Source organism: Chamaea fasciata, unplaced genomic scaffold (assembly GCF_029207755.1).
Source record: "Chamaea fasciata isolate MVZ Bird 193981 ecotype frontalis unplaced genomic scaffold, bChaFas1.0.hap1 SCAF_30, whole genome shotgun sequence".
In the NCBI taxonomy this organism is placed as follows: Eukaryota; Metazoa; Chordata; class Aves; order Passeriformes; family Sylviidae; genus Chamaea; species Chamaea fasciata.
Window position 1 is genome coordinate 3,701,638 of NW_027094115.1, and position 142,375 is coordinate 3,844,012.

Here is a 142,375-nt window from a genome sequence, read left to right on the forward strand (position 1 = left end):
TATAGGTATAATTGTACTGTATTACCTTTTATTAATGGAGTTTAGAAAGGTGGCAAATGTATATTTTATAATTGTAACATAGTGTTAACAGCAAAAAGACTAGGTTTTTTTTCTCTTTGCAATATCTACACTGACCAACCCAGAAGGTACAGGAGGTCACCTTGCATTCCTGCATAAAGGCTGCTGACTTTCTGTTTCTCATTCGAATGAAGATAACCAAAATCCTCAGGAGAAGAATTTATGAGCCCCATGTTAGGAGACGGAGTGGAGCCACCCACAGATGGATCTACCAGGTAAAATGATTGGGGGGGGGGGGGGAAGTGAAACGGATCAAACCCAAAGAGAATGTTTGAATCATGCATTAGGGTCTATTGAATATGTAACACAGCGATCCTTAAAAATAGAAATCTGTAAAGGGTGAAGGCGTGCTGCTGGCTGGCTTTATGCCAAGAAACTTTTGCTTTTCTACCTCCTAAATTGTCTATTTCTCTTTTTTTTTCATCAAACTTATACATTTTTCTAAGAGAGTGAAACTCGTTTTTCACGCTGCCACTGGGCAGAAGTTCCCACCTTCACTGACCATCAGCAGTGAAACCTCACCCTAAAACGGATGGAATTTTGGCAGGGACTTCTGTGAGGTCACATCCCCTGTCCACGGCACTCTGGTGAATAATCATGAGCCCTCCTCTGCACCAAGGGCTCCCCCAGTCCATCAGCTCTCTGCAGCCCTTTTTATTTAATACAGCAAATGCAGCCACATATTTATGAGGATTTTGCAGTGGTAATTGCACGGACTGCTCCTCTGGGACATTGGAGGAGTCTGCCAAAACATCATTATTGCTAATTAATCAGGTCTATTCCGAGCCAACTGCTGCTCCCACTGAAATCAATTGCACACATTTCAATAAATCCACGTTCATTAGAATTTGGCCTTTTCCTTTTCCCGCTAAACTCTGTATTTCTTTTGTTTCCTTAAGCAGGGTTGCTTTTTCAGCAATTCTGAAGATTCATGATTTATTTCAGCAAATTTCACGAGATCCCTTCAGCCTGAGGCTGAGCCCAGTAAGAACCAGGTTTGTGTGTCACATCCAAAGGGGTTTCCACAAGGCACCAGGCAGAAAAGAGGTTTTTTTTCCCTCATTTCGAACATGAGACATGCAGACTTTCAAGAGTGGGATATGCCACACACTCAGACACTCAGTAAAAGAAGTAAAAATAAAGAAAAAAGAATCCTTTCCGGATTTACATAGATTTGGAGGTGTAAATACCAATGTTTGACTTCTTGGAGGTCTCTGAGCTGTGGCTGATGTGGTGAAATGCTCCGGGTGTCACCAGCTCAGGGTTTTATTTAAGACCTGTGAATTCCACACCTTGCCTTGCTTTCAGGCACTCTGCAGCCTCCAAACTCTGCCGGCACTTCCTCACACCTACTAGAACAGTACAAACAGAGAGAGAGATGTACGAGAAAACTGTGGATTTATTTATCCTAACCCCCAGTTTAGGATACGGCTTTTAAGAGGATCCTAGAGAATGTGTTTTCTGGCATGAGCTGGCACCTGGGCAGGCCCTGAACAAGCTCTCACAGCTCTTGATGGAAAATCAGAGTGCCTTCTTTCAAAACCAAGAATTTGAACCCTCTGTGGTCAGAGCAGGAGATTTGAGGACTGAAAGATGTCAATAGATGCAAAGGATGTTGATACAAAAAGTTACTTCACGATGATTGAAGAGATAGGCTGGGGTTTAGGGTTCTGACACTGATTTATTCTTTCTCCCGTTTAATTGACATGTGTATAATTACCCCAATTGCCCTCAAAGGCAGAGGAGAGATTTCTCACTGTCAGGGCTGAAGAGATTGGCTCAATCATTGTCGCTGGAATTGCTCTGTTAATTTAAAGATGTGAACATTTTCTGCTAATGTTAAGTCAAGTTAGGACGAGGACAGGGTCAGGTAGTCCGTGGTTCCTTTACATGATTCTGTTACCTTCTAGTGACTGAAATCTTTGAGATGCTGTAAAATGTCTTTATTGGAGACTAAAACCTTGTTCTTCCTATGAAGAGGTCCAACATTAAATCCCCGCTACAAAAGATCTGCTGCACAGAGACGAGGAAATCTGTACACCCATTAAAGGAATACCAGAACTCTTCCATCAGAAGTAAATAAATTGGTTGTCAGGCCCCTTATATTCACCATTCCCAAGGGATTCAAGAGTTTTACTGCTCAAATTACCAGGAAATGAACAGGGAAATCTATCACAGGGGAAAAGAATTCTGCCCAGGGAGATGGACACGCTGGTTCAACTTGTTCTTGGTGTGTTTCTCTCAGTCCTCTGCTGACAAAACGCAGATAAATCCTTCAACCTTCATGTTCTTCCCTTGTCCAGCTGCATAATATGGAAAAGGCTGCATTCCTGGAGCATTCTGTGAGCTGTTTGTGGCTCTGTGCAGCTCCCTCAGCTCTTCTCAAATGATTCCCAGTGGGCCTGGACGTTTAAGAATGCACCTACTTTGAATTTCTGTGTTCAGAGCCCATCCTGGAATAAGTCATCCCCGGCCATCGGCTGTTCACACCCCATTTACTGAGCCATTCCTTTACAGATTTGCTATTCCTGCACCATTTTCCAGCTCCGAGATCCGCCTGGGTTGTTCCTGTTGCCTGGATGACCCACGTCCTCAAGGATGTCAACACAGTGCAGAAACACATTCTATATTTAACGGTCTCTTTTCTTCCTTCTTGCTATCTTCCCTGGCAAAACACTTTTCTGCAAAGAAGTTTGGAAAGCAAATCAAAGCTGCCATCCAGCACTTTGGCAGTTTGCTCTGTCAGTTGTTCCTGAGGGATTAATATTAATGGATTCATTTTCTCCAGCATTCGTGGGGCACACGCTGCAAACCTTTTAAAAGCAGCACACGGCAAGACGCCACAGCATGAGACAGAGCTGGTGGGACCACACAGAGGGGAAAGATTATTAAAATCGTTGAAACTAATCAGGCAAATAGAGCAGGGGAATCTGAAAATGTATTTGCCACAGAAGGGAAAGAAAGAAGCATCTCTTAGAGGCCTCCAGCCTGAGAGGTGCCTTGCACTCATCACATGGAGATCTTTGGAAATAAGTGTCCTTTTATGTTCACAAAGCATCTCTCATCCACAGAACACAAAGTGCAAGGAATTACTGTTAAATTTTGTGTTGCAATGCCAAGGCACTCCGAGATTATAGCAAATAAATTTCACATTTCAATAATTTATAGAAGAAGGTAACTCTTGAGGAGTTTACAGTCAGGCAGTCAGGAGGGCTGGTGATTAATCTGTGGTGCCCTTGGTGCCAGGACAGCCATGGGAATGGAGGTGTCACTGTGCTTTTTCTCTTCTTTTATGATAAATAAAACTCACATTGTCAACACTTGGATCTGCCCGGGCCATGTCAGGTTCCAGAAAACCGATGAGGAAAGTCTGACTGCAAAAAACCAAAGCTTTGCTCCAGCAGAAAATGGAGCATGAGATTGATTGGAAAAAAAAAAAAATAAAGCCCAAAAACTAGAGATCACAGAAAGAAAACTGGTGAAGTTTAAAGGAGCTCACATTGTCAGCACTTGGATGTGTCTGAGCCACATCAGCTTCCAGAAAACTGAAGGGAAGTCTGACTACAGAAAACCAAAGCTTTGCTCCAGCAGAAAAAGGAAGATGAAACTGAGTTTTTAAAAAAAGCCCCAAAAAACTTCAGATCACAGAAACAGAACTGGTGAAGTTTAATGGAGCTCACATTTGAAGTAAGCACTTGGATGTGTCTGAGCCATGTCAGGGTCCAGAAAACTGAAGGGAAGTCTGACTGCAACAAACCAAAGCTTTGCTCCAGCAGAAAAGGAGCATGAAATTGTTAAAGAAAAATCCCCAAACCCTGGAGATCACAGAAATAGAACTGGTGAAGTTTAATGGAGCTCACATTGTCAGCACTTGGATCTGCCTGGGCCATGTCAGGTTGTCATGGCCATGTCAGGGCCAAGTCACATCAAAGCTTTGCTCCAGCAGAAAAAAGAGCATGAAACTGTCAAAAAAAAAAAAAAAAAAAAAAAAAAAAAAAAAAAAAAACAAACCCCAGAAACCTACAGATCACAGAAATAGAACTGGTGAAGTTTGCCCATGGGCTCTTGGCTCCGGAGAGTGTCCCAGGATGCCAAAGACTTGTCATCAGAGCCACCAATGGAACGTGGGAAGAGCACGCCGCTCCCCTGCCCCTGCTGCTGCCCAGGCTCCTGCTGTTTGTGTCACTAACTCCTCCTGGGAATTTCTGTGGAGCAGAAAAGCCTCCGTGCTGCTGACACAGGGTTCATGGAAGCAAAATAAAATACCTGCTGGTGACATGAAGAGGAGATTTTTCTCTCCATGAGAAATTGCATGCCAGCGGGTTCCCTGTGAGTCGCGGCTGAATGCAATTAAACGCTTCAAAACGAGATTAGCAAATATATTCTGCTCTCTGTCATTCATGGAATCACAGGACCCAGTGCCTGAAACTGCTGGGACAACTGATGGAGAGTTTATTTTCCTTGCTCCCTTCATGCTTTGCTTTTCATGAGAATGTTTGCACAACCCCTGGCTGAAGTGGACTTTGACGCCAAAGTTTATTTTTTCAGTTTCATCGCTGATGCCTTGATTTAGTTCTTATTCTACGGCAGCATCATTATCCCAACTCCACTGCAGTCAATGAATTTCCATCAATGCAGCAGAAACTGGGAGCAGGGCTGGGTTTGAAGGATCTCATGGAGCAGATGCTGAAGTGAAAGGGAAAAGGTTTTAATTTGGTTTTGTTTCGGGTCAGACTGCAAAACCCCAAATTATTCCTCCCTAGAAGGGGCTGCATGTGGCCAGAGAAGGAACTCAAGTCAAAGAGAGAAGGTTTTAACTTGGGTTTGTTTCGGGTCAGACTCAAAACCCCCAAACTGGACCTCTCTAGAAGGGGTTGGAGGTGGGTTGGAGGCCAGAGGAGGAACAGGCTTCAGTCTAAGAGCAAAATGGGGAACTGGATCAGGATGGGTGAGGGACCTTTGTTTGGTGGAGTAGGGGAAAAAAAAAATCTCATTTTTCTCCCTGTCTGCACACATTCAATCTCTCCCTGCAGCTCTTCCAGGATGCCTGGTGGAAGCCCTTCCCATAAATAATTCAGGCATTGTTCGTCTCGTTGGCAGCTGTGAAAGGAATCAGCAGCTCCATCTGGGCTCTGGCACCTTCTCACACCGCCAGGAGAGGTCCCAGAGGGTCCCGAGGAGCACCACGCTGAGGAAATCACGATGTGGCCCTGGGAGTTTGCTTTCCTCCCTGCTTTGCTGCAGAAGGGCTGTGTGGGAGCTGACAGTGGTCGGAACACGGATTTTTAGGCTCCAGGCAGAGCCTCGAGGCCTGTGGGAAAGCCAAGGACAGAACTCTCTCAGTCTGGCCTGGGGAATCATGAGGAGGAACCCAAAACAATCCCTGTAGATCCTCCTCCTGACTCCTGGTGTTTTTCCACCTTGTTCACTGGTAGAGATGTTCACAAGAAGGTGATGCCCTAAAGGACCAACCCTATTCCTTGTACCCAAACATTGTATAAAATGAATTTGTCTCTCAATGCACTTTGCTATGAGCCCTCCGAAGAAATCAGAGCTCTACGTGTTGTTACATGAGCCGTCCTGAATCGTTAGGATTGGGCTGGGGCTGTGCCCAACTTTCTTCATCTTCAGAAAAGAGCCTGTTCCACAACCCAACCATTCAAGGGGAACCACTGGAACAGGCTGTGGCTGCCCCTGAATCCCTGGAAGTGCCCACGGCTGGGTTGGAACACCCTGGGACAGTGGGAGGTGTCCCTGCCCATGGCACTGGATGGGATTTATGATCCCTTCTCACCCCAGCCATTCTGGGATTCCCTGATTTTTTGTTATTAAAGGCTGATGATCCCTTCTGGTCCTGGCAGCTTCACAAACACCTGGCATTGTGCACTGTTCCTCAGTCTACAGCAAGTCAATAGTGATGGATTATGAGGTTGTAAGAGGATTCCATTGCAGGATCAAGGCATCCAGAATCCTAAATGAGATTAAAATGTCATGTTTAGATCAACCTTTTCCAACAAAGGAAATCAAAGAGTTATTTCAATTTACGTTATGTATTAATGGGTTTGCCTATGGCTAGCCATTAAGTGAATTATCAATAGAAGAAGAGAGGTTTTTGCATTTCAAATTGAAAATAACCACTGAAACAGAATTAGTTACAGTTGCCTCACTGATATCCTTTAACCTCCAAGGACAAATCTCCACACACGCACCAAGGGGGAACAATCATTCAGTTGCCATCACCAGGACTAAGAATTAACCAAAAGTTCACCTGTGTGCAAGCAGCCATTAAATGGAAGAGAAGAGAATTGAAGAGCTTTCTTTTAAAAGGTCAATTTCTTGTCTAAACACCTCTTTAATCTGCAGTGGACACTGCCAGTGTGTCATCATCACCCGGGCTTTGTCCTGTGCCACTGCCCTGTGACAGACCTGGGAAATGTGACCTGGAGCAAAGGGCTGCGCTTCAAACCCCCAGGGGACCCTTCCAACCTCATCCATCCAGGAGTAAGCTTGGGAAAACACGGAATTTTGTGTCTTCAGCTGCAGGAATTGCGTCTTCTCAAAGAATCCTGAGGTGTGAAAGGGGTGGAAAAACCCCACTGGGCTCTTCCCTGCATCACCTCTGCTTTTCCTGCTGAGGAATCACAATTCAATGGAATGTCAGTTGTTAAGGAGTTCTAAACTCCTTTATCTGATGCTTTAGGCCATGATACCCAAGTAATTAGCTGGAAGAAAACAGACCAAGAAAGATCCCTTCCAACCTCATCCATTCGGGGGTAAGCTTGGGAAAACACGGAATTACCTGCCAGTTGTGTCTTCAGCTGGAACGTGGCTGCGGGAGTTGCATCTTCTCAAAGAATCCTGAGGTCGGAAAGGGGTGGAAAAACCCCACTGGCTCTTTCCTGCAGCACCTCTGCTTTTCCTGCCAGGGAATCTCAATCCAGCTGAATGTCAGTTGTTAATGAGTTCTAAACATTTTTATCTGATGCTTTAAGCGAGACCATGATACCCAAGTAATTAGCTGGAAGAAAACGAGGCCAACAAAGATCCTGAAGAAGCTGCAAAGCAGCTCCACGGAGGCAGCAAAACAAACCCGGACCCAAATTTCCTTTCCAGTCATGCCGGCGTTACTGGGAGCTCTTCGCTGCCACGGTAAACAGGGAGAGCGGGTTTTTTGTTTTTTTTTTCCCTGCCTCGGATAATGGATACAAATTCACAAAAATCATTTCACGCTGGATGAACAGGCAGCTTGTTTGTGGCTGGGCCATCATCACGACAGCGTAAGCTGGGAGCTGAAATGGGGAGAGGCACCAGTGAAAGCCCGGGCTGCTTCTGCTCCTGCAGTCCTTGTTGCTTCCACATCTCCTGCAGGAATTTGGGAGCCCCCTGGGCAGGCTGCTGCTGCTGCAGGGGCCAGTAAATATTTACCTCAATAAACGGCAGGGTTGATGCTCCGTGTTTCAGGTCGCGTTCTGACAGGTTTAACCTTTCAGGGGTGTAATTCTGCCAGCACAGCTCTCCGCCCACCTGTCTTGAAAACCCGCGCTGAGAGTAATTTTGCCAAGAGTGGGGTTCAAAAACGCCCTGCCCCCAGTCACAGCCATCCTGCAGACACAATTCCTATTAAAGCTCACCCTACAGTGGAATTAAATAGGAAATTCTGGCTCGTGCATCCCTTGACCTCTTATTTTACCACAAGGTTTTATCCACAGGTATGAGCATTAGGCACTCAAATCCTGCTTAGCAAGAAACTCTGAGTCAGCTGTTGGCTTCTTATTGCTGCCCGGGGGGACATAAATAAATAACATAAGTGCAAAAATATAAATATAAATATAAATATAAATATAAATATAAATATAAATATAAATATAAATATAAATATAAATATAAATATAAATATAAATATAAATATAAATCAGCAATAAATCCCATGGTTTTGAAACCACCAGGTCTTAGCACTGCTGCTCTTCCTCTTTCATTCTCTCTGAATGACTGTGGCTGCAGCTCTGCATCTTTAATTTAAAAATGGGTGTTGTTCTGGAGAAACACACCATCAAACCCGCAGTGGAATAGTGGGATTGTCCTCCAAAGACTTCCTTTGCTGAGACAGATTAAAGAACATCCTAAGAAAGGGTTAAACCAGCCACTGATGGACTTTATCAGCCCAGAAGGGATCTCTTGCAATAATACAATATTTTTCCTTGTTACGACACAAAAAGCCCCATCCTCCTTTGTCATGTCTGATCACCACTGCTGCCTCACCACCAAATATCAGCTCTGATCATCACTGCTGCCTCCCTGCTAAATAAAGTGCTGCCTTCTGCCTTCTTGTTGAATCCTGAAAGAGAAATTTTTTTTTTCTTTTTCTTTCTTTCCACAGAAAGATCCTTGAGCAGTGCTCCCCTCCTCTGCCGCTGACTCATCTGCAGTGGCATTTATCTGGAATATCAGCTCTCTGCCCATTTTCTGAGGAGTTTTCTCTAAAAAACAAGGAGAAAGCTGACACTTCAGCTGCATCAGAGCAGATTTTGCGGTGGACAGGTTGTTTGCTGCTCAAACACTCTCAGTTCTGTTTGAGGCAGGGAGAGAATTCCAATTGCCACAAGGACAGAGCAGAAAATCTGCAGCCTCTTAACAAACCCAGAAAGATTTACAGGTGCTGCTCAGGATGCTGACATTAAATAGAATTTCTTTAGCCCTGAGATTTTCTTTTAACCGACTGTACAATATGTAAAGTGGGCCAGGTGTATCTAAGAGCGTGTCTGGCATTTAATACACAATTTTCCACTCCTTCCATCAGCTTGCTGCTCTTCATTTCATATTTCCCTTTCTTTGCATTATGGGGGTTTAGTATTCATGATGATGATAAAATATCCAAGCCAAGGCACTGCCAAGGGAAATTTTAATCAGAGGCCTTTCACAGCTGAAAGGTTGGCTTGGTTAAGTGATCAATATCTACTGATGGGAAAGAGTTTGGAAGAAAAATCGTTCTCTTTGCTTACAGAAAGGAAGTTGCTCTTAGAAATAATTAGAAACTTCGGCCAGTTTTTAAGGGGGATCCCACCTTAAACAGGCTGGTTGAAATCATCACACAGCCATTTTAAAAGCCGAGCTGCACTGTTCATTAAAACCTGAATATGAGGAGTTTGTGGATATCTGATGGTTTGGGAAAGAAAAATCTACAGCAAATGTAATCTGTGCTCAGCAGGACCTGTTCTCTGTCTCAGAGATGCATTTTTTACTTCACCACACAAAGGGCTGAAAGGATGGGTGGAAATCTGCCAGGCACACGGGGCAGGAGGATCAGGAGCACTAATTAATATAACTGTTGGACAGCATGACAATTAGGATGTAAAGATCTGCCCCAAATGGGGATCTGGGATCAGATCCCAACGGGATCGGGCAGGGAGGGATGGGCTGGAGAGGATCTGAGTGCGGGATTTGGAAGGAACATCCTTGATTTGGAAAGGAACATCCCTTCAGTCCTGACAAAGGGGATTTTTTTTACAGCTTAATTACACGGGAGCAGCTCCCTAATCCTGCCCCTCTCAAGGCTGCCCCTTCCAGAAATCCTATTATCAAGCCAAACACAAACCGACTGGGTTGGTTTTCAATTGCTGTCAGTTCAAGTCTTTTTCTGAATCAGGGTGCGGTGGATCCATTGATAATTTCAGAGCCTGTCAGAAATCAGTTGCACAGAACTTCAGTGGGTGTTGCTGTTGGTCTCTCCTGTGCCCCTCCAAGCCCAGTCTGGTTTTGGTTGGATCCGGGGAGTTCCAAGAGCGGGATTCCCAGGAGTTTCAGGAACGTGCAGTTCCTCCTTCACCTGATTTCTCCTGCACATTTGCATACATTACACATACAATTAAACACTTCCTCTCTTTTTCCCAGGTGTTTTTTTATCATTTCTTCATCAAAAAAAAAAGATCATTCTTTCCCATCCTCCTCTTAAAAATACTGTCAATTCATGTCATTGCAGTGTGGTTTCACCTTTTTCAGGCTTTGTCCATGTTGACTTCTCATTTCCCTAATGGGGAAAGCTCGAGGAGATTTTCCTTTCCCTGGAAAAACTAACAGTGGGAAAAGGTTTTGTTGCAACAAAAACTCCCCTGGACTGGGGTCTGCAACCCAAAACACATCACCAGTCACAGAAATATTCAAATTTCATATTCAAAATACAATTCCCTGGCTGCCTCCAGCACACGGGGCAACCAGGGAAAAACCAAGTCAGCCCCAGAAAGATTTAAAAACCTGAGCTGTGCCTGAGCCAGGCTTTCCCTTGAGAGCTCAGGTTTGGAGCTGGTTCTTGGACCCAGCTCTAAAAGCACAGTCCAGCATCCTTTTACTTCAAAAGGATATTCTGTGGGATGACAGGAGCACTTACAGTCAAAGGCTGATCCACCAGCCAAGTTGTTTTACTGAGAACAAAAGCCCAACGCTGCTGAAGCCGCACTTGCTGTGCCAACAAATTGTGCAAATTTTGATATATTGATAAATTATATCCAAGAAACCCTGGATATAATGTATCCTCGGGATAAGTTTGCTGCAGGCAAAAAGCTTTAGGTTTTCACAGTTCCCTTTCCCTTAAACCCATGGATTTGAACAAGGGAAATCAGCAGTGTTGCTGTAGAAATCCACGGCTGTTCTCTGCAAATTGCTCCTTTCTTTGCAGTGGAGCCTTGATCCTCTCCCCCCCAGGGTTTTCAAGGCTGGAATTCCAGATTTTCTCCCCAAACAAGGCTCTGCTCCTCGCCTTGGTGCAGCCTGGAGGGTCTGGCTGGAGGCAGAGCTGTCACTGGTGCTTGTGGAGTTCCGGGATTTGGGGCCATTGCTGCCGCATGGCAACGGGCTTGGCTCCTGGAGATCACCCAGAAAATGTGAATTCACCCCGGGTTAAACCACCGGCTTTTCCAAACTCCTCAGGCTGCCAGCTCGACAGTCCCTGCTGCCCTCTGAGCCCTGATATCCCTCCCTGCTGCTGCACTTGAATAAAAGCTGAGACACTCCCTGCTCCGTCCAAGGGAAGAGTCCTGGGGGTGAGAGAAAGCCAGGTCAGGGATGGATCTCTCTGTTAACTTTGGAGCCAGACTTTTTCCCCTCAGACCGGAGGGAAGCTGCAGTGACTGTTGGGATTCTGGAAACTGAGAATTTTGGGCTTTCTGTGCTAAAAGGCACTGACTCTCAGGAGAGCACTGCACTTGACTTGAGGCCATGGAACAGACCTCCAAAACTGAGTGATGGCACTGGGGTTTGTGGGTGTGTGGTTTGAATAGTATTGTGCGATCTCACAGGGTGAAAAACTTAGATTTCAGTACATAGTAATACGTGTGGGGCAAGATGGAGGATTTTGGGCATTGTCTAAGTCCTTCTTCGCTTTCTTCTTCCTTCTTCTTCATGGGTTTGGGTGGTTTTTTCCACCTGAAAAAAGGGTGAAAAGGGAGAAAAAGGTCGGCATTGGGTGAAAAAGGTCTGAATTATGGGCCTTGGGTGGTCATTATTGGGCCAAAATATAAATAATACCGGTGTCACCTCGTTATTGGGTGATTAGGGCTTAAATAACCTTGGGAAGAGTTAGAGGTGCTCCATTTCACCTTTGTTTTCTGACTTACTGGTTAGAGCTCGTGGCTCATGAGACTGTAATATAGACAAGAATTAATGAACACCGAGCCTGAACACAAAACTGTGACTCCCGTGTGTTAATCCCGGCTCTAACACGAAGAAAAGAAGAAAACCAACAAGTGACCACATTTTGCTTTGCCCTTTGCCAATCAGCAGGACCCACTGTGACCGCAAGGTGTGAGACAGGCCTGAGTCAGGAGGAGCTATCCTGGTTCCATGAGATCTTACTGGGGTTTAGGGGGTTCCTGGCCAGATCCAGCTCAGGCAGGAGGTCTTGACAAGCATCTCCATCATGTGCTTTCCTGATCCTGGTGTCTGGAGCCCTGGGCATCTTCCCAGACTGATGAGTTGGTGTCTATGGGAAATATCTCTGAATGCAGAACGAAAAATTGGGATAATCATGAGATCCTGCCTCCCTGGTGAGCCAGGCCGATCCGAGTTCTCTGCTGTGTCTGGCTGCTGACCAGAAAACCCCCAAATTCCCTACCACACCAGCGCCCTGAGAGCAGCTTTAACCAGCAACAAATCCATGAAGATGGAAAAAGGGAACATTGTTTTCCTCTCCTGTGTGCCTCATGGATATCATCTCACAGTTTCCTGCAGCGAAACCTGCAGCACAAACCCCGAGCAATCCAAGGGAAATGAATGGATCCAGTCCCTGCTTTGTCTGCAGGGAGGGAGGAATTTTTGCTTGGATTGTTTTCCACCCGCAGAGATATTTACTGTAATATCCAAATGCTGTAATATCCCAGGACTCCTGTGGATGAAATGCAATCTTCTGGAGCACCAGGAAAGGAGGCAGCCTTCCTGAGATGTGCAGGCTGCATTCCCAGGGTTTTGGGAATATCCCCAGCTGGGAATAAAGAGAAATGCCCAGTTTCAGATGGGAGTCATTGAACTCTTGCCTCTCGCAACGCTTTACAAACATCAGCAAAATCCAGATTAAACCAAAGGGAATAATGCTGCAAGCAGAGCTGGGAGATGTTCTCCATCTGGGGGTTTTATGAACAAAACAGCAGCTGTCCTGTTTTTTGATGATGAAGCCATCAGGATTGCTCTTTGGACAAAAAAACAAACAAACAAACAACATTTTTTCCCTGATTTTCTTACTCTGCTGCCGCTGTCCATGGGTTTGGGATGGTTTGCAGACAGTGGGGAGCACCTGAGGACTCAGAGCTCCTTGTTTCCCGCAGCCACACCAGCACCAGGGAATTCAGGGATCACCAGGACCAATAATGGATTTGTTAGACAGGCTTCTCATTTGCGGCAAATAATAAAGTTAAGCTGAAACCTGGAAGAGCTGGCACTGATATTCCGCTCCCCTCCAAAAAAACACCCTCCTTTAACACATTAGAAGGGTTTTAATTATTTCTCATTCTGTGCTTTTTTTTTTTTCTTTTCCTAATGGAGTTACAGTGAAATTAAAGCTGACCACAAACGAGCAGCTGGTTTTGAAGACTTGGAATGGAGCTAAATGCGAGGCAGCAACGTTGTTTAAAGCAAAGACATTCCCAATACACCACATTACAGGGAATAAGTCAGCAAATCCTCAGCCTGAGAGAGCAAACACTCACAGAAACTGCCCCTTGCAGGGCCTGAAGGGGCTCCAGGAGAGCTGAAGAGGGACTGGGGGCAAAAAAATTAGAGAACAAGAGGCTTCCTACTGCCAGAAATCAGGGTTGGAGGGGATTTGGGGAAGGAATTCCTGGCTGGGAGGGAGGGGAGGGGCTGGGCTGGAATTCCCAGAGGAGCTGTGGCTGCCCCTGGATCCCTGGCAGTGCCCAAGGCCAGGCTGGAGCAGCCTGGGCCAGGGGAGGTGTCCCTGCCCATGGCAGGGGTGCAGGAATGGATCATCCTCTGGGTCGTTCCCAACCCAAACCACGCCGTGATTCATTGGGTGATTCATCCTTTCCTTGCCGTGCTCCCGCACTGTTTGTTACCTCCGCCTCAAATAAATGTCATATTGGTGAAATGTGCCGCAGCACACGGGGAGAAATAAATACAGGAACGTATCCAAGGAGTAATTCCAGCAGCAAGTGTCCCTTGGATCTTGCCAGGGGTCACCAGCACTGGATTTAGAGGCACCACGATGGGCTGTGACAGGGCCATTACTCTGCACAGACCAGCTCTGAGTCCTGATGAGAACCCAAAGCAGCACAAGGTTTTACGGCTGGCTCAGACATGTGGCACCAGCAAGAAGGGAAAAGCCAAGAGGACAGGGCAGGAGGTAGTTTGGGATGTCTGGGGTCAATTCTGGGCTTGTGGGAGACATTATTTCATCTCTGTGTCTCAGGTTACCCCCACTCCCCAGTCAAATTTTATTTCATAGGGGCTGTTTAGCTTAATGTTGAGGAGTCTGGGATATTCCAAAGCTGGAGCTGCCTCCAGAGTTTTGTGACATTTATTCTTTTCCCGCAAGGCACAGGAGAGATGGGTGATGGGTGTGACTTCTACAGTTTCGAAATGTAAGCTAAAATTAAGGCAACTCTGCGTTTCAGCATCAGTTCCCTGGATCTTTGATTCCCGGAATTGGACCTTTGCTTATAAACCAGAGGCTTCCAAGATTTTATGGCAGAAAGTCTGCAATTCCTGCAAAGAGCAACGATTAATGAAGAGAATTTGAGCATAAACACGTGAGCAGTGAGAGCCCAGCAGGTTTGGGATGATGTTCACTCCTATCCTGGCGCTGGGGCACTAGTGGAAAATTCCAGCCCGAAGAGCAGGATACATTTTCTGGGCTAAAGGAGCTGCTTTCTGTGCTTGTACCACACTCAGAAAATTAAAGTAACTCCAGCCATGACACAGCAGAAGTGTCCTCAATGCAGATATCCCAAGGAGGGAAAGGAAAAGTTCAGGCACTAAGGGTGCAATGTTTTGGGGGCAGCAGGGGGTGTTTGCTCTTCCTCCGTGTGTGCAACTTGCACATCACAAAACCCCAAGCCAGGTGGCAAAAAAAACCCCCAAATTCGAAGAGTTTTATGGAATCAGTCACAGAAGAAAATCAGCAGCATAAGCTGAAACATTTCCTTTCATTGTACCAAAAAGTTTCATTTTTATTTCAGCCGTGTTAACGTCTCTGCTGCCCAAGCAGTTTGAAACAACCGTGTTCTTCTCCACTCTGAAACTGCATTCTATTGATTTGTGCTGGCGTTGCTGCTGTTGTTTCAACGTGCCCAACCTGGCAATTTCCCTGGAAAACCTCCTTTCCAGCACAGATGTCTGAATCCACACTGCTCCCTGTGCTTTGACCTCTCAGCTCAGCGCAGTAGGAACTTCCCAGACCTGTCTGCCCTTAAGAGCTCAATCCTACAGAAAGCAGCGAGTGCCAGGAACCCTTTTTGCAGCATGGAAATAGGAATTCCACTTTTTGCTCAATGACAAACAGCAGAAAAGCTTGGGAACCAGTCAAACACTGACCTAAAGTGAAGGCCGTGCTGCTGGTTGAAAGCATCCATTTCGTTCACAGGGGCCAAAAAAGAAATGCCCCGGCAGAAATGCTTTTGGTTTGCCTTGTATAGAAGTGAAAGGAGGATGTTTCCCAGTGTGGCTGGGTTTCTTGCTGGCACTGAAATGGAGAAGCTGGCAAAAAAAAAAAAAAAATAAAATAAATTTTAAAAAGCAACTGGAATCAGGTCCATCTGCTTAGAATTAGTCCTGAGTTCGTGCAGGGCACTGTGTGGCAGTGATGCTCCAAAGGGGAATGGAAGGAGGGAGTGAATTACAGCTCTCAGCGTTTTCAGCTCAATGAAATTCGGATATTGTGAATTCCTGTGCAGTGATGTGCTTGTCTGAACAGTTTTTTGTCAAGCAGAAGCTTTTGTCCAGAAGCTTTTTGGGTTTGTGTTTCTGGAGCAGGAGTAAAGGAGAGGAGCCAGGCTGGGCCTGCATGGGAACACTGGTGCGATCCCAAAGTTGGGGGATTGGTTTGTTTCTCTTTTTGGAGAAAAGCTTTCCTTCTGCTCTGGTGTGGGGTGAAGATGAAATCTGGAAGTTCAGTGGTTGTAACAAAGGGAATTAACCTTCCCTCAGCACGAAAGGAGTCTTGGAAGGGGCTGCCCAGGGAGGTTCGAGCTCCTCATCCCTGGACGTGTCCAAGGAAAGCGTGGACATGGCACCCAGAGCTCTGGGCTGGGGACAAGGTTGGACTCAATGGTCCCAAAGGTCTTTTCAACCCTCAATGATTCTGTGATTTTGATAAGGATATTTTTATTATATTTATTTATATTTTTATATTTATGGATTTATATGTCTATACATTTATATATTTTTTAATATATTGTCCCATAACCAAATGTGTGTGCATATATATATATTTATTTATATTTATATTTGTTATTTTAAAGGTCAGGAAGGGCACACAGGCCAAACTGAGGTCTCTAAGGAGAGAATTCCTGCTTCTCCTGCTACTCCTTAGCAATGGCCAGGGGCCAACATGAAGCCTTCAATGGTTCAGAACATTCCTTTAGGACAAAAGAAGCTTCTGGAAGGCAGCACAGGTGGAGGGGTGTAGCCCTGGTTCCGTGCCTGAGGTGTTTTGGTTTTCTGAAATTCTTTTCCCAGGGAATTTTCTGTAAACAGGAGAAATGTTTTTGTAACTGTCGCTTTGTTATTCATTCCTTTTCCCTAGGAGGGACTTCTTCCTGATGTCCCTCTGCTCTGACCAAAGTGAGTGAAGAGGTTTGTCTTTGTGTCACCAATCCGATTGGTCTGTGTGAAATAGGATAAAAGGGAGACACATCCCAGAAATAAAGGAGTCATTTTCAGCCTTCTGAAGGTCGGAGTCTGTGTCGTTGTGGTGTAAAACAGCGTCAGTGGGGAGCTCCCCTCCTGTGAGGGATGGCACTGCACTCATGGGAACGGGAAGGTTTCTGTGGTTTCACTCACTGGGTGGTGAACTCGCTCCACAAGAGCTTTTCCTCACTGAATTTCCCTGGATGGAACACAAGGATGCTGCACATCTTCCCTGCTCAATGACTGATTCCTTTCTTCAGGGCTTCCTGCTCCTCCTCCTTGTCTCTGAAGTGTCTCACATCACCCTTCATGCAGGCTTGGGATGGCAAAAAAAAAAAAATTGTATTTGCTGCCCAGTGTTCCATTTTTTGATTTTCTTCTCTTTAATTTTCCTTGCGGACCATGCATCACCGCAGACACACAACTTCTGAGAGGATTGCTGCACTTCTGGCCAGCTTTGATGACTTGTGATTTTCTGCCCTGGCATGCTCAGTGGGAAGGAAAAATGCACAGAACAACAATTCACTTCTGGTTCCCCTATCACCAAAACATTTAAAACTCACTTCGCTGAGACAGTCTCCCTCATCACGCTGAACAAAAGGAGGAGAATGCAGTTATGCAGCTCTTTTCATTTGAAATCAAACTATTTAATATCAGTTTTTATGTTTCCCAGGGCAATTTTACTTGGTTTGTGCTCACACTGGGAAATCAGCCTGGCCTTTTTTATTATCCTAATAATAATAATAATAATATTGTTATCCTTATTTTTTTAACCAATAATAATTTGGACAATTATTATTGTTTGGATAATAATAATTATCCAAATTATTACTGGTCTTGTAAGGAAGTTCAGATGCGGAAAAGCCCACGGCAAGATACCACTGGTTCTTTACCTGATTAAATGAATTAATAAACAAGGCTTATTAATTAGTTAATTTATTCGCTTAACTGCTTCTCTTTTCTCCCCTGAATCTCTTTGCTAAAATAAGTGTTTGAGGCCCAGGTTTTTGGAGATGAGGTTTAGAAAATGTGATAGATACTGGGAGTTCTATTGCAGTAGTAAGTAGTACTAGTAGTAGTAGTACTAGTAGTAGTAGTAGTAGTAGTAGTAGTAGTAGCAGTGGTAGTGTTAATCCTAAGCAAACCAGGCTCAAATATTAGGCAAGAGGGACATTTTTCATCTCCTCATCCTCATAAACCAGCAGTCAAATATGCAGCAAAAGGAGCAACACTCCCCAGACAGGCTCAGAAAATCCACACGGTCACTTTGTTAACTCAAACCTCGTCTGGATCACTGTCCTTGGAATTTTTTGGTTTTGAGACAAGAAATTAATTAAGTCAGCAGTTAGTCTTCTCCTCCAGGTTCTAGTACTGTGCCTAGAACCAGGCAGTAAAAATAAGAGATGTCACCACTTCCTTCCCCTCCTTGTGCCATATTGACTTTAGGACAGGGTTTAATTGCAAAACCCAGCCCTGGAGATGGGCTTGTCTCGGGCTGAGTCACGGGAATTCTGTGTATTGTTGGTCTGAACGATTTTTGGAGGGAATATCTTTGGTTTGGGTCCATTCTTTGGTAGAGAAAGACCAAAGCACTGGCACTGATTGCAGACAGACTAGGAGCACTGGTGGGGACCAGTTTCAAGGTAGAGAAATCCATATTTCCTAAGAAATCCATATTTCCAGAGAAATCCATATTTTCTTACCCCATACTGGCTGAGAAATCCGTATTTCCACAAGTGTGGGTTTTGAAGCTCCAAGGAAGGAGGATTTTCTGACAAGGGTCATGATTAGGACTCATCTGCCTTTGAAGTGTCCCTCTCGAGTGACCAGAATAAACCAGGGGAAAGGCACCAACCCAACAGCTATAAAGACTCTTGGTATTTTGGTCACCTTCCCAAGGGTGATCAAGAGCACCTAAATCAAAGCCCAAACATCAACAACCACGTGTCAGCTCACCAAGGGCCACGGAACATCTCTACAAATCATTTTGCCACATGCCCAAACCGGTTCCTCACTGCACTAAAACTCAGAGACCACTTTACTAAATAAATAAATAAATAGATAAATAAATAAATAGATATATATATACAGATATAAGGGCTGTGAAAAATAGCCCAGGCCGTGGGGAGAGGGTAAAAGGTACCAAGGGAATTGCTGACATCTTACAGCTCTGAAATAAGGAGGCAGTTACTGAACAATAACAACCACACAAAGCTAAGAAACAGCGTTTTCGTTAACAATAAATTCTGACTATCTTAAAACACAGGCAACATAAACGTCAGCTGGGCAGCTGGGAACAGAACTCAGGAGACAACTCCTGGGGCTGACTCTGCACTGCCAGGAAATCAGAACCTGGACACTGCGGAACCAGAACCAGCCACAGAACACTCTGCTCCCCTTGACAGAAACCATCCACACACTTGGAATGGTCTGTGATGCCTTTTCCATTTTCTATTAGTGTTTATAATCATCCTCACAGGGAATTTCTTCCCAAAATCCCATCCAGCCCTGCCCTCTGACAGTGGGAAGCTGTCACTCTAGGGCACGAAGGAAAGATGAAAGATTCCAAATATTCCAGAAGGCGAAGAGCACAGAAAAAAGGCTTTTATTGTCTAATTCTCACTGCCTTTTATCAGGTGTTCCCATACAGACTTACCATGGTTGGTGAATAGGAATGACACCTCTCTAATGCCGTTGGTTAAACCAGAGAAACAGCAAAACACCACCTGGAGAAAGATTGTTTGGAGAAAGGAGAGTTGTTTGCCGGGATTGTTATGAGAAGAAGCTTTCTTGAGGATTTTTTCCTTGGGAAAGAGTTAGCAGCTGCTAGCAGGATAAAATCTCTCAGACACAGAAATATCAGGCCCACAGGAAGCCATTCCCTGTGTCCTGTCCCTCCATCCCTTGTCCCCAGTCTCTCTTCAGCTCTCCTGGAGCCCCTTTGGGCTCTGGAATGTGGTGGAAGCTCTCCCTGGATCCTTCTCTTCTCCAGGTGAACATTCCCAGCTCTCCCAGCCTGGCTCCAGCCCTTGGAGCATCTCCATGGCCTCCTCTGGACTCTCTCCACATCCTCCTGTTGTTGGATCCCAGCTCTGCAGGTGAGGTCTCACCTGAGCGGGAGAATCCCTTCCCCTGGTGGCGTTCAATTAAACTCCTTATCGTTTAAATCCACTTCACTTTGCAGATCTCATTACCACCCTTGCTCGTTTGGTGCTTTGAGTTTTAAATGCCAAGCAGTCGGGAGGGTTTGTTTGGGTTCTTTGGAGCTTTTTGTTGTCTCTTTGTTTTTCGTGAGACGTTAATTTGTGGTAATTGCATTCTGCAGCCATGAGAGCCTGGCTCAGAGGAAGGGAATTATTGGCGTGTGTATTTTAGTAATAACCATCAGAGAGCCAGGAAAAGGGAAAAAAAAAATCAAAAAGAGACAGAAGAAAACATATCATTAAAATGCTCACGTCCTTCGGAAGAAAGCTCCAGCTTGTTCCTTTAAGGGAATAAAAATCTGTCTGGTGTCTCTCAAGCACCTATGTCTGCTGGCATCCCATCAAATACACAAACTGTGTATATATCTACAGCCAGCCTTAATTCAGGGCAATTAGCGCAAATTAAAGAAGAAATGGAAAACGGTTTTGGTCGCAGTACAAGGTGCATGGAAGCTGTTAATGATTCGAGGTTCTTGAGGGAAAGACCCACCAGGACAGAAAGGATGAAGCCCAGCTCTTTGTTGGTGTTGCGGCAACACCTTAATATCTTAATTAGGAACAAAGAGTGCTCTGTTCTGCTCAGGGCTGGGCTGAAGGGGCTGTGCTTAAGACACAACAGAGCAGAAGGAGACAGGGATGACGAGGCTCATCCTCTGTCTGGCCAAACCCCTCAGCCGAGCAGGAGCCTGCCAGGGCAGCAGGTTGGCCTGGGAGAGGTTAAAGCAGCAGCTCCAGAGGTCTTGCACAGGTATGATGTTGATTGTCCAATCTTCTGTAGATTTGTGGGCTTGTTCTACAGATTGTCTCTCGGTCTGGAACGCGCTGTGCTGCCCGCTGTGTGATGGGCTCCTCAATCAGCCTGATCTGTCCTGGCATGGCAGGGTCTGTCCGTGGGGAAGGGGCCCAGTGAGCACAGCAGACACGTTTCTGGAGCTCCAGCTGCTGGCTCTGACTTTGGGGGGCTTTGGGTCGCCTCCCTGGCCGTGCCAGCGCTGCTCCCTGGGACGCAGAGCCAAGAGGACTCTGCTGCCACGTTCCTTTCCAGGCTGCTGACTCCTGCTGTCATCAGCTCGGGCCCCTTTCCTTCCAAGGGGATCTCAGACAAGATGCGGCGATAAGCAGATAATGGGTAAATATGCAGCTATGGAAAGACTGATACATCACTAAAAGCACATTCTCTCCCATCCTTTCCCTAAACAATTCCTTCTCTGCCCGCTGCTGCCCGGGGATGGCAGTGGGTGACACCAGCTTTGCATTTACAGTCCCCACAGCTCCTTGGAGATGAGAGGCTCCATCTGTCAAACGTAGCATCACCATGGGCTGAGCTGCTCGGGGGATTATTTAAACACAAGCAGCAGTTGGAGCACAGGAGGGAGGTGGAGGCTCGGCAGAGATGACAGAATTATCCACAGAGTCATGTGGCAAGAGAGTTCTGAGGCCAGACAACCGGCCAAAACAGGGGACAACACACTCACAGCAGCTTCCAGCCCCTCTGGAATAAGAATAAAGCCAGAATTTCTTCCCTGGGATTCTTCAGAGCCATGTTTCCCTCAGAGATTTACTTCACTGTGTGCCCTGGATGGCAAGGAAATCTTACAGGGCCATGGTGAGGCACAGGGTCAGACCTAAATGAGGCACAGAACCAGACCTAAATGAGGCACAGGGCCAGACCTAAATGAGGCACAGAACCAGACCTAAATGAGGCACAGGGCCAGACCTAAATGAGGCACAGGACCAGACCTAAATGAGGCACAGGGCCAGACCTAAATGAGGCACAGGACCAGACTTAATCCAGCTTAGATCCGGGAAAGATAAAGCAGAACTCTGGGTTTATTTCTGTTGTGTGGATTGTGAACTCGGCTGCACAAAGAGCTGGATGTGCCACACAGGACACAGTCAGGGCTCTGCCTTGCCAATAATTGGAGCGGGAAAGGGAGATGAAGGGAGAAGCTTTGGTGATGAAATCGAGTCAGCGGGAGGAAGGAGATGTTCCAGGCCATTGGATCTTGTGGCTTCTCACAGGTGGACAGGCAGCAGATAAAAGAGCGAAGGGAGGATTTAAATGAGTCCAAGAAAGGCAGGATTTAGACACAACTTCAGTTTTCCCCAGCTGTTTTATATATATTAAAGCTGAATGTGGAGCTGAAGCTTAGGAAAGTGGTGTGAACTCTCACCAGAGGGGAGCAGCAGTGCCAGGATGGGAAAAGATGCAATGAGACATAGGAGGGACGAAAACTGAGGCCAGCACCCATCTCTGAGTGTATTTATTTCAGCACTAGGTAAAATCAGTCTTACCGAGGCTACAAAAGAGCCCTGCCCTCCACATGTGGCCAGAACTTAACAGATCGTCCAGGCAATAAATCCAACCAGGAAACTCATTGTGAGTTTTATAGAAAGGAGCATTTAACAGATCCTCTCAGCAATTAGGCGGCTTTCAGACCTGCAGCTGTACACAAAATCCATTGGCCCAAATCCTCATCTGTGGAGAATTAAGAAGGTTCCCTGAGTTTTAATGAGGCTGCCTTGATTTATGCCGAGGCATGGATCTTGCTTGACCAGCCTGTGCTTAGGTGATTTAGGAACCTGGAGAAAAAGTCCCCACGAATCCCAAGATGGAGAAACCCCTCATACTTGGACATCTTATAATGAAGTATGAGATCACAGACAGATCTCCCCTGTTTGAAAACATCAGCCTTTCTTTATGCCCAACACCTTTTGGTAATCCACATTTTGAATGCTCGCTCTGAGTCCCTATGCTGGGTTGGGGTTTTTTTTTTTCCTTTCTAAACACTCAGAATTTTCCACTTTATCTTCAACTCAGCCGTGCTAAAAGCTCCAGGCAGTCCTAGTCCTAAAAGACAGTGGAATGAGTCCAGCTCTGAGTTTAATAGACAACATTTAACATCTCTTGCCTTTGGGTGGGTCTTCTTCCTTATCCAAAGAGAAGTCGAACCCTCGCTAAAATGTGAGGGATGATTCATCAAAAAAAAAAAAACCAAACCTCTTTTCACTTCTTTCTGGGCAAGTAAATAATAATAATTTCAAGGCCTGGAGCACCTCAGAGAAGCTCCTGCACTCCTGGACCAGCTGCCGGCGTGGTCTGGCTCTGAGCTGAGCAGATTACCAATGGCACTTCATCAAATGCCATCAGACACACAAACGATTGGATTCGGGCCTTTTGATGAGATATTTGTAATGAAAACACAACTGCTGCCCAGAAGTCAGGATTCAAGGCTCTGATTTTAACGTTTTCTCTTTAGCTCAGGAACAGCTGAGCAGCTGTGGATTGCCTGGAGCTCTCCCTAGTGCCCCTCTCGTGCTAATGAGTGTAATTAACAACGCAGGAAGCACAGGGGCTGGTTTGTGGATGCCACCTGGGCAGAGCCAGGTACAAACCTTACTCAGAAGGATTAAAATCCAAATGAAAGGAGACAAAAGCATTATTTCCTCCGTGTCACAGATAAAGATACACCCAGAGATGGACCTGCCAAAGATCAAAGATGGAATACACACACATATATATATATAAGAGCTCACTCAGGACTTTGCCCCTTCCTTACATGACTCAGAGACCTGCCTCTGTCTAGAAAATCCTTTTGGGTGGGACAAAACCTTGGGTAGGAATGAGATGATTTTAAATGTTGTCAGATGATTTTAAATGTCCCCTCCAACCCAATCCATCCAGTGACTCTGTGAACAGCAGGGGACAGTTCATCCTTTCTCAATAGAGGACGAAATCAGGGTAAAAAACCCTGTGAGGGACCCTTGCCTGATGTGTTCTGACAAAATTCCAGAGGTGGATGCTCAGAACCTCCTTGGACAGGCTTTAGAGGTGCAAAGTTTGAGATTAAGCAACTCCTCCTTCTGTTTCCTAGACTTGCATCCTCTCACTGCTTACTCCCAAACTTTGATTAAACCAAAGCTTTGACCCTGGACACACAATTCCAGCACATCTTACTAGAGCCAAGCACAAAGAATGCTGCCCAAGGGTGATGTGACACTGATCCTGCCCTGCCCATCCCCTGCCCTGTGTGTAGTGACCCTCCTGGTGGCCTCTCGGTGGTCTCCAGGTGTACGAGCTCTTCCCTGCCATAAATTCATTTTTCTCTGAGAGTTTTAGGACAAAACCTGCTGTCACTTCCTTCTGCTCCCCTCCACTCTGGAGAGACGTCCCCTAACAAGGACATTACTCACAGATGAGCTGATACATTGACTTTATTAATGACCAAAGCCATGAATTTAAATGTATTTTTATTTCCATGGTGCATTTAAGAGCCTGGAACAAGCCACCAGTGTGGCCAGGTCTGTGTACCAGGAGGAACAAAACCCAGAGTGGGCTTCAGCTCCTTTCCCTCCCCGCAGTCATTTAGACTCATTTCCCCATGGATCGATGGAAACAGAGTTGCCTCATCTGAAGATAGGGATCTACAACAACCCTGCTGAATCACAGCCCTTCGGGCTCTTCAGTTACTCAGGATTCCCTTCATCCCTTTAGGGTTTGCTCTCTCCCAGCAGCCTTTGCCACTCGGGGAAGGACGAGACCTCCGGTCAGCCTCCAAAATTCCGTGTAACACCTTCTGTGGATGTACAACAGGACAGGGACTGCATGTGCCAGGAAAACTGCGGAGAAACATTTAAAAGTCACCTTGTTTTTGCAGTTCGCAATTTCCTCAAATTTAGTTTGAATTATTTTCTTTTTCTTTTTTTTTTCTTTTGCCCCCTCTTTGCTGTTTCTTCTCACAGGGTTTTTTATTCTCAAACAGGCAGGAGATGATGGTGCAGCTGGATCTGCCACGAGGGTCACTGCACCGTCCCAAACTCTCTGCCCAACCTGCGCAAACTGCACATTCCTGGGAGCTGCTTCTACAATTTTTCCTCCAGTGGTTATCCCAGAAGCAAGCAGGCACTCTGAATTCATTGGACTAGTGATCAGAGCTGCTGCCAAGCCCAGATCTGCTTTCAGTGCTCTCCTGGGGAAGTCTGAGCATCACTCAAATTTGCCTCTGTGCGTGAAACAAAGGGGTTTTTTGAACCCAAAACCCCCAAAGTTTTCCTCTCAAGTCACTGCCCAAGAGGAGGAGGAGGTGGAGAGTCTGTCATACAAGAACAGGCACGTGGATCATCTGCTTCCTTGTGGCTGCAGGGTTTGCTGGCCCTTGGCTGTGAAATCCCACGCTGTGTCCCCTTCAGGACATCACTTTTGTACCTGTTCTTCTTCAGGGACTTCGGGCACTTTTATTTTTAACCGTAATTAAGTGAAAAATCAGCGTCCCTGCAACAGCACATTCTGCTGGAGGAATTTCCTCCTTGAACCCCCATCTCCAGTCAGCTGAGCTTTGTCCCACCCTGCAGAATCCCCGGGGAGAGTGTCCTGCCTTCCCCTCCTTGTTCTGTTTGTCCCGCAGGAAATTCTCTTTTTAGAGAAAAATTTGGCGTTATCTCATAAACAGGAGCTTGTTATCTGCCTTCCACTCTCCGGTCTCTGCAGGAACTGGGAGTTTGAGTGGAGAAAAAAAAAAAAAAAAAAAAATATTTAAAGCCACACTTGAGAGTGCTCTTTCTTTCTGGGCAATATGGGAGTGGCAGGGAATTACGGTAATGCTAAGACTAGTGCTCTGCTACATCAGCAGAGCAGCGCAGCTCCTGCTGCTCCTTCCCAGCCTGGAGCTGAGCTCGGAACGGGGCACGGATCCCCCCAGGGAGCCCGGGGCCAGCCCCTGACAGCCGCGGGACAGCGGCAACCTGCCCCACCGCCAGCTGCTGAGACACCAGCTGGGAAATAAAGGGAGGAAAGCAGAAGGGTTTGCAGGCACGGAGTCCCATCCCTGCGGGAAAGACGAGCCTGCTGTGCTGAGAACCCTTCCCAGATGCTCCGAGGAGCTTGTGCAGCCTTCTAGAGCCCGGAGAGGTGAGTGTGGGGCAGGCACAGGAGCCGGGGTCTGCTCTTCCCAGCTGCCTCCACAGGCTGGGCTTTCTTTGGTTTTGAGCATGGAAACCTCTGTCAGTCCTTTCTGCTGCATCCCCTTGACTTGCTGGGAAGTTTTTCTTCATGTGCTTAAAAATCGAATTCGTAATTTGCTAATTTTCTCTCAGCCCTATAATGACCTCGTTTTGTAGCCTGTAATGACCACAAATCATACTGCTCAGAGATGCTCAATGCAACGCTCACTTTTCACGGGTGCGTTTAGGTAATCTGTCCTTTTCTTCCTTGGGATTATTCCTCAGCTCGTTCCATCTGGCGGGAAAGAAAATAAAAGATCCTATTTCATTTAAGTGCGGTGAAGTAAAACTCCCACGGCGTGATACCTATCCATCTCCCCCCTTCCCCCCTCCTCCCTGCCTCTGAACCGGGAATTTCGGGGCTTCAGAGTTTGAAATGCTGCAGGAAAGTTCAGCGTGAAGGTTTGGAAACGGGACAGTTGTTGCTGCTGGTTTGAGGGACTCATCCCAAAAGGACACTCAGAGAGTTCTTCCTCATCTGGGGTTTTACAGCCGCAGCCTTAGAGGTGGTTTTTCACCTCTGATTAATATTCGGGGTGGGAATTCTGTGTCCACGTGGAGGTGTTGGGAAAGGTTTTGCAGCTGCCACTTGCAGCTCTCCTCTCCGTGCCCCCCAGGTCCCTGTTCCCAGGCTAATCCTCACTTTTCCATCTGAGGTACCTTTTCTCCATATTTAGTCAGCAAAGGCTGAGCTTGGCTCCCAGATGCTCTGAAATGTTGTGTCACTCACTGGGAGGCTCGCTCCTTGCAACGTCTTCTGCTTGGCTTTGGAGTTGCTTTTCCCTTTAGATTTGCAGAATGGGGCAGCTCAGCTGGACTAACAATTCAGTGGGGGAAGGTCTCGCCTCATAAAGAAACCTCAGATTAAATTCCGGGCTTCTAAATCTGCTGCACAGTTTGTGTAGTCCTGAATCGTGTCCTGCAGGCTCCTGTCTCTCCTAGAACTGGTCTCTGCAGATGGGCTGATAGTTAGGATTGATGCCTATCCCCATAAAAAGGGGGAAAATCAGGCAGGAAAACCCACTTGGGTCTCTCAGTTGCCGTTAAACAATGCTGGGCTGGAATAGGTTGGTTCCACTGGCTGGAGCCAGCCTGAGGAAAGTGCCCTAAAATAGCCTAAAATAGCCTCCTGCTCGTTTCTTATATGGGAACCCTCGCAGCCAGGGTGGCTTCTGGGAATCGCATTGTTCGTGTTTCTGTCTTCTCCAGGGGGGTGAGGATCTGCAGAGAGCACGGGAGCACGGCTGCAAACTCCACTCTTCCCCTCAAGCTGATGTAAATGAGCTTTAATTGGCAGCCCAGGACCTCGACTGATGAGTGATGGAAAGCTCTGACCCTGAGGATGAGCAGTGATGGGTTTCTCAAGCAAAACTGCTCAGCAGACGCAGCAGCAACCTCTACCCAGCCGGGTTCCTAAGCCAGGTTTAAGGCAGAGTCAGGACTAACACCAGGCAATTAAAAGCGTCAGTGATTTCCTCTCAGGAGAAGCTAAATCGGAGACCCTTTGGAATATTTCCTTTCCTTAAATGCAGAACCTTCCCCAAAGGACAGAAATGATTTTAACCTGCAGCTGCAGTATTTCTCATCACGTGACCCTGGAAAGTGCAAGAAGCAGCCCCAGGTTTGTGTAGCCCCACTTGTGCACCCCAAGGAAAATGCAGAAGGAATTAAATTTGGCTTGGAACTGGTGAGTATCAACCACGCTTTTCTGGTGAAAGCTTAGGAGCAAAGGTAGGTTTTCTAATATGTTTCTGGGTCTTTCTCATTGCTGCTGGTGCTGCAGTTCTAAGACATTCTCCAAAACTCTTTTCCCCAGCAAGGCCAGGCAAATGGTGCCTATAGGACCTTCCAAGGACTGATCTTGTCACTGTTCCTGCCTGGAAAGGGGCTGAAGTCCAGCAGCCTCACATGGACATTCCCAGCCATGGCTTTGCTCCCTGGAAACTCCTCCGAGTGCTCCAACTGCACCCACTCCGTGGAGCCCGTGAACATTTCCAAGGCCATCTTACTGGGTGTTATCCTAGGCGGGCTGATTGTTTTTGGGGTTTTGGGTAATATCCTGGTTATCCTGTCCGTGGCCTGCCACAGACACCTCCAGAGCGTCACCCACTATTACATCATCAACCTGGCCGTGGCCGACCTCCTGCTGACCTCTACCGTCCTGCCCTTCTCCGCCACCATGGAGATTTTGGGCTACTGGGCCTTTGGGAGGATCTTCTGCAACATCTGGGCAGCCGTGGACGTGCTCTGCTGCACCGCCTCCATCATGAGCCTGTGCATCATCTCCATCGACCGGTACATCGGGGTGAGCTACCCGCTGAGGTACCCCAGCATCGTGACGGAGAGGAGGGGGCTGCTGGCCCTGCTGTGTGTCTGGGCGCTGTCCCTGGTCATCTCCATCGGGCCCCTCTTCGGCTGGAAGGAGCCGGCCCCCGAGGACGAGACCATCTGCCAGATCACCGAGGAGCCCGGCTACGTGCTGTTCTCGGCGCTGGGCTCCTTCTACCTGCCCCTCATCATCATCCTGGTGATGTACTGCCGCGTCTACGTGGTGGCCAAGAGGGAGAACAAAGGGCTGAGCTCCGGGATGAAGACGGAGAGGTCCCACTCCGAGGAGGTGACGCTGCGCATCCACCGCAAGAACGCGCCCGGCGCCGGCGGCTCCGCGCCCAACCCCAAGAGCAAGCACCACTTCTCCGTGCGCCTGCTCAAGTTCTCCAGGGAAAAGAAAGCTGCCAAGACCCTGGGGATAGTTGTAGGATGCTTCGTTCTCTGCTGGCTCCCGTTTTTTGTAGTAATGCCTCTTGGTAAGTAGAGCCAAACCTCCCTGTTTCTGTCTTCCAGAGCCTATCCGGGCAGGGAGGGCCGTGCTGGTGGCTGGGTGTGGTGAGGCTGATCGGAAAAGCTCAGAGGGAACAATTTCGTCCTGCAAAGCTGTCAAAAAACCAAAGCAATCACCAGCACAAAGCAGGGAGCGTGAAAAAAGCGTGAGTCTCAAATGAGACCAAACGTCTCTGGTGATGAGAAACAAAATTCTGAAAAGCAGGGGAACAATCTTGTGCTTTTTCCACATAGAAAAACCCTCTTTGTGAACTAGAGCAGATGTTTGTGACCATCCCCGCTACAGGAACAGGATCTTTAGGGGTTTGTGTGTTTATGCTTGCAGCCAGATGACTTAAACATATAAAAGGTCAGGGTATAAATCCATTCAGGGTTGAAGAAGCTGCTCACACATCTCCTGGAGCGCTCTGCACTGATGAATCCCACTCTAAGGAAAAAAAAAAAAAAAAAACCAAAATCATCTTCCTATCAGGAAGTTCATCCTGTGAGATACCATAACTCCAAACAAAGATTAATCTTTTAATCCAATTTTTGACATGACCAGTCAGGAGACAGCACTGAGGGTCCTTCCAACTAATTTTATACTGCTCTGGTTTTGCATCTTTCCTGGGAGCTCTTTGGACCCACTGGCCAAACACGGGCTCAGCCACCATGCTGGGGATGAATATTTATCCTCCAGTTGTCATTCCAAAGAGGAGCAAAGCTGGGGATTTGTTCTGCTTTGCTGGAATATAAAGAAGTAATTAGAATTTTAATTAAAACCTTGCTCGGTTACCTTTGATGCAGTTGCAGGATGTAAAAGCAGAATACTAATTTCATACCTATAGCTGAGGGTGAGGGACATGGCTCATCACACTTGAGTTGGGCTCTGCCTTTAAATATCGGGTTTTTACAGACATGGGAACTAAAATCTGTGACTGGCTCAATTTCAGGGCTTTTCTTATGGAAAAGGCTTATGCTGTGCAGGAGAAATAAAGTCAGATTTTATGGAAGCTTTAGTTATTAAGACAACAATATGGACAATAAGAAGAGGTAAAGCCGCCTTACCTAAACATGAAAAGAAAGATTGGGGGGGTTGTTTCCCTTTTCTTTTTTTAATTCTAATTTTTCCAAACTTCTAAATAACTGGTTTTTTTTTCAATTAACCTCTACTGGTTTTAGCAAGATTTATCAACACACACAAAAACCTGTTGTTAATGTAAAAAAAAAAAAAAAAAATCAGTTTTTTTTTCCTCTTGGTCAATCCTGGGAAGTGCTGGGTTGGAGCTTTTCCTAAGGAGGAACCCCCCAGGGCCTGGCTGGTGCTGGCCTGGATGTCAGCACGTTGGAATGCTGCTTGCCAAATGACTGAAACACACTCAAAAAAGGCTTTGGGAGGATGCATTAAACACAGTTTTTCATCCACAAATGTGGTTGCCCACCACAGAGCTGTTGTTAATAAATTTGCTTTGGATTTAAGAAATCTTCTAGGCTCCAGAATGGTTTTGCATCATCCTTTGATCCCTTGTAAGGAAACTCTGGAGTCTTTTTTCCTCTGTTTTTGAGGGTTACAGGGTTATTTTTAAAGCATTTATTATAGGGCTTTCAAAACCTATTTGCAGCTTTTATTTAAGGACAAAAAAAATCTGATTAAACAGACAAGTGGCACTAAAAAAGTCCCCAAAAAAGCCAAGGACTCACATTTTGATGCAGAGCACTTCCCAAAAGAGAACAACCGCTCTCAGGTCTGTCCTGCAGCCGGGTCCAGTTGGGACAGGGAAGGGAAGAGATCCTGACAGGATCTCGGCGCAGGGATTTGATTTTCCAGATGGAGAAAATTCTCCTGGTTGTAACCCTGGTGGAGCTCACAGCATGCACAGCTGGGCAGCCAGAACTTTGAGCAGCTCTGCAGCTCTGTGACCATGGGACAGACCAAAACATCAGAGCAGATGTGTCCAAGGGACAGACCAGACGTGACCATGGGACAGATCAGAACACCAGACCAGATGTGGCCATGGGACACACCAAAACGTGGTCCCACCAACCAGTTCTGGAGGGATTTGGCAGATGTGGAGGTGCCATGCAGGGCCACTTCTGGGTTTCCCCAACACCTCTGAGGGTCCAGCCCTTGCAGAGAAGTGGCAAAAATCAATTAGCAAGACGGCACGATTGAGTGTGTCTTGAAAAAGCAAAAAGGTTTTAATAAAGAAAGAAAATAATGCAAAAAGGCAGAGCCGAGCACAGTAGAGAGACAAGTCCCCTACTTGCTGCAACACCTCGAAAAGCGTGGAACTTTGTTCTTTCTCTTCAGTACTTAATAGTTCAGGTGGGTTATTTGGCTCTTGGTCCGATGAGAGCAGCAACAGGTTTGAGTTACACTCCCCCAGCCCAATCAATGCCCTGAACCAACTGCAATGAGAAAGGCACCGAACTTCCTAATTAAACTTCCTAAAATGTCTAAAGGTAAACTGAAACTCTTCCCGTTTGGAAACACCTGCTGGGCGTGGAGTGTTTGTCAACAGACATGGCTTGGATGTTTGGACTCAATGATCCAAGAGATCTTTCCCATCCTTAATGCCCGTAATTCCATGATTTCATCAGCCAGACTGCTCCCAATGCAAATTTCCCATGAGACAAGACACTCTCCAAGTGCTACACAAACCTCCCCACACAACCGTGCTCATCATTCCATGCAGCACGACTTCCCCAAAGCTGGATTAGTTTCACTGTGATCTACGGCACCTCCAGGATTTTCACACCGATCAACATCCTCTCTGCCAGCCAGGAACTGCATCCAAGCAGTTACAATTTATAATAATACATATTTTATATTTATGATGTAATACATATATAATACATTATATATATTATAATATATAATAAATTTTTATATATATATATATATAAAATACATAATAAAGCAGGGTGAAAATACATAATAAAGCAGGGTAGAAACCTTTGAGGTGTAGGTATGGGAAGGGCAAGAGGGGTAGAAAGATACCGGGAAAGGCACAATGCCCATGTTGGCTGATGCTGCTGAAAACAACTGGGGAAACAACTGGAGCATCCCTGCCATTAAAAAATTATCTGAATTGAAACTGGGGTGTTAAAGGCACCAGTTTAAGTCTGTGTAAGAAATGGGGGTTTTTATTCTTACTACCTTGGATTAAGTTTCATTCCAAAGGTTCTGTGCAAAATCCTTCAGCCCGATAATCCAACACACCTTCTTCTCCTGTGATTCTGTGATTCTTCTCACTTGCCTTGATGTTTGTGGGAAAAAAAAAAAAAAAAAAAACCAACAGGAAATGATAATCGTGTTGCAGGAAAATAAGTGAGGCTGATGTTTGCTTTTCCTCTGCGTGCTGGAGCGTGAACTCACTGCTCACAAAACTTCCGTAACACACAAGGTTGTCAGAACTTTGGTTTCCCCTGGAAGAAATCAGGTTTTCGTCCTTGTGAGCAGAACCAAGCAGAGCTGGCAGAGCCCAGGAATCAGTGAAAGGCCCCAGTGATGAAAATTTTCATGTTACAAGTGACAGAACAGACCTTGTCCTGTAACTGGAAGACATTTACGTGTTGTTCTGGGAACTCTCCAAAAAAGTTTCTTTTCACCAACATAAAAGACAGTGCTTGGAGGTGGTTTTGAGGTGAAATATGCACAGAACTGATGGGAAAAAAACGGGTTAGCGGTGCTGCAAAAATGGTCCTGGCCTGCGATTGATGATTTATCTTAACAAACACTCAGAAGAGAACGAGTTCCCAGAGCTTTGCCTGTGGTCTATTTGCTGTGGCTCAACTCTGGGTGTAGGTGTTGCTTTCCAAAGCTGGAAGAAATAGAAAGGGAAACTCTGAGCTAGGAGGCCACGGGGGAATAAAAAATCCTAAACTGGGCAAGGGAGAGGAAGGGTTTGGGCATTTGTCAATCGTTCTTGTGATTAGGAAAGCCAAAAAGAGGATCTGCTGGAGGCTGTTTGTGTTTGTGGTCGGGGAGTAAATGAGTTTTGTGAACTGACACGAACGCTGTCCAGGGAATCCTCCAATCCTGTCTGCAGCTGGTTTCTGTTTACTATTTTGTGGTGATTTTTAAAAAAAAAAAAAAAAACTGGAGTCAAAGAGAACCGCTCTAACTTTCATTAGACATAAACCAGAAAAATAAAGTGCATTTTTCCATCTCTGCTGTTGCCACAACATGACCTCTCAGGGGGGTCACTAGGCTCAGAGTAGCAGCACACACCAGCACAGATTCCCCACATGAATATTTCAGCTTTTCCCAGTGAGAAAGAGAGGGGGGAAAGGGTATAAAAGTGGGGAAAAAACACCCCAAAATAAAGCCTCAGCTCTTTCTCCCTGCTCAGGGAGAGAAAGGATGTTTGCACTCCTTGAGCCACAGAACACGAGCGTGCGTGTGAGTTAAACCATTGAATGGGGAGAACTTCAGGGATTATTTTTTAGGTTTTTAAGGTTGTTTTTTTTTTAAGTTTTTTGCTGGTCAGAAGGGGCATTTTTCATAATCACAGACCGGAAAGGCACCGTCGGTCTGGGTGGATAACTCAGCTAATGACAAAAATCCCCAGGCCAACATTTCTCCTCCTTTCCCAAATCCTGAAACGCGTCCCAGTGACTCAAAACACAGCAAAAAGGAGGGGAGGAATCAATCTTACAAACCATTTATCCTAAAAAAACAAGGGAGGGAAGGTGGATTGGCTGCGCTGCGCTTCCGGAGCCACTCCCGTGGTGTCCTGTGTATGTCACCTGTCACGGGAACCTGTCCTCGGCTCAGGATGTCCCTTGTCCTGCAGCCACCACCCTCAGGGAGCAGAAATGTCACCGTTCCGTCACTCTGGAACGCCACAGGCACAATTCAGGGCTGGGGAGTGATGGAAAGGCCGCGGTGAGAGATTCTCCCGCCCCAAAAGTCAGGATTTGTCTGCGGTTCGGATAACGGGAGAGACGCTTGGCTCTGGCTGAAGGAGATAATTCCGGGTTTCCAGCTCCGAGGATTCCAAAACCATGACAGACAGCAAACCCATGAGACAGCCTGAGGCAGACCCAGCTCCTCAAACTGCTCTCTGGTTGTTTGGGTTTGGGGGTTTTTTTGGTGGGTTTTTGGGGGTTTTTTGAGGGTTTTTGGGGGGGGGGGCGGGTTTTTTGTTTGTTTGGGGTTTTTTGGGGGTTTTTTGTTTTGTTTCTTTTTTTTGTTTGTTTGGGTTGTTTTGTTTTTGGGAGTTTTTTGGGGGGTTTTTTGGGGGGGGTTGTTTGTTTGCTTGTTTGTTTGGGTTTTGGGGGGTTTTTTTTTGGAGTTGGGTTTTTTTTTGGAGTTGGGGTTTTTTTGTGGGTTTTTTTCTTTTTTTTGGTTGGGGGGGTTTTTTTGTATGTGTGTGGGGGTTGTTTTTTTAGGTTGGTTAGTTGGTGGTGGGTTTTTGTTTAGTTTTCTTTTTAATATTTTTAAAAGAAACTTATTATTTTATTGTGAGTGAATGACTCCAAGAGTGAGGCCTTCAGGGCAAACATCAAATATCTCCAAAATGTCAACAAGGGGATCCAGATCCACTGCAGTAACAGCTCAGGGACTAGAACTGGAGTGACAATTGCACTGATTTGTGAAACAATGTGATTATCCGGGTTCCCAAAACCTCAGTTTACCTTCCCATGGTTTTTTATCAGCTTTCTAAATCTGCAGCTGCCCACAGCGAATCTGGAAATAGTTGCTTGCTGAGCCATTTGCCAGAAATATCATCCATCCTAAGTGGGTACAATATGAAACAGAGCATAAATTAGGTCTGAAATAATCCGAATCGTCAGAGCAATGTTCCCAGGCTGACCCAGTCCTGCTGCTTGACCTTTTCACCTCTCACCTATGCCCAGACACCCTCCCGGTGCCTCAGAGAGCTGAGTTCAGGGATTTGGGAGGGAAAACAAACTCCCTCCTCCTTCTGGCTCTGTTTATTATGGATCAGGGATAGGAAACCACAAAATCCCTCTCATTTTCCCTCTGGAACAGCCACAATATTCCAAGCCCTGGGGAGGCACATCTGGAAAGCGCAAGACTTCCTCACATCCCTGCTTTTCCTGCCCTGGTGGTGTTAATTGGATTGTGCAGAGTCCAGGATCATTTCCGGCTGTCCGAGGGTTCCTTGACACCATTTTTTTAATTCCGTTAAAAAAAAAAAATGTTTCCCATAAGGGAGCAGGGAGAGCATATGGGACGTGTTGGGAGAGGTCTTGTGTGCACAGGGGGCAGCTGTTGAATGTCTGCAGCAACATATATATATAAAATATATATATATACACTAATATTTATAAATACACTTTCCAGAGGGTGGATTGTGTCACGACCTGAGATGCAGCACGGAACACTTGTCTCAGGGAATAAAGTTTACAGCTAACCCTGGCCTTGGGAACATGAAATGCAGAATATTTATCAACGTTTGTAGAGATGTAGGGAGGCCCTGGAACACGGTTAACTCCCTTTGGGATATCAGTGCTGCTCTGTGCTTCATCCTCTGGGTTTTTCTGGCTCGGGAAGAGCTGCTGCCCTCTGGATTGATGGCAGATCCCAGGACCTGAGTTTTGAGCTTTGCTTCCCTGGAACCAGAGCATTTTCCTGTTCCCAGCCTGAAGGAGCTCCAAGAACTGGGGAGGGATTTGGGACAAGGGAATTACAGAACAAGGGGGAATGCCAGAGGACAGGGATGGACGGGATATTGGGAAGGAATTCCTGCCTGTGAGGGTGGTGAGCGTTTGAGATGGAATTCCCAGAGGAGCTGTGGCTGCCCCTGGATCCCTGGAAGTGCCCAAGGCCAGCTTGGAGCACCCTGGGACAGTGGGAGGTGTCCCTGCCCTCTCAAATCCCACTGGATGGGATTTAAGGTCCTTTTCCCACCCAAACCAGTCTGGGATTCCCTATGGACACCACCCTGATCTCCCCCAGGCACTGGAGCAGCATCACCCCCAGCTGACCCCTGTGCTCTGCCTCAGCCACCAGACTTCAACCACACCAAATAAAAAGAGGGGGGAAAAGCAGCAAAACCAAACAGAGCTGCAAGATTCAGTAGCAGAGACGGATTTAGTGCTGAGATGGATTTCTAGCTGAGGTGGATTTGTGGCAGAGATAGGTTTGTAGCACAGACGGATTTGTAGCAGAGATGGGTTTGAGCTGAGATGGTTTTTAGGACCACAAAGGGTTCCTGGGTCACAGAATAAACGGGATCTGGTTCCTGTGGTGCTGGCAGCGATGATGCAGAGTAAACAACACAAGTTTTTACAGTCTGGCAGGTTCCAAACCCCTCTCTGCTGTCCATCAGTGAAACCACTCACGGCATTCAGGGCTGGTTTTTACACAACCCACAATCAGGCAGCTCCTGTGACAAATGACAAAGTCAAATTACATCTTTGAGAGTGAATTGGCACTTACTCACCAGGGGGGACGTGGCAAACTTATCTCTCGGAGCTGAAGAAACTTCCAGCTGACAAACAGGAAAATAAATGATGAGGGAAGAAAATGCAGCCCTGACATTTCCAAGGATGACTGATGAAACACTTAATGGCGAAAGATCTCGGGAGGCTCGCGGTACATTTTATTTTATTTAATTTTACAAGAAGCAATTGCATTGCGCTACTGACACTTGAGTGGCCTCAACCTTTTTGAAAACAAAGCAGGGATTCCAGCATCATTTACTCAATCCATGATTCAAAATGCCTTGAAAGGCCTCTTGAAGCTTTCTTTGCTGTTCCTCCAGCACCGACTGCAGGGAGACAGAGTCAGGTGAAGCCTTTAAACTTTAATCAGGTTTGCCACTATTTACCAGCCAATTCCTGACAACGTGCAAAGGAAGATATTAAGGCCAGTGAATAGCACAGAGAATTAATTTCAAGGGTGAAAACTGAATATCTCGGCTGCTGTTCACCTTCCAGCCCTGCTGGCGGACACCTGGATGGCATCTGGGATTCCACCTGCTCTGCAGTGAGAGCACTGGGAAAATTTTGCTCTGAGAATTCGGTGCAATAATTCTGTTTTCTCAGCCCTGGCTGATGGTGCCCGAGTGTCCAGACTCGAACTGGCAGCCGCCAAATGGTCCAGGATGGAAATGCTGATCCCAGCTCTACCTGCTCTCCCTGCAATCACATACACCCTAAGAAAAAGATAATTCACCACTCTTGTTTAATCTCATGATTAATTATGGTCATTGGTTAAACAAAACCCACAAAATCTTCGTTTTATTTCTCCTTTGAGTTCGTCTGACCTGAGCTGAGGGCTCAGCACTGCACAAACCACTTTGCCACCAGGTTTGAAAATGCCTCCTGCTCATTACCAGACCCATCAGCCACTGAAACTGATCACGACATCACTGAATATTAAAGGCTTATTGAACCTTTTCTTTTGTTAATAAAACCAAAGGTTCGGCATCAGGAAAAAAAAAAAAAACATTCCCAAGATTTTAAATCAGCAGATAACTCATAATTTTGTAGAAAAAGAAATTGGAAGAAAGGGACACGTTCTTAGGATTCTGTAGGGGGGGAACACCGTTCCTCAAGGATTTGGAAAATAAGATATTTTCCCCCTTTTCCTGGATACTCAGGCAGCCAACAGGAAAGATCAGGGAATATTTCTGAGCTGCAGAGGTGACTGTGTGGCTGCAATGGGAGGACAGAGATTCCTGTGGCCCCTGAGTGACAAACACACGCCACAGGGAGGCTGGAGAGGGAGTTTTTATCACCGATGGCACAGAGGGAATGGTTCTGAGGTGAAGGAGGGTACAACTGGAGTAGACTTTGGGAAGAAGTTCCTCCCTGTGAGGATGGGGATGGGCTGGGATGGAATTCCCAGAGAAACTGTGGCTGCTCTATCCCTGGAAGTGTCCCAGGCCAGGTTGGAGCACCCTGGGACAGCGGGAGGTGTCCCTGCCCATGGCAGAGAATTGGAATTTGATGATTTTTCATTTCCCTTCCAACCCAAACCATTCCACGATCCTCTGGAAGCTGCTGTGTGGTGGGGTCTGTAGACAGCAAAGCCTCAGCACGCTTAAAGCTCCTTCATTTCCTTTCACTGCGTGTTACTCCGAGGCAACACCGAGCCTCTCCGCTGATGAACCAAAAAAGGCTACATTAATAAATTAACATGCAGATCCCACCCCAAAAAAAGAGCAAGGGACAGGCTCTGACACTGGCTGTTTTCTATTTTTATCAGGCTTTGGCACAGCCCTTGCATTCCATCTGGAGAGAGCGAGGAGTTGCAAACAGGAATTGTTATTGTTTACCCATTTTTACACTTGGCCTCACGCAGCTGATTCCCCTAAACCCGGGATTTGGTTCATCTTCTCTTTTTTTCTTCCCCACAAAATGGGAAAGCAGCAGATCCGCTGCATTTAAATGAGGGAAGAAACCAAAAAACCGAGCGTGAGTTGGGCATTTAGGAGCCTTCGGTTATTTTTCATCTGCCAATGACTTCAGCCAGAAAGTTCTTTGAGAATGTTATTTGGTTGGTATTCACTAAAGGAGAGAAGCATTAATTTGCTGAGGAGAAATTTTAGGTGGTAGATACGCGTGCCTGTTTGTGCTTCGCGGCAAAACAGCGTTTGTTTTCTTTTAGAAAAACCTTCCTGGTGTTAAAATCTGATTGATATCGATATTAATGCTGAAACTGCTCTACCTGGGCCAGCTCGGGGCAACCAGAAGTTACCAGGGAGGCAGCAAGGCCCTGCTTGGTGCTCAGGTCATGTCCAAGGTTGGAATCTCCAGTGCAGAGACGGAGCTCCTGTGATACGTCCTGCACTGCCTGGGGAGGAGAGAGCTTTGGGAAAGGCTCAGTGCCCCTAAAGGGACTCCAAAACAGCTGGAGAGGGGCTGGGGACAAGGGATGGAGGGACAGGACACAGGGAATGGATTCAAACTGCCAGAGGGCGGGGATGGATGGGATTTTGGGAAGGAATTCCTGCCTGTGAGGGTGGTGAGGGGCTGGGAGGGAATTCCCAGAGGAGCTGTGGCTGCCCCTGGATCCCTGGCAGTGCCCAAGGCCAGCTTGGAGCACCCTGGGACAGTGGGAGGTGTCCCTGCCCTCTCAAATCCCACTGGATGGGATTTAAGGTCCTTTTCCCACCCAAACCAGTCTGGGATTCCCTATGGACACAATCCTGATCTCCCCCAGGCACTGGAGCAGCATCACCCCCAGCTGACCCCTGTGCTCTGCCTCAGCCGCCAGATTTCAGCTACACAAAATAAAACGAGGGGGAAAAAACACCAAAGCCAAACAGAGCTGCAAGATTCTGGGACAGTGGGAGGTGTCCCTGCCACGGCAGGAGGTGGCGGTTTTTCGAGGCTCTGCTCAGAAGCTGCTGCCACCACGGGATCTCTCCACATTTCCTGGCAGATGCCATGTCCAGCAGGATGAGTAGGTTATTTATATACATATATACATATATATATAGAGAGAGAGAGAGAGAAATATAGAGATATAGATATAATAGACATCTATTAGATATAATAGATAAAATATAATATGCAATATATAATATATAATATTGATAGTATATTTTATATATATAAAATATATATTTAAATTAATATATCTACTCGTCACCCTGCACCAGGAGGGTGCACACATTCCCTACAAGAGCAGTGAGCACAGGTAGAGCTGGGATCAGCATTTCCATCCTGGACCATTTGGCGGCTGCCAGGTCAAGTCTGGACACTCGGGCACCATCAGCCAGGGCTGAGGAAACAGAATTATTGCACCGAATTCTCAGAGCAAAATTTTCCCAGTGCTCTCACTGCAGAGCAGGTGGAATCCCAGGTGCCATCCAGGTGTCCGCCAGCAGGGCTGGAAGGTGAACAGGAGCCCAGAAAAATTTCAGTTTTCACCCTTGAAATTAATTCTCTGTGCTATTCACTGGCCTTAATATCTTCCTTTGCACATTTCCTTGGCCCAGGCAGGATTTTGGTGCGCTCCCACACAGCCAAAACCAGCCAAAGAATTGCTTTGGCCGCTGGAGAGCGTTTGCTGCAAGTGCTGCGGCTTTGTTCGGCAAAGGCTGAGGGAAAAGGCTGGAGCAGTTGAGCAGCTCTCAGGTTTCAGTCAGAGAACCCTCGGAGAGAATTTTCAGCTTTTCCTCACCCAGGAGAGGTCCAGGGAACAGATCAATCCCTGGGAACCTCAGGAGCTGCTCCCAGACATGGGGAAACTGCAGAAGATGATGGATGCATCCGTGCCCAAACCTTCCACAGTATTTCTTGACACATGCTTACAGCTTTTTCCAGGGGAAGCAGGAAAGACAGAAGTCCTGTTTATTATAAATTTGACTATAAATTCCAAAACATATCAATTTTGTTTCTGGGATTTTTTTTTTTTTTTTTTAATAACAAACCCAAAGGTTTGGCGTCAGGAAAAACATTCCCAAGATTTTAAATCAGCAGGTAACTCAAAATTCTATAGGAAAAGAGACGCCAAGGTGCTTTCCTCACTAAGGAGCTGTCAAAGTTCTTGCTCTTTGAATCATCTTCGGAAGGTAACATTGCAAGTATATATCAGAATATGCGTGTATACAGACAAATGGAGATAAAAATATAAACAGAGATATAGATATAAATATAAATATCTATATATAACTATAACAACTATAAGATGTAAAAATATATAAATATATAAATATATAAATATATAAATATATAAATATATAAATATATAAATATATAAATATATAAATATATAAATATATAAATATATAAATATATAAATGTATAAATGTATAAATATATAAATATATAAATATATAAACATATAAATATATAAATATATAAGTATGTAAATACATAAATATATACATATATAATGGCTGCCTTTGAGACCCTCTCCAGTGTTCCTTGATATGAGAAGGAACTTTTCCTTTGACTTCTCTCAATTTTAGCTGCATTCCACGAGGCGGAATGTGGATAGATTTTTCTCCCTCTTTTCTCTAACCCTTCTGAAATGGGGTGATTTTCTTGCCGTCTGAAGCCCCTCGTGGTGACCTCCAAGATGCTGCTGTCATTTGGGTGATTAATCTTGAATTAGGAGTCCCTGAGGAAGGAACTTTCCTCTGCCCCTGGAATCAAGCCTTTGGCTGCAAATGGGAATATAATGCTTGCAATTATAACACAGCTCTCTTGAACTGATTTCTGATGGAACGTCCATGTAACTGCCCGACACCACAGACCCCGAGACACTTGTTCCTGCAGGAATTGCGTTTCCAGCCATAATTTTTTCGAAACGGAACAGAACCCTATTTATTTTTTTTCCCAGTGTTTTAGTTTCTTTGGTTACCTGCAATTCCTCACCGCCTCTGCCCTAACACTCTTTGCGTATTTTCCATTTTAGGTTCTTTCTTTCCTGCAATCAAACCCCCGGACACGCTTTTTAAAATAACATTTTGGCTGGGATATTTAAACAGCTGCATCAACCCCATCATCTATCCGTGCTCGAGTCAAGAGTTCAAGAAGGCGTTCCAGAACGTCCTGAAAGCTCAGTGCCTCCTGAGGAAGCAGCCGACCAAGAAGCAAAGCCCCAGCTTCAACCTCAACCATCCTGCTGGCCAGAGCGTGGAGAGGAGCAGGGGGGTGGTCAGGATCCCCGTGGGGTCGGGGGAAACCTTCTACAAGATCTCCAAGTCGGACGGGGTCTGCGAGTGGAAGATCTTCTCGGCCACGCCCGCCAAAGCCGCCGTCCCCAAAGACTGCACGGCCGAAGCCAGAGCCAAGAGCAAAGGGTTCCTGCAGGAATGCTGCTGTGCAGGCGCCTCGGGGAGCCTGGCCCACGAGAACTGCAAGGTGCCCACCATCAAAATCCACTCCATCTCCCTGGGGGAGAGCGGGGAGGAGGTGTGAGCCCCGCCTCGGGGGCCTGGCGGGACGTCGCTGGTTTTTTGTGGGGAGGTTGGAGTAGGTGTGGTGATGGCTGGAAGGATCCGGGTACAAACAGGTGAAACGGGGCCAAATCTTCCCAGGAAGGATGTCTGTGAGTGGTGGGGGCGTGAATGGAGCCCCTCACAGACAGTGCACGGCTTCAGTGGTTAGTAAGCTGAGGGTCCAGCACCTGCCAGGTGTTTTCTTGGCATTTAAAGGCTTATCCCTCTGTTCTCCTCTTTCAAAGTTCCCGCTGCTCTCATGGAGGGGCAGTGGAGGAGGAGGAGAGAACCACAAAGAGCCTGTGCTGATTTCAGCCTCCACACCCTCTGAGAGCTCCACCTTCAGAGCCATTCTGTGATTCCACCCCTCCCCATGGAGCCAAACCTCAGCTGTGGATTTCAGCCAACCCCATCGCCAAGGGAAACTTGATCCAAGCGACTGCACTCCACCAGAGACCAAGGAGAACTTTTCCTTTTTGTACAACCAGCCTCCCGAATCTCCACACCAAGCCAAATGAAAACTTGCATGTGCCCCTGGTTTGTTCAGGCCGTCCCTGCGCCTCGATGCGGGTCTAATAAAACTCAAAACTCGGTAAGTCCTCCTCAAACAAAGCTCCAAGAGCTCACCTGCATCCACCCTTTGGTTCTTCACCTTCTGAGCCTGTCAGGAACCTGCTGAAAGGCTCAGGAATTCCTCGCTCAGGTGCTCATAGCCAGATCAGTGCCACAGTCACTGGAAAAGCTGCAGATTTTTCTTGTCTCCCTGCCCAGTGTTTTGCTGCATTCCTTTTTTTTTTTTTCCCCGACTCCTCCAATACCAAGTGCTCGAAGCTTTCTGTGAGATCCTGGGTACTCTGGAGTCAGGAACTTTCCCCTCGTTCTGAGCAGGGGGAGTTAAGCATGCTAAAAGGCTTAAGGACATCCATCCCCACGAGAAAGGGCCGTCCCTGGGGAATTTGGGAGCCAAGCAGTTGGAAGCATGTTATATTTTAATACAGCTAATCCAAATAAATAAATAAATGAGACGGCCAGCATCTGGAAGAAATAGTGGGAGGAATTCTCTGTACAATATTAGAAATAAGCAGCTCTCGACATAACTCCTCCTGAGCCTGCCAAGTAAGGATTCAGCTCCTTGAAATGAGCCCCTGCTCTTGTCTGTGGCAGCTCCTGTGCTGAAGATCCACTGCCTCGAAAAGGGAAAGGGCTCGAGATAAGGGTCCTTATCACAGGACAGGGCCTTGGAACAACACCTTGGCGGTGTTGATGAGAAGTCCTGATTTCTTTATCTTATTTATTTATCCCTCACTCAGTATTAAGCCCCCGATGTCCAGAGGATTTGTCTCCTGTGTCTTTTATTTATTCACTCACAGGACGCAAATCTGTCGCATGATCCCAGTTTCAGCTTCAGTAAGAAATCCACCTCGCTCTTCAGGTTCTCCAGGCCCAGAATTTGAAGCTGAAAGTGTGGAAATACCACGCAGGAAAAGATTCTCATGGTGCTTCAAGCCAAGTGCAGAAGGAGAAAAGCTGGAAATCTCATAAGAAAGTCACGTGAGGCTCGTGGCCGAGGTTTCCAGTCTCACAGGGCTCAGATATGTGGGAGGTGTATTTGGACAAAACCTGAACTTTGCAACATTTGGGAAAAAAAACACCCCTTAAAATTGAGCAAAACTGGCAAGATTTAACGTCTTCACTGCACACCCTTGGTGCCCAACCCTGTCCTATCCTACAACCAGCACTTGTTTCATAACCAGTAAGGTTCTTTTTCCTTTGGAGCTGGGAGATTTACACAGGGCTGCTGCAGAAATTGCAGATTTATTGAGGTTTCGTGGCGTCAGGCAAGGAGCTGTTGTGGAGCTCCACACGGCCACGACTGGATTAATTTAACTCCAGAGCCATCCCCATGCAGCAATATAACCTGGCCCTGTAAGATGAAGATAAATAAGTCAGAGACAGAGGTTGGAATAATAATGAAGTCTTGGTCTCATCTTCGTCTTTTTTTTAATTTTTTGTCACCAAACAGATGCTAAAGGACCTCTCTGTGTCCAGTGACCTCAGCCGCAGGTGGGCCTGGTCCCAGCCACACCTCTGCTGCTGCCAGGTTTGCCAGCAAAAACAAACCCATCATTTGCTTGGCTCCTTCAAGGAATTTCTGCAGGAAAAACTGCCCCGTTCCCTTGCTGCACGAAGGGTCATTGGCACTTGTCATCTCGGCGGATATTTGGACTGAAAAGTCTCAGAAACCATAGAAGGAGCTCTAGGAAACAGAAAAAAAAAAAAAAGGCGCAGATTTAAGCAGCCTAGTTATTTTTCTGTTATTTAAAGTGAACTTGGCACTGGTGAAGGAGCTGCAGCCACAGGGGCTGAATCCGTCTGTCTGTCTGTCTGTCTGCAAGCACAAACAGGCCAGGGGCTTTTCCCAGGGGCTGCACATCCGTCATCGCTTCTAAAACGTCCCCAGCACCAGGATTCTGTCCTGTGAAACCTGGCAGGAGCTCAGAGCAGAGATCAGAGAGTGGCCAGATGGGACGTGAGATCAGTGGAGTGCCAGGAGCTGCCCCCAGAACCACAGGCAGTGACCCACAGCGAGCTGGCAGGGGATGTGTCCTGCCTGAACCCTCCCAGGGCTTCTCTGACATCCACCATCCATCCCCTCGGGTCAGGGATTTCTGTCGGGAGCGATTTCCACGTTGGGTGGAGCACAGTGTCTGCTGCAAAGAGCTGGGAGCTGGAGCATGACAGAGATGATTCTTCATCACCAGCCCCTCCTCATGCCAGGGCAGGGAAAGTTCAGTAGTCCAGTTTCCACACTCAGTTCAGATCTGCTGCCTGATGTTCTTGAGGCTTCGTGTACTTTGCAAGATTACTCAAATCCCAAATATTTAAGTTCTGCCCGCTATCCAAATAAACGTCTTCCCGTTTTTATGCTCTTGATTTCGCTCCGCCAGCTCCGGGGATAAATTGTGCGTTGTGTAAAAGCATATTCTCCTTTGCCAGGATCTCCTTAATGTCCTGAAAACCCATGTAGCACTGAAAAGAAGACAGACTAAGCCAGGAATATTTCTTGCTCCTCTACTCGGAGTAAGCAAATGGATTTCACGAAGCTTCTTTACAAAATTTCCCCGCCTGGCTTTTTCAATTTTCTGAAAGGCAGCACTGACAGGCTGCAGCACCTCACACCGATGGAATTCAGTCAGGAAAGGTCTCGTTGCTTTGCTGAATGGAAGTGCCCAGTTCTGGGTGCGCCTGTCGGCCTCGAGCTGCTGCTGCTCCTCGTGGCTCAGTGGGGTTTTATTGGGAACTTTAATTTAAAATAAAACTACTGAGGCACAGAGGAATTCATCCAGCTGAATCCTCGCGGAGTAATTAACTCCACATCCTACCCAGAGACACCTTGATCCTCTTGCCTGCCTTAATATGGTTTGGATAAGCAAGAGTTGGAGGGGACAGGCTGTTGACACCAATTATCCCTGGATGAAGAGCCAGTTGGTCTTCAAAGTGCTGCACTTAGCTCCAGGCAAATTTGAGACCTGCACCGATGGTATCCTTTGCCAGGAGGAAAAAAAAAACCTCAGGCAGCAGCATCTGCTCTCTGCCTGCACCCCTCACACTCTCAAATATCTGTGAAGGTGTTTTGTGTATGACGGTGTTACAAAAACAACGAGACACTACAGAGGTAGCTTGCGCTGCATTAAAATATAGATTTTTTTTTTCCCCCCCAAGCTGGAGGGGTGTAATTGAATCTCTGATTTCCTGGGAGGAGATGGAATCTCGAGGACTGGAGTGAAATGTCATTCCTTCCTCGCAGAGCACGCTGCATATTTCTCATGCTGAAAGAGAAGGAGAAAATAGCAAATGTGAGCTAAGGGGAAATGAATTGCTGAGGAGGAGAGCTCTGGATGGCAACAATCACACGAGAAATAACACGTCTCTCAGGCCCACAGTGGCTCAGGCTCATTTCTGTCTCAGTGCAGCCCTGAGCTCAGACCCAGGATTGGTAACAGCCTCTCCTTCATCATCATCACGGGAACACCAAGATCTTTTTCAGAGTCAAAAACCTCCAGGTGTTAATAGTGGAGGTAAACACGATTTCACCGTGCTCAGTGTCTCATATCCAAGAATGAAACGTTCTTGCATTAGTCCAAATTTCTCTCATCAGCTGCCAAAGCTCGGCCCTTGTGAAGCATTTTCTGAAGGAGGAAAACACAAACCTGCCCGGTGTTTCAGCAGATTTCCACTTTCAGAGCAAAATTCCCTCAGCCAGTGATAGAAAACCTCCCTGAATTTCACTGAATACTCGATTCTTCCTGACAGCACCACTGTGGGAATTGTACGCAAGCTGGTTTGGGCTTTTTTGTTTGTTTGTTTTTTGCTTTGCCAGTCTTTGGTTGGAAAAAAAAAGAGTTTTGTTTTGGTTGTTTGTTTTTGTTTTTTTTTTTTTCCTTCTACCTGCAGCAGCTTTTTGCCTGCATGTCCTACAAGTTTTGGCTGGTTTTTAAAAGATTTCTCCTGAAAACGGGCACTGCATTTCCCGAATGTGATATTCCTGTGTCATTGAATTTTCTATGTGCGTGAATTTTCCGGTTTTATCATGTTTGAACAGTCCATGCTGGTCATTTCCCTGGACAAATTACTGAATGTACATGAAAATCTTGCTAAGGTGAACAAATAAATTATTGGGGGGGGGGGGGGATGTGCACTTTGGGATACGTGAGCTGCAAGTGTGGTCGGTTGGTTTTGTTTTTTTTTTCTCCAAATTATTCATATTTGTCTTCCCCCTCCCAACAAACATTTCAGGCACAGCATCAGGTAGAGATTCTTCCCAGTTCTTCTGGTCTTGGCGGGGTTTAGTAGGAGCAAGGTGCAGAGTGAATAAAGGAATCAAATTTATATTTCTACCGTAAAAAGTTGAAGTTTTTTTGAAAAATTTGAACTATTTCATTTGGGCCCCAGGCCCTTGAGTCTGCTTCCAGTAAAACATCAGGTCCCAGCTGAAATCCAGCCCGGTTTTGCTGCATTCCTTATAAACAAACACCAGGAGAACAATCCTCGTCCACCCAAGAATGTAAATGGGAAAGACAAGTGCTGAGTTATTATTTCCTGATTTATGAAGGGAGAGCTGAGACACGGGAAAGGAAAAGACAGATTTCAAAACCAGCTGAAGCACCAGGAACCTGCAAGGCCCTGGCTGTGGCTGCCCCCAGAGAAACCGTGACCCTTTGTGTGAAATAAAACGGATTTGGAGCAGCTTCATGGACAGGCCACCAGCGACGGGGAATTCTCACTGGAATCATCAGCTCCATTCACCAGATTCCCAGGCACAATTAGAAATGCTCCTTTGATCCAACAATCCACCTCCCCAAGCAAGGAGAACCTGCACAGTTTGCACCAGGGAGATGGGGGAGAAATTCTGCATAAGCCTTCCTGAGAGTTTAATTGAAACCGTGAAAAGAGAGGTAAAAAAATAAATAAATAACAGGAGGGGTTGGACTTCAGCTGAGGATCGTTCCCAAATTCACTTCCACACCACATCTTTTACCTTTTACAGTTTGTCATAACTGAAGGGCTCTGTTATGTTTTCAGGAGAACACAGAGCATGATGGATAGAAGATTCCTGGGCATGTTTTCTTTTTCTTTTGCTTTTTCTTCCTGACGTATTTTGGCCCAAAAAAAAAAAAAAAAAAGAGAGAGACAAAAAAAACCAAAATCAAAACAACAAACCCAGGAAAAGAAATTACAGCCTCCCGTAACCAAAAGAATGAAGGGCTGATTCTGTTTGCCCAAAACCCAATTAAAAATATATATTCTATCATATTAATATATAATTATAATATTGATATATAAATGTAATTATATAAATGTAATTACATAATACATGATATATAATAAACATAATATATAACATATAACATATAGCATATAACATATAACATATAACATATAACATATAATATGATTATAGAATTAATATAATATATTAATGACATTAATATAATATATTGAAGCAGAGCCAACATCCCTTTTCCATATTGAGCAGTCAGTCACAAGGAGCCCCAGGATGGTTTGCCACGGAATTACCTCTGGTTCCTCAACGTGAAAATGGAGAATTCTTCATTAGCACAAACACAATCTCAAAAAAAACCCCCACAATTACCAGCAATTAGGAAACCATTTCGGTGGTAAAACAGAGTGAAGCCGACTCAGCATCACATTTTGCTTTGTGTGCACACCCAGAGCCCACCTAAGCTCAGCCCAGAGTCCCTGTTGGGTGTCTGAAGGTTGTTTTGCAATTTTTTTTTTAATTCATCAAATTCTGCTTTTTTTGGTATTAATTTACCCCTTTCTGTCTTTTCAAAAAAAATTTTAAAAAAATAAAAAAAAATTGCAGAGCTGAGACTGGAAAAACTGGGGGCTAAAATACAGCCTGGAAGGAGTAAGAATTCCTCACTGATCCAAAGGGTTAGCTCAGAACATGGAGTTCTGTAGGAGATTCATTTTCAAAGAGAAAATCCTGCCCTGAACTCGTTGGCTGAGAGCAGACGCCTGACCCTGCACATGCCTGATGTGCTCCTTCACTCCTTCAAAGCAAAGGGAGTGTTGGAGGGTTCCATTAAACAAATGATTAGTATCTCATCTGTTGGTTGTCCCTCCCCAGGGACAGCCCTACTCTCACATCTGCCTGTGGCTCTGCATTTTTCACACCTTCCCACCAACAAAACCTGATTTCCCTTTTTTTTTTTTTTTTTTTTTTTTTTTAATTTTTTTTCCTGCTGAGGCTGGGCAAGGCTGTGGAAATTGGGGTTTTCTGCAGCTGCCTCCCCTCTGAGGGACAAGGCAACGCTTCCACATCCCAGTGTTATTCCTCAGGCTCAGAGAAAACTGCTTTTCCCAGACAATCACCCCGGGCTAGACGGGTTTAATTTTATTTAACGCCACCGATATTGGCCCTGAGCTGTGGGAGGAGAGGGGAGCCCCAGCCAGGCAGTGACAACACCGCTGAGCCCACCTCCCGCCCGGTTTTCCTCTCAAACCTTCCCAGCAGCAATAATTCAGAGGAGTGAAGAGTATTTGGGCACAATTCCAGATTCCCTGCCTGGTGCAGTGTTTCCCTCCCATCAAATACCCCTGAAACGCTCCGGAGTTTTTCCTCATCTCCCCAGGAGTGAAAACTGGTGCAGAATTCCACTCACACTCAACGAAACCCACAGCAGCACTTCAGCCCGGTTAGGGTCGAGTTTTATTAATAAGGTTTGTTTTGCTGGTTGAGGGGTTTGTGCCACTAAAAATCCCTTTTTATCGCCATCCACGACTGCACTGTGATGTTTGGTGTTGACGCCAAGCTGAAGAGCTGCTGCCTGCTCCTCCCCCTGGACTTTTTTTCCCCCATTTCTTTCCCTTTATTTCTTTTTTCCCATTTTTTTTCCCCATTTCCCCCTTTTTTTTTTTCTCCCTGCGGAGATGGAGGCAGCAAACAAAGCCTTCCTGATGAGAGGAATGACAGATTTGTCTTTACAAACAAACTCTGGGTCTGCTGGTAGATAAAACCAGCACTGAGGGAGAAAAGAAACAACGGGGAGGATTCCACTGGTTGATGAATGGAAAAGAAGATATTTGCCTCTACAAACGAACCGGGGGTTGGCTGAGAAATGAAATTGGATATTGAAAGGTGAAAGGAACAATGGGGGAAACCCATAAGAATTAAAAATTAAAAGGGGGGATTATACATGAAAGGGGAATTTTAGGTATCGGGCACTCCGGGCAGTCTGCACCTCTCAAGTACCTCAGAGAGAGGGAAATGGGGCAGGAAATTGGGATAAACAGGAGGCTGAATCCTCCAAAATTGGAGAGACCCCGGGGGAAAAGCCCCACGGCCTCTCCCTTTATTGGAATAAAGTCAAAGGACTCCTCTGTCTCCTTTTTGGACACGACCCTCTGGCGTTTGTGGATTCATTTTCCTGGCACTGACCAGTGAGTTCTTTCCCTCCTCTCCCTCCCTCCAGCTGTGATGCTCCTTTGCCATCATCTCCCTGCTGGGAATCACCCTGAGCTGCCCGGAGGTGAAACATTCGGTATTTTTTAGTGACTCCAGAAACAGTTACGGGCATTTATTGGCCCCCTGCCTCTTCATCCAGATCTCCCCTCAGCTGGCAGCTCCCGTGATTTATCCTTGGAAGGGGCTGAACTCCAGCTCAGGGACTCCAAATCGCTACTTTGCTTTCAGGAATGTTCCGAGTTTCCCCTGAGAGCCATAAAAATCTCAAACTAATGGTGCGATACCCGGAGCCGTGGTGCAGGAGGGGGCACGAGGGAGGAGCACTGCCAAGGGTTTATCAAAGCGTTTCTTTCCTCGAGCACGTGGGAAATGGAGGACAAACTTCATTATTGTTAAGGCCAGGAATCACTAATTAACCCCCCAAAAGCAAAAGACACCAAACAAACCCTTGCAAGTATTTTTTTTTTTAAATTTTTGTTTTAATTCTAAAAATTAGCGAAAATCAGCTATTTTGGAAAACTTCTCGCACAGGGCTTTTAATAATTTGAGGATGCCCAGCCCAGCAGTGTCCCATCCCTGAACTCCAATGGGATCATGTAAAAGGGATCTCAGGGAAAATAGATATTTCTGAGAGAGATGTCCTGGTGTGCAGGGAGAACACAACCTTTCCCTAAAATCCTCATAAACCCCCAAGATTTTGTTTGCATTCAAGTTGCGAAGGTTTGGTTTGTTGTTTTTTTTTTAACATGTGGTGGATTTTTTTATAAACACCTGTCTTTTCCTGAGGTATTTTATTATGCAGTGTGTCAGCTGACCTGCAAGGAACGTGGTTTTCTCAAAAATCCTGAAGAAGATCCAATTCAGACATGGATGGGGTTCATTTGGAAATTATTATTATTATTATTATTATTATTATTATTATTATTATTATTACTGTTGTGACCCCACCAATGCCGCCTCCCAACATGAACCATTCTGAGATTATTATTTTTATCACCGTTATTATTCTTCTTCCTATTCCCTTGGCCGTGTGTCTCTCTACACTCCTAGAAAACTGACTCATTTCTGCTTCCAGAGCTACTCTGCCAGTGCCCCAGCACAGAATAATCACGGGGAAAAAAGATTTTTCAGTCTGGTTTCTTTTTTTTTTTTTTAGTTCTTAGTTCAGGCACTGCTGCACTGCTGCAGCTGAATTTAACCACCAAACTCAAAGTGTTGCTGCTGTTTTTTCCTATTTTTTCTCCACTGCAGGCTTTTTATCTGCTTCAATTAATCCATTACGGTTTTATCAGCTTCAGAAAGGCCTCGTGCTGCTACCAGATATCACAAAATATGAAGGAGAGAAGCTAAAATTTTTTTGTTTCCTTGAAGGAGAACAATATTTCAGGCAGGTTCAGGAAAACAAGCAGCTTGTCCGGGCTCGGGGTGGTGAAGCAGAAGCGGATTTGGAACCCACAGCACGGGGAGAATTTCCTCACAAGGTACACACAGAGAAACCGGTGCCAGTTCAAACAGGAGAAATTCCCTTCCCCGAAAATCCCTCTGCATTCCCATCGACTGCCTGAGGAGTGGAACGAGGATTTACAGCGTGGATGAGAAATGACAGAGAACCTGAACCACCAAACCCCTGCCAGGGCAGAGGAAAAGGAGCACTTGGGTTTATTTACGAGCTCTGAGCCCAGAGCCATAAATTGCCTCCTCCTTTTGCCAAAGGCACAGGTTCCACGGGGTTGTTTGCGAGCTATTTCCAGGCACTTCTGTGCCTCGCACTCTGTTGTTGTTACACCCCAGGAACGTTTGGTTGGGAATTCTTCTGCCCTAAGAGAGGCACTTAAATCACAAGGCTTGGTTGGGTTGGTTGTTCCATTTGGGACGCGCCCGCAGTGTCTCCCCAGAAAATATCTGGATAGAAATCTCATCCCAAGCTGTATTTCCGTGTGGATCTGGGCACAGGGGATCTGAGGACTCTTCTGAGAACCTTTTGCCTCTAGTGCTGCCAGAGGATGATGCCTGAACACCCCAAAATCCCTGTTCACCCCCCTGAGGGCGTTTGTTTTGCTGGAAACCAGGTGTAAAATTACAATTTGTGGCCTGTGGAGGCAGTGGCAAAGAGCAGAGGGACCATTCCGCATCTGCTGTATCCCCTGGAATGCCCTGGGCAGCTTTTCCATCTCGTGGTGCTCTGGAAGCAAAGAGGATCTGGGAGGAGAAAGTGCTGCAGGGGCTCGGGAAAATGGGGAATAAATCAGGGAAGGGAGGGAATTTCCCTCCCCAGTCTGCCCTCCCATTTTACACCTATTCCGTTTTACGATTGGAATTGGAATTGGACCAATTTCTGCCTGGTGGAGAACTTGAAGGATTTTATCACTGGTCACACTGGCAGCATGCAGGGAGGAGAATCTCCCTCCCTGCAGCTCCAGGGATGTGCAGGCTGATCCAGGAACCCCTGGGCTCATCCCAAACAGAAATACGGAGTTGTGAAAAACGAGATTCGCTCTCTCAGAAAAATTTATAAGTTTAAGAAAGAAATAAAAATAGACAATTTAGGAGACAGAAAAGCCGAGGGTGCCTGACCAGAAAAGCAAGTTCTCTCCCTCAAAATCCTTGGTTTTAAGGATTAACCTTTTACATTTGCATCTTTTCAAACATTCCATTGAGTCCAGATGTTCTTTTTGGTTTTCGGCCCCCCTTCCTTCGAAACTTGCCCCATTGTACCAAATGAACATTTTATTAGATAAAAGTCCTGGTTGGTGCCTGGTAGTCCTTCTGGTACCAGGAGATCAAGGAATTCCTTCTCGTAGCCTTTGTTTCGCTGCTGCCTCGATCTTATCAACTTCAGGAACGTAGAAGGATCTTCTCTCTCTGGATCTTCTGCTTTGGTCAGTTTAGATGTTACAAAGAGGAAAAAAAACCTAGTCTATTTACTGTTAACGCCACGTCACAATTAAAACCACATTCGTCACCTTTCTAAACTCTATTAATAAAAGATAATGCAAAGTATAATTATACATGTAGCATCCATTTTAACATTCGCAAAAAGTCAACTTTATAATACGGATTTATAACAGAGTGTTGGCTCTGCAAAGGGGTCACAGCAGCTCGGGAGGTGCCAGAGCAGAGGCAGGGAGGGAGGCGGGTCTGGAGAATTTCAGCCTCACAAACATCAGCAGAAAAAGCTGGAAATTAACTGAGGAGACCGAGGAAGTGCTGAGGCTGACACAGAAAATGAGCCCTTCCCACGAAACTCTGATTAACGCAGTGACTCTTCTTCTCCCAGTCTTATACAACCAATTCTTTTGGGATTAATTCTGCGATTCTTTTAATTCTTTTTGTTCTGCAACTCTAATTGATTATTTTCTGCAATTCTTTTGGGGATTAATTTTGTTTATGCCAACAGAGGAAATTTATTTTTTGGGGAGAAGATTGGCTTTGGAGACACTTTTCAGTGGGGTCCAGGCTCAATTGCTGTAAAGGGGAAACGCGAACATGTGGAAACCAGGAAAGCAAAATGAACCTTGAGTTGTTTTCCTGCTCTTCCTCCTCCTCCCATGAACCCCAGGAGCTTTTGAAATGTGCTCACCTAATTAGTATCGTTAATCTAAATGGAGTTGTATAATCTTAATTTGTGTTGAGGTTAATTTTTGTTTGGGAAAAAAAAAAACTGGCTAGACTTTTATGTGCTACATGTGTCATTTAAACCAGCTATTTAGCTCTAAATTATGAATTAAGGTATAATTTCCTTTCAGGCTTTGGAAATTAGCATCTAATTATTCTTAACCAAAGGGATATTAGCACTTCTTATGAAAGGGAATAACAGCCTGGTCTAAATTTAGAAGAGAGAACTCCTGGGTAAATGGCAAGGCTGGAATTATGCAAAGACAAAGAAATCAAGTCACAGGGAAAAAAAATAATTTAAAAAAAAATAAAAACAGAAATAATCTTTTAAGGTGACCAAAGAAAAAAGCTGTCGCCCTCCCCAGGCTCTGCCAAATCAACACCACCTCTAAAAGACTTCTAATAAAACCAAATGAGTGTCTAAAGAATATGACAGCTCAAGTTCAAAATCTTTGGTCTCAGAACAAACCAGGGAATTAACCAAAGAACCATAAATTATATATATTAAAAAAAGGCTTAACATTTAAGAATCCTAATGTCTTTGACAGCTAGAAATATTTTCTTGGAAATATTTTCCTCCTTTCCAAGTCCACAAAGCACAGATCATTATTTCAGGCGGACATTTCATTATTTGAGGCTTTTTCTTTCTAATGAGAAGCAGCACTGTGTGTTTATTTTTTATCCTTAAACCACGGTTTATTCCAGTTTTGCCTTCCTTCTCCAAAGAGATTTAACTCATCAGGTACCAGGCATGAGTTGTCAGGCCACGTCCAGTCCCGTGGCTGGTGATTGCTGCACTTCTCCTTAGAATAAACTGTGGCTTGAGGATAAATAGAAAGACAAAATGCTGCTTCTCATTAGAAGAAAAAGCCTCAAATAATGGAAGTGTCCAAGGCCAGGCTGGATGGATTTAGACCCTGCTCTAGTGGAGGATGCCCATGGCAAGGATGAGCTTTAAGGTCTTTCCCAACACAAACCTCTCCACGGTTCTGTGATCATGGTTTATGCAAACACAAAGAAATCAAGCCACAGGGAAAAAAAAAAAAAAAATAAAAAAAATCCAGTGTCGGAGTCCCGGGCATCCCTTTGGTCACCCTGGAGGGTCAGGAACCTCAGCAGAGATGTCTGGGACCCGAGCAAGAGGGCTTGGGATCTGTCCAGGGGGGTTGGAGACCCTGGCACAGAGCCCAGGAGGACGCTGGCTTTGATCTCAGTCCATGGAAAAGGTTCCCAGCTCTGAGAGAGGAATTGCAAGTCACAAAGGTGTGACAGACAGCAGTTTAGCTCATCACAGGGTGGGAAATTCTGTAGTTTTGGGTTCTTAAAATGGAGGTGAATGAGGGGCATGATGGAGAATTTTGGGGGGTGCCCTGGGTCCTTCCTCTTCATCTCCATCTCTTGCTGTGATGGTGGCACAAAGTAGCTGAAGGAGGTTGGGTCAGAGTAGAGATGACCTGTTCAGTGCAGGTGACGGGCATTGGTATGGAATTGTAAATAAGAAATACGTAACATTTGGTATAAAGGGCAGCGACATCCCATCCGGGGAGGAGTCGCCTGGTGCCCGAGCTGTGCACAGACCTCAGCTGGGCACAGAGAAAACAGTAAGATAAGGAAAAATAACCAGAACAAGAAACCTTGAGAAACAAGAACTTGAAGACTCCGCTTTGTTCTCGCGTCTGGCTCAGGGCTTTTCAGAAGGCAAAAGACTCGAAACCACCTGACTCTCCAAAGATCAACTCAAGACCCCAGAAATAATCCTTTAAGGTGGCCAAAAAAAAAAAAAAAAGCTGTTGCCCTCCCCCTGGATGGTTTTTCCTCTGGCTCCATCCTTTGCCATGGAGCTCCTTCCATGCCCAAACCCCAGCACGAGCCAACACATTCCACTGAATTATCCCCTGAAACTGCCTTGCCTTTGGATGGGAGCATTAACGAGCTTTGCCAGCCCCGTTACAGCTCTTCAAAGAAGATTTAAAGGCGAAGTTGCAGGGGTTTGGATCCTGTCCCCTCTGTTGCCGTGGTTGGTTCGTAACAGGGGTATTTAGAAAATCAATTTATTATAAACAAAAAGGCCCATTTAATGGCCGAGTGACAGGTTACAGCAAACCCCAAAGCGCGTAAATGCCAGGGGCTTTCTGCAGTTTATAAAACCCTGTTTCTAAGTTTATACAAAACGTCTCGCTGGCTTTTGCTTTATGGTTTTTAAAGAGCTCCAGGACCCAATCCAAGGAGAGCTGGACTGGATGGGAATCTCTCTCATTGATTGAAGCAGGTTTCAGCCCGGGAGGGATGCACAGGGAGGTGAATCCAGCTCGGGATGAAGGACTCTTGCCCTCTGGTGGCTGTTGTGAAATCAAATATCAGGAAAAAATGTTTTAGAGCTGGATTAGGAAAAAAAAAAAAAAACCACCAGCTGGGAAGGTGAGCCTGTAGTGACACAGGATGTGTCTGGGAGCACTGGAGGAGCTCCCCAGGAGCAAAAAGGGCAACATTTTTATTTTACCTTTTTAAATTTTATTTTAATTCATTTCATTTCATTTTTCCTATTTTATTTTATTTTTTCCTATTTTATTTAAATTTTATTTTTTCCTATTTTATTTTAATTATTATTATTTTAATTATTATTATTATTATTCCAAGGGGAGTCTCTCTGCAGCACTGGTTTGTGCCTGGTGGGGTGGAAAACTTCCCTGTGGAGCTTCAGTTTTTGATTTCTTGATCAAGAAATCGATTTCTTCCTTGATTTCTACCCGAGGTTCCCAGAGAGCGGCACAGGCCCGAGGAACCAAATGGACAAAACTGAATTTGAACACGAGGGAGGGAGAACCAAACCCGGGGAGCAATTGATGAGGCACATTTCTAGCTGCTGTTTATAGATCTCAGTGAGGGGCTCACACTGTCCTCCACCACCCGACATTCTTCGGCAGTTTAGTGGTACCTGCCAAAAATTAAATTTAAAAAAATAATAATAATAATCCCAACCCCACCCCCCCCAAAAAAAAAACCCCACAAACTTTCTCCAAGACCCCATTTTGGAGTAATAATCCCAAAAAACTCAGACTTGTCAGCAAGTCCTCAGACAGGCCGCTCCTGCTCTCCTCCAAGAACTCACGGCTCAAGGGGAAAAGGGCTTGATTAAAACTCTGGAAAAAGGGCTTGATTAAAACTCTGGAAAAAGGGCTTGATTAAAACTATCTCAGGGAAAAGACGTCCCCTTCCCTCCCCCTTCCAGAAAAAAAACAAAAACAAACAAAAAAAAAAAAAAAAAAAAACAACAAAAACTTTGCTGCTGGCATTGACTGAGGATTTTTTTGCCAGGAAAACACGAGTGAACAAAGCCCTCGCTGGGGTGCTGAGTCCCGTCCCTTTGCATCCACCTGCCTCCGGCGTTATTTTGGGGAGAGCGGGATGAATTCAGGCGCTGTAAACAAATAATCTGCTGCAAACAACCAACCAAGCAGATCCCTCCCTGGCCCAGGGGAAGGAGGACTGATGCCACCTGAAGGGACCCGAAAGAGGTTATTTCAGATGTTCCTGAGGCGCGTTTCACATCGATCTGACCCAGGGTGATGTGAAATGTGCCGGGTTTGGGTGCTGGAAAGCATCACACAAGAAACGCCAAGGCCAGCGGGCTCTGGGGAGGAGGCGATGGGAACAGGAGGGGGAACGGGAGCCGCAGGAAAGGAATAAAAAACCCGATTTCAACGCGGGTGTCTGGTGCCCTCCTGCGGAAACGAGAGGAGCAAATATCGGCTGGGTTTAATGAGCTGATCCTGCTCTGCTCCGGAGCCGGCACGGAGAGCTGGGAATGTTCACCTGGAGAAGGGAAGGATGCAGGGAGAGCTCAGAGCCTCTGCCAGTGCCCAAAGGGGCTCCGGGAGAGCTGGAGAGGGGCTGGGGACAAGGGACGGAGGGACAGGACACAGGGAATGGCTTCCCGCTGGGAAAGGGGAGATCGGGGTGGGATTTTGGGGAGGAATTGCTGGTTGGGAGGGTGGGGAGGAGCTGGGATGGAATTCCCAGAGGAGCTGTGGCTGCCCCTGGATCCCTGGCAGTGCCCAGAGCCAGGCTGGAGCGCCCTGGGACAGTGGGAGGCGTCCCTGCCCATGGCAGGAGTGGCATTGGATGATTTTAAGGTCCTTCAAACCCAAACCATTTTGGGATTCCCTGGAGAGGGACTGAGGACAAGGGATGAAGGGACAGGACATAGGGAATGGCTTCAAACTGCCAGAGGGCAGGGATGGAAGGGATTTTTGGAAGGAATTCCTCCCGGTGAGGGTGGGGAGGGGCTGGGCTGGAATTCCCAGAGAAGCTGATTCCCTGGATCCCTGGCAGTGCCCAAGGCCAGGCTGGACAGGGTTTGGAGCAGCCTGGGATAAGGGCAGGGGATGGGGCAAAGTTCCCTCATTAAAGAGATCAAGTAAGCAATTAGAGGAAATTCTTTTTCCTGTTCTATAACCCAGGCCAGAGGAGGTGCCCTCTGCTAATTCCTCTGCTAATTGACTTCCAGCTCTGGATTTTCCACTCTGTGCTTCAACGTGTTGTTCTTTCCACAAACTTTTTATTTTTACCATTACCCACTAAAAGTTGGCGAGTGCCTCCCAGTGTTGACCTGAGAGGCCTCAAATGGTTGGAAATCCCTCGGTAATTGATTCCACGGGTTAATGATGATTTCATGGTTCATTTTTTCTCCTTTCTTCTGATCTGGACTGGCCGGCCTTGCCTCTCTCACCATCAAGAGCTTCCTGCTCTTCATTCCCACAATAAAAGGAAGATCTCCCCGGGGTGTGTGGGGCTGTTCTCTGGGATCTGTTGGAACCTGGGGGAATTTCTTCCCAATATCCCGTCCATCCCTGCCCTCCGGCAGTTTGGAGCCGTTCCCCCTTGTCCTGGCACTCCAAGCCCTTGTCAAAAGTCCTTCTCCAGCTCTCTTGAAAGTCTGAGGGTTCTTTGATGTGATAAATTGGTGGGTAAAGTTCACAACTCGCTCCGTCTCTGATTTGAGACCGGAGCCTTGTGAGGCTTTAACCAGAAGAGAACACGCTCAGGTGATTAATTTCTGTTGAACATTGAAATACCCTCCAACATATGAATAAACCCGACAGGATGCTCGTGTGTGTCACCTCACAGGGATCATAGGGCCTGTGCATGTTCCACGTTTAGGACATCCTAAATCACTCCCGAGATGATCATCCGTGTGCCCCCAGGGAGCTGGGCTTTCACATTTCCCCGTGTCCTGCTGCCACCTGATGGCACTGAGGAAAACTGGCAAATCTGGGGCTGAAAAGAGGGAGGAAAAGGGATCCTAAAGCTTCTGTAGCGCCGTGACATTCACTGCTCTGCCCCCAAGGGGTAAACCAGGCTGCACTGTCCCCATCTCTGATAATTCCCCTCTCCTGTTCCAGGTCAGTCACGTTCATCGCCCACTTTATTCCCCCTTTCAGCCACAGAGCACTGCACTCATGTTAAAGTCAGATTAAATCTAACTTGGGCTTTACACAATGGCAGAGAACCAAATTAGCGCCAATTAACGAGCTGTGGGCTGCCAGGTCAGGAATTACCTGGATTAAGGGGCTGACCAAACACAACCATTCCTGTTCTCCTGTGCAGCACCAAAGCAGGGCTGTCCCACTGACCCAAATCTCCTCCTGAGCTTTCTCCCTGTCCCTCAGCACATGCTGGGTTTAGTTCTGGCTCCTGGCAATTCTTCCTGCCCTCAAAACCTTCCCTGCCCTGCCAGTCCCAACAGCTTCCCTGAGCCCCTGACATCTCTTTCCTCAGGGAAAAGTCCCTTTTGTTCCAACTCAGGCGCTGGATTATCATTAATTTTAAAACTAACGCTAGAATAAACCCAAACGGAGGCTCTGCAGGTGTGTGTTGTGTAGCAGAGCTCCAGGCTGGATGCATCCTTCACTGGGATATTATTGCTGGGATTAGCTGATAAACCTTATCTGCAGCTACTCACCAACCCGGCTCCGTGAGATCTGATTGCACAGATGCTGAGAGATTTAATTGAAGCTGCCAGTAGCCAAAAAAACTGCATGTCACTGGTGCCAGAGGCAGGATCCTCGTGTTAACCAGAGGTCCCTTTACCAGGGGGTGACCACTGAACCCTTATCAGCAGATAAGAAGGAAAAACGTATTAAACTTATTGACTCTTGAAACTGTGGGGTGCCAGGTGTAAAGCTGTGTGGATGATGATGCATTTCACGGAGCTCCAACATCTGGGTTTGTTCAGATGAGGCGCAAGAGCTCGAACTCCTCACAAAGTCAGCCACAAACTCCAGCCGTGCTGAGATTTGGGGGGAAGATCCCCCAGAGGGCTGAGCTGGGCGTGTGGGGATGCAGCATCCGACACAGAGCAGCTGACAGGGATGTTTGTTCCTGTGGCAGTGAAACCCAAACATCACCATCCCGAGTTCCACTGGAGTTTTTCCTGTAGAATCCAAACATCGCCACCTGAAGCTCCAGGTGTATCTCCTGTAGATCCCAGCCAACACCGCCTGAAGTTCCACTGGAGTTTTTCCTGCAAAACCCAACCACGACCACCTGAAGTTCCATTGGTGTTTTTCCTGTAAAACCAAGCTCCACCACCCCAAGTTCCACTGGAGTTTTTTTCCTGTAAAATCCAAACATCACCACCTGAAGTTACACTGGAGTTTTTCCTGTGAATCCCAAACATCGCCACCCAAGTTCCTCTGGTGTTTCTCCTGTAAAACCCAACCACAACCACCTGAAGTTCCAGGTGTTTTTCCTGCAAAACCCGAACATCACCACGCCAATTTCCACTGGAGTTTTTCCTGTAAATCCCAAGCACCACCACCCCAAGTTCCACTGGAGTTTTTCCTGTAAATCCCAAGCACCACCACCCAAGTTCCACTGGAGTTTTTCCTGTAAATCCCAAGCACCACCACCCCAAGTTCCACTGGAGTTTTTCCTGTAAATCCCAAGCACCACCACCCAAGTTCCACTGGAGTTTTTCCTGTAAATCCCAAGCATCACCACCCCAAGTTCCACTGGTGTACTTCCTGTAAATCCCAACCATGACCACCTGAAGTTCCACTGGAGTTTTTCCCGTAAATCCTCAGCACCACCACCCCAAGTTCCACTGGAGTTGCTCCACCCAGCTCCAACTCTCCCCACTCAGTTGCTGCCCATGGCTCCTGTTTATGACTGTGCTTCCTTCCCTATTCCTTGGCTGGCAGAGGGTCCCACGCTGGGGGGCTGAGAGCTGTGCTAACACTTTTCGGGGCTTTTGCTCACATTCCATCAGTGATCCGAGCCAGGATTTTCCAGGCAACTCTCTCTGCTTTGCCAAATGCCGTTCTAAACAAAGTGCTCTCACTCACAGCTCACTTTTCTCCAGAGGAAATGACTCCGTGGCCCATCAATTCCTCTTTACCATCACCACAGGAGCTTCCTCTGCAGCTCTGCCCATGCAAATCTCCACATCAGCCCAGCCCAGCCTGGTTTTAGGGCTGTTTGTCCTTAAAAGTGGGGTTTGGTTGGTTTTTTTTTGGGCTGGAAGTGACAGCCCAGAACAGCGACACACACAACACGCAGCGCCTCGAGACACAGGTGCACCTACTGAAACAACAACATTTTGTCTTTATTAGGAGTTCCCATGGTAATATAACACAGAGTTCTTAAGGAATAAAACACAAGACTTGGGGGGGTGGGATGGAGGGGGAGGTGGGTTTCTTTTTGCCATTGAGACAATAGCCAAATATCAGTACTCCTCTTTGTCTACACACATTATCAGCTTTAGCACTTACAGCTCCTCCACTCATGGTTCACAATCACAAATCCAAGGGTTAAATCCAGCTAGTATTAAAATCCTACTTCTTCTTTTTTTTTTTTTTTATTATTATTTTTAGAGCTTCAAGTCACTGCGGTTAATTAATTAATTAATTAAGTCATCGTCTTTTTTTTCTTTTTTTTTTGTTTTTTTAAGCATTTACATATGACATTCATTAAAACAGACACAAAGCGGACGAGCTCTCACAGAAAAAACATGCTTACAACAGCCTGCAAAAATCTTTTTTTGTGATTTTTTTTTTTTGCTTTCCTTTTTTCAAGAACAAATTAAAACTCAACAAGTTATCATGAGTCAGTGAAGGAAAAAAAAAAAAAAAAGGAAGACTTAAGTGAATACTGAAGAGCCGCAAAGTGTTTCGTAGAATTGAAACGGATCCACAATTCTTTTTTTTTTTTTTTTTCTCCCCAACTCGTTCAAATTGATTTTAACATACAGGTGACAAAGAAGAAGAAGAAAAAAAAAAACCAAAACAAAATGAAAAAAAATGAAAACAGCTGCAATATATATTAAGTTCACGGATTACTTAACAAACAAAGTGCAAACTCTTTATGCAAAACTAAAAGACCCAGGAGTCGAACCTCAATGCAAAATGCGTGGAGGAATGTGGCAAAGTTTTTTTTCTTAACTTTCGTGTTCAAAGGGGCCTAAAGAATTCAGGTACAGCAGCTGGGAGGGTTTGGGGCAGCTAAAAAAACTTCCAGACACTTTGCAAATCCCAGCGTTGATACTTCATAGCAACAAATTTGGTACTCGTTTCTTGAAAGCCTTCATATATATATACATATATATATATATATATATAGGGGTTTTTTCCTAAAAGAACCTGTAAACACCATTGAAGAAAACACAGCTGGGGAAAAACAAGGTTGATGGAGGTGGCAAAGCACAGAGAGAAGAGGGAGCAGGAGGTGCAGCCGAGTGCCAGGGCGGGCAGGCAGTGGAGGCAACGCCGTGGTGATAAAAGCTCTCAGTGCTAAGACGAGTCCTGGGCACTGCTGAGCCCTGCAGCTGCTCCTAAGTGGGGATCTGATGGTGCAGGTTTATCCTTCATGCCCCAAAAACAGCCTCCAGTCCCAGAGCTACCAGCCCTTCAAGCCCAGAGTTAAAACACCCAGACCCCGCTGGCTGCCCCAGAGCTGCGGCTCCTCCATCCTTCAAGGACCACTGATGGTGTCTCCACCCCCGGGCACGCGAGGCTGCCTGGGGAGCAGCCCAGGCCATTCCCGGGGCTGTGCGCAGGATTCCTGCAGGGCTGGGCAGCTGGGACATCGCACAGGAGATTCTCAGCTGCTGGGGACACAGCCAGCTCCCAGTCCTCCAGCAGCTGGGCCTGGGCTGGAATTGCCACAGGTGCTCGGCACACACTCCCTGGCTGCCCTAAAGATAAACCCTCAAAGCTTTAAATAACCTCTCCTTGATGGCCAGGGAGGGCGTTTCTGCTCTTTGCCCACAGCTCCCTGCCCGTCCATACCCACCTCCAGGGACAGGAGAAGAACTAAGTGCTACAAACTCTTCCAGATCCTCCATCCCAGCAGCTCAGGTGGTGTCCAGCTCCTCTGTTTGCATCAGCTAAAGACCTGATGGGCCTGAAGATCTCGTGGACCTGCTCCATGCCCTTTACTGCAGCTACATGACAAGAAATGGCTGGAAAATGCAACTAAAGGGACACCTGAAGTACCAGGGTGGCAGTGGCAGTGACACTGGGTGGGGTCTGTGACGTGGATGAGGTTTGGGAAGAACAGGGAGATTTCCCAGTTCTCAGATAAGGCTTCGTAAACACAACGATACAAACGTATTAAAAACACACACACAAAACGTTTGAAAGGAAAAAAAAAAAAAAAGTTTCCTCAAGGACCTAATTTGCAGCAAAATCCAGAAGGAAAAAAAGAAACCAAGGTCAAAGCAAGTGGACAGAATGAAGTCCCCAAGGATTGTGGCTCACCCAGTGCCTGGGGTGATGAGCTCTGTCATTCCTAGTGCTGGGTCCTGGTTCTCTCTCCTGGCAGCATCTACTGACCTCAGAGCTGGTGGCGAATGGCCACAGCCAGGCTGGGATTCCTGTCCCTCCCTGCTTGCCTGGCTAATCCTACTGGGACACAGAACCCTACAGAATATCCAGTTTAAAACCCTTGAACTACTCTTCTGCTTGACATTAAAAAAAAGCTTTTCTTATAAGTTTATTTTTATTCCTTTTTTTTTTCTTTTTTTTTTTTGTGTGTGTGTGTGTGTGTGTCTTAAAGGCAGCTCCCGGGAAATTCACTTTCTCCTTCCTTTATTAAAAGAAAGATGCTGAATAGGACAGAGACCACATATCTCAAACACCCTCTTTTACATTTACTCTTTCATGTCAGAGGTGTCAAAACAGGGTTTATTTCTTTAAATGTGTGAAGGGGCTGAGAGGGGAGGGGAGGGGGGAAGTGCGAGGGGTCGGTGAAGATGAGGAGGGAACCTGAGGGGACTGAAAGAGGCGCTTTTACTTCAGCCCCCACCCACGCTGGGTGCCCGCAGTAACTGTCACAGGCTCTAAAAGAATCAGAAAAAGGTCTCCAGGTGCCCCAGTCCCCCCAGGAGTACCCGGTGGGCACGGGAGGGGCTCGCTCCTCTAGCCCAAGCTGGTGATGTTGGCACGGCCGCCCGGCGGGGCCACGATGCGCTGGGTGGTGCGGCGAGGGATGTTGTCATCGATCTGTGCCCCTGGGGGAAGAGAGACAGGACGGGTCACCTGGGGAATCCTCCCGTGTGAAGCAGCTGAAATCTCATCTTACGTTACCTCCTTCCTTGACCCAAACCCTAAGACTCCTCCCCTGCAATACCTGATAAAACCCCACCAACCTGCCCCTGCCCTCTCTCTCTCTTTGCCTCCTTCTCCACCCTCGCTCGGGGTTGGGAATAAAATGGACTCTCGTGCTTAACAAAACACAAGACTTGTTCCATCTGTTTCCCTGCTGGGGCCTTTATCTCCCTGGACACGATGATCACTGCAGCCATGCGATGTTACAGTCACCAACTCCGCCAGGGCTTCAAATCCACCTGCCCGTGCCACTTTGGCGCTGCTTTGATGGTTGGATTTGTTCTTAAGAGGGCTTTTCCCGGCCTAAACCGTCCTCTGGTTGTGCGTTTGGAGGAAAAGCCTTCACTGGCCCCCCACTGCTTCAACTGTGCTGAATTTGGTTCTGCATTAATAATGCATAATGTTAATAATATTATATTAATAATAATATCTCTGCCCTGAGCAGCTGAAGCACCCAGGCTTGCACAGGTAAGAGTTGGATGAATGATCATCCCTTAGCCAGTTTTCCTATCCCTATCCCTATCCCTATCCCTATCCCTATCCCTAACCCTATCCCTATCCCTATCCCTATCCCTATCCCTACCCCTATCCCACCCTTCTTGCACTGGAACACCGACTGAGAAATCCAGTGTTCCACATCCCAGACCCACAGCTGGTCTCAGCTGGCAAATCTGTACCATTTAAAATTTGTACCATCTTAAAAAATAAAAGGGTTTTTTTTTTTTTTGCTATAGCCTCTTAAAACCAGAAAACTCCCACTTGTAAACACATTCGGAATGGTCTTCAGCTGAAGGAGGGCAGGGTTAGATCAGACATGGGGAGGAAATTCCTCCCTTTGAGGGTGGGGAGGGGCTGGGATGGAGTTCCCAGAGGAGCTGCGGCTGCTCCATCCCTGGAAGTGTCCAAGGACTCAGCTTGGAGCACCCTGGGACAGTGGGAGGTGTCCCTGCCCATGGCAGGGGGTGGCACTGGATCGGTTTTAAGGTCTCTTCCCACCCAAACCACTCCAGAATTCCCTGATCTGCCCTCTGCAGCCACCAGCTGAGGACTGAGCCCAGAACACACTGGAGAGCCCAGCGTTCATGTGACATCGTGAGAAGAGGCAGGCATTTGGGACAGCTCCTGTACTCCTCTCCTTCCTCCCTAAAGGGAAAAGCCCCCCGAGCCTCTCTCACTCCATCCCCATCCCAGCAGAACGAGCTCGGGGCACGGGGAGCACAAACCAGCCCCGACTGCAGTGCAATAAATCACCCAGCAATAAATCATTCCCAAAATCACTTACCAGACAAGCTGAACCCAGACTGGTGCAGGTTCCTCACGGGGGGTGCCTGCTGTTTGGCAGGGGAGGTCTTGGCTGAGGACGCTGGTGTGACAGTTTTGGGGGTCACCGACACCTCGCAGACGGGGCCGTCGTAGAGACCCCGGGGCACGCCCCGGAGCTCGGCCAGCTGCAGGGAGAGAGGGCAGCACTGCCTGAAAACACTGCCTGAAAACAGCACAACACTGCCTGAAAACAGCTAAAACACTGCCTGAAAACATCCACAACACAGCCTGAAAACAGCTAAAACACTGCCTGAAAACACTGCCTGAAAACAGCACAACACTGCCTGAAAACGCTGCCTGAAAACACTGCCTGAAAACAGCACAACACTGCCTGAAAACATCCACAACACAGCCTGAAAACAGCTAAAACACTGCCTGAAAACACAGCCTTAAAACATCCACAACGCAGCCTGAAAACTGCCACAGCACAGCCTGAAAACATCCACACAGCACAGCCTGAAAACAGCCACAAACTGCCTGAAAACACTGCCTCAAAACAGCTAAAACACTGCCTGAAAACAGCACAACACTGCCTGAAAACATCCAAAACGCAGCCTGAAAACAGCTAAAACACTGCCTGAAAACACTGCCTGAAAACAGCACAACACTGCCTGAAAACATCCACAACACAGCCTGAAAACAGCTAAAACACTGCCTGAAAACACAGCCTTAAAACATCCACAACACAGCCTGAAAACAGCTAAAACACTGCCTGAAAACATCCACAACACAGCCTGAAAACAGCTAAAACACTGCCTGAAAACACAGCCTTAAGACATCCACAACGCAGCCTGAAAACAGCCACAGCACAGCCTGAAAACATCCACACAGCACAGCCCAACAGCTGCCCAGATGTGGCTCAGCCAGTGACACACATTTGGGGATTGGTTGCTGGTAAGAAGATCTGAAAGCGCTCAGCATCTCCTCTGTGCTCATCCCTGGGGAGCTGCTCTCCGTCTGTGTTTATTTCGTATCTGCATCTAGATTTTATCTAGATCTATTTTATATCTATTTTGTATCCATACCTGTATCTATCTGCCCATATATCTTTAGATCTGTAACATTTCTGTGTCTGTATTATATCTATATCTGTGGGTATAATATAGATACAAATATGTTACAGATATAAAGCTATTGATATATAGAGATAGGGATATAAATATGTACAAGTAAAACATATTTATATATATGTATTATACCTATTTATATTTATATTTATATTTATATTTATATTTATATTTATATTTATATCCATATCTATATTATATAGGGAGCCACATATCTGTATCTATATATCTATATATATTACATATATCTATGTCACATATCTATATTATATATGGAGCCATATTATATATCCATATATATATATATTAAATATGTAAAATAAAACACATTTTAAATGTTTTTAATATAAACACATTTATATGTTTACAATATATGATATTATAACATAATATGTTATTAAATATGTATAAATAAGACATATTTATATTTGTATTATACCTATATCTGTTTATATTATATCCATATCTTTATATCTGTAATATATTTGTATTATACCTATATCTATACCATGTCAATTTCTGTTTAATACCTACTTCTATATTTACATCTGTATTATATCTGTATCTATTTTATATCTCTGTCTGTATTACATCCATATCCATATGCTTATATCTCTATCTGCATTGCATCTACATCTAGTCCTGTTCTATATCCATATCTGTACAAAACGTGTCAGTGTCTCTGCCCAATCCAGTTTTGCAGCAAAGGAGGGAAATTTGGCACTGTTTTCCTAACCAGATCAATCCAGGGTTTCCCACCAGTTCACACCAGTGTTTCCCACCAGTTCAAACCAGTTCCATCAGAGCTGGGGGGCCCTGGGCCCATGGGTGCCCCAAGGCTCCTTGGCTGCTCTGCCCTCCCAAAATCCCCACTGCTGGATCCTCCTTGCTGTGGGGCACTGGGCTGGGAACAGGGCACGTTCCCGTCTGGGCTCTGGATTTTTGGGCAGGACAAGGTGCCTGCTGATTAATTAGTGTGTGACATGGAATGTGCTGTGGCTCCAGCCAGTCTGTCCCCTGCCCCACAGGTGCTGTCCTTTGATGATCCCAACCTACCTGCCAGCGGATTAAAGGCTCCTGACAGGTCCCAAATGCAATTTATTACTCATCCCCAAAAAAGCCAAGCAGGGCTGAGAGAGGCAGGGCAGCCCAGAGGAGCCAGGCTGGCTTCAACTGCCAGCCCTGGAGCTGCAGATTGGGATAAATGCAATTATTCCAGTTGAGATGCTGCCCAATTGGATTTATAGGTCAGACGTGTATTTCTGTGAGAGGACACAGCAGAAACCAGGGATCTGTTCTCCACGGGGCTCAATTATGTCAGGCTGTAATTTTGATAACTTGCAATTTCTTCAAAAGAATGATCAAAGAAAAGATGATTTGCAACGAGTGGGAGGATGTGGCCAGCAGAACCAACACAGCTCAGGAGTTGTCCAGGAGAGGGCAACACTTCAAACAGCAAAATAATTTCTCCTCAGAAATTATTTCATCTATAAATAAACTTCTTCAATTCTCAGCAACTGAGTTCAGTGTCATCTCCCCTGTCAGGCAACTTCAGGTGGATCAAAAGACAGCTTCAGTTTTGAATGGGTGCATTTTTACAGAATCACTTTCCAACTGTTTCAGCCTCTTAAAAATAGAACCTTGTCCCTTTTAAGCAGCCTGTAGGCCGTGCCTGTGACTCACCAGTCACCAGACAAGAGCATCTGATCCTATCTGGCAGAAGGGAAAGCAGCAGAACATATCTGTAACAATAAATTACAATTCTAAATGGCTGCTGAGAGCTTTGATATATAAAATGCTCGTGACAACTTCTCCTGGGGCCTCTGTGACAGGAGAAACCTGGCGGGCTCTGGGGAGTTGGACCCATGGCCAAACTGGAGGGTTCTTGGATATATTTTCTGGCTGGCTGGCTGCTGCCATGCACTCCACACCTCCAGCAGGTGTTTCCAAATAAGGAAAGGGTTTCAGTTTACTTTCAGGCATTTTAGGAAGTTCACCTGGATTTTTCCATCCCCTCCTGGCAGTGATTGGCTCAGGGCCAAGAGAGAAGCATCTACTGGACCTTGTCACCCTTCTTCAAACCCTGTAAGTCTCTCTCTCTCTCTCTCGGCTGCAAGCCAAATTGTCCATCCTAAAACATTCCGTATTTAGGAAGGAGCACAGAAGAAAAAGGCTTTAGGAAGGAGCACAGAAGAAGAAAAAGGCTTTTTGGAGTGTTTCTAGCAGGGTGTGAGAGGTTTTCTCAGACACCTGCGGGAGGCTTTTCCTTTGTTTTCTGTAACATTTGTTGTTTTTCCTTATTAAACCTTTTGCTTTACAAAACACCTCTGAAGTGCAGTCTCACTGAAATTAATTTCAGCCACTTCTCTGCAGAGGCTGGGCCCTCAGAGATTGATACATTTACACCAGGTTCATTACACCCTGGCCCCGTGCCAACCTGTGGACTCCGTATTTTCTGAGCCTGAGAATTGCTGAGCTCTTCTCAAGAGAAACTTTTTAACAGTTTTTCTTTTTCCCAAAACAACCTTGTGTAAACGATATTCCTTTCCCACGACAACAGGAGTTGTTTGCTATTTCTGTTCCTGAGCCAAGGGGAGAGGTGTCAGTCCTGTGGACCAATAACGTGCCTTTAGCCCAGCGTGTTATAAAAGGGCTGAATGAATTGTAAATAAACCTCCTGATTCCTACTGCCTCCTGACTGCAGTCAAGCACCTTTATTTCCTGTCCTATCGTGACACTGTAGCAGCTCTCCTCAGACAGAAAAAAACTAAAGGCCAGACAACCAAAACCTGCGGAAAACACAAACTCACCCCAAAGCACATCCCTGTAATGACCCCAGCGAGCAGCACCAAGAGAAATGAGCCAAAAACGTGGGAAGAGCAGCGTGGCCTGAGCCAGGGGACACCACCTGCTTTTCCAGCCACTTGAACTCGGGCTTTTCAGAGGGAGACGACAAACGTGCAGCCAAGGCAGACACACTCACCCTGCTCCTGGCTTTGATGCGCTTGTACACGAAGTCAGGGAAGGGTTTCCTGGGGATGTACCGCCCCGAGCCCTCCGTCACGTGCAGGTTCCCGTCCTCCAGCACGATCTTGCCCTGGCTGATCACCACCAGGGGAGAGCCACGGCACTCCATGCCCTCGAAGATGTTGTACTCCAGAGACTGCAAGGAGCAAAACAAACGGCATTGACGGCGTGCCGTGGCAAGAGCTGACAGGCCAAAAAACACCTACAATGCTTTGTAATTAGGAAATAGTTTGGCTTCTGGTTGTGACGGCGTGAGATGCAACATCTGTGTTGTTTCAGCCTTCTCGTGAGACTGAAAATGGAATAAGTTTTTAAAATGCCTCTCAGTTGCCCCATCTCTGGGTCAGGAAAAGGTGGAATCCGACAATAAGGCAAACATATTCTCCCAGCAGAGCCTGCTGGGCTTTAATTAGTGATCACCAGGCGTGCTTATTGGCCAAAATTTTAAGGACAGATGGAAGCGAACTCAACAGTGTTTACCTGAGCTGTATTTGCTGTGATTTAATAAAGGCTGCTCTTTATTATCAGTCCAAGTTTAGGGGTTTATTCATGCAAAATTTCATTGGAATAAGGTCCATAAACAATCCCAGAATGGTTTGGGCTGTGAGGGACCTTAAAATCCATCCCATTCCAGCCCCTGCCACGGGTTGGGACACCTTCCACCATCCCAGGGTGCTCCAAGCCCTGTCCTTGGACACTCCCAGGGATGGAGCAGCCACAGATTCTCTGAGCAAGAGGAAAAGCAGTTTCCAATGAGAATATCTCGGAGCCTCCCTGTTGAAATACCTTTAGGCACCTTTCTCTGCTGAGCTGGGGACGGATTTAGGAGCCACAGAAAGCTTCGTGTGAGTTTCCTACTAAAAATAACAACTCTGAAAAATCTCTCTTTTCAAATCAGCGTTTTGGTTGATGGGTCAGGGGCCAGGACAATCTTATTTTATTCTAATGGGATTGCTCATCCTCAATTAACAGGATTGGAAACATCACACCGTGGAAAAAAAAAAAAAAAAAAAAGGCAAGTTTGAAAGAAATCCTTGCAAATGTGAAACATGCTGGAATGAGACACACTGCAACCATGTTATTTGGGGACTGTTACTCCAGTGACCATCTCTGAGTCTTTTTTACTGAGTTAATGATGGAGTTTGCCCTTGAAGTGTGCTGTAAGTATGGGCAGGCCTGAGTGCAGCTCTGCAATTAGCCAGAGCAGTGGTTAAACCCAGTCTGAACTGGGTCCAGCCTGAAAAAAAACCTGCGGTGGCAAAGGAGGAGGCTGGGTCAGGAGCTCACGGATTCTCTGCTTCCAAGAACAACACCACCTCCCTCTCCAGCTCCTGATGTTTCCCTGCCAGAGAGTGGCAAGAGCAGTGTGAATTCTTGGAAAATATCTGTCAGTTGCTCGAACATTTCAAAAAGTAACAATCATCCAAGGCCACATAATCAGAGGGTGTCCCTGGGCCTGACTGTCAAGGGCCCTTTTGTTTTCTGCCTGGCCAAGGCAGGGAGCCTGGACTCCGAAGGCATCACTGGTATCAGTTTCTCCTCTAATTCCAGACTTTGTGCAGGGTGAGACCCGAAATTAAACAGCATTTCAGAATCATTAAGGGTGGAAAAGAGCTGCAGGGTCACTGAGTCTGAGCTGAGCCTGATCCCCACCTTGTCACTGGCCCAGAGCACCCAGTGCCATGTCCAGCCCTCCTTCCTTGGACACCTCCAGGGATGGGCACTCCAAACCTCCCTGGGCAGCCCCTTCCAACGCCTGATCACCCTTTCCATGGGGAAATTCCTCAGGTTTTGACACTGGTCACACCAGGTGTGACACCAGGTGCAGCAGGCACAGGGGTGGCAGGGGAGGAGGGCAGAGATGTGTTTGTCTCAGCTTTTCAAACTCCTGGGAATGGAAGCCCTTCGTCCTCCATGCTCTTGGCACAGCTTGAGGATGCAGCCCCTGGCCACAGCTGAGTGCTGAGGCCTCTGACACAGTGTCAGGGTTTCAGGGGATCTGCAGCTCTCAGCAGACAAAAATACTCCCGAATGGAGCTGGTTCTCCTTTGCCTCGCCCAGATGCAGGGCAAAATCATGAGCAAACCCTGGGGCACATCCGCAGGAGAGAAAGTCTGTGAGTTGTGTGCCAGGAAATGGAAAGAGCCCAGCTCATTTCCCAAAGACAAGAGCCACTACATGGCAGTGACTCCCAAGCACTCCACCCAGACTGCTCCCAGCTCTCTGAGCCACACGTAAGCGCAAGGACCTTTTCAAGGTTCAGACCGTGAAATCTGGCACCTAAAAGCAGTGAGTCCCTGGGCTCTCTCTTCTTAAGTCATTTCTCCCCAGACTGGAAGGAGTCTGGAAGCAGCTCTGAGGTGACTGAAGTGACCAGACTCCCGGAATTCCTCTGGCAGAAGCCTAAGCAGAGGCAGGATGAAGCCAGGCCATCTGTGACTGATTCTGACAAAGAGTTAAGTCACAGGGAAGTGAACCAAACCTTTTTGTTTTTTTAAAAAAAATGAAGTTTCTTTATGAATGTGCCCAAGGATCCAAGTGTGGAAGAAAATTTTGCTCCTTCAGCTCCTGAGTGAATGAAAGCATTCAGGGGAAAAAAGAACAAGCAGTTTGTTTTTTTTTTTTTTTTTCCAGGGACAGATTCCATAGGTTCATGGCCAGCAGCAAAACAAGTTGTCACAAATGCAAACAGTGGCTGCTTTCTCTGAGACAGGGCTCAAATGTCACAGGGACACTCCAAGCAGGGCCCTGCACTGGAACCACTCTGCACATTCCCACAGCCTGGGACAGCCTGGTCACTGCAGGGGCCGGGTGAAAGGCGCTGGGCTCAGCAGAAGTGTCCCTCAGAGTGTCACCACAACGCTGCAGAAGAGCTAAGGGGAAGCTCTGGGTGGTTTGGGTCTGTCCCCCTTGCCAATGTGGGGATGTCAGGAAAATCCTGGCTGCACACGCGTGTGCCAGATCAGTAGGTGGTGTGAATCCACTCAGACCCTGGATCTGGGCCAGATTTCCTGAAAAAGTGTCCACGAGCTGACAACACCTCAGCAAAAAGGGGCAGCTCCCATTCCCACCAGTGGCAAGCCTGGATGCCATAAACACCACGTTGTCCTAAGAGGCCTTTGGATATTTTAGAGGATTTAAAGAGCTTTCTGTGTGCTCAGATCCAACACTCAGGCAGAGCAGCCACACTCCCTGCTCTGTGGGGAATCCAGAATTTCAGCTGGACTCCTCCTGCTCACACAGCTGAGCTCCAGAGCGACACCAGAGAGGGCTTCAGGAAGGCACGGGGGAAAACCAGCCCTGAGCTGTCACCAGCTCCTGCTGCTGGCAGCACAGCCTAGCCCTGAGGAAAAGAGGGGGAAAGGAAGCAGGGAACGGCAGGGAACACCACCCTTACTATGTTGTGAGTCTTGGCAGAGATTGTCTTGACGCTGTCGGGGTCCCAGATGACCAGGTCGGCGTCGGAGCCCACGGCGATGCGGCCCTTCCGCGGGTACAGGTTGAAGATTTTGGCAGCGTTTGTGCTGGTCACAGCCACAAACTGGTTCTCATCCATCTTGCCAGTCACCTGGGGGGACACCACAGGAGTCACTGCAAAGAGCTGGCACCACAGCAAGATTCCCAAGGATCTCCACAGGGGTAAAAAAAGCCGAGTGGAAGGATCACGATGAGAAAATAAAACATTCCTGCAGCCCCCGAATGTCCAAACCCATGCCGGGTGTGACCTACCACAGCCTTATCCCAGATGATGGACATCCTCTCCTCAGTGCCATTGGTTCCTTCAGGGATCAGGGTGAAGTTGTCCTTCCCAACAGCTTTCTGAGCAGTGTTGAAGGTGCAGTGGGCACTGCCAGTCACCTGGAGATCTCCACTGGAAGAAAAAAACAAAAGGTGTTTAAAGGTATTTTATTGTCCCGAAGGTGACACAGCTTTTTTGCTTGCTGGCAGCAACGCCCCTTATTTTTTCACCCATTTTCTCATGATGAATCCCCATTTTGGTTGAACACAGAGAGTTCCACTCACCAGGACAGTAGTGAGTTGAGAAAATCAGGAGTGGTGGGGTCAGGACTCAGCGGTGGGGATGTCACAAAAGCTGCTGCCTTTGCCCAGTTCTTGCTCCAGTAATGGGATCCATCCGTGCCCAGGCTGGCTGTGATGGGCTCTCCATACACCACGGTGCCTGTGGGACAGGGACACGCACAAACCCTCTGTCAACACCAAGGAATGGGCACTCCCAGCCTGGATTCCGGGCAGAAAACATCCTCCTGGGAAGGGACACATGCTGCTGGACCGGTACTTCCCTCCTGGTACTTCCTCTGAAGCATTAAATAAAGATATTGCTGCTGACCAGAGCTGGGAGCAGCAAAACGTGCACAATCCTTCACACAACTGCAGAGGTTGGCACTGATTTAATTTGCCTTGAAACGGTTATTGTAAAGATTCATTCTGCTGTTTATAGTCTTTTTTTTTTTTTAATTTATTTATCCTGGGCCACGAACTCTGTGGAAGAGGCTGAGGGCAACTGTAAGGGCACGAGGAGATTCGGTCTGATCGAGAAGAGATGTGCAAGAAAAAGAATGAAAAAAAGAGTTTTTATAAATTAGTAGGAATTACGGGCCTTCTAACAAGGTTTCTTGGAGCAGGGTCTGTGCATAGACCAGGTGGGAGAAAACCCCAACCAGGAAAGTTTTTCTGCACACAACGAAAGCCCATCACAGGGGAAATACCAGAGCTCACCAACGCAGCTCAGGGCAACCTTGTGATCCCCCCAAGGCAGATCTGCGGCAGAACTGGGAAATGGAAACTGCATCTCCTGACTCTGTCCAGCGCACGCTTCCTCCTCATTAACGTTTTTGGAACCACATGAAGGAAGAGCAGATCCTCAAGGCCAGGACACTCCGCAGGCTGGAATGCACCAGCACCATCTGCACGCCAAGCACAGGCTGCAACTTCAAAAGCAGCAGCAGCTGGCAGGCCCAGGGATCTGCTCACCAAATGCAACCCCCCCCCAAAAAGTGCTCTGTGCCCACCCACCTGCCCAGCCCGGGCACTTCACGGCTTGGGATCTGCCTGCCAAAGATGTGGGTGCCTGAGGTGCCAACCCTGAGTGTTTCAGTCAGGAAAGACGGGCAGAGCTGGTCAGCAGGGTCTCACACCTCACCACGCAGAGTGAAGACACAGAATATTTCTCTCAGTGTATCGCCAGAGCTGCTGTTGGGTCTCTGGGGTCTCAGGACAGCTGGGGAAGAGGCCACTGGCTGAGGCAGGGTGATGATGAAGTGGCTCCATGCTGCTCACAGGAGCTGCTGACACAGGAGGGGCAGGAACAGCCTCTGCCAGAGGGTTTCCAGCAGCACAGGAAGAGGCTCCCTGACATCACCGGCCACAAACAGGGCTCTGAAATCAGCACAAGGCCAAACACACGCCGGCTGTTAACGGGAGGCCTCTTGTGGCCCAGCACACTGGGGACATTGTTCTGCAGGGAGGGATGTTCTCGGGCCCCAGATCTGCCAGGGACACAGTCTGCAGGGAAACTCCTCCATACAAAAGCCACTGGCAACATCTGGCTTTAAATAACCTCCATTCTTTTCCATTCAGCAAATCAATCCTGGGTTGTTTTTTCGCCTTGGATAGTCTTGGGTTCTGTTTCCTCTGTTGTTTGGGAGGGCAAGCCCAGCGTGTGTGGCCCTCCTGGGTTACTGCACAGCATTTCACTTGAGTTACGTGACTAAAGGAACACAGGACGGGGCACCATCTATACCCCAAGTTCTCCTTATAAGGAGAAAAGGCATTTTGAATGAAAACTGCGTGGTCTGGGCTGGCTCAGGAGTGAGGGGAGCCCCGTGGATCATCCATCTGGGACAATCCCAGCACCTTCCACGGGCAGGGTGAAACATCCACCCAAGATGCGTTTTATGGCTTTCTGTGATTCAAGTGTGTGGTCCCTCACCCCAAAGCCCCACTCCACTCGCAGCTGGGGCTCTCAGGACACCGAAGGTGTTTCTGTTGATGCTCCGCCTTTGTGGGGCACATGCCTGCAGTATTTTAGCTGGAAAAGGGAAGAGAGGCTTCTCTGGCTCTCAGGATCCAGCGGCACCACCACAACAAGTTCTTTTCTGGGGGGATGCAGCGTGCAGCCACATTGTTAGGCCAATGCATCTTCACAGTAAAAAAATCACAGAATTCACAGATCTTCCGTCAGGATGATCCCCTCTGATGGAGCTGGGAGAGAAAAGATTTCTTCCAAACAGCTTGAGCTGCTCCAGCCTTGAAAATCAGTCCCCCTCACCAAGTCCTTCACCAGCAATCATGGGACCAAAATACTCCTGAGCTGATGCACAAACACCAGTCTGTTTGCTGGAAATCAGCTCTTCTCACACCAAACACCCAGATGGAAAGTGATGTCATTTGTGCACCCATCCAGGCTCATTTAGGCTGCAGAAAACTCAATCCAAGCCTTGGGAGGAACAGAAGGGGGTAAAATCATCCCTCCTGGTTACTCACCCAACCTGAGCAGCTCGAAATAGCAGTGAAGGGTTTAGTCACAGGATAAAGCAGCAGACAGCTCTCACTCTGTGGGCAATCCTGACTCCTTGCAGGGCCAGGCAGCAGGGAAAGGGTTTGGGGAAAGCTCCTGCATCCCTCAGAGCAGTGCAGCTGCCTCACCAGCCTCAGTCAGGGAGGAGAGACACAGGCAGCAGCATCCACAGCAGGTGTGAGTCTTGCAGCATCCCCCAGGAGAGTTATCAGAGGCAGCCCCAATTCCCAGCCCCATCCCAGCCTGCTGACTCCCGTCCCTGCAGGGATGTCAGGCCGGGTCACAGCACATGCAGAGCACCAATTCCACCAGCAGGAAACACAGTAGCAGCTGGAACTGGTGGGCCTCTGGCTACTCCAGCTAAACACAGCAGGGCGAGTCAAGAACCGTGTCAGGAATCCCAGCTGAGCCCAGGAAGCTCGGCAGAAGGCACCCAGGGACAACCACAGCAGCTGGAAGGGCCCAGCTGCAGCCTCCAGAGGATTCACTGCGTGGAGAGAGCTCTGTGAGCTCATGAAGGCACAGGGGGGAGGATGAGTGTGACAAGTTCAGGACTGAGCAGAACAAGCAGCTCCTGCCTCTGATACAACCACTGAATCTTTGTCTGTGGGAGATGAGGCAGAAGGAGCTGCTTGGGACCTTTTTAAAAAGAGCCTGGACAACAACAGTGGGAAAAGAAACCTTTCCTGTGGGGGTGAAGCTGATGTTGGCAGGAGCTGAAGAGCATGAGCTAAGGAGGAAATAACTTACCCTTTTTCCTGGCTTGAGCAATGACATCAGCAGCACTTTTGCTCATCACCTTGGTGATGTACAGGGGGCAGTTGGTCTGGTTGGCAATGGTGATTGCCCTGTTCACAGCCTCGGCCTCCACCTGAGGGAACACGACAGAGGAACAGCAGGTCAGGGACACCCAACGGCACCCCAGACACCCCCAGAAGCCACAGACCCAGAACACAGGCAGTGATGAGGCATTTCCCTCCTCTGAGCCTGAAAAGCATCATCAACAATTAAATGACATCAAGCTGCAGTCCCCTCTCATTAGCACCTTCCCTCCCAGGCAGCTTCAGAGCCCGTCTGCCTGAGCTAAAGCCACACTCCAGGTGCTCAGGGTCAGGATGACTGAACCCCTTCTTTAACCTAGACAAAAAATAAGCAACTAAATGTTGACTCAAACAGAACTGCTGCTGCTCCAGCCCACGCAGCAGGGAGATGCTGCACCACAAACCCTGGTAAGCCACGTTTGCAAACAAGGCTCCTAAATTGTAGCCTCCACTGCGATCTCTGGCTTGGGATCTGACAGAGTGTGAACCACCCCATAAATCAACTGCTTCTCCTTGCCCGTGTGCAGGGGATGAACCCCAGCCAAACTGAGGTCATGGTGTAACTGCAGGGTGATGGGCATCACTCTCATTTTACGGATCAGAGGATCCAGAGGACAGATTTAACAGCTGGGTGATGCTCACAGTGCCCGTGTGGACTCCGTATTTTCTGAGCTTGAGAAGAGCTAGCTCTTCTCAAGGAAAACTTTTCAACAGTTTTTCTTTTTCCCAAAACGACCTTGTGTAAACGATATTCCTTTCCCACGACAACAGGAGTTGTTTGCTATTTCTGTTACTGAGCCAAAGGGAGAGGTGTCAGTCCTGTGGACCAATAACGTGCCTTTAGCCCGGCGTGTTATAAAAGGGCTGAATGAATTGCAAATAAACCTCCTGATTCCTACTGCCTCCTGACTGCAGTCAAGCACCTTTATTCCTGTCCTATTTCATGCCTGCACAGACATTTCCCATGCAAACAACAGAGGAAACAAACCCAGAGCAACCCCCCACCAGGCTCCCAGAACCTCTCCCATGACTCTGCTGGGGTTGGCACTCACTCCGATTTCACCTGTGGAAATCTGCTCTGCACTGGCTGATCACAGCCCAAGTGCCACAAATCATCCCTGCCTGTCCCAGAACACGCCGCCCGCACAGGTGGTGTCACACAAATTACACGCACAGGTTGTGTCACATCCCCACAAGTGGCCAGGGCCAGGCTGGACGGGGCTTGGAGCATCCTGGACGAGTGGAAGGTGTCCCTGCTCATGGCAGGGCTGGGACTGCAGCCCTGGTTCTGTGCCTGAAATTCTTTTCCCAGGGAATTTTCTGTCAACAGGAGAAATGTTTTTGGAACTGTAACTTTATTATTCATTCCTTTTCCCTAGGAGGGACTTCTTCTTGCTGTCCCTCTGCTCTGACCAATGTGAGTGAAGAGGTTTGTCTTTGTGTCACCAATCCAGTTGGTCTGTGTGAACTAGTATAAAAAGGAGACACATCCCAAAAATGAAAGAGTCATTTTGAGTCTCCTGAAATCAGAGTCTGTGTCACTGTGGTGTAAAACAGTGTCACGGGACTGAGGGGGCTTTGAGGTCCCTTCCAACCCAAACCCCTCTGGGACTCTGTCACTGCTGACTATCAGCTCTGCTTGGAGATAAAGAACCACCAGCTCAGGGAAGCAGGCTGATGTCCAGGAGTCCTGAACAGCTCTGCCCACGCCAGCCACGGGCACCCGTGCCCTGTTTGCAGCCAGAATTCTCCAGGAAAACAACAGCCAGGAGTTCTGACAGCAAATCAGCCCCCCCAGAGGCAGCAGGGAGGTCTCTGGGGCACAAAGGGTGACAGCCCCAGGCAGGGGATTCTCACAGGGGGTATTTTTTGCCCCAGGTAAACGGGAAAGGCTGTGAGGGAGGGTTTTGTTCCAGGATGTTGCACCCAGAGTGTCCCAGCCAGCAGCACTCACAAGGGCTGAAAGGAAGAGCCAAGAAAAGCCCAGTTGACATTTCTGAGAGACAAGGGCAGGACCCAGACAGCCCAGAGCTCCCAGGCTGAGCCCTTCCTTTGCAAACCCCAGCAGAGCAGGTCTGTGCTTGGCTCTGCCTCTGCAGCACCTGGGAGCCAATTTCCACTCCGTGCCTCAGCTTCCCTGCAGGCTGAGCAGGGATAAAACAACACCCACCTACCCCCCCGAGATGTTTTGGGCAGAAGGAGTTTGAGCAACTGTGAAGCAGCAGGAGAATATTTTCTGAACAAGGCTGCTGAATTCCTGCGCTGTGCCCAGATGCTATGGTGACAGGCACACAACAATAACCCAACAAGTAGTCCAAAGGGGAATGTTTGCAATTACCAGGATGCACTAGAAGCCCTAGCACAGCAGTTCTCTTGGGAAAAAAAAAAAAAAAAAAAAAAAGTGAAACAAAACAAAATAAAACAAACAAAAAGAAAGGCAGACATTTCCTGGAGCACTTGGACTGCTTGTGCTTCCAGCGTTTTTGTGGCTGAAATAAAAATAAAGAATGATGGAACCCTCTGAAAAGTCATCAGAGAATGAGCTGAGCTGTGAGGGGGGAAGAGTTTTCCAGAAAGGGATGGGTGAGGCTGACTTGGGACGGTGCTGTCTGAGCCCAAGGCGTGTTTTCGGCCTGGAATAACATGAATGCTGTCACCTTGGCTCAGCCCAGGTGACCGAGGTGAGCAGAGCCAAACCCCTGAGGCAGCAGTGAGAGTTCAGCCTCAGTCTGAGCCTCCTGCCAGCCTGGGAATTCAGATGTGTGCACTCCAAGCGCACGTGGCCAGCCCCTGGATGCTTCCCTCTGATGTCATTCTCCCTGAAATGAGTGGGAGTTTTCAGTTAATGAACGTCTCGGGCTTTGCTCAGCAGCTCCTGCTGCTTTGCTGCAGATGGAGGTCTGAAACAAGGAGCTCTCCAGCCAGATCCAACCATCCTCAGGATGGGCTCCGCGCTCCCTAAAGGACAGCAGGAAAAGCCAATTCTGGTGTCAACAGCACCCCGGAGGGACACAAAAAAACCGCCCACTTCTGCTGAAATCAACAGGAATCAGGGATCTGCTGCCACCCTCAGAGCCAGCCCAAGGGCAGCTGGATGTTTTCACAGCCCAGAGTCGCTCCTGTGCTGCAGACAGGGAGGGAGGGCACCAGATGATGATGACATCGTTTCCTGCTCTGTTTCCTGTGACTTTCCAGCAGGAGAACGTTGGAGCAGACGCTCCGCAAGGGCGGGCAGAGCACAGCTGAGCTCAGCTGCACGGAGCTGAGCCCCGGGTGACATCAGGGAGAGGCTGCGCTGAGCCTCTTCTGCTCAGCCACGTGTCCTCAGGTTGCCTTTCTCCTCCCTGCGCTGAGGCACAGCCCGTCCACACCTGGGAATTCACATTTTAAAGCTCCTGCTGCATGAAGGGTGAGCTCCTGAACAGCCAGACGCGACTTGGCTGCTTTGATGTCCAGATCTCTTAAGGTAAGAGCAGGAAACAACACAAACTGAACTCCCGAAAAGTGTCACAGCAGCACCTGCTCCCACTCTCCCGCTGCAGGCCAAAAAAATTTGTTAGAGGAACACAGCGGGTTCTTTTAAAAGTCACAGGCGGGTGACTGGGAAGCTCAGTGCAAAGGGTTTGCTCACAATTTCAGGAAGCAAAGGAGCCACACACGGATTCTGGGAGGATTCACTCACTGCCCAAACGGAGCATTTTGGGGTTTTTTTTCCCCCCCAGGCACCAGAGTGATTTATGTTCCTGCTGCAATGCCCCTGGATGCTGTTTGTCTGGAGCAAGGGCAGGAAATGCAGAGGGAGCATGAGGGGCACGTGTGGATGATCTCAGAGCCCCAGCTGCCACATCTGGCAGGCAGCAAAGCCCCAAGATCCTGCAGGAACAAAAAAAAGAGCTGCTTGTGCAGGACAGATGAACCCCACGAACCTGGAATTCTGCGGGGTGAGGTGTCCAGCTTAGAGACACTGAAGGGCTGAGAGTGAAGAATGCAAGGGGAACCAACCTCAAAGGCAAAGTTTTCAGGCTCTTTCATCCTTCTGGGATTTATTTCAAAGGTTTAGAGGGATTGGCGTGCTCACCCCTGGAGAAATCCATGGGGAAATATGAAAGGTAACTGTATTAAAGTGCTGGGCTGAGGCCTGAGCATGACCTCCCCTCTCTGGCAGAGATTTTCTGTGCCTTCAGCAAAGCACTGAATCCACTGCTGTAAAAAATCCCCAGCCCGCGGTTAAAATTCCATCAAAACATCAAATGTCACAGCAATGGAAGCTCTGGAAGTACCTAAAACATACATTAAAAAATTCTGCTAATTCACTGGAACTCTGATAAAACAATGACCAAGAGAGAAGCCCAAGAGTCTGGATCTAGAAAGGACAGCAGCAGAATTCCACCAACACAGCCCCAAAGGCAGAAAAATCCCATTTCCAGCCACATCCACCCCAACATGAAGTGCTTGATGGCAATGAGGAGATGTTATAAATCAGGGCAGTTCTCACCTCTTCGGGTCTGCTCAGCACGTGCCCCTCAGGGCCTGTGATCCCCAGCTCCAGGATCCTTTGCTGCTCCTAAGGCACAGAAGAAAAGGGGCAGGGATGAGATTTAAAGCAACAGGGAATTCTTCTTGCAGCACACACAGCTGTTGGAAAGGAGCACGAGTGAGACCCTGAGCAACTGTGCTGGCTGAAAATCACATTTTAGGGGCTTTGCACAAGGACCCTGCAAGAGATTTCTGTCCAATTCCCCTTGCTGAGAACAACCAGAGCTCACAAAACCTTGCTGATTTGCTCACGGGAAGTGGAGGAAGCCTTTTATTTGGATTTGCTTCACACTGGGTTCGTAGCCCCTTGGCTTTCAGCACTCATTTGTGTCCATAAAATCATCTCGAAGACGTGGCAAAATGATCACTCATGGGGGGAAAAATAAAAATCATCCTGCAACTGGGCTCAAGGACTGGGGTGGGCTCTTGCCCAGCCAGAGAACACAGAAATCCTCTGAGGGCCTGAGACACAGAGCACAAAATGAGCTGGAGAGAAGATGAAATTAGATACATCATTAACATTTCTCCCTCGCTGCTGTCTGGAGGATGAACAGACCCCAGGCATCAGCACCCCAAGGAGCTCCGTCCCTTCCCACTCCCCCTCTCCTTATTTCCTGCAGAACATTCAGCTCCACACAGTGACAGTCACACCCAGCTTTCCACTTTTGGGGAGAGAGGCAGAGATGCCCCAGATCCACCCCAAACTGGGCGGAAAAGCTGCCACCAAAACCTGTTTTATCGGCGCCAGAGCGGATCAATCCCCTGCACAGCGCTGCTCACACCCTGCACACAGCCAGGCCGCGCTCCCCGAAGCCTGGCTGGCTTTAGGAGGCAGAACTCAAACCCCTCCCAGCATTTGAAGGCAATAACTCAGAGGACAAACAGTGTCATACCTCGGCAATGATGTCACCGTTCTCGGCGTGCACTTGGGCCGTGGCGCCGATGTCGCGGATCACGCTCAGCACCTCGTAAATCTGGGGGACAGACAACACCCTTCACCACAGGGACACACCTGCTGGCAGGGCCACAGCCCACATCCCCCCCCAGAAAACACAGTTTTGCATCAGGGAAAAGAAAAAAAGAAGGATTAAGCAATGTAAGATGTGGTTTGCCGGAGGGATGCAAAGCATTTTCACGCCTGACACTGAATTTTCCTGAATCTACAGCTGGGTGCTGCTGATGTGGCAAAGAAGGAGTGTCCAGTGGCAGGTTTGAGGTATTGGGAGGAACAAACAGCAACAATTCAAGCCCCACAGCCGGATGGTTTTAAAGGGCTTGCAGAGTTGTACCTGTTTGATGTCTCACTTACTGGCGCCTGGCATGAAAAACATCCCCAGTATGTGAGTGCTGGGGGCAGGATCTCCATGGAAACCCAATACCTGGAGGCAGGAGCAGTGTGACTTCCCACTCCAGCCAGCAGCCTGAGAGGGCTCAGCTCCAGGAACCCCCAGCTGGCGCCATCGATGTCATCAAAACGTTTCCAGAGCCCTCAGAGAGAACTCACACACCCCCCAGCACTCGCAGGCATTCTTCTCCTCGCACACATTCACAAACATCCACCGCCCCTCCGAGCAGCTGAATGTGCCCAAAGGCGCCCACCACAGCAGCAATCAGGAGGGCAGTTAACTCCTTCCTAAAGTCCCAGAGATTTTACCACCTCTGGACCAGCATCAGTTTTAGCTTCTGAACAGAATAATTAAAATTAGCCCAGAGATCTCCCTGGGCTGCCCTGTGCAGAGGCAAAAAGCAGAAATTCACAGAACTGTCACTGCTTCTACCCCAAAGGAGCTGGAATTAAACCTCTGACCCCTCAAAATGAGGGTTTTACCATTGCTCCCCTTAGGATTTGCTGTTGGTTGGGTTTTATTTTTAATTAAAAATATAATCTACAAACCAGAGCTGTGGCCAATCTTAGGTACTGTTACACACATAAAGGTTGGAACCAGGAGAGAGTGCCAGATCCCAGGATATTGAATTTAATCCCTTATTTGTGACCAAACTGAGCACAGAGCTCTCCCTCCTACCTGAGAATCACTGAGCTGAAAGCGATCTTTGAAAGCCATGTACACCAAGAAGGAATTCACACCTGGGGGCAAAGAGAGCACGCTGCAGGTAAAGCCATGGAACACAACCCCTGAAATCAGCCCCCAGCAAGAATTGCCAACGGATTCGGCGCTGCAGGAGGTGGAGCAACGAAATAATAAAGAGATCTCACAGCAAAGCAGGGACTGCTGGGCTGATCCCCCTCACGCTCCAGGGAGAAAAATCAGTCTGTGTCTGTGGTGTGCCCAAACTGACCCCAAGCTGGCCTTTCCCTCTCCAGCCATGGGAGAGTAAAAACTCTCACCCAGCACGTGTGGGAAGGTCCCCTCAGGGCACAAAATGCTGGGGTTTGAACCTACAAACAGGATGGGAAATTCCCCCAGCCTGAGGATGAAACGCCAAGGAATTAAAGAGGGGGAAAACCTCTGAGGTCATTTTACTCTTTTAGCAGCCAGAGCTGGGCTGGGCCTCCTGGGGCTCCTCCTTCCCTTGTTTACAGCACTTCAGTGGCTGCAGGTACCACCAAGGGCTCTGAGGAACCTGAAGGGTTCACTGGACACAGGAGCCGGGAAAACGGGATTCACCTCTGGAAAAATCAGTGCTGCAACACCAGTGTGGCCCAAACCCTGAGCCCTCTGTGATCCCAACTGCCCAAACCTCCTCATCCGTGATCCCAACTGCCCAAACCTCCTCATCCGTGATCCCAACTGCCCAAACCTCCTCAAGGAGCCCAAAACCCGGATAGAAAAGTAAAATACAGCATGAGAGACAGCCCTAAACAATAGGAGATCCCAAAAACCAAGGCTCCCCTGAGCTTACCATGGTCTTTCACCAGAGCTTCCATCTCCTCCTGGACTCCTTTGTGCCACTCAGTGATGTCCACGTGCAGGGAGTAGTCACAGCAGGATTTGCTGTCTGCCCACTCTCGCCACTGGTCAAAGGCTGTCAGCAAACTGGTGCCAGGCTCGGGAACCACGTGGTCAACTGGGAACGACAGGCAAAGCACGGCTCAAGGGCTGGGGAAAGCTCTCCTGGGACAGCAAGAACAGCTGGGCAGAGGCCGCTGCAAAACCAGGGTGTCCTCTTTGCCCTTAAAACATTTCTGAGTCTAAGATTTCTCGGCGGTTTGTAAAAATGCAGCCGGGGAAGTCGGTTATGGGGCAGCAGCTGAAGTTGTTACTACAACCTCTTTACTACAACCTGTTTACTACAACTCATCCCAGCCGGGAGCGCCTTGCAGAGGACTGGAGGAAGCAGGACCAACAGCCTGTGGCTCTCCCTGACCTGCTGCCTCTGGCACCTGCTCGGTTCGATCCTCACACCAAACCCAGCAGCAGCTGGAGCCACAGGCAGCAGGAGAGCGTCCAAGGGTGACACAAGGGACCTGCCTCTGAAGGTTCAGTGCTCCCGGTTCTTATTTTGAGCACGCGGAGCCTCTGAGATCTTCCAAAGACACAGTGAAATAAAAGAAGCACCTCCAGCACTGAGCTGAGAGAGAAGGAAAAGCCTGGTGGGATTTCAGGGGTCACAAACTGGGCAGGAGGAGAGGGCTTGCCTTGATTCTACATTAAAGCACACACAAAAATAATAATTAAAAAAAAAAAAAAAAAAAAGTGGCTTCAATTATCAGCAGAGAAATCCCAGCAGTTTATTTTTAACTTCATGGTGAGGATCAGGCCTGCTCCAGGTCACAGATGGGATGAGAGCCCGTGGGCTCCCCTCGCCCTCAGGGCAGAACAAAGCTTTGCCTCACCCCCACGCTGACACAGCAGCCAAGATCTGCTGCTTTTGCTCTGCCTGAAACACCAGATCCACACTGGCAAAGGCAGCCCAGCTCTCCTGAGCCACCAGAGACATCTCAGCTGCCTGAGCTGGGCACACGCTGCACAGAGCCAAGAGCTCACCCAAAACCACCACCCTGCAAAGGGAGACAGCTCAGAGTATTTCTGCTTTCCCAAAAGGTTTTTCCCCTGGAAGCACAACTCCTTTGCAAAGGGAGACAAGATTAGAATATTTGTGCTTTCCCCAAAAGGCTTTTTTTTTCCCTTAGAAGCAAAATTCTGCCACCCTTTCCCCTTTGCAAAGGGAGACACCTCAGAATATTTGTGTTTTCCCAAAAGGTTTTTCCCCTGAAAGAAAAACTCTGCCACCCTTTCCCCTCTGCAAAGGGAGACAAGATTAGAATATTTGTGCTCTCCCAAAAGGTTTCTGCCCTGGAAACAAAACTCTCCTCACCCTCTCCCCTTTGCAAAGGGAGACAAGATTAGAATATTTGTGCTTTCCCCAAAGGCTTTTTTTTTTCCCCTGGAAGCAAAACTCTGCCACCCTCTTCTCTTTGTAAAGGGAGACAGATTCGAATATCTGTGCTTTCCCAAAAGGCTTTTTCCCCCTGGAAGCATCACACCAAGGGAAGCACATCCTGACTGCCTCAGCAGCTTTGATCAGCCCTGTGCTTCAGGAGTGGCTGCTGGTGTCTCTGCTCCCCCCCTGCCCACCACAGAAATCCGTGCTGGGAGTGAAAACTTGGAGACGTGCCTCCCTGTCTGGCACCACATCAAGGATGTGCTTTTCACCACCGTTGGGAAAAGCAGCCCAAATATAACCAGGCAATAAAACGACCTGGTTTGGGGTTTTTTTTAAAAAATCATCCAGTTTCTGTTCCATGATCTGCTCCCCCCCAGTGGTCAGAAACTTTCCCCTGACTTCCAGCCTGGATTGTTCCTTGGCCAGGACAGAGCCCCTGCTGCTCTGCCAAAGTTAATCTTTAGCTTAAGCGGAATGAGCAACGAGGAGAAAAAGAACATTCCCTCTGTTTTTCCAATGGGACACGGAGAAAGCCCAGGCCTACACAAATGTCTGATTAAAAAGCCTCAAAAAAAAAAAAAAAAGCCCATTTAATCTCCAACACATCACAGGAATAAATCCTCCTCAGAGCCCAGCACTGAGCACCTGGGAATGGTTCTGGAGCTCCTGGGAATGGTTCTGGAGCTCCTGGGAATGGTTCTGGTGTTTGGGAATGGTTCTGGAGCTCCTGGGAATGGCCCTGAAGCTCCTGGGAATGGTTCTGGTGTTTGGGAATGGTTCTGGAGCTCCTGGGAATGGTTCTGGTGTTTGGGAATGGTTCTGGAGCTCCTGGGAATGGCCCTGAAGCTCCTGGGAATGGTTCTGGTGTTTGGGAATGGTTCTGGAGCTCCTGGGAATGGTTCTGGTGTTTGGGAATGGTTCTGGAGCTCCTGGGAATGGCCCTGAAGCTCCTGGGAATGGTTCTGGATCTCCTGGGAATGGCTCTGGTGTCTAGGAATGGTTCTGGAACCTCTGAAATGGTTCTGGAACCCCTGGGAATGGTTCTGGATCTCCTGGGAATGGCTCTGGTGTCTAGGAATGGTTCTGGAACCTCTGGAATGGTTCTGGAACCCCTGGGAATGGTTCTGGAGCTCCTGGGAATGGAGGCAGTTCTACAAGAGGCAGAGGCAGCAGGAGCAGAGGGTGCAGCACAAAAAGCCACGAGAAGGAGGGTGTGACCCCAAATCCTGCTCTGGGGGCAGCTCTCCGAGGGGCACCTCCTCATTCTTCCCTCCTCTGCGCATTGGGAGGACACAAACACATTCCAGGTCACGGCCTGCACCCCTCCACGTGAGGAGGGGGGTCTGGGGGGCACCAAAAATGTAAAACTGAGCCCAGAGCCAGGAAAGGAGCCAAGGTCGACTCTTCACCTGCTCCTGAAAGGACTGAGCTCTGCGACTGCTTCTGCCTCTTGAGATGGCCAGAGCAGCTTCTCCCAGCCCTGAGGCACAGCTCAAGAGCTCAGATAAAACAAAAAGCTTTTTCTTGCAGCTCCGGAGCAGCACAAGCAGCTGATGGAGGTTCCCACAGCCCCCAGGAGGAGCCCTGGGGATGAGCTGGCCCAGGACACACTGAGCCCAGCAGAATTCTCCCAGGAGAATTCCCAGGAGGTTTCCCATGGGAAGAGGAGCCCTCAGAGCTCCTTCTCCCTGGGGTTCCACTGCCCCGTGTCCCCTCCATCACCTCAGGGAGCAGGAATGTCCCTGGGGTGGCCCAGGGCACACGGAGGACACAAACTGCTGTCACCCAGGCTGTGGTCACCCCTCCATCCCCTTGATCTGCTCTGCTCCCCCAGCCCAGATGTTTTCTTCCTCTCCTCGAATTTTTTCTTCTTTTTTTTTTTTTTTCTCTTCTTTTTTTTTTTTTTTTTTTTTGGGGGGGGTGCTGTGCAAATGAATTCAGCTGCTTGAGGTCTGAGAAGGAAGTTGCCAGCTCATTTTTGAACTCGGAGCTCCCTCCGAAAACAGACACAAACCGGAGGAGGGGGGGGGGGGGGAATAAAAAAAGAAAAGGAAAAGATAATTTAAGAATCGCTTTGTCGCTGCTGAAATCTTCAAAGGAGGAATTAAACGGCTCGGTGGGCCTTGTAGTGGCTCCCTGAATCCCAGGGAAATTCAGGCCTAATCCTGACGTTCCTCTTTATTTAACACACTCTCAGCAAAGCCAAGCTCAGGGTTACTCTGCTTTATCTGCTATGAGTAGGAAACGTTCTGGAGATTATTTCTGAACCTTTCGAGCTGCAGAACCCAAAATGCAGCAGAGCCCAGGGGCTGAGGACGAGGCTCTTACACCACCAAAGGGATTTCTAGAAGAAAAACATGGGAAAAACTACTTTATACAACACAAAGATTGTAATTTTTTCCTTGCTAAGCACCTGGAGAGTTTTTCTCCCAGACAAGCCAAGCTCTCACCTCCCTCTCGGGGGTGTGAGGATTTGAACACCCGTGGCCCCACGTAATTACCCAGCCTCTTAATTACCCTGCCCGTGCCTGCTTTGGCTCTCCTGTCATTACACAACGTTTACAACGAGGTGTATCTGCTCCTCAGCGTTCAGCCGGGCTCAGCTCAGGACTCTGGGCAGGTTAAACAGGCTCAGGATTAACGGCAGACACGGAGCTGAGGTGAGACAACCGCACCGAGGGATCCACGAGGCTCTTCTGCACCAGGGCTGGCACCCAGCCATGCTGGGATATTCTGGATTTCCTGGGCCAAATACTGGAATATTCTGGATTTCCTGGGCTAAATGCTGGAATATTCTGGATTTCATGGGCCAAATGCTGGAATATTCTGTATTTCCTGGGCTAAATGCTGGAATATTCTGGATTTCATGGGCCAGACCGGTGGGATGCTGGTGGGGAGATCTTTGGGTGTGAAATGAAAGGAGTAGGCAGAACTTTAAAGGAATGGATGGAACGCTCCAAGGATGGGGGGAAATAAAGCAGAGTTGTTTTAATGTGAGCATGGAAAAATCCACAGAGGGTGGAAGTTCTGGCAGCACTTTCTAGAGCAGCAGCATCACCAATTATTAACACATTATTACCATTAATTAACATCAGACCTGTACTAAAATCACATCCCAGCACAATCCCCCCCACACACACAGAAGTGATTTTGGAGTTCAGATCATTCCTGCTGCTTTTTTGACACCATTTTTTTTACACAAGCACAGAACCAGGGGACACCCTGAGCTGGGAGGGACCCACAGAGACCAAACCCAACCCCAGACCAAGCCCAACAACCAATTCCAGCAAGGGCTGAACCACACTTAAGGCTGGCCTAAAACATCTCCTCGCCTTCATCCAGCTGCTCCCAGACTCTAAAACCACTGAGGATGGTGCCAAATTCGGCTTTAAACGGTGGCTTTAGGAAATGTTGCGTCACCTCTTGGCTCCCTTGTCCCAACTCGGGGTTTTTTTTCCTGGAGCAGGGGGGGGTGCCTGCACCCTGAGCAAGACGGGCACAGGAGGCTGGGGTAATAATTACCCTGCAGGATGCTCTGAGGCCAGAAATATCCCACATGATCCCTTCCTGGCACTTGGAATCCCTCTCAAATTAAAAAAAAAAAAAAAAAAAAAAAAAAGCAGATGAAGAGTAATGCCTTTATATTTTTGACCCCTCGCTAAGCTCCAGAGCAATTATTGCTTCAGAAGGAAGAGAGCTGCATGCCTTGCCTTGAAAACAAACCTCAGCTTTGGGGATGGATGTGCTCATGGGTGGGGATTAATGGCTTTTTTGGCTTCCTGGCATTGTGGCATGTGCGCTTTTTTTTTAATTTTTTTAATTTTTTTTCTTTTTTGCATCCTGCCTCAGTTGAGCAGGCCTCGGCTTGCAAACAACCCCTTCCTGCAGCTTCTATTAATAGCCCTTGCTTCCAGCTTTCCCCTGGAAAGGATTTTTATTTTTTTTTTTTCCAACTGGTTTAATTAAGTGTCATCCAAAGCATGCGTGAAATTCTTCTGGAGCTTCAGCTGGTGAGTGCCACGACCAGGAAGGAGGAAAAACTCTTTTGAAACGGACAACATAAACACCAACCAGGGTCAGATGTTACCAAAATTGTGTATGCAATAAAAGCCCGTGTATTCAGGGCTCCAGTTGCTACTCCAGACTGCAGTTTTACACTTTATCCCCTGCTCCTGCCAGCAGTAAACGTGCCCATTGTTAAAGAGGAGTTTATAAGGTGAAAATCCTGAACACTGAAGCTGAACTGTTAGCAGGCGGATCTCCCCCTACCCAAAAACTCTGACCAGCAGCTCGATCCCTATAAACACATCTGCCTGCTTAATGCCACTTAATCCCCACAGCAAGTGTGGGTGAGGAAATCTGGAGGATTGATTGAGCTGGGCGTTCTGGCACAAGGCGTTTTATGGAGAGGCTGTAATTAAATTCAGCCCTGCTAATTGCACAGGTCCCTGCTCAGAAGGCTGGAGTTGTCAGGCTGTGGCTGCAGGAATGTTCTCCTGGCACTGGGAGCGAAACGGGAATAATTCTGTGAGAGCAAGAGGAATAAAATCTCTGTGAACTCAAAGTCAGGCCCTCCACTGACCCACAGAAGATTATCCCATAATCACAGACCTTATTTCATCCAGAGGCTTCAGATTCTCAGCTGGTGAGATATCGCAAGCCCTTATACCTTTATGTATCAAGACCCTTTTATGTGCCAAGGAACTGAGCTGCCAAGAGCTGCCTCATCCCGTACCAAAGCCGTTTTCAGCAGCAAAAATTCTGATTTAAGGATTAAACCCCAACTGCCGGCCCATCCAGAGACCTCAGCCCTTCCCTGAGCTCAAAAATCCCAAATCAAGCGATCCAGAAGAGCCTCACACCTCCTTTTTTCCCTGGTTCTATCCCAGTTCTCCCTCTAAGCCACGCTCTGGGTTCGATTTGGGAAAAGGAAGGAGAGGGACAAGATCCCTCTGGAGGAAATGGCTCCGTGCACCTGATGCACCTCAGGTGATGAGAAATCAAACGAAGGATTGTCCTTCCCTGCAGCAACCAGATTTCAGCTCCGTGTGTTTGTGGGGATTTATTCCCACAGTATTTTGTTCTTGTTCCCTCAACCCCCCCAAGAAAAGAGACCGGAATAAAGAGATTATTCTGAAGAGTTATAGCACAGCACTGATGGTGCCAATCCAACCACCCAAGGGCTGTTCTCCTGCACAAACTCACGGTGAAGGCAGCCCAAATGACAGCACAGGCTGCTTTCTGTCAGCTCAGATGCAGTTTACAAGACCTGAGGCAGAGGAATCAGAAGCTGGACCAGGCTCAGAAGAATCAGACGCATCCGTGCTCCACTGATTACGTTTTCAGACTGCAACATTCCCTTATTCCCTCACTGATGTCATACAGGGACTTTCACTCGCCCCTTTGGCTGATTACATCCAAAATACAATGAACTATTTGGACACAGACATAAGGAATTCAAAGAATAATTAAAATTAAAAACCCTCCCCAGCAGCTGGAATGGCAACATGTTAAGGCCAGATCAGAAAAAAAATAAAGGCTCCATCTCTTCCCAGTCCAGGTTTATTGTGCATTTCTTGTACCTCAGGAGGTCACCACGGCAGAGAGGGAAGGGAACCAAGTTCAAAAGAGACATTTAAGTGGGTTCCAAGATTTATTCTTTCTTTCTTTCAGGCATTACTCCCCACTTGAAGGCCACGAAAAGAGCACAGAGAACTTCAAAGGCGTCCACACGAGCTGCTCTGTGAACCTTGAGGGACTGGGATGGAGCAAAAAGTCATTTTTGGCTTTCAGGCCAAGACAAAACACAAGAACTCACAGCACACCCAAAGGCAGGAGCTGATCAGGCACGGGAGGATGAAGGATCACGTGCCCTGAGCCAGCTCTGTCCCTCTCAGGTCACTGGAGATGTGTCCTGCCCCTCAGGCTTTTTCCACTGCCTGGAACAGTTCTGGATTTGCATCCTTATCACCAAGTTTTGGATTCTCACTTTCATTTCGTGGCCCGGGGCTGTCTCAGGGGTGTGGAGATAAAGAGGAACACGAGTGCAGGATGCCAGTTTTTAAAATGGAAATCTGAGAGGCCTCTGTGTGTTTGGGATCAGAAAAGTTGTGGTTTTCCCCTCCCCACCACCAAAAAAAAAAATAAACTAAATGTGAAGAGCTCTGATTCCCTACAAGCCCTTTTTATCAATACAGCTGCTGAGAGAAATGGGGAAAAGAAAAACCCTGTATTTATCCAAGGAACACCTCCCCTGGCTGGGTGAGGACCAGACACTTCCTCTCCTGGTGGCCGTGACGAGGTGACATCACGTTCTGAGGAGGAACTTGTCACCCATCACCGCCAACGCGCCAGCAGGAACCCCCGTCCTGCTCCCCCCCAAACCCCTGACAACCCTCCCAAACTGCAGGCAGGGCAGCGAGGCTGCCCCAGACCCAAATGTTCATGGAGGAAACACGGTGGGACGGGGCAGCAGAACCTGCTTGCCACCAAAGGCCAAGGATCAAGCAGCACATCCACCCCCCGGAGCCATTTCCTGACCCACACCTGCCCGTCTGCTGCTCTTCTCCCCACTCTGGGCACTGATGCTGCCAATTAGCTCCTGTGCTTGCTGAAATCATTAACCTCTAGGAGGTCCTAACTGGATTATCCCCAGTTTAAACACAGACTCCTCCTGTGGCACGCTCCCCAGCTGCTCAACTTCCTCCTGCAGCCCTGAGCCAGCCCAGCCCGGCCTCACAGCTCACCCAGAGCTGGGGAAAGTCCAAAGTTTGGGGCACAAAGCAGCACCTGAGCTGCCCAGCCAAAAAAGAGACACCCAGCCCGTGGCAAACTGCTTTGGGAAAACTCCTACACACGAAATAGGATTTGGGTTGTTGTTTTTTTTTTTCTCACGCACCAAGTCTTTAGGGGAAACTGTTGGTTTCCACACCTCAGTTCAATTTCCTGTCCCAAACAGGGTATTAGAGGGAAATTCTGTTCCTATAAGGGTGGAGAGATCCTGGCACAGGGTGCCCAGAGAAGCTGGGGCTGGACAGCTGGAGTTTTGAGTTTTGCTTCCCTGGAACCAGAGCATTTTCCTGTTCCCAGCCTGAAGGGGCTCCAAGAGCTGGGGAGGGATTTGGGAAAAGGGAATTACAGAACAAGGGGGAATGGCTTCAAACTGCCAGAGGGGAAGCCATGGGATACTGGGAAGGAATTGCTCCCTTGGAGAGTGGGGAGGGGTTGGGATGGAATTCCCAGAGGAGCTGGGCCTGCCCCTGGATCCCTGGAAGTGCCCAAGGCCAGGCTGGACAGGGCTTGGAGCACCTTGGCACAGTGGGAGGTGTCCCTGCCCATGGCCTGGATAGGATTTAAGGTCCCTTCCAACCCAAACCATCGTGGGATTCCAGAATTGCCCCTGGAGCTGGGCAGGAGGGCTCAGGGGGGTTGATCCACGCAGTTCCCACCTTCCCCTTTACCACAGGGCGTTTGCATTGCAGAAGGACTGACAGCTCCAGAGTCCTGACCTCTGCTCCTGCTTCCACAGCCCGATCCTGCTCCTAAAAACACCCAGCACATCTACATTTTTTCTCAGCTGTGCTACAAAGACTTCCCAAAACTTCTTCCATTCACGGGAGAAAAAGGAGTCTCTGCCCATCAGCAGCCAAACTCTTCTCTTGGGACACTGATGCTGATTTCCTGAGAAATCTCATCTGAAATAAAGAGAAGCCTGCTGGGAAGGATCATTAACTGATTGTCACCCACTCTGGGATGAGAGTTTTTTGAGGCAGTGTTGGACTATTTGAACATGGCACAGCCCCCAGCTGCTGAACCAGCCCTGCCTGGCTGTTCAGGGAGTCTGGAATCTTGCCAGGCCCACCAAGAACCCCAATTTGGAGGCACAAACCACTCAGGGTGTCGCAGTTTGGGAGCTTTTTCCCCTTCAGAGCTGTGCAGTAATTTGGGAGGCTTCTCCAGGAACTGCTTCCCCAGCTCCTGCTGCCAGGGAATTTCATTCATATGTAAAACACCACCGTGAGTCCCCCAGATTCCAAAAATACCCACCCTGCACACACGGAGCTGCTGCCAGGGCCAGAACACACCCAGACAAGTGGCTGAAAGGGAAACTCCCAAAAGCTTCGGAGCCCTTTTTGGTGGGCTCTGAAAACCAACCCAAAGCGTTTCCCGGTTAATATCTGCATGTGGAACCTCCCAAGTTCCTTCTTTTACTTAAAACAGGAAGGCAAAAGCACTTTCCCGTGGATCTGCAGATGCCAAAGTGGGAGGGCCAGGGATTTATCTGCTTGCTTCCAGGGTTGCCCACATCAGCTTCTCAGGTAAAAATAATCCCTCGTTAAAAAATAATCTCTCATTAAAAAAATAATCCCTCGTAAAAAGAAATGATTCTCTTCATAAAAACAATCACTTTTTACTGATGATACGAGGCTCTAAGTGAGCTTAATTAATCTGAATTAAAACCACAAACCCCCCCCCCTCAGCAACAAAGCCACCTCCCATTACAGCATGGAAAAATGGAATGACATCCCCATTGTCACACGGGGGGAGTCCCAACACCAACTGCGAGGGAAGGAGAAGAGCTCTCCCAAAGCCCTAAACCTCCCAAACGTCCATCCCTGCATTCCTCACAAACCCACAGGGCTTCCATGGGAGTGCAAAGCTGCAGGCAACAGCCCCAAGCTGCACACAACTGGCAGCTCCTGAGCGGGATTAAAGTGTGCCAGACAGGAGGAGCTCATTTGTATTCCTCAAACATCTCTCCCTCTCACCAGAAAGATTACAAAAAAAAAGAAAAAAAAATCATCCCAGTTTCTAAGAAACAGATGGGATCTGTGAACTCTGAAGGCACGGGGGGGGGAAAAAAGGCACCAAATCCCACTCCAAGCCCATCCCCAGTGGGGAATCCTGCAGTTGTCACAGCCTGTGCTTCTTTCAGGCTCCACTTCCCTCCCTGCCATGGCACACGGAGCTGAATTCCAAGGTGCAGAGCTGAAAGCTCCTGCCTGTCCAGGGCACTCTCTCCTGAGTCAAGCTCACAGGAAAGCAAAAGCAGCCAAGGGGTTGAACACTGGTGGGGAGGCAAAAAAAAAAAAATCCCAGAAAAAACAGGCCAAGAAAAGAGGCACCACTTCCTGCCGCTTCTGGGAAGACCTAGTCAAGACTTGAAGGTGATTTAGACACTTTATCCAGCCAAGTTTTACACACGTGTCCTGAAAACCCATCCCAGGCAGCCAATGACGGAACATGAAGAGAGGTGAATAATTTCATTCTAGTTTTTAAGATTTTCGCCTTTATCCAGCCAGGTTTAACACACGTGCCCTGAAAACCCATCCCAGGCAGCCAATGATGGTATATGAAGCAAGGTGAATAATTTCATTTTAGTTTTGAAGATTTTCGCCTTTATCCAGCCAGGTTTAACACACGTGCCCTGAAAACCCATTCCAGGCAGCCAATGATGGTATATGAAGCAAGGTGAATAATTTCATTTTAGTTTTGAAGATTTTTTTTTTTTAATCCATCCAGCAGCAGAGCTGGAGGAGCCAACTTTCACACCTGCCCCGAGGAAAACATCATGGACATTTTGCACTGATGGAAGAGGCCGGGAGAGACTCAGAACATCAGAGAGATCCTCTGGCTCTTCCCTTCTGTGTCATCTCTAAGGCCTGGAACTTGGGCGTGAGAGCACTGGACACAGAAAACAAGATTTTGGGGATTTGGGGGATTTTTCACAAGGGCATACAGTCACAGGACAAGGAGGGTGGCCTTAAGCTGAAGGAGGACAGGTTTAAATGAGCAATTAGGAAGAAATTCTTTATTATAAAGGTGGTGAGGCCCTGGCTCAGCTTCCCCATCCCTGGAAGTGTCCAAGGCCGGGCTGGACAGGGCTTGGAACAACCTGGGACAGAGGAAACTGCCTTGCCCATGGCAGGGAAGGGAACAAGATGATCTTTAAGGTCCCTTCCAACCCAAAAAAGAAAAGCACTTTAAAGCAGCTCTTCAAACAAAAGAACTCCTCCCCCTCAGTGGGAAAGCAGCGCTGCAGATCGCCAGCACTAAATGGAAAAAAGAGGCACGAAGAGCTGTTCCATCAAAAGACAACAGGGGTTGATTTCTCCTGAAATAAACCGGATTTATCCCTCTCCCTGGATGCCTGGAAGAATCTGGGTCCGCCACATCTGCGCTGTCAGAGCTGCTGCCACTCCAGCACTGTGGGCTCCGACCCGAGCCGCGCTCCAGCACGTGTGGGGCTGTTTCCATCCCTCCCTCCTGCACAGGGAGGGGCTGCAGACAACGGGACAGGACAGACAGAGAAAAGGGAGCCCTCAGCTGCTCCTTAAAATAATCACGGATGCCGAGAGGGAAGGATGGGACAGGAGGCACAGGGATGGCACAGGGATGGCCCAGGAGCAAGGGGCAGGATCCCCAGCAGCTCTGGGGAAGGAAAAGAAGGGAAAGGGAAAAAAAAAAAATCTCCTGACTGACTGACTCAAAATCAAGCCAGGCTGGACTGCAGAGCTCTCAGAGGACTCCAGTGATTTCACCTTGCAGCACGGCTGAGGATGTGACAGGCAGCATTAAACACCTCTCCACACCCCTCCAACACCTCCTGCACCACCCCAGGCACAGCCACACAGCTCCTGAGCCCCCGGGCCCCTCACAGGAGCCTGCTCTCCCACCCAAAGGGTCAAAAAACCCCCCTGAGCACACACAGAAACACACAACACCTCCGAGGTCTGCACAGCTGCTTCCCCCTGTGCTCTCCGGCCAGGGACATCAAGGGTTTGGCAGATCCTCCCCCCCAGGACGATGGAATTGGGGAAAAAAAATGCCACCCAGCAGTGCTGGGATGCTGGAGCAGAGCAGAGCCCAGCACAGAGGCTGCACAACCCCCTGCAGGCTCAGCCTAATGGACTTAGAGGGGTTTAAAAGCTCGGGAAGAGGAGCTCACCCCAGGGAATGCCCAGCACTGCTGCCAGCCCCACTTTTCTCAGCAAAAACCCTGCCCTGAATGGAAGGTACAAACACAGCAGCAGCTGGGAGCTGGTGAGGCAAAGAGATTTGGGGTGAAACAGGGCCAAGGCTGGTTTTGGGGGGTGGAAAAAGGACCAAGGCTGGTTTGGGGGTGGAAAAAGGACCAAGGCTGGTTTTGGGGGGTGGAAAAAGGACCAAGGCTGGTTTTGGGGGTGGAAAAAGGACCAAGGCTGGTTTTGGGGGGTGGAAAAAGGACCAAGGCTGGTTTGGGGGGTGGAAAAAGGACCAAGGCTGGTTTTGGGGGGTGGAAAAAGGACCAAGGCTGGTTTGGGGGGTGGAAAAAGGACCAAGGCTGGTTTTGGGGGTGGAAAAAGGACCAAGGCTGGTTTTGGGGGGTGGAAAAAGGACCAAGGCTGGTTTGGGGGGTGGAAAAAGGACCAAGGCTGGTTTTGGGGTGGAAAAAGGACCAAGGGCAGCTGGAGAGAGGAGAGACAGGGCAGGAGTGGCAGTGTCATTATCCCAGTCACAGGCAGCAAGGATTCCCACTCCCAGAATAACATGAGGACATTTTCACTGCGTTTCTAGAGAACGAAACATTTCTCTGGGGCAGAAGAACTGCCGCCAGGAAGAGAAAGAACAGCAGGGCCAGGGCAGTGTGCAGGGCTGGCCCCAGGGCACAGTTCCTCTTTCACCTCTGGGTGCAAAGAGAAACAAAAGCGTGGCCGGTGCCTGTGGAACAATGCAGGGCTGTGTACACACAGCCAGGGCCCGGGCAGACCCTGCAGCTCTGTGCTCGCTGCTCCTGGATGCAGAACACTTGGTTTTGTAATTCCAGCTCGGCCACAAGTCCCTGCCCGGCCACTGCTGTCACCTCCTCCTGTCTCTGCTTCCCTCCTCCTCCTCCTCCTCTCAGCATTCCGACTCCAGACCAGCACAGGGCTAACCCTGATAATGGAAAATAAACGCACCCAGCCAGGGAGAACAGGATCTAATATGGTGGCTTTAAACAGCACCCCACACCCTCAGCCTGTCTAAACCCGGCTTTAAGCTGAGACTATCACAGAGTCTGATCTCCGCTCTCGGTCACACTCAGATCAAAACCCAAGAGGTGAGGAATCACTCCTGACTGGAATAACCTCCTTCCCAGCAAGGTGGTGATCTTCGGGATGACCGGGGAGACCTGCTGTCACCTCCCTGACTGCTGCTGGGCAGCCCAAACCCTGCCAGGCTGCCCAGGGAGCTCTTTAATCGCAGGGTCAGCAATTAGGGAGCCCACGGGAGGCTCCCCTTCATCTCCTGAACTTCCCAAGGCACACAGGCTGCCCTCCCCAGCCTCCCCTCCCCGTGCCATCAGCACAAGGGCAGCCCCAGTTCAAAAGGCTGCTGCCTTCCAAGCCACGGGGCCAGAAAAAGCTGTAATTTCTCTCACTGTAATTTCTCCCCGTGATTATACCAGTGGTTGACTGAGTCAGGAGAGAGAGAGGCAGTGTCAGCAAGAGATTTCACCCAAGGCCGGCAGATAGCAGAGGAGAGGCTCCAATTGTGTGTGGGAGCTCTCCCTGGGACATTAAACAGGCTCAGGGATCTGAGGGCCAGTAAATACACAGAGCTTAACTTCTCCATCCCCTCCTTCTGCAGGGCTGGGAGCACACAGAGGCAATGCTCAGACCGGGCCGAGTTTTTCCACTGATTTTTGATGGGGATTTCACCCATCACAGCGAATCAGCAGCAAAACCACGGACAGGCTCGGAGAGGCCACCCCGAAAAAGAATTCCTAGCAGGGATTTTTTCCTCCTTTACCAGCTCCAGGGTTCTATCCTGGGGTGTTAACCCCAAAATCCTAGCAGGGATTTTTCCTCCTTTACCAGCTCCAGGGTTCTATCCTGGGGTGTTAACCCCAAAATCCTAGCAGGGATTTTTTTCCTCCTTTACCAGCTCCAGGGTTCTATCCTGGGGTGTTAACCCCAAAAAAGAGGTTCGGAAATAGGTGTGTCCCGTGCAGAGCCACGTGCTGGGTTTTGATGATCCTTCCAGCTCAGGATGGTTTGTGAGCCTGTGAAAAATGTCATTTTTAGCTCACCAAAGTTTACCAGCCTCAGACAAAGTCCTTTCCCAAACCTCTGGGAGGACTGCTCTCCTTCCATGGAATACAGGGGAGGTTTATGGAAGCAACCAGAACAGGTTGGAGCACATCTAACACTCCTCTCTCCTTCAAAACCCTCTGTGGAGCATTCTGGAATTCTCCTTTCAACTTAATGCCCAAACACTGCACTCTGACATTTCAAAAGGGCAAGAATCCAAGTTGGTTTTTTTCTGGTTTTGTTTTTTTTTTTCCCCCAGAGCAATGTTATCCTAAAAACCCCCAGGGAGGGCTGCTCAGCTGACATCCCCACACCAATATTGTTTTAAGGTGGGGGACAGAGAAAAAAAAGGACTTGTGCAAATTGTCACTGCGGAAAAACAAAGACATCACAACACGTCATTTCGGGCAAAACCGACTGTCTGTTCCTCCATGAGCAAAGTCAGCTGGAGCCCTGCCTTTGGCAGTGCACAGGGGAGAGACAGAAGGATCATAGCTGGAATTCCTGCTCGGATGGCCTCGGGGCAGCCAGCAGAAAAAGGAATCAGCCCAAACTCCTGAGTGCAGCAACACAGGGAGGGCTCAGGAGAGCAAAGGATTGAGAGACAAGAGGGCAGGTTTGCATCCTCACCCCCAGCCCCTGCTCCCTGGTGGGCTGGGAAGCCCTGGATTAGAGTTAGAGCTGCTTCCCACCGGGCTAAATCCCCCCTGGTGCCACAAAAAACCCACAACTGTTCAATCTGACAGCAGCACCCATCTGATTCCCCCTCCCTGATTCCCAGGGATGAATTTAAGGAACAAGCAATGAGGACAGGGCTTGGAAACAACAGGTTACACTCCTGTGCTTCCCTTGGAGCCCTGGATTAGAGTTAGAGCTGCTTCCCACCAAGATAAATACCCCCTGGTGCCACAAAAACCCCACAACTGTTCAATCTGACAGCAGCACCCATCTGATTCCCCCTCCCTGATTCCCAGGGATGAATTTAGAGGGGAAAAAGCAAAGGAGGACTCCAAAGCAAGGGAGTGCTTCCCTTGGATGTGCCTGCCAGGAGAACTAAAGGGGCAACACTGAATTTGATCTGAGCTGACAATGAGGTTCACCAAAGCAGATGCTCCAGGTGAATTCCTGGCAGTGCAGATCGATCACCAAAAAGGCAGAATTTCAGCCCCGATTTTTATAAACCAAGCAGTGGAAACCTCTCCAAGGCTCTGGGTTCAATTTCACTGAAAACTGCATGGAAAAATAAATATTTCCCTAAAGTGATTGTAAAGTAAACAGCCCTAAAGTGCCCTCCTGCACAAAAATGTGAAACAAATGGAAGCGTGAAGCTGAGGAAGCTGTTGGTGTGCCCACAGTGAGGGCTGAGCATGAAGCACAGAAACAGATGGAGTGAAGGTATTTGTAAATAAATCACACAAAGTTTGCTTAAAGCGCTCATGAGGATATTGGGTGGTTTTCCCCCCCCACAAATCTCACGTCCAAAAAGAGGTGTTTTTTCCTAAAGAAGATGGAAGAAGAGGCACAGCTGGATACAAGCCCAAGGGAGGAGCAGATTCCCTTTGCAAAAAGCCCAACATTTAAAACACACAAGGAGATAAGAGTGTCATTTTCAGGCTGCAGTTTGAGATATCCTGGATCCAGCTCACTAAATATTGCCCTGATTATCACAAGAGAGCCAAAAACAAAAAAAAAATAAATGCTGCCAAGCACCACAACTCCCACCTGCTCCGGGAAAACCCAAGGGCCACCCACCAAGAGAGTGCTCACCGGGGCTGCACTGTGGAAAAAACTCTCTGCAAATGTTGTAATTTTGCTGAGAGAAACAGCTGAGCTGACACGGGGGCAGAGGCTGCAAAGCTTTGAAGTCTCCTCTGGATCATTCCTCCTGCTCTCCACTGCTCCAGCTGCTGCCGCAGTCGTAGAGAGGTTTATTTTTTTGGTGCTGTTCAGAGGTGATTTTGCGTTTTGGTGTCTCAATGTGAGATACTCAGGATGGTCAGGTTTAATCACCCAAGTGGTTTGCTCAAGGTCATAATCCAGATTATGCTCATTTTTCACAGCTGTAAAAGGAGAAACTGTAACATGGGGTGTTCTCCTCCCACCTCCCTAACTCAGAGTAAGTGTTCTCTCACTGTTAGTGAGGTATTCAGCTACTACAGCCATAAAGGCAATAAATATTTACACACATAAAGGAGAAATTCCTGCTTCAGAATTCCTTTATGTGTGTAAATATTTATTGCCCTTTTTTTCTTTTTTTTTTTTGGAGCAACTCTTTACTTTGGTTCCCTAATTTTGGCCCTGCAGAGGTAAAATTAGGCAACCAAAGTAAAGGGCTACACCAAAAAAACAATTTGCCAAACCAATTTCTACTTTCAGAAAGAGCCACTGAGGGGAATGGTGCTGCTGAAAGGTCACGTGCAGATGACAGAGAATGTTATTTTGATCTAATTCAACTTAACAAGGAAGAACAAAAGGATAATTCGAGTGTGAACCAGGTGTACTCCTAACAAAGGAACAACCAACCACACCAAGTCAATGAACTGAGGCTGAAAATAAATTAAAAAAAAAATTTCAGTGCTACTGATTTGAATTGACAGCAAAGATTTGAAGGAGAACTGGATGTTGGTGGTGTGCACAAAGGGACCATCCACAGCCACATGCCCTGAGTGGGCGAGACACAAACCTCACACTCTGAAGTGATCATCTGATGAAAAATAATTTCCCGGGTTATTTTAGGATTACTTCTTTGAAGCATCAGCCCAAGACCTACTTCCTTCCAGCCCAATTCCAGTCCACCCAGCAGACCAGGGATCAAGGACTGCTCACAACCAAGAGCTGTGGGAGATGAGGATGTTCCAGTCCTGGCAGAGCTTGGTTTGAACTGAGGAGAGTTCAGCTGGTTCCTGGCTGTGCCTAAGATCTCTTTATACCCATGAACTGGACAACAGTCACTAAAACCTGCTCTGAAGCAGCTGCTTTTGTTCCTCTGTACCTGAACTCCCCTCCTGCAGCACCTGAGAGTACACGAAAGCCTGTGAGCTGCTCAGATTTTGGAGCACTTCACACCTTTGGCCCTCATTCCCACAAGCAGCAGAAGAGCCTGGCACAACGTGGAAGATTTTTACACCTGCTCAGCTGCCCTGCAACAGAGGGGTTTGGTTTTTTTTCCCTCTGGCCCAAACAAGGTTACAGGGTTATGATTGGCTTGTGGAGTTTTAAGATCCTGTGGCTGACACAAGCAAGGACAGAGAGCCTGGAAGTCATCCCTGAGGCATTTTAGAGGCAGAAGGGAACACCAGGAGTGTCTAATCCTGCTGCCAGCACAACAGTCAGTCTGTCTGTCTGTCTTTTTTATTTCGAGGCATTTTCACTTTGCAATCCCTCCCTTTCTCCAAAGGAGGAGATGAGCACAAACTGAGCTACTCCAACAAAAATCCTGGTGGCTGAAGGGAAGAAAGTGGCCCAGTTTCCAAAGACACACCAAACACTGGCACCAGGCTTCTGGGTGTGAGAAATACAACAGACCTCTCGCCAGGGACAAAGGGACCAAGGCACAGGAATGTGAGGGATCTGCTCCAGCAGGAGTAAACCCAAAAACCTGCTGAAGTCACACCGCCAGCAAGGGAAGACAAATGAAATGAGTGACAACTGTGAGATGGGGAAATCCTGAGGTCCTGCTTTTCCACCCCAATTCCCACAAACCTTTCCCGGCAGCCAGAACAGACCCAGGTGACTCCCACAGCTCCTGCTCTGTTCTGGGGAAAGAGAAAAGCCCAGCTCGGCTGGAAGAGGAAAGCAAACACTTACTGATCATGGTGGTGCCCCCAGCCAGGGCAGCCTTGGTCCCTTGGAAGAAATCATCAGCAGATGTCATGCCCTGCTCGGGCATCTGGAAGCGGGTGTGGACGTCGATGCCGCCGGGGATCACCATCCTGCCGTGGGCCTCGATGGTCTTCACTCCCCCCGGCACGATCAGGTTCTCCCCGATTTGCCTGGGGAGAGAGGTTTGGAGGAGCAGGTCAGGCAGCCCCAAGTGAGCAGGCTGTAAACAAACACCCCTGTGCTACTTAGCCTGGCTGCTGCTGCTGCCTTTTTCCACACAGAGCAGGGCACGGGATCAGCTCAGGGTGTTTTATTCTTCCTGCGGCAGCAGCTGCACGATGCTGAGTGAAACGTGCAATTCCTGCGGCACTTTGGGGCGACATTAAAGGGAGGAAAAGCAGGAGCCTCTCTGGAAGGGACTGTGCAGGTCACTGCACCAAACACAGCTTTACTGTGGGCTGCACTTTTTTTAAGCAGCAGCTCAACACTTGCCCCCAGCTCTCCAACAGCAGTTGGGATGTTCCCATCGGTTTGGGAGCACTGGAAGAATTTTTGCTTCTATATTTTCTACCTTCCTCTCGTGTGTAAGTGTTACAGAGTCCCCACACGAACATAAATTCAAGCAGATCTTGGTTACCAAATTCCTGGTGAGACCCTCAGAGGTCTCTCCAGTCCAGCCCTTCACAGACCTATTTTTAGCAGTGCAGTAGTGGATGCAATTAATTAGCTGTCTCTGGCCGGCTCCTTTAACTTTTAACCTTGATTAAGAAAGCACATGTGCTGGCTGTTCAGCCAGAACAGGAAAATTCCTTGTTTGTAACCTCTTGTCCGTTTTTTCCTAGGAGTCATTTTCCTAAGAAATCTGTAACACATTTAACGTGCCAGGAACACATCTGAGGCCTGAAAACACAGAAATAGGCCTGAACCTCTCCCACTACAGGGCCCTTTTTTTTTTTTTCCTTCACTTTAGGGGGGAGTTGGAGTGATCCTTGCATCACAGACCCCGAGAAATCAGCACTCCAAGAGACTTCCAGAGGTCACCTAAGTCCAGCCTCCAAGCCTAAAAGAGATTTAACTGCGTTTAGGAGGCTGAACTCTGGATTCAAAATGTCTGAAGTCATAACTCAGGGAAACTTTACAGCACAGATAACTTCAAACACATGTGTCATCTCAGCAAGGGGCTGCTCACGTGGCTAAAATGAAGCACATGTAAGTACCTCCTTGGAGCCAGCAGGGTTTGGGCCCACTTGTTTATTTATGCAGCACCCTCCTTTTAAAGCCCCTTCATTAAACACCGGGCCAGACGTGGAAATACTCAATTTTTTTCACTGCAGTTTCACAGAGCTCGCCGAGATTAAGCCATTCCCAGCCAAGCTGCACTTCTGTACATCCCCAACCCCCACCACGAGGCTTCACTTACTTTATCAACCCATCCTCCATGTAAATGTCTGCATAGAAGGACTGGTCGTCATTAACTATTTTACCACCTTTGATCAAAAGACGATCGCTCTGCAACAAAAGAAGCACAACACGAGACACGGTTATTCACTTGGAGACCTGACAGGCTGCAGTGTCACTCCGGAGATGAAAGAGGAGGGAAGGCAACAACCTCTGCATTATTCACCAGCGCACATCAAAAAAACACCAGTCAGCTGCTGCACTTTCAACTGGAAAGATAAAAAAAAAAACATGCTTTATTTTCATCTTGCCAGGCCTTTCATCGCTGATGATCAAAAATAAAAAAAAAATTAAAAAATCAGAATGAGGAAGAAAAAAGAGGTGGGTTCCAGTGGTCTTGTCTACTCTGGCAGCTTCACTCCTACCTGAAGCCTGAAGCCACCATCACCTGCAGCAGCAGCGCTAAAAAACACTTGGAGGGATGTGCTGGAACCACATCTCTCTTATTTTTTTTTTTTTTTCCCCTGCCTCGGTTGTACGCAAAAAATTTCCTTCGTGCACCCACACAGTGGAGTCACTGCTTGGCTCAACGTTGAGTCAACTGCTGTCAGGGAAATGGCCCAAAAGTCTGTTGCCAGGGGTTACACAACACAAACAAACTCCCCTGGTCCAATTCGGTGACGTTTGGGGGCAGTGGATCCAGAGCACCGCTGCAGAACCAGATGGAAAAACGTGCACTGAGCAAACCAGGGTGAAGGCGAGGACGGACGAAGCGGTCATTAGGATTTCCTCAAATTAGAAGACAGTTGGGCAGGAACAGGAAGGTAATTATAAAAAGGCAGTGTGATTTTATCCCAGCCCAGGTTACAGCTCGCTTCTGCAAGATTATAGATCAAAAACAAATGTTGGCTTTTTTTTGGGTTGTGGTTTTTTTGTTGTTGTTGTTGTTGTTGTTGTTGTTGCAGTAGTGGTAAACCAGAGTGAAACCCACTGCAGAGCTCCTGACTGGGAGGGAGAGTTAAAAGTGGCTGCTACATCCCCCTGGTTCCTCCGTTCCCCGCATCACAGATGCATTTTTACAGCAGATGAACATTTAAAGCAAAGCACACAGATGCTGCGAGTGTTTGGTTCAAACCACACCTCTGGCACTTGTACTTACTCTGATTCTTTTTCCCCCCTCCTCACAAAATCACCTTTGGAAGAGAACAAAGTGACCCCAGCACAGCCAAAGGCCGGGGAAATCAAAAGCTGGACTTTTAACTCAGAGGTGCCATGGACTTACAGAAAAATATATGTAAGAACTTACAGAAAAACACAAATAAAACAGTGACAGGGCTCAGGGCCCTGATTTTGAGGTGCCAACCAGAACAGGAGGAACAATCAGGCATTTTCCCAAATCCCTCATAATAAAGCTGAAGAGTTGGAGCACCCAAATCTCCACTGACACGGCTCTTTTCACACGGAAAGGGCTCCGCGAACTGCATCAGATACTGATTTACACCATTACATCCACCTTTAACAACTAGGAGACTGTAAATCCATCTGCCTCCTTCTCTCCTTCTCCTTCCTCCTCCTGCTGCAATGGAGAGTTCCCCCGGATAACGCCACCAATTCCAAACACAAAGAAACCCCCAAAATTTAAATTTAGGAGCTGCTGCAAACGCCAATGAGCCGGAGTGAATTAACGAGTGGGGTGTGAAAAACCCACTTGTCTTTCAACACCAGCCTCTCCAGCAAAGTGTCCTACATGTTTACCATTTCCAGAAAGACTGCAGTGTCGATGCCCACCTCCGGTGCAGGCTCCTCGTGCCATTAAAATGGGAAAACCTGGCCAGGGATGTCACCAAGAGCCCAAATCCTCACACACTGGGCATCAATTAGGGCAGGAGAAGGGAAAAAAACCCAGATGTAAAGCGGCCACAAAACCGCAGCCTGGAGCATTTTAATGATGCTTCTGGCAGTAACCAGGGCTGCTGCTGGGGCTCTTGAGAGGGCTCCGAGCTCAGGACGAATCCTCCTCCTCATCTAAACCGCCCTGGAGACAAAAGCACACGCAGCTCGCATCCCTGCCAGGGCCTGCCACCAAATCTGTGTCTATTCAGCAGCAAAATCAGGGCAGCCACACATCCATTATCCTCCTTTCCCCAGCGTTAGCCTCGGTTGATAATCCCAGGTTTGCACAGCAGCAAACAGGAGTAGGATCTGATTTTTTTTTTTTTTGATTTTTTTTCCCCCCCTACCCCTTTGCAGGAGGATTGGGCGCACAGAACATAAATCAGAGCGTTCAGCCAGAAGAAAAATGCGTCATGCTCCTCCTGGCCCGTGACAGGGATCCAGCAGGAACCTCCATCGCCCTTTAAAACAGAGGCAGCTTTTTAAACTCTTTACCATTGGGCTTCTCGGAGGGAAACCGACTCCCCTTCGCAGAGAGAAAAACAAAAAATTATTTTTAAAAAAAAAAGGATGCTCTATTTATCAATAACCGTTTTTGTACGTCCCCCTGCCTTCCTTAAGCGCTGCAAGAGAGAGATTCCTGCCCAAACCCGACACGTCAAAGCCCCGTTTCAGAGCTGCTTTTCCTGCCCCCGAGGATGAGGAAGGAGGACGGGGAAGGGTGTGTCCGTGGGGAAGGTGAGGAACCGCAGCCAAGGATGAAAAACTCCTGTATCCAAAAAAAAAAAAAAAAAAAATAAAATAAAATAAGCGGCTTCAGCAGCCCGTTAGTCGAGGATATCTTACGTAACCAAAAGTTGGTACCCTTGGATCTGCAATACCTGCCCTAAATCGGCTCCCACAACAAGGAGACCGAGGGAGGCGTTTATATAACGGCTCCTTCCCCGCTCCCCCAGGATGGCACCGAAACCTGCGCCTTGCCAGAAGCTTCCCGACGAGGAAAAGGCGACCCTGGAAAACCCCCCCAGCGCCAGCCCGGGCGGGGATTGGGGGTCTCCAGTTGATCCCCCCCTTCTCCCGGAGCCGCCCTTCGCCGGGCTGGGGCGGGCGGGGATGGAGCCCCGGGGCTGGGAGAGCCCCACAGGGCACAGACCGAGGGCTGGGACCCCTCCCCGGCACAGACCGAGGGCAGGGACCCCTCCCCGGTACAGACCGAGGGCTGGGACCCCTCCCCGGCACAGACCGAGGGCAGGGACCCCTCCCCGGCACAGACCGAGGGCTGGGACCCCTCCCCGGGCACAGCCCGGGTTAGGGACCCCTCCCCGGTACAGACCGAGGGCAGGGAGCCCTCCCCGGGCACAGCCCCGGGTTAGGGACCCCTCCCCGGGCACAGACCGAGGGCAGGGAGCCCTCCCCGGCACAGACCGAGGGCAGGGACCCCTCCCCGGTACAGACCGAGGGCTGGGACCCCTCCCCGGCACAGACCGAGGGCTGGGACCCCTCCCCGGCACAGACCGAGGGCTGGGACCCCTCCCCGGGCACAGCCCGGGTTAGGGACCCCTCCCCAGTACAGACCGAGGGCAGGGAGCCCTCCCCGGGCACAGCCCCGGGTTAGGGACCCCTCCCCGGGCACAGACCGAGGGCTGGGACCCCTCCCCGGCACAGACCGAGGGCTGGGACCCCTCCCCAGGCACAGCCCGAGGGCAGGGAGCCCTCCCCGGGCACAGCCCCGTTTAGGGACCCCTCCCCGGGCACAGCCCGAGCCGCGCTCGGGGGTCCCCGATGCTCCGCCGGGGCCGGCGCTGCCGCCGCGGGGCGATGCCGCCGAATCCGCCCCCGGGCCGGGGCTCGGCTCAGCCGACCGCGGCCCCCCCGGCGCTGCAGCACAGGAAGCGCCGCATTATCCGTGATCCCATTATCCTGCCCCAGCCCCGCATCGCTCCGGCACACAAAGGGCTCCATCCCCGCGCACCCCTCCCCCTTCCCCTGCGCTCCACTCACCGTGATCCGCGGAATGTTTTTCTTCCCCTGATAAGACATCTTGGGAGATCTCAACCCCCGATGGATTTATTCAGTGATGTTTTATAAATATATATATAATTTTTTTTCTTTTTTAAAGAGAAGCGCGGCGGCTGCTGCACCGCTATTGTCTCCCGCGCAGCAACCGCTCCGCGACCTCCCCTTCACCAGTACGTAGATGGGGAAGGGAGGGAAGGGGGGGAAAAAAAAAAAAAAAAAAAAAAAAAAGGACAAAAAATAAATCCCCCGAGGCCAAATCACTGCGATCCCAGGGAAGGGGAGCGGGGGGAGCGCGGCGCGGCGCGGCGCGGGAGGCGATCCGGGCTCTCCGCAATGGCAGGAAGGGGAGAAGCAGCCAGCCCCGAGTGTCTCCCTTTCTTCCCTGCGCCCGGAGTCCGGCCCAGCCCGGCCCAGCCCCGGTAAAACCCAGCCCAGCCAAGCCCGGCCCAGCCCTGCCCAGCCAAGCCCGGCCCAGCCTTGAACGGCGACGGAGCGAGAGCTGCGCATGCGCTTCCAGCCGCCACCGGACCCCGCCCACCCGGCGTGCCGCGCCATTGGCTGAGCGCCCGTGGATATGCAAATCAACGCCGGCCTTCGCCCAATGGGAGAGCGGGGGACGCGCCGGTATGCAAATGAGGGGTGGGAGGGGCCGCGCGGTCCCGGCGGAGGCGCGCGGGAGCGGGGATGCGGACCGGGGGCCGCCGGGATTGACCGGGATCTATCGGGATCTGTCGGGATCTCTCGGGATACATGGACCGGAACCCATCGGGATACGCCAGGCACCGCCCGTCCGGCCCCCCCGCTCCCACCGAAACGCTTCCCGGGGGCCCCGGCTTAGCGAATCTGCGGCGCTGGGCGGGGCAGCCGCGGGGCTCTGCCGGAGGAGCCCTTCGGGGGATGCGAGCACCTCGTTTTAATCCCCGCCGGGGCTGCGGGGTCCCCCGGGAGGAACGGGAATGATCCCTCCATCCCTGGGGCTGCGGACACCCCCGTGCATCCCCCGCCGGGGCTGCACCCCCGTGTAGGAGCAGGAACGACCCCGCCATTCCCGGGTGTGCGGACACCCAATGAATGCCCCGCCGGGGCTGCAGCCCATCCCGGGAGGAGCGGGACCGATCCCCCATTCCCGGGGCTGCGGACACCCCCATTCCCGATCCCCCATTCCCCCCCATCCGAGCCCCCGCATGAGAAGAGCAGAGGATGCCCGGTGGGGAACTCGCTGCTTTGGATCTTCTTTGTCCTACCCCACCCTTCCTGACTCTCCCAATTACCAAATTGGGGTGGGCTGGGGAGAAATGAAGATTTGAAGCCGCTCCCGAGCCTTTGTTTTCCCAGTCTTTCGTCTCCCACACCTCGCCCAGAAAATCCAACCCGGATCCAACCCCCGCAGACACCTGTGGTCACTGACCTGAAGCTTTAGTGCCAGGCAAATGTGTGCTCAGAGCTACGCACCCGGGCGTGCCGCTCCTCTCCGGTCCCTCGGGCCATTCCTGACTACTGCAGTGCTGCCAACTCCGTGCTCCGTGTTTCAGTCACACTTGGAATCAAATTTCTCAATCCCTGAACTCCATAAGCTGGTACTTCAAGGAAAGAAATGCGTTAAATGGCATAAATATCTCCTGGTTTTTGACAGGGCGCTCGTCCCAGTGCAGGGAGGTGGGATCCGTGGCCAGGCAGGTTTCTCTGACATCAGGAAGGTACAACACGTTTTTTTGGAGAACTCAAGGCCACAAACTCACTTCTGCTTGAACGTTATCACTGATAATTAACGATCCAAGACTTACCTTCTTCCCTCACTCGTGATGAATTTCACATCACACAAACTCCAGCTTTGCCTGCCACGAAATTGTGATCTCTGCATACCCAAACTCGCTGTGCACAGCCAGTAAGAAATGAAACCTTTGGTCTAGGAGAGCAATAAATCATTATAAAGACAACATCTGTTCAAACAGACTCCTATCCGGGCCTTTTATGTTCATTTCTTCACAGGGAGCTCTAAGGAAAACAGTGAAGGAGTTTTTCCTGGGTATAGGTTGGATGTCACACAACACTTAAAGAGCTGAACGTGTCAATCGGTTAATATCCAATTAGCAACAGATGAAAATATGGCTCATTATGACAGTGGCAAAACGATTAATTTGTCAGCCTGTGGGGTTTATTTTGATTCAATGATTAGAATAGACAACCCTGAGTGAGTTATCCTGAGCCTCTGATGTGTGCCTGAAGAAGTTTTGAAACCTAAGCATATTTTCGCTCAGAACATGGCAGCGAGAATCTACATCAGGTCGCTAAATTTAGACAGTGCTACTGGTCCTTCTTTTTTTTTTTTTTTTCCCTCTCTCTCTTTGATGCTCGTTTTCCTCCTCAGTTTCATATCTGAATGGTTCCATGCCCTTTTTTTTTTGGCAGGTAGGAGAGTACCAGGGAGGAATCCCGCACTGCCCAAGGTTGGGAGCTGGCACCCAGGCCTTGGGCAGTGGATCAGCGACACGCCCGGAGCTCACCTCAGCTCCCCAAACGCACCCCTTTCATTTTTTAATTATTATTTTTTAAAAGGGCTTCCTACTGCACAAAATTCAGAGCAGCAGTTCTTGAAGGTTGAGTGTCCCAGAATCAAATATTCCATAACTTGGATCCAGCAGTGACTATGGTCAGAAAGCAATAACCAATCTTCAGGTGACACTGAGCTTGTCTTTCTCATCACCTTGTTGCAAGAACCTGAGTAGTACAGAATGAAATAAATGCAGAGATTAAAGGGCTGGAAAACCACAGCTGTTGAAGATGCAACGTCTCCTCAGCACCAAATTCTTAAAACTTCCATGATTTAGGACCAGAACTGAGCTCCCAAGTGTGTCCCGTAGCTCCATCACACCACACCAAGATGCCCCAATTTTCTTTGCTTTTAACAATGAGCTAAAAAGTTGTCGAAATACGTAATTTTAAAATTATTGTAGCTGCAAACTGGCTTGTTTAGCCTTGCTAAACAGTGGTGAGGAATGGAAATTGCCTGTTGAATAATCTCACGTGAGGGGAGATGATCAGGAGGGGAGGAGAAGAGCTCATGGACAATGTTGGGATGAGAACAAGCGGGGAACGACCTGGAATTACTGAGGTGCATTTCTGGGTTGGTTCTGATGGAGAAATCCGGTCCTGTGGAAGATGTCCTTGCCCATGGCAGGGGGTTGGGACTGGATGACCTTTAAGGTTCTTTCCAACCCCAAACCATTCCATGATTCTGGAATCATGGAAACTGCTAAATCTCTAGTTTCTGCACAAATTCCCCCACGAGTTAAATGAAGAAAAATAACTATTTATGAAAGGTCAGGGGCAGGAGTTGGGTCCTTTGTTACAAGGAGAGAATTGAACTTCCTCCTTAAATTCTGGCAGGGCTGGACCCAGGGCCCTGCAGCAGTGCCAGGATATTCTGGGAAGTGATGATGGGATTTCTGGATAATGCTGATGCACTTTGTCTTCCACAGCTCCATTAATGCACACAGGGGGCTGCACACGTTGAAATTAGAGGTAATTAATGAGCACTGCCTAATCAATGCTAATAAAGGGAAGGACAAGAATGTCCCTGACCCATCCTCAGGCTTCAGATATTTGGGGGAATTTTGGCCAGGATCATCCTCAGCCCTTCCTGCCCAGCTGCTGCAGCACTCCTCGTGAGGCACTTGGCAGCAAAAAAACTTATTTCACGTTAAAGGAAAGTATCTATGTCTAAATTTATATCCTGCAAAGGTCTAGAGGGAAAAATGGCACAGGAACATGAGAATCTCTGTGCAGTGTTAATCTATGCTAAAATAATCAAAATAAATCTACGCTGAAATAAACCAGCACAGGCATCCGTGGAAATCAATTTACATCAGCTCTGAATCTTAACTCACAGATTCTGTGAGCTACCAGAAAGCACTTGGAAAAGAATTTTATTCTCACTGTGGAATTACTGGATGGTTGGGAAAAGAAATGTTAAAAGGAGTTTCTTCCTCTGTGGAATTTTGGTGTAATGGCGACAAAGCCCACGGAATTTCTGCAACACCCAAATTGCTTCTACTCCTACTGAATACTTAAAGGTGTGTCCACAGTGGCGTTTTGCCATGAAATTAAAAAAAAAAAAAAAACCCTGCAAATGGAAATAGCCATTTTAAAACTGGATGAAAGATCAGAGATGGATTTAAATAAACTGGGCCAAAAGAGCTCTCAGGACTTCACCCATCAGGCCCTTAATTTTCTGTCATGATCCTGCCAGTGCCAATTGTTGCATCAGACTCTCAATGGTTTGGAAGGAGTTTTCCATTATCCAGGAACCTCCTGCATCCTGGGAGGCGTAGGGAGGATCAAATCCAGGCTGATACCTGGCAGGAGGAGTTACATCTGTCCTTCCCAAAAGAAGATAGGAGAACTGTCCTTTATTAATCACTGGAAATTAAATTACTGACGGGAGTTGTACTTGACAACGAGCATCTCTTGTTTTATTATCTTACAGGAGAAAATTAAAATTAAAAGTAATGGAATAGAAATGACCATGGGGGTCAAATATGTTACTATGAGCAGGTAGAAATTGTACAACCTCCCAGAGAAACAATTTGATTCGTTGGGTTTGGGTTGGTTTTTTTTTGTTGTTTTGGTTTTGGTGTGGTTTGTTGGGGTTTTTTTTCGTACAGACTATCAGGTTTTATGAGGGTAAGATGCACTCTCTAGCCACACAAACAGGTCAATCAAAATGTACATTCGATCTGCAAATTAAAATTAACCTTCCCATTGATTTTCTTTCTTTTTATATCCAGAGGACCCTTCAGCAGGCTCAAAAATAGCATTTTAAGCAGGCTGTGAGTGTTTCTTAGGGGAAACGTCCTGAACACCACGATGTGAACTGTCCTCAAACAATCCCAGCAGAGTTAATTCCCCACTGTGCACCCGGGAACGAGCCAGGCTCTCTTCAGGGTTCTAGACAGGGTTTGCTCTGTCAGGGGTTGGACAATCCACAGAAAAAACTGTGCTATTCTCTCCAAAGCACTCACAGTCACATCCTGCCCTGGCCTGCACTACAGCTAAATGCAGAATTTCTGGAACAGAGGCATGGGACATTCAGGGCTCGCTGTCCCTGTCCCTCCCTTTCATCCCCTGGCACCTCCAGGGCCATGGGAGCTGTGGGTAGGGGTTAAGAAACGGCTGGTTTTAGTGATTATACACTTTTTATATCATTATAATCCCTTCTCCTTCCCCTAAAAACCTGCAGGGCAAAGTATCAGGCTCTCAGCCACTTGCTGACCCTGCGTGTGCCAGCTGGCTTTGCCTTCCTCTGAGGTGCGGGATGATCGTGACTCAGGGGAAAAAAAAAAAAGAAAAAGGAGTTTTGACCTCTGTTCTCCCAGCCTGAGGTTCATTCCTGCTCTCTGGGAGGAGATCACAGAACGGGGCACTGATAATCACACAGAAGTGCAAAGAGGTTTGGGGTTTTGGTGGTTTTCTGCTCCCTAATGCGGGTGTTTATAAAGCTAAGAGGACGCATGTCCCCAGCTCCACCTGAACTTTGTTGCCAACGTCATTTCCCAACTTTACAACAACAGCCCAGGAGATACACCCAGATCTGATGTGCCACGGGACAGATGGGTGATGCAGGGAGTCAGACACGGCCCTGCAGGTAAAAAAAAAAACCCTCAGACAAACCCTAAATGACTGCTCAGCACCTGCTGAAACCAGCTGGGGCCCGCTGAATGATGTCCAGGGTGGTGGCACGAGGGTGGCACACCAAACTGCCACCCCCCCATGTGCCACTAATCGCATTCATCCCTGGAGATAAAACCTCTGCCAGCTCCAAGCTGAGCAGGGACATCTGCCTCCAAGAGTTGAAATTTTCCCACCAAATCTTTCGCCCAAATATAATACGTTGGCACCGAATCAAAACCCCTTGCATGAAAGTGCGGCACGAGTAAATTCTGCATGGAAAACCGCCCCACGAGACACCCAGTGGGAGTATGGAGCAGCAGCTGTGCAGAATGATGGCTTTGAGAAGAAGTTAAGAGGACTTTTTGCATTTTTTTCTCCTCACGGTTGGGGTTTTTTTCCCCCTCAAACCATCCTGACCCATTGGAAGAACACGCAAGCCGTCCTCCCTTATGATTATTTTGCCGGCAAATGATTGTAGGGACAAGGCTAGAAAAATTGCAGGCATTGTCACAAATTAAACTCAGGACTGCGTTTCCAGCTGTCTGGAACAGCTCCTTTGTTTTTAGACAACAGTTCCATTAATGTTCCAGAGTCTGTGATTATTTGAGCTCTCAACAACATCCTGTTATTCATTATTTCTCTCCAGGAATGAACAACCACGATCCTGAGAGCTTTGAGGTTTTAGGAAGAAGTCCAGTCATGTCACAAGCTTCATGACAGTGTTTGGCCAGCGAGTCCTCTCCTATCAATTCTAAAATAAAAGCGTTTTCCTGCCGTCTGTTTGTTCACTGTCGTTATTTGTTACAATTGGCTCTGTTGGGTTAGGCCAGCAGTTTACACACACGGTGCTCTGGGCTTCCCAAAGGGCCAGGAGCTGTTTTAAGAGAGGGAAAAAAAAAAAAAAAAGGAATGTAAAGGTGCACAGGGGAAACCCCTGAAGCACTGGAGTGACAACAAGATGGCAAATGAAGGAGAGATCCAGGATTCCAGGTCTTGTGCTGGCGTTGGAGGGTCTGAGCAGCTCCCCAGGCTCCCTCTGCAGACCAGATTAAAGCCCTTGTGATCTCTCCTGCAGTTAAACCTTGCTTTTCTCCACAGATGTCCCCTAAAACACTGTCTCTGTCCCAAAAATGTCAACAGGTGAGAAAGACGGAAGGAACAGCAATTGCAGAGATGGGAAATCTGGGAAGTACTCTAGGAGAAATGACCCAGCTCACGCAAGCAATGGCCAAAGCTTTTGAAACCTCAGATGAACGCCCCTCTCTCAAGCCTGGTCATGTAAGGAAAAGGGGAATACTACCTGGAAAAGGGGAATATTGGCTGGAAAAGGGGAATATTGGCTGGAAAAGGGGAATATTGGCTGGAAAAGGGGAATATTGGCTGGAAAAGGGGGATATTGGCTGGAATGCCCTTCCAGCAGTCCCTGCTCTGGGACCAGGAACCTTCTGCACTGACTACAAAGCAGAGCTGATGGGCAACGGAGCTGGGGAAGGGTTTGGGGCACCAGGAGGGTCTGAGGGAGCTGGGAAAGCCCCAGGAGAGGCTCAGGGAGCTGGGAAAGGGGCTGAGCCTGGAGAAAAGGAGGCTCAGGGGGGCCCTGGTGGCTCTGCACAACTCCCTGCCAGGAGAGGACAGCCGGGGGGGATTTGGGATCTCATCCCAGGGAACAGGGACAGGAGGAGAGGGAACGGCCTCAGGCTGGGCCAGGGGAGGCTCAGGGTGGACAGCAGCAGGAATTTCCCCATGGAAAGGGTGCTCAAGCCTTGGAATGAGCTGCCAAGGGAAGTTTGGATCCCCTGGAGGTGTCCAAGGAACTCCTGGAGGTGACACTCAGGGCTCTGGGCTGAGGACAAGGTGGGGATTTGGCACAGGTCAGACCTGATGGTCTGGGAGAGCTTTTCCAACCTGGATCAACCCGTGGGTAAATCAATCCCACTGCAGAAAATGACCTTGCAGGTGTCCAGCAGCTCCCGAGAGCCAGGCCAGGGCCCTGTTGCCTCATTTCAGGAATCCCACGGCTGAGGACGAGGCTCTTGGCACATCCCAGTGTCGGGGTCAGGCCTCGGGGCACCCAGCAGAGCTCAGCCCCAGCAGCTCCAGAGACAGGGACAGCCCAAAGAGGGCAGAGGAGAAACTTCAGCTGGGAAACACCAGCACAGGCAGTTCTCCAGGGGCTGGCAGCTGGAAGCAGCAGAGCTTGGCTCCGAGCTGAGCTGCAGACCTGTTGAATTGGCCACCAGAGACAAAACTGCAAATGCTGCTGGAGCCTTCCTGGTGCCTCCAGAGCTGATCTTAACCCTGAATTATGAGGCAGCAGAGCCCAGGGGCAGCCCATGATAGATGGCTACAGAATTTCCCAGGCAGGACAGACACAGAGAGGTTTGATTGCCCTTATCTTGCCCCACAGAGCAATATATTGCAATTTAATGAGGAATAATTACATCCCCTTCTTTATCCTCTTGACAGTTGCGACCTCAGAGAAAAAATTATAAAAAATCGCTTGTCCACGTTGCTTTGTTAACCATTTCAAGGGGGATTAAGACAAGATCTTTCTGTAAGTGACAGAAAGGATGACTGAGTTTTAAATCCATAAAGCCAATTTTACTTGCTGAGGGTTTAACCATTGATTCGAGCCATGGGTGCAGCCAGCTGGAAAAACCGAAGCTCAGGCATTCCTGCAATAAATTCCCAATCCATAGCATGACATTTATCCCAGGAGACTGCACTTACCCCAGTGCTCACCACCCCTCAAACACCATCCTTTGGCATCAGTGTCAGGTAAAGCTAATGAGGAACAACTCAAAGGTTTTGTACTATCCCCTTATTTCATCCCCTCGGTTAACATTTAGACAATAATCGTTAAAAATAGAACCCAAAAAAAAATATTGTTAATGTTCTCAGTGGATTCTGATTTTGCACAATGTTGTACTTGAATTTTTTATTATGCTGGTACCAATTAATCAGAAAATAATTGATCTTTTCAGAGTTAATGTATAGCCTGCTTATACTTATGCCCCACAGGACATCAAGTTGTCCAAAATCAGCTCTTGAAATGTCATGAATTGCAGAACCTTTGACTCCCCAAGATGAAAAAGCCCTTTATTCTTGAAATGCACCTTGATCCATCCAACAAGACTAATTAATCATGGACAGTTACTCCATTAGTAGGCACTCCAGCATGATCAGAGCAAACCTCAGGCACCTGTAGTGGCAATTTTTTTGTTGTTGATGTTGTTTGGGTTTGGGAAACCAGGTTTGGAGCAGCACATTCCTCCTGCTGCTCACTGGGGCTGGTGTGTGGGAGTTCTGAAAATCTGTGAGCTCTTTGCAAGAGCAGTGGTTCACACGTGGGATTAGGGCTGGATGGAGGCCTCGGGTCACTGCAGCAGGGGCTGGTTTGGGCAGGATGAGCCCCGAGTTTATATTTTATAACTAACACATTTCATTCATTTATATTCTTGCATTACCTCCAGTTATACTTCACGTTTCTGAAAGCTGGAAAAAGTGGTGGACAAGCCCCTATTCTGAATTCCAGGCAGACTTCTGCCCAGCATAGACAACCCAGATCAGAATTAAAAAGCAGAAGGCACCTCCTGGGAACAGCTTCCAGAAGAAAGGGCTGCGCTACACCCACCGCTCAGAGAAACTCCTGCGCTACGCCAGGAGTTCAGCAGGCTGCTGGTGGGCGCTTCATTCATTCATTCCTGCTCTTCCAGCCTCTGCCAGCATTGTCAGAGGTGTGCACCGAGTATTCCCTGCCTCGCGGCTGAGTAAAGCTGCTTTAAATCGAGCTGTGGAGGGGAGGAGATGGGCACGGGCAGGCACATCTACGGGTTCAGTGGGTTTTGCCTCTGGAAGAGGATGGGCTTTTAATCACACCCTGACAAATCCAGAAAATGAGAAGTATTCTGTGGCAGTCTTAAAAATCCTGGGAGGAGTTCTGGGTTTGCTACGAGGATGCCACATGCCTGTGAAAGTCCCAGATCTTCCCCGAGTCAAAAAAAAAAATCCCCACTGTAGCCATCAGCCCTGCTGGAAACGGGCATTGAAATGCAGCTCCCCGGGTCACTCCTGTCCTTCCCCGGGAGCAGGGGCAGGAATCCCCCCTAGGAGAAGCCTGCAGGGATTCGATCCCGGTAGGTGGAGGCTCATTGATGCTCTTTCGCTCACAATCGCGTTTGTGTTCCGTGAGCTGCATTCCCTGCCTGGGTGGGGCATTTTCCTACCTCCGTGCTGGGGGAATCGCTTCAGAAACAAACAAACAAAAAAAAATAACCCAAAAAGTGGCTGTTTCTCCCCAGACAGGAGGGCAGGGCGGGGCGTTTGTGGGTGCGGGGTGGGGGGGGGGGGGTCTTCTTTCTTCTTGTGCCCCCCTCTCGCACCCCTGCAGGGAGCACAGGGGCAGCGTTCGAGCTCTGCGAGAGATGCTGCTGCTGCTGCTCAGGGATGCCACACGCATGCAGGGGACATAAAACCCGGCGGCTGCAGGTGGAGAGGATCCGTCCTCTCCGCAGCGTGCTCGAGTTCACCCCCCACTACGTATAAATATATATATAAATATATCTCTCCATAGATGCACCCACCTTGTCATTCAGGTTCTGCAGCGCCTCCTTCCCCGTGGCACTCCTGATCTCCACCTTTCTCCCGAATTCAACAGATGGTTCCCTTCCCTTCCCGCTCTGCTTGGAATGGACGGACGGAGCATCCGGACCCAGGTGGGCAACGTCCTTCTGCTTGGCCACCACTTTGTTACATCCGCGGCCCACCGAGAGCGAGTCGAAGTCGATGGTCTTGTTCTCCAGGGAGCCTTCCACCGGGCAGAACATGCCACAGAATTTCTGCCGGGGCTTGGGACTGCCCGAGCCCAGGTTTTTGAAGAAGGCTGGCACTTCTTCCTCCTCGCCCTGCCGCCCGTTCTGCTTCCTCTCGGCCATGGCTGGGGTGGGCTCCCTGCGGAGGGGGGAGAACAACAGCGGTGAGCAGGAGGATCCTGCACGCACACCACACACACACGGAGAGGAGAGGTGGGGGGGGAAAAAAAAGGGAAAGCGATAGGAAAGGGACGGATCTGGGTCCTAGAGATCCGGCAACATCAACTGCAAAGGGCTGTGGCCGGCAGGTCCCCTGCCCCCATCGGCACCACGAGCCTGTGGCTCGCTGGATCTCTGATGCAGCGCAAAGTTGAGGCAAAGGATGGGGCAGATCCTGCTGCAAAAAAGGGAGGAGGCTTCAAGTTCCCAGCATCCAGATGGGGAGGGAGGGAAAAGGAGAGAGAGAGAGAGTGGAGGAAAAAAAAAAAAAAAAAGAAAAAAAAAAAGCTCACTCTGCAGCAGAAACTGAGGACTGCTCCGGAAGTGATGCGAGCGGTGAACTGGCAAATGGACTCGATCAGGTTGGAGCAGCAGCCCCCATCACACCCACCCTCTCCCCCTCCCCTTCCCCGGCGTGCGGATCTCGCCGTTCCAGCAGCCTGACGGGCACCGGGCACCTCCTCCCGCCCGGCCCGGCCGCTCCCCTTGCCCGGGCAGGGCAGGGCAGGGCAGAGAGGGGCTCTGCCTCTGTCCCTCCCTTCCTCCCACCAGCCTCCCCCAGCCCAGCAATGGTGGAGAGCTCCGGGAATGCCATTGTTCCTCGCCTTTCCCTGGCTGCGGCGCGGAGCCGCGGGGCGGGAGCAGCTGGATCCCAGCGGGGTCACCGGGGCTGCGGAGCCCGGCGCTGACTCAGCTGCCCGGGCTGCGGGTGTCGCCGGTGCAGCCCCTGGTCGGGGGGGACAAATGGGCTGATGGATGGCACTGGGGAGAGGAGGAGAAAGACGGACAGATGGGAGAGGGCTGTGGGAACCGGGGGAGAGAGGAAAACGAGCTGGCGAGCGGGACTTACCTCCGGGAGCCGAAATTAGTGACCTTGCGAGTCAATTAAGCCTCTGCAGTGCCAGGAGACCCCGGTCCCTCCCTGCGGGAGATCGGGGGAGGCAGCCAAAGGCGGCTACGGCTGAGGGCAGGTTCGTAGAGGAGGAGACAGAGCAGCGCCGTGAGCTCCTGCCCGTGGTGACAGTGACGGTGACCCTGCCCCGGGGCCGGGGGGAGCGGGGGGACACGGGGCAGAGGGGAGATGGGGGCAAAGGGTCGGACGGGAGCAGAGGGATGATGGGGAGCAAAGGAGAGATGGGGTAGAGAGGAGATGGGGGCAGGGGGAGGTGGGCAAAGGGCAGATGGAAGGCAAAGGGAAGATGGGAGGCAAAGGGTATCTGGGGGCAGAGACGAGATGGGGGCTAAGGGGCAACGGGGGATGGAGAGCAGACGGGGGCAGAGCGAGGCTGGGGGGCAGAGCGGAGACAGAGGGCGAGGAGAGGGGCGGCACAGAGGAGATGGGGGAGAGAGGAAGATGAGGAAGAGGGAAGATGGGGAAGAGGGAGAGGGGAGGAGGTCAAGGCAGACGCCCGGCCACCGGCGCTGTCCCTTCAGCACCACCCGCGCCCGGCTCGGGGCGGGTCCGGGCCCGCCGGGCTCTCGCTGCCCCTTCTCGGCCGGCCTCCAGCCCAGCTCCTGCTCCGCGTGTCCGGCATCCTCCGGGATTTATTCCCCGGGGTTTGTACCTCAAAGAGCCGCTGCAGAGCCGGCTGGGTGGAGGGAGGGCTGGGGTCATTCCTAAGGGGCTGCTTCAGGCAGGGTCCCCCCGACCCTGGGACACCCCGGGGACGTGGGAGCAGAGCCGGCCTGGTCACAAAGGTGAGAAGAGCAGCACACAATAGGTCGAACGTGGCTGTCTCCACCTGGTAATACGTTTTTCATGTGTGATTTGGGGCCCTCGGGATAATCCATGTGCAATATTTGTGCGGGCCAAACCCAATGGCCAGGCTACTTATTCCCATGCATTATTCATTGGGTAGGCATCTTTGCACATGCATACATTAATTGTTAATTGAGAGGCATCTGTGTCCAAATGGCTACCGAGCACCTTTGCAAGATTCAAAAAAAAACAACCCAAACCAAACCCAAACCATACCAAACCAAATGAACAAAAAAAAAAAAAAAACAAAAAACACTGAAAGAAATAAAATGTGTTTAAAATTAATAATCCTAGAGCCATCTCTCCCTGCAAACCACGCCCAAATCAAGGCATTTGTATCCAAAAGGTGGAAAACCACCAAAGCCAAGGTCACAACCGAGCAAAGCCTGGTAATAAATGCACAGCACAGTGATAAAAGACTCCCGACTAAAAGGAAAAAAAAAAAATAATAATAAGCCTGCAGCTTGGCCCTGAAGGATGGGGATGATGTGCTCTGGTAACTAATGAAGGAGGGAGGGATCCAAAGCCAGGGGCTCTCCAGGGAAACAGCCCCAGCTCCTTCCCCTCCTGGGATCGTCCCCAGCAGGGTCACAGCCGTGCTGATCTCAGGTGCGTGGCTGGGGCCTGGAGCCCCAGATGGTCTCTCAGGTACGCACAAGTGCTGTTTTATTCAGGGTTTATAAATATTAATTGCCACAGCGCTGCTGATCAGGCAGCACCGGAGCTGCGGCGAGGGCGGGAAGGGGAAAGCCTTGGGGTGGTTGTGTTGACACGTTCCGCAGTTTGCTGAGATGAGGGCAGTGGATTTCAGGGACAGCCTGGAATCCAGCTCGTTCATCCCTTGGCACAGCCCTGGAGATGATCAGATGGCCACAGGCTCCGTGCAGGGCTGGGAAGGATCTGCCAGGAAAGCTCTGCAGGGATCCAGACAGGAACGAAATCCTGCAGGGATCCAGACAGGAACGAAATCCTGCAGGGATCCAGACAGGAACGAAATCCTGCAAGGATCCAGAGAGGAATGAAATCCTGCAGGGATCCAGACAGGAACGAAATCCTGCAGGGATCCAGAGAGGAACGAAATCCTGCAGGATCCAGACAGGAAGGAAATCCTGCAGACAGGACTAAACCCCCAAAGTCCTGGAGGACAAAACCTCCAAACGTCTCAGAGCTGCTAAAGGTCACTCCCAAAGGCTGAGTTTTCCTGCTGCACAGATCTTTAGCAACAACCTCACAAACTACGAACAGCCTCACACTGAACATCCATCCCCAAGAGCTTCCCCTTTCCACGGGCGCTCGAGGACACACTCAGCAATATTTCAGCTATTTCGGGGGTTGTGTTTCCAGCTGGGCTCACGGGAAGTCTGTCAAAGATCTCATCTGTGTCTGTTGAGATTCTGGCTGGTCTCTCGTATCAAACCAAAGATGATTTCAACCACCCAGAGGAAATTCAGGCATCCCAAAAAATGATTGAACTGCTAAAAGACATCCTCCTTTGGCTGTATTCTGCTTTTTTTGGGTGTTTCACAGTGTCTGTCTCCTAATCCTGTTTTTACAGTCCTTTCATGGACCCTGAAGAAAAAAAAAAAAAAAAAAAAGAGGCAATTTTAAAAAGTTTTTCTTTCTACCTATGAGACCCAAGTATCAGATCTTGCAAAACTCTCAACTGTAGCAAATTCTATTTATTCTGGTACACTTGAAGCGAACCCATTAAATGTGCCTACATGATCCCACAGCTTTATTCCGCAAATATTTCTTCCTCCAGGAAGAGTCTTAGCATGAGCAAAGATGCACCAGCCAGTGCAGTGAGAACTCAGAGCCCAAAAACCACCCTGAGTTTGGGAGCGGACACAGAAATTTATCGCCTGCACGAGTCCCATTAAACCTCTATAATGCCTGACACACAAGCCTTGCTTAAAATTCCAGAATTCCCAGTCAGGGGTATGAGATTTCCATCAACTTTGTTATCATGGAGAGAATGTGGGATGATGGAATTTATATTTGAGTTCGCAGCTACACAACACAGAACAATTCCTGAGTGGTACCATATAAAACCAGCACTTGGGTATGCCCTAAGCATGGAAATAACACAATTTTACTGAAAAAACACTGGGAGCTGATAATCCCTGTGTTTATTAATCCCATAAGGTTTCTATTTTCACTGAGAACCACAGAAATTACTTTGAAAATGACACTGACACTCATCTGAATTTCATAAACCCGGCACCAATACGAAAATCCCTCAGGAAACTGCTCGCACTTGGCCCTACAAAACTGGGGAAACTCTGGAGAAACCTAAAGGAGAAACCTTAGAAATGAATCGGGGCAGTTGGAATCACACTGGCAGCTCCAGTCTCCATGCAACAGCTTTAAATTCTGCTCCACTAATGAGCATTAATTAGTTCTTGCTGTCTCAGTTATAGGGGTGTGCAGAGCAGAAGAAGCTGAAGGCTTATTTGCGGATAAACCATTTAGCAACACGTGAAAAGGGGTTAGATTTATAACATGGTGCGTGGATAATGTTCATTGACAAAAGGAATGAAAGAGAGAAATTAAGTAGAAACACATCTTCAGGTTTTCTTAACGTCCTAAAACTCTGGGCAAGTGACTTGCGTCAGGAATAACAGCCCAAAAAAGTGATTAATGGAGAGCTTACCTGAAACCGCAGAGGAGAGTGGCAGAATTGGCCTAATTCAAGATCCTTTTGTGCTCCTGCACAAAAGTCCTGAGTGCCAGAAGAACTCCCTGCCTTCAGCACTCAGCACTCCATGAGAGGAGGATATCCCTGTCTGGGGATTGGCCTTGGCAGAGAAAAGGAGAAGGATGGAATGGAGAGCCTGGGTTGCACCGTTTTCTTTTGGAAAAAGAACTTTACACTGATAGAAAGGAGATGTGAGTACAAAGACAGGAACTGGGGTGGGTCCTTGTTAAAGAAGGAGAAAATTGAGTCTCTTCACTCTCAAACTGAGACTCCCCTGGTGTACAGAGCCCTGGAATCCGTCTGGAAAAACCCGGGGCTGATCCCTGTGTCACCCCAATGGTGATTCAGTGAGTTCTGATTTCCTGTTCTGTCTGGCCGAGAAATCCCAGCTTTTACAAGAGCCTGGAGAGACAGGAGAAGGGGCAATGGCTTTAAACTGATACAGAGCAGTTTTAGATTGGATATTAGGGAAAAATTCCTTTTTGTGAGGGTGGGGAGGGAGTGAAGGGAATTCCAGAGCAGCTGTGACTGGCCCTGGATCCCTTGAAGTGTCCAAGGCCAGGTTGGAGCACCCTGGGACAGTAGAAAGTGTTCCTGCCATGGCAGGGGATGGGATTGGGTGGGATTTCTGGTCCCTTCCCACCCAAACTCTTCTGGAATTCTCTGATTCCACTGTTAATGAATGAAATGTCTAAAGGTGCTTTATTCCATTTCATTCTCACAGCTGCTTCCAAGGCTGAACAATCCAACTTGACTTGAGTTAGAAACAAGGCAACATAAGCTCTGTGTTGCTTTATTTGCCTTCCATCCTTAGGTGAGATAATTGCTGCAAATCCAGAATTTTCTTCATTGTTTAACAATTAAGAACCGAGACAGAAATTACAGCAGTACATTCCACCATTAAATAGCCATTATTAAACTAAACAACAGCAACTACTTCCAAACCTGGGGCTCTTCCTATTGGAAATAATTAATTATTAACACTTCCAGTGGGTGCAAGATTTATCATGCAAGGCAGGATCCCGGTGAAATTTGGGGATTTGGAGGAGCAGAACTCCACTGGGTCAATTCTCCAGTGAAAACCAGCAAAGAAAACCTGGCTCAAGCCACGGTGCCAATTTAAGGGATGACTTGGAGAGCTCCAGCCTGGATCTCTGCAGGGGAAGATCTGCCAGGTCCCTTCCAACCCAAACCGCTCTGATTCTCAAAGAGAAGCTGAACAAAGCTTGAATATAAATCAACATTTTAGGGGTGCTCAGAGCAAGGATGTGCTTAGGCTGTGCTGAACTCTGCAACCAGAGCAGCTCACGAAATTACGCAGCCCTTAAAAACATCAACGTGTTGTGTGTGCCACTGCAATAATCTTAATTTCCTACCTGTCCAGAAGCCGGGAAAGGCACTTTCCCCTTTCTGGGTGTTGCCTCACCCACTGCTGCTCCCCACATCCCACCCTGGCATTTGAATTTTCCAAAGCTCGGGCTCAGGATCAAGAGGTGGCACTGAGTGACTGCCATCTCCAGAATGTTCCTCGAGTGTTAAGAACCCAACCAAATCCCAAAATGCTTCATTGGGCTGGAAATTGTCCTGGCAGAGCACAGAAACTGAAAGACCGAGTTGTCCGCAGAGAAATCATTAACCAACTTCCCTCTGGGATATGATAATTGCTGGAGTGGCTGACAGATTTTCTTGGCGGTGAGCGCTCAAAGACGAGACACATTATTTCAGGAACATTAAAGACCAGCAGAAAGTCTTTTGATAAATGAATACAGTCCATTCAAATGCTGAGACAAAGATCATTTTTTTCCCCCTCTGGTCCTTTTTATTTCTGTTTATCCTATGCCTCACTTTTCCTCTTTGTTTTTTTTTTTTTTTTCCTCGGCTAACATAAAGGAGTCCCAGACAATTTCTGCCACTCAGATTTTGTTGCCAGTGGGTTTTAGTCCGTGCAAACAGTTTTAGTCTGTGCAAACACCCTGCCCACAGCCAATAATGCAAATATTGAGTCGATTATCATAGGATTTTCCAAGGGCCCAAATGGAAATGAGGCCACAATTCCCAGTGACTTCCAGAGGGAGTGGAGACCCTCGTTGCTATCAAAATCTCTCCTCACCAACCCAGCCCGTGAGAGGCACCAGCCTGCCCTAAAATCAGATTTTTCTCAGCTATTCCCAGATGATCACGGACAGAAGCAACAGGAATCTCCCCGAAGTGGTCAGTATTGAAGACAGAATTTCCAAAATTCTTGATTTCCTTGAGGTCCGTAAGTGTCCTGTGACGTTTGGAAGCCCCACCAGAGCTGAATTACAGCTGCTGACTGAGAGATGCTTCTTCCAGACAGTGTCATTAAGAGAACTCGCCCAGCTAACCGCAAAAAGGCAGCATTAAATATTAACATTTCCTCTGAACTCCTCTCTCAGAATGTGACAGCTCCTGGCTCACCACCTCTGACATCCGTGTGGAGCTGGGGCTGGGCAGGGAACAGCCATTGATTTGGGGATTGGAAACTCTCCAAAGTTTTGCCAGCCTTGTCTCAAAAGGACCCAGAATGCATCGCGGCAACCTTTGCTGTTGGAACATGGATTAAAATGTGTCCTTCCAAGGCAGGGAGCTCTCGGAAAGCAAAGAGGGATGAGTGAATGCCAGTGTGTGTGCTGTCACTGGGGTCCCCTGAGTGCTCCCCAGATAAAATCTCAGACACGCCAGAGCTGTGATCCACGTGGCTTCACACACCTTCCAAGTGCTGTGTTAATAAATAATGATATCCAAAATAATAATTGCAAAGGTCATAAAGCACAGCTCGGCCTGGCAGAGATTCACCAGCTTGACCCAGCTGCAGCTCCCTGGGCTCCTCTGAGACGGGGCACAACAGCACTGGAAATAAAAATTAGCTGGAAATTCAGCAGCAGTGTTGGAGCCCTGGAGGCTGAACATTTCAGGTGTTCAGAGCTGGGGGGTGCTGACCCTCAGGGAGGCGCCACATTTGACTCGAGGCCTTGGGAAATAAATATAAGAAGAAACATGGAGGACAAACAGCTAAACAAAAACTTCGTGCTGAAAATATCAACGGGAAAATCAAACCAAGTCATCAAACCCTTCCCTGAAAATGAAAAGTTCCCTTTTCTCCCTTGTTTTCACGGAGGTTTCTCTCCTCTCCTCTCCTCTCCTCTCCTCTCCTCTCCTCTCCTCTCCTCTCCTCTCCTCTCCTCTCCTCTCCTCTCCTCTCCTCTCCTCTCCTCTCCTCTCCTCTCCTCTCCTCTCCTCTCCTCTCCTCTCCTCTCCTCTCCTCTCCTCTCCTCTCCTCTCCGTGTCTGGGAGAGCCAGTGCTGACTGCAGAGACACGCTGGTGTCACTGAATTTCAATATAAAGCTAAGAAGGTATAAATTTCAATATAAAGCTAAGAAGATAAAAATTCCGATATAAAGCTCCAGTTTGCAGCAGTGATGTGCCCTGGGCTGTCTCTGCCCTGCTCAGGCTCCTCATTTTGCTGACACAGCTTGCAAAGGCCACGCTGCCCAGCAGGAGAGCCCAGGCCCCCGCGCAGAGCCTTCATCCCCAGCACTCCTCACACACGGCCCCTAAAAAACCATTTGTCATTTCTGAAAATCTCATCTCATTACATTTTAAACAGTCCCACAGACAAAGGCAGCATTATTGGCCTCACTGTACACATGGGAAATGAGGCATAGAAATTCAAATTCACCTCCAGCCACAGCAGCAGCCTGGGACAGAGCAAGACCCTGGGCCAGGCTCTCGTTGTTTGGGGATCCTCCTTCTCCACTGCTCTGCCCCCACACTTTCCAGCTCCGATTTCCAGGCAGGAATAACATGAATGGGAAGAAAAGGGCCTGAAGTGACCAACAGCCCTGAAGGCTCAGATCTCTTTGTGCTGCTCTGCACAAAGTCTGGGGCGTTGCTGCTGCTGCTGCTGCTGCTGCTGCTGCCATGAACCTCATGATGCACTCATTAAACAAATCTAATCTTATTAAACTGCATTACAAGCTTTTATTTCATAAATCTCTTTGCCTCCCAGATCACCCAGAGAGTTAACTCCTGCCTGGACTCTGCTTTTTCCTCTCCATAACCCTGCAGAAGGGACTTCTGACAAACCAGACATCCCTGGGATCCCTTTGCTGCCAAGCTGGAGCACTAAAAATGTTTGGAATGGGCCACAGGGAGGGTGGGAGCAGCCAGGATGCTGCTTCAGCATCCCACAAACTTGGTACCAGTGTTTCAAAATAAAATACGAGTTGCATTCCCCTCAGTAAGTGCTTTAAACATGGAAATATTTGTTTTAAATCGCCTCAAACCCCTGCAGGAATGAAAACACAGGGTATCACTAACTCTGCGAGGGCAGCAGCACCTGGAGGATTTCTGGTGCAGAATTTCTCTTACATTCTGCACAAAGCAGCCTTTCCTGACCTGGTGTGCTGGGATTTAGTTTTAAAGATCTGAGGTCAACACTAAACAATTTGTTAAATAAAACTGAGTGAATCAAAGCCTGAAGTTACAGGTTTCCATCTGATAGGGAACATCTCCTCTGGAGGCCAAGCAGGTTGAGCTGCGCTTTTGTAGGATCAAAGGGAAAGTTTTCAGGGAAAGTTCTGACTTCAAAATTAAGAGCTGCAGTTTAAGGATCACTTAATTACCTGCACAGATAATTTGAATAAATCTTTTATAAATATTTCATAAAAATTCGGACAACGAGTAAATTGATACATTGATCTTTTAATTCATTAATTCTGTAATGGTTAGAAAATTGGGTGCGGGGGTTAAAGACAAAAAGACATAATAACAAAATGAATTACCTAAGATGTCTACTGCATTAGGCACTAATTAATCAGCGCCTCAAAAATCAGGTTCAAGAAATATTAGTGTTAAGGCAAGCAGTTATTTATTAATAAGAATATGTGTACAACTCAGCACCCACAGAATTACCTGAAACATCAGAAAACCCGTGGAAATCCAGTCAATTTGGAGGAGCAGGATTTTAAAGCACATCATTTTCAGTGTATTTTCAGTTCAGCTCAAGGCAGGACACGTTCCCTGAGCCCAAAATACATTCTCACCCTCTAACTTTAACGAACAGCGGCAGAAACTAAGTTTAGACAAATATTGAAGAGTGTTTTACCAGGACCTGGGGGGAATAAATGATCACATCTGATAGAAAAATGCTCTGACTGAAGATGAATTGCGGGGTGCTGGGAGGAACCAGTCACAAATTCTCTCTAGGGATAATTAATTAAGTTGGGAGGCTGGGTTTGGTTCCTTAGGAGAACACGGGGCTCGTGGGCACTGGAAACCTCCTTGGAGACGATTCAGTCTCTCACCTGTGACTCCCTTTTGGGAGTCCCCGTGTGCGCGCAGCCCTCAGCACCGGCTCATTTTCAAGGTTTATTTGGGTTCTGTCCTAAACAAAGACAATTAATGCCAATTCCCGAGCTCCTTCCCCGTTTCTGGGCGAGCCTCTCCTCCTTTAACCTGCTCAAACCTTTTAAATGACGGCACGGGGAACATCGCCCCGCATCTCCGGGCGGGCACAGGACAGCCCCAGCCCTGCTCTGCGCTGTTTTCCGGGGCAGCAGCAGCTCCCGGAGGAACAGCAGCCCCGGCAGAAGGAAAAAAAATTAAAAAGCTGCTGGCAGAAGGAAAAAAAAAAAAAAAAAAAGCTGCTTTGTGTCTGCAGAAGGGGACGCCTGCACCGTGATAAAGCAGCGCCAAGTCAGCAGGCAGCTGCTGAACCCACCGGCTCCAGTTCATCCCGCAAAAAAACCCCTCTGAGAGCTGCTGCCTCCTCAGAATACCCCCCAAAATTCCGGCTGGGCGAAGCTCCTAAATCCCCCCTCTTCGCGCTCCGCGGGCGGACGGTTCATCGCGGAGCGCGCAGGGACAAAGGAGAGAAAGCAGGAGCTGACAAAGGAGCCCCCGGCTGAAAAGGCGCCGCGCACTCGGGGGTTAAAGAGGAAAAGCGAGCCGGGAGGATGCTCGGAGCAGCGGGGCAGCAGCCGGAGCCGGCACGGAGCCTTTCCCGCTGCCATTCACAGCCCAGCCAGGGGGGCAGAGAGTTACTATAGCAATGGCAGCAGAACGCGGCTCTCGAGGGGCCGAGGGGGCTCCCGCAGACGCCGCGGCTCGGTCCCCGTCCCGGCAGCGCCGCCACCGCCTCCCCTGCGCCGAATTCTCGCTGCGCGTCGCCGACTTCGAGCTTCAACCGCGCTGAAACGGGGCCCAGCTGAAGAACAAAGCACGCCCGTCCAGCCCCTCGCTCTCCCGGTGCTGAAGAGGCCAAAAAAGTCACCGCTGGCTGCGCGAGAAAAAGATTGGGCTCGTTTTCTATGGCAAAAAGCACTGGGCTATAAAACCATCTGCGGGCGCAGGCGCCTCCCCTGATGCCTTTTCGCGGGCAGTTTTTATCTGGTTTATAGTTATATTTGTTTTTTCTATTTCCAGCAGGTTGAAGCTGGGCTGGCGGTGGGGTGTGACCCCTGTGGCCAGCGGTGTGACCAGGGGGTGACCAGGGGGTGACCAGGAGCTCTCAGGTGTCCAGGGAGTGACCAGGGGCTCTCAAGTGACCAGGGTGTGACCAGGGTGTGACCAGGGTATGACCAGGGGGTGACCAGGGGGTGACCAGGGTGTGACCAGGTGTGACCAGGGGCTCTCAGGTGACCAGGGTGTGACCAGGGTGTGACCAGGTGTGACCAGGGGCTCCCAGGTGACCAGGTGTGACCAGGGGCTCTCAAGTGACCAGGGTGTGACCAGGGTGTGACCAGGGGCTCTCAAGTGACCACGGTGTGACCAGGGTGTGACCAGGGTGTGACCAGGGGCTCTCAGGTGTCCAGGACCAGCTCCAAACCTGGCCAGGAGGCTCCTGCAGAGCTGGGCTCGGTGTCTGACCCAGCTGCAGCAGCTCCTGGATGGGGCTGAATGAAGTGAGTTCAGTGTTGGCGGTTCAGCTCCAGGGGTGGAAATCCCACATGGCCTGGGGCAGGACTGAGCCCATCTCCCAGCAGACCCTACTGTCCCCACACAAACACGGGAATTCCCTGGGGAATCTGATCCAGAGGGGCTGGCTGGGACACAGAGCAGCCCCCTGCAGTTGTAAGAAACCCCAGAGCCAAGGTCTGGTTCAGATACATCCCTACAAGATCCTCTCCCCGCTCCACAGATCACCCCCTAAAAGCCTAAAGTCACAACTTCGGTGCTGACCAGCAGAGATGCCGAAGGAATTTTCGGTGAAAAGACAAGACATGATGAGCCAAGGAACATCACAGTGTGAAGGTAAATTAAAGCAGCCACAATACCTGTTCACCCCCGGGGCTTTTAACAGATGACGGGAGCACAAAAATGGCTTTAAACACTCCTTGTGTCTCCCTCCTGTTTATCCCCATGTCCAATTGAGCGATTCAAATCAGCCCCAGAGGAATTTCCTCGTTCGGGGAAGGCTTTGAGCTACATTTCCCCCTCCTCTATTAATAAACAGTTGGAGTCTGAGTTCTGCCGCAGATTCACAGTGTAAAAACAGAGCAGACTGGGACCACTTTTGCCAAAAAAAAAAAAAAATTAAAAAAAAAAAAACCTTGCCATCTCTATTTTCATTTCTGGATTAGCAGAACCAGCCTCTTCCACCACTCGTGAGGCATTGGCCCCACCAGCAATGCCCATCCACCCCCACCTGGTCCAGCCCCACTGACACCCTCCCTGCTGATGATTTTGGCTGCCTCGGATGTTGCACCTCGTGCTCCCCAACTTTGAACGCTGGCAATCCTGCTCACCGACCGGGGGGGTGGGGGGCTGCTGCCAGCGCTGATTTCAAACGAGGCCACGTTGCCTTGGTTACCCATTGCCAAGCCTCTCCCGAAATCTGCCTTCGCCTTGGGTTTGTCCTGCTTTCCTCGTTACTGAGGAATTGCCTCTCTCAGACAGCGGGACTTATAGGAATCAATCAAATAAATTAAAAAAAAAAAAAAATTTAACAAAAACGGAGGGAAATGCCCTTGGACGTGCATCGTTTGTGAAGTTTTGTACAAATCCCTGTCAGGAGCAAAAAAAAAGCAGCAGCAGAGCATGCCCTGCCCCATCAGTCTGGCCACAAAGGAGGTGTCAGAGCACTCCAGGCTCAGCCTGTGTCCCGAGGAGCTGGGGCTGACACAACTCTGCTGTCCGCTGGTGGCGAGACAGAACTAAAACTGGGGCGTCACTGCTGCTGCCTGTGCCCAAAGCCCGAATCTCCACAGCCCAAAGAAGGCGAGCGAGGAAAGAAATGCCTTTGTGCCCCTTTCGCAGGGGTTTTCAGGGTTGTCAGGTTTGAGGGTTACAGGCAGGTCTCCAGCAAAGGGGTGGGGGGTGTTTGGCGCAGGGACTCACACCGGGGTGGGCTCAGGGTGCTGGACACTCCTCAACACAGCCCAGACCAAAATTACTCACTGAGATTCATCAGGGGCTGCCTTCGATAAACAGACATGTGGAGGAAAACTTGGATGTGTCAGTGGGAAAATCCAAAGAAGAAGTCAAAGCCAAATCCCGGCAAAAGCAGCGCTCACAGTTTCTGCTCAGTCTCCTCCTGTTCCTAGAAATTAGCTATTTTCTGTAGCCACAGTTAAAAATAACACCTGATTAAAATTTTCGGCACTGTCGGGGAGAATTGAATCGGAGCCCACTGAAATGTTAATACTCACTGAGAAAGGTCCCTGCATTCTTCTGCGTAGAGTTAGATTTGGTTAATCCCATTTTTGGAAAGCACAGGCAGCATTTTCAGCACTGCAGACAAAAGAGTTTTTCCTATCCATGTTTATGGTATTTCTAATTGTCATAGCAAGCGAAAAAAATGATTGAAGGGTGTGAAATAAATGAGATGTCCTGCAGCACTCCTGCTCCACCTATGCTGAGTTGTAAAGGCCACCTCCAAGGCTTTCGGTGTTGGATCTTAATTGGATCTTCCAGACAGAAACCATCAACTCCTCACGCGGGAGCGCCAGCAAGGAGAAAGAAAAAGGACAAGGAATTTTAATTGCACTGTAATCCTTCCTTCTTGCAAACGCCACATTGCAGGGACCCAACAGACTGGAACCAGCAGCAAAATTCACTGGGAACCTCTCAGGAGCAAATCACGTTAAAATCCACCCGCAGATGGATCTCCAGGCAGTTGGCCATGCCGTTGTTTAACGCAGGAAGTAATATAAATTAAACCATTTGTCACTCCTAGCTGAAAGGAAAGAGGGGAACCAGCCAATTTGTCAGCAGATTTTGCCTTCATCGTAATTGCTGGATCCATCTTTCCTCTCCGTGCCCCTCCACGGGCCCTGCTCCAGCCTGTCAGCAGCTCCCACACTCAGCCTGGCTGCTGGGAAAACGCTTCGTTCCATAGTTCATGGATCTTGGTGAGAGGCCTATAAATACCCACCATTCCCCAGCCTCGCTCCTGGGCTGTGTCCATCACCCTGAGCAGCAAAATCACCTTTGGGTGCCGCGTTGAGTCGAGGGTTTGTCCGCTGCAGAGCTCGGCGGCCGATGGGCGGATGTCACAGCTGTGCTTTATCTCGGCCCAGGGCAGGATGGAAGACACGGGAAATGTAGAATCGAGTTTGGTCTCGGTTGTTTATTATGTCTTATTTATTTCCGGCATTTACAGCCTGAGCTCCAGCGTGCCAGCTGGAGAAACGAGGCAAAACGGAGACCTTCTAACTCTTACCAAGGCTATTGAAGAGATAGTTACCCAACGCCAAAGTGACGCCTTTATTATTTATGCTTTTTGATCCAATAATGACCATTCGAGGTTTGCAATGTGGACGTTTTTCACCCAGTTAGAGAAAACCACCCACATCCATGAAGAAGAAGGAAGAAGAAGGTGAAGAAGAAGAACTCAGACAACGCCCTGAACCCTCCATCTTGGCCCACACACGTCACTAAAAAACCCGAGCTTTTCACCCTGCGAGATCACACAGTTCTATTCAAACTCCACACCCACAACCCCAGCGCCGCCACACAATCTCAGGAGCCTGCTCCAAGGCCTCAGGTCAAACGTGGTGCCTCCCTGAGGGTCAGCACCCCCCAGCTCTGAAAGCCCCAAAATTTCAGCCTCCAGGGCTCCAACAGGAGAAGAGCCCACTGGGCCTCCCTGCAGCTCATCAGTTCCAGCAGGAATGGTCCTGAAAGCTCCACAAAACATCCAAGGTTGACAAAAGGCTGCCGACCCCGATCCCTGATGATCCAAGATTGGCCAAGGGGATTCCAGATCCAGCCCCCGTTCTGGTCTGTGCTGCCCCAGGAAGGGCCCTGCTGGCCGTGAAGATGGTGATGGGGATTGGGGTGGTTTTCTCAGGGAGTTTCGGGACTCTGGAATCACCCTCAGCCCTGTCAGAGCCTCCTGCCCAAATTAAGGTTGGCAGCACCATATTCCAAGCCTGGGCTGTGGACTTGTGTCCGTTTATGTCATGGAACCACGGAATGGGTTGGAAAGGACATTAAATCCCACCCGGGGCCACTCCTGCCATGGACAGGGACACCTCCCACTGTCCCAGGGTGCTCCAACCTGGCCTTGGGCACTGCCAGGGATCCAGGGGCAGCCCCAGCTCCTCTGGGAATTCCAGCCCAGCCCCTCCCCAACCTTCCAACCAGGAATTCTTTCCCAGCATCCCATCCCACCCTTCCCTCTGGCAGTGGGAAGCCATTCCCCCTTATCCTGGTGCTCCAGGCCCTTGGAAATTCTCTCTCCATTTTTATTTTAGGTTCCTTCAGGCCCTGCAAGGCCCCAGTGAGGCCACCCCGAAGCTTCTCCTCTCCAGGCTGGACAATCCCAGCTCTGCCAGCCTTTCCTCCCAGCAGAGCTGCTCCATCCCTGGGCTCATCCTGGTGCAGGTAATTCTCCTGCCTCAGGTATTTCACCTTGTGTTCCCTGACTTTCAACGCTCTGACCATTCTGCACGTGAAATGGGGGGCTGCTGCAATTTCTCCTCCTCTGGGCTCTCTCCAGCACCTGCTCCTTCATGGGGCTGTGGAGAGGATCTCCAGCTCCTCCTGCAGCTTTAAAGCGAAGTTCACAAGCTTCTTTCCTTTGTGACCGTCACGATGTCAGAGTAAACGTCCCAAAAATTGCCAAAAATTGCCAAAAATTGCCAAAAATTGCCAAAAATTGCCAAAAATTCCCAAAAATTCCCAAAAATTCCCACCAATTCCCTGTGCAGGGCAGCCAGGCCTAGGTGGAGCAGTTTAGCCATGCTGCTCCTCCAGGTCGCAGGCTGCGTCGCCTCGGGGACTCAAAGGGGTTTTGTGTCTGTGTGAGGGTGCTCTGCAAACCCTTGTGAAAACCAGATTGCACGTTCTCCTGGTGCCTGTCCCTGATTGCCCCAGCTAATGAGGTTCCCGTGCACTGAACCCTACTTAAAATGAGAGTAATTAATCAATTATCCAAACGGGCCCAGCTTTTGATGGTTCTTAGGGCTGAGCACAGCAGCCAGGGTCCTCTCCCCGATTCCTCAGCAGCACAAAGCTCCTTTTTGATGATGTCCTGGGCACGGTGAGGGTCCTCTCCGGTGGGGTGACACCCCGCTGGCTTTGTCCCTGCTGCCTGGACAAACTCCTGGCCTCGCTGCCACTTGTCCCTTGCCAAGCTGCTCTCGAGTCTCCAGCCAGGAGCAGGCTGGACAACGCAGAGTCTGTGGGATCACGGATTTGTTCGGGTGGGAAGGGACCTTAAAATCATCCCGTGCCACCCCTGCCATGGGCAGGAACACCTTCCCCTGCCCCAGGTTGTTGGAATTCTGGAAACTTTGATTGAGGATTTGAGCGTACGGTCACGTATGGGGCAAGATGGAGGATTTTTTTTTTTTTTGTCTAAGTCCTTCTTCTTCTTGGTTTTGGGTGGTTTTCTGTAACTGGGTGTGAAAGGTCCGCATTGCGGGCCTGGGGTGGTCGTTATTGGGTCAAAAATACAAATAATATAGGTGTCGCCTCGTTGTTGGGTGATTAGGGCTTAAATAACCTTGGAAAGAGTTAGAGACATCCATTTTACCTCGTTTCTCTGACTTGCTGGTTAGAGCTCACGGCCCATGAGGCTGTAATAGAGATAAGGATTAATAAACACTGAGTCTGAACACAAAACTGTGATTCCCCTGTATTAATTAATGTTAAGTAATTAATATTAATTAAGCTCTAACACAAAGAAAAGAAGATAAGAAAACCAACACCGGGGTGCTCCAAGCCCCGTCCGACCTGGCCTTGGGCACGTCCAGGGGCAGCCCCAGCTGCTCTGGGCAGCCTGTGCCAGGGTCTGCTCCCCGTTATCCATCCCACGGACTGAGGACGTTGTTCTTCCCGAGAACCAAGCCCTGCTGAGCTCTCTGTGCCCCGTTATCCATCCCATGGACTGGGGACGTTGTTCTTCCCCCAAACCAAGCCCTGCTGAGCTCTCTGTGCCCCGTTATCCATCCCACGGACTGAGGACGTTGTTCTTCCCCCAAACCAAGCCCTGCTGAGCTCTCTGTGCCCCGTTATCCATCCCACGGACTGGGGACGTTGTTCTTCCCCCAAACCAAGCCCTGCCGAGCTCTCTGTGCCCCGTTATCCATCCCACGGACTGAGGACGTTGTTCTTCCCCCAAACCAAGCCCTGCCGAGCTCTCTGTGCCCCGTTATCCATCCCACGGACTGGGGACGTTGTTCTTCCCCCAAACCAAGCCCTGCCGAGCTCTCTGTGCCCCGTTATCCATCCCACGGACTGAGGACGTTGTTCTTCCCGAGAACCAAGCCCTGCTGAGCTCTCTGTGCCCCGTTATCCATCCCCACGGACTGAGGACGTTGTTCTTCCCCCAAACCAAGCCCTGCTGAGCTCTCTGTGCCCCGTTATCCATCCCATGGACTGAGGACGTTGTTCTTCCCGAGAACCAAGCCCTGCTGAGCTCTCTGTGCCCCGTTATCCATCCCCACGGACTGAGGACGTTGTTCTTCCCCCAAACCAAGCCCTGCTGAGCTCTCTGTGCCCCGTTATCCATCCCACGGACTGAGGACGTTGTTCTTCCCCCAAACCAAGCCCTGCCGAGCTCTCTGTGCCCCGTTATCCATCCCACGGACTGAGGACGTTGTTCTTCCCCCAAACCAAGCCCTGCCGAGCTCTCTGTGCCCCGTTATCCATCCCACGGACTGGGGACGTTGTTCTTCCCGAGAACCAAGCCCTGCTGAGCTCTCTGTGCCCCGTTATCCATCCCATGGACTGGGGACGTTGTTCTTCCCCCAAACCAAGCCCTGCTGAGCTCTCTGTGCCCCGTTATCCATCCCACGGACTGAGGACGTTGTTCTTCCCCCAAACCAAGCCCTGCTGAGCTCTCTGTGCCCCGTTATCCATCCCACGGACTGGGGACGTTGTTCTTCCCCCAAACCAAGCCCTGCCGAGCTCTCTGTGCCCCGTTATCCATCCCACGGACTGAGGACGTTGTTCTTCCCCCAAACCAAGCCCTGCCGAGCTCTCTGTGCCCCGTTATCCATCCCACGGACTGGGGACGTTGTTCTTCCCCCAAACCAAGCCCTGCCGAGCTCTCTGTGCCCCGTTATCCATCCCACGGACTGAGGACGTTGTTCTTCCCGAGAACCAAGCCCTGCTGAGCTCTCTGTGCCCCGTTATCCATCCCCACGGACTGAGGACGTTGTTCTTCCCCCAAACCAAGCCCTGCTGAGCTCTCTGTGCCCCGTTATCCATCCCATGGACTGAGGACGTTGTTCTTCCCGAGAACCAAGCCCTGCTGAGCTCTCTGTGCCCCGTTATCCATCCCCACGGACTGAGGACGTTGTTCTTCCCCCAAACCAAGCCCTGCTGAGCTCTCTGTGCCCCGTTATCCATCCCACGGACTGAGGACGTTGTTCTTCCCCCAAACCAAGCCCTGCCGAGCTCTCTGTGCCCCGTTATCCATCCCACGGACTGAGGACGTTGTTCTTCCCCCAAACCAAGCCCTGCCGAGCTCTCTGTGCCCCGTTATCCATCCCACGGACTGAGGACGTTGTTCTTCCCCCAAACCAAGCCCTGCCGAGCTCTCTGTGCTACCACCAGTTTCATATCCTGTACAAAACCTGCAGCTGTCTGTGCTCTCTGTGGGCGCTGGGGGTGACAGTCCCCACCCTCAGCCAGGCTGAGCCTGCTCCAGACACGTCCCCTAAAACATCACTTGCTCCAATTCCTGGAGCAGCCGCTGCGGACAGAGCTCCAGGAGTGTCGGCTCTTCCCACTTGGCTCTTTCCTCAGACTGCCTCCTGCTGCTGTGCTGACCTTGGCAGATGCCAAGTCTCTCCTCCTGTTTTAGTCCACTGGCCTTCTTTTATGTTCCCTCTTTAACTCAGGCTGCCCCTGTGCCACGGCAGCACAGCAGTAAAACCCTTGGAAGTCATCCCAAAAGAGGAACTACTGCAAACCCTTCGCTGTTGGCTCCTCGCAGCCGAGGAAAAAAGTGCCTTCCTTTGTCGCAGAACTCAGAAAAGAACTGAAGCTCCTGCAGGAGCCCATCTGTGAGGGGAAAAAAAAAAAAAAAAAAGATTTCTTCCACCTCAGTGACAAATGTTATTTCATTTCTAGTGAGGGAAGGAGAAATCCCGAGCAACCTCCGGAATCATCTTGCCAAGGCTTCCACACACTTCACAAGATGTTTCCCAAACACTTTGGGCGTTGACGTTCTCTGCTGAGCTCCTCAGTGAGCAGCTGAAGGTGCTCTGCCTGGGAGCTCTGTGGCTGCTGAAAACATGCAGGTTTCTTCTGTGTTTTAATTTTATTTTTTTTTTGTGTGGAAAGATAAAACAGCACCTGCATGGCCCTCCAACCTTAACGCCTGGGAGGAAGGAAAGGAGTAAGCCTTGGCTAAAGGAACAGAAGGGACTTAAATATCAGACTTCCACTGAAAGAAACCTCACTGTAATTTAGGCAAAGAGCTCCAGACCATTCCATTTCACTCAGCTATGCCTGAATACGCCTGAATACATCGGGGTCAGGCCCTGCCAGAACAATTCACACGGACTCTGAGTCGTTCTGCAGCGCTCTCCTTCCTCACAGACACGGGGGCAGAGGCTCCGAGCTGGACCAGCCCCGGCAGGAGATGGGAAAGCTCTGAAACCATCAGGTCTTGATAACTCTGAGCAAAACAACCCTTTGTGAAAAACGAGTTCCACTCTCTTTTAAAAATGTGTAAGTTTAATAGAAATTAAAACCGGACAATTTGGAGAAATAAGAGCAAACGTTCCAGCTGGGGTGCCTCACCAAAAACCACACCTTTCCCTTTAATTACTGTGTTTTTAAGGATTGCTGTTTTACATATTCAACAGGTATTAAAACATTCTTTTCAGTTTCAAGTATCCCAGATCATCTCGTTTGATAGATTTATTTGTGAGTGGCTCCTCTCTGTCTTGGTGACATGGGTCTTGGCTGTTTTTATTTTGATTAAAAAACCAAAAATCCAGCAGCCTTCATGCAGGGCTGCAAGGTGACGACCTCTCCCCTGTAATTTTTGGCTTTGGTCAGTCCAGGCGTCACAAAGAAAAAAAAAAAAACAAACCCAGTCCTCTTACCACTTACATTATGTCACAATCAGAAAACACACTCATCGCTTTTCTAAATTCCAAACCGTAACGCAGCACAGTTATACCTATAGCATTCATTCTAATATTTGTGAGGAGCCAACTTTATAATCTGGATTTTTCACCCCTGAGTGAACACCTAAAGCGCAGATAAAATGAGGAGGAGCCCAGACACGAGCCCGGTCAGGGAGCGGCAAGCCGGAGCGAACAGCCGCGAATTCCAGACTGGGCAGATGGAAATACACGTTTGGAAATACCGGGTCTGACAGCGCCGCAGGGCAGCGCCTTCCTGCCAGCCTGCCTGCTTCTCTCGGGGCTTCTGAACCAGCAAAAGATCCAGGGGATCCCAGAAAAAACAGCTGGGAGCGGCCCAGCGCTCACCGCCGCGGGCAGGGAGGGCTCTGCTGAACGTCCCGGTGTCCAAAGGAGGGGACACAATAAAAATCCACGGGTCAGATGGCCATCCTGACAGGAAAACCCTGAAATCCTCAGGTCGGACCCCAATCCTGACAGGAAAACCCTGAAATCCTCAGGTCGGACCCCAATCCAGGAAAACCCTGAAATCCTCACGTCAGACCCCAATCCAGGAAAACCCTGAAATCCTCAGGTGAGACCCCAATCCTGACAGGAAAACCCTGAAATCCTCAGGTCAGACCCCAATCCTGACAGGAAAACCCTGAAATCCTCAGGTCAGACCCCAATCCTGACAGGAAAACCCTGAAATCCTCAGGTCGGACCCCAATCCTGACAGGAAAACCCTGAAATCCTCACGTCAGACCCCAATCCTGACAGGAAAACCCTGAAATCCTCAGGTCAGACCCCAATCCTGACAGGAAAACCCTGAAATCCTCAGGTCAGACCCCAATCCTGACAGGAAAACCCTGAAATCCTCAGGTCGGACCCCAATCCAGGAAAACCCTGAAATCCTCATGTCAGACCCCAATCCTGACAGGAAAACCCTGAAATCCCTGGACCAGATGCCCATCCTGACAGGAAAAACCCTGAAGTGTTTGCAGCAAGGCTTTCCAAAGAGCTCAGCCATTAATGAGGCCCAAACTCTTGGTGTGGCTGCCTCCAGCAGGTTGTACATCCAATTTCCTGGCACGTGGCAACAGAGACGTGTTCCATGGCAAGGAAACAGAGGTGTGAGCCAGGGAAAAGGAAGAAGGTTTTGCACTTTTTACTTTTCTTTTTTTCCTCACCCCTCCTGTTGGAGGGATGGAGCAGCTCTGCTGGGAGGAAAGGTTGGGAGAATTGGGATTGTGCAGCCTGGAGAGGAGAAACCTCAGGGTGACCCAAGTGGGGCATTCCAGCACCTAAAAGGGGCTGAGAGGAACATGGAGAGAGACAATTCCCAAGGGATGGAGTGCCAGGACACAGGGAATGGATTCCCACTGCCAGAAAGGAGGGTTAAATGGGATATTGGGAAGAAATTCCTCCTTCTAAAGGTGTTGAGGGCCTGGGATGGAATTCCCAAAGGAGCTGTGGCTGCCCCTGGATCCCTGGCAGTGCCCAAGGCCAGGCTGGAGCAGCCTGGGACAGTGGGAGGTGTCCCTGCCCACGGCAGGGGTGACACTGGGTGGGATTTAACCCAAATTTAACCCTGCCAACCTAAAACATTCACAATTTGTCAGGACAGAGACCCTGAAACAGGGAGGGAGAAGCCACTAAAGAGGGGGCTGAGCTGCAGGGACTCCAAAGCCCCGAGAGCCCCCCAGGTGTGGGGCAGAGCCAGGATTGCTCTGCTGGGGCTGAGGGCAGAGAAGCTCCAGCGCTGCTGGCACTGCTCTGCTGCAGCCACCCCACAGAGGTCACAGCACAGCCCCGGGGGTGCTGGCACACACCCCACACCCCGGGCAGGGGTTTCCAAACAGGGAAAGAGTTCCGCTTTACCTTTAGACATTTTAGGAAGTTGAATTAGAGAGTTCTGTGGGTTTCTCGTTGTAATTGGCTCAGGGACAGCACAGGAGCGTGGATGTTCATCTCGTTGGACCAAGAGCCAAGTAACCCACCTGAACTATTGAGCACTGAAGAGAAAGAACAAAGTTCTACACTTTTCAAGGTGCTGAAGCAAGTAGGAGACTTGTCTCTATGCTGGGCTCAGCTTCGCCTTTGTTTTTGTATTGTTTTCTTTCCTTATTAAAACCTTATTTGCTTTTTCAAGACGCGCTTGATCGTGCCGTCTCGCTAATCGATTTTTGCCACTTCTCTGCAAGGGCTGGACCCTCAGAGGTGTTGGGAAAAGCCACACAGGGGCACGACAGGTTCCAATTCACCAGAATACACCTGCAATTTTCCCTACAAATTCTCAGAAAATTGCCTTTCTGAAGCCGAGCTGTTTTAGCAGCCAGCGAAAGAACAGCCCTCAGCAAGCTCGGGGCAGTAACTGAGGATGCTGCTGAGGCTGGAGCTGCCTGGAAGCACCTGGCAGAGCACAGACACAAGAAGCTGCTCTTTGGTGAAATCCGGGTGACTCCACATCCCTCTTGGAACAAGGCTTGGGCTGGCAGAGGTGGGAGGATAAATAGAGCTGCAGCCCAGGGAAAGCAACAGCAACGCCTTCGGCCGTACAAACACTTTGGGTGATTGCTCCCTGGGCAGGGAAAGTCAAAGGGAGACAGAGGCAACACGGGTGAGAATATTTAAACATCCACCAGCAGCCTGCAGGAGACTAAAGCTCAGCACAGACACCTGGGACAAGCGCTGTATTCAATTTCTGCATAAGCGGCCTTTTAAAAGTCTGTGTTATCCCACCCTGAAGTATTTCTAGGGGAAAAATACAGCTAAAAACCCGGGATTTAACGGGCAGCACACAAGGCTGTCCAGACTGCTGTGATTAAAGATTTACAGAAGCATCTTTAGGCCAAATCCTGTTCCTTCTTTCCCTGTCTGAGCCTAATGCTACGAATGTGTATCACACCTTCTTCTTTGCCCCAACGACCGCGCAAAGCGACACAGATTTTACTCCTTTCGTGCCCCTTCATCCTGAGCCAAATCTCCTTGTCCTTATCCTCAAAGTGAAGCACAATATAGTTTATGCACTGAGGGAAATTTTATTTTATCTCAAAGTATCCGCCATCTCAGGAAAAGGGAAAAAAAAAACCAAAACCACCACCAGAACTGCAGACTTCCCTTGAGGCGTTCCAAATAGGAGCAGTAAAACATCTCCACAGCTGTGAAAAAGTAGTGTCAGATTTACCCAAATATAGGTGATTTTTTTTTTAAAAAAAAAAGCTTTTAAAAATGATGAATTGCCGCTACTCACAAGCCAAATGTTTGTCTTTTCTTCCTGCTGCCCAGAATCAACACACACAAAGGTCACATGACGAAGAATCAGCGTCCATTGATTGAATTTTTTTAAAAAATCGAGTTGGATGAGAGAAAAGTGTGGTTTTTTTCCAGGGAAGCTGCTGCTTTATCAGGAAGGGCTGCAGCAGCTCCTGGTTAATCAAGCCGCTGAAAGGTTAATTACCTGTCAGAACACACATGGGCTGGGGGAAATCCTTGTGAGCAGTTGCCAGGGAGAAGAGGTTCGGGAACAAAAGGCAAAGGGGAATCTCCATCCCTGGATTGGGACAGGGCAAGGCCACGAGCCCGTGCGGGAAATCCAGGCACAGAAAATCCTCCAAACCTCGTGCCTGCAGGCCCAAACACAGAAATGGATACAGGGTGTGATTTGAGACCTTGGGAAAGGATTCCAGATTTACAGACCAGAAACAAGAACGTGGGTCTGTAGTTTAAGCAGAAACATGTCAAGCTAGGTAGTTTTAGAGTTTAAAGTTTAAGATATAGAGTTTAAGAGTTTTGTAGTTTAAAGTCTTAGAGTTTAAAGTTTAAGATACAGGAGTAGTTACAAAGGCAGTAAGAAGTTTTAAGGCAGTTCTGTGCGTTTGTGCGTCGTTATAGGATTGGTTAAGAAGATCTGAGCTGGGGCAAAAAAAATTTGTGCGAAACAAAATAATTAATGACTGGGTTAAAGACACTAACGAGCTTTGTGGCAGTGGTTTACTGGCTAATAAATCTTTAAGAGGGATTGTAACGAGAGACCTTGGGACTGCTGACCACTGACCTCTGACTTGTGCAGGGAGGACAGTCCCACCCTTCAGTGAGGCTGCAGAAGACAAGAGCAATAAATCATGTTTTAACATCTCTCAGCGGTCCCGTCTCTCTCGTGTAATCCCAATAATCCCCAGCTGCTGATCCCTGTGGGTCCTTCCAGCCCAGGATATTCCATGGTTCTGAGATTATCTCCAGGCAGAGCTGGACTGAGAGCTCCCTGTGCCAGATCCACCAA

At 48.8% G+C, this 142,375-nt stretch overlaps 2 protein-coding genes across 4 annotated transcripts; one reads left to right on the top strand and one right to left on the bottom strand.

Annotated features, from left to right (window-relative positions):
- The first annotated feature begins 27,510 nt into the window (after nt 1-27,510).
- Nucleotides 27,511-41,303, top strand: ADRA1A (adrenoceptor alpha 1A). Its single transcript, XM_066206371.1, has 2 exons — nt 27,511-28,435; nt 40,798-41,303. Exons 1-2 carry the CDS (start codon nt 27,553-27,555, stop codon nt 41,301-41,303), a joined length of 1,389 nt encoding a protein of 462 aa, XP_066062468.1. The 5' UTR covers nt 27,511-27,552.
- Nucleotides 41,304-60,516: 19,213 nt separating this feature from the next.
- Nucleotides 60,517-118,000, bottom strand: DPYSL2 (dihydropyrimidinase like 2). 3 transcript variants are annotated; one of them, XM_066206258.1, is made up of 14 exons: nt 117,635-118,000; nt 103,492-103,580; nt 102,057-102,241; nt 83,713-83,877; nt 82,875-82,936; nt 81,744-81,824; nt 80,810-80,878; nt 76,244-76,364; nt 72,979-73,135; nt 72,685-72,826; nt 72,353-72,523; nt 68,912-69,091; nt 64,821-64,986; nt 60,517-63,441 (listed from the first exon to the last, which is right to left on the bottom strand). In XM_066206258.1, the coding sequence occupies exons 1-14, from the start codon at nt 117,983-117,985 to the stop codon at nt 63,350-63,352; spliced, it is 2,031 nt and encodes a 676-aa protein (XP_066062355.1). In that variant the 5' UTR covers nt 117,986-118,000; the 3' UTR covers nt 60,517-63,349. The 3 variants fall into 3 exon arrangements, with proteins under 3 accessions (XP_066062355.1, XP_066062356.1, XP_066062357.1); XM_066206259.1 differs by lacking the exon at nt 117,635-118,000 and adding an exon at nt 107,364-107,783; XM_066206260.1 differs by lacking the exon at nt 117,635-118,000 and adding an exon at nt 103,681-105,268.
- Between the last annotated feature and the right edge of the window lie 24,375 nt (nt 118,001-142,375).

Excerpts from the sequence above, each read along its gene's own strand:
- DPYSL2 (XM_066206258.1), bottom strand. The coding sequence starts at position 117,985 with ATGGCCGAGAGGAAGCAGAACGGGCGGCAGGGCGAGGAGGAAGAAGTG. Across the intron at positions 103,581-117,634 it reads TGCAGAACCTGAATGACAAG|AGCGATCGTCTTTTGATCAA; the intron begins GTGGGTGCATCT and ends CTTTTGTTGCAG. Across the intron at positions 72,827-72,978 it reads CTCAACTCACTACTGTCCTG|TGGAGATCTCCAGGTGACTG; the intron begins GTGAGTGGAACT and ends TTTTTCTTCCAG.
- ADRA1A (XM_066206371.1), top strand. The coding sequence starts at position 27,553 with ATGGCTTTGCTCCCTGGAAACTCCTCCGAGTGCTCCAACTGCACCCAC. Across the intron at positions 28,436-40,797 it reads TTTTGTAGTAATGCCTCTTG|GTTCTTTCTTTCCTGCAATC; the intron begins GTAAGTAGAGCC and ends TTTCCATTTTAG.